Consider the following 134,910-nt stretch of genomic DNA (forward strand, 5'->3'; position numbering starts at 1 on the left):
TGACGAAAAAAAGTTGTCACAAAAGTGGATCCTTTATTGACGACTTTCTAACTCGTCACAAACCTCTAATGGGAGCCAACTCATTTGTGACGACTTAGAAAAGTCATCACTAGTAAATTCCCGCCAAGATTTAGCAAGAGCGCGGGAGTGTTTAGAACACATAATAGTGACGACATTAAGAACATCATCACTATTGCTTGGCCTATTTACGGACGACTTTTTGTTGTCGTCACTGATCACTAAAAAAAAAAGTTATTAGTGACAACATTTTGTAGTGATGACAATAAGTCGTCACAAAAGGAGCTTCTTTAGTCGCGACACCTAAAGTTGTCACAATTGCATCAAAGCAACTAAATGTTTAGTGACGACCCGTTATTTTCGTCACAAACTACACTGCAAGAAATATGGTCATTAGTGACAACATTTTTTAGTGACGACAAAAGTCGTCACAAAATGTGGTTGTTTAGTGACGACAAGGAAAGTTGTCATAATTGCTCAAAGCAACTAAGTCTTCAGTGACGACCTTGAAAAAGTTGTCACTAAAATGATCTATATAGTGACAACTTCTAATATCGTCACTGTCACTCTACCGATTCAGATTTAGTGACAAGAATTGATCGTCACTGTTTAAAGTACTTATTTCTAAGTCACTTTCATTAATTCTACTGTGCCACCCTAACTTTTGCGATTTAGCCCCAAATGTTGTAAAAAATTCCATTAATTCCATTATGATACCTTAACTTTTACAATTTAGCCCCATATGTAGTACACCGATTTCTTTAATTCTATTATTACTCCCTAACTTTTGTAATTTAGCCCCATATGTAATTCACCAATTTCATTAATTCTACTATGGCACTCTAACTTTTGCAATTTAACCCCCATATGTAATACACCAATTTTATTATTTCTATTATGGCACCCTAGCTTTTACAATTTAGCCCCTATTTTTTTATTAGGAAATTGCGAATGGTATCTTGATAAACTATGCATAAATATTTTATAATTTTCTCAAACTTAAGTAATAATTTGTTATAAACTCTAAAGATATATCTTTCATTACAATAGTTATAAGGCAGGCAGGTCTTTTTATCAATGGAATAAGAAATTTATGCCAGATTTATCCTTTGTACTACATGCCAAGTAGTATTAGCAAAGGAATAACAAAGTACTACAAAGTAATTAACAAAATAGCCTTCAGGGAGTGTAGTTTATGGGCAAATGAGCATTATCTATTCAAAGTACCAACTTTTTATGGGCATTTTACTCTCAAACATATAATTTATGATAAATTTATAAATGTTTGTAAGTAAAATTCAAAAAGTGTTACACTGATTTCTTACAAAACGAAAACTGGCAGGTTATCTTTTCAACATAAATTAAATTTTTTTAAAAAAAGAAATGGCCCATAAAGTACCAACTCTTTGTGGGTTTCCTCCATTACATGAACAAATATTCTGCTCTTTATGGGCATTAGTTTATGTTAAATACATAAATGTTTGTAAGTAAAATTCAAAAAGTGTTGCACTAATATTTTTATGAAAGGGAAACTGGTAGGTTTTGTATTTAACATAAATTAAATACGTGAAAGCAAAAAAAAAAAAGAAATTACCCATAAATCTATGTCTTGCAAATGTATACTAGTAAAATATATAGTTTCAAACAAAATTAAACATTAAAATAAACTGTAATTTATACACATTAAAATATCTGTAATTTATACACATTTTGCAACTACTACTTTGTGTTTTCTCTGTAATGAATTTTTTAACTATTGAGAACTTAAGTTTTGTCCTGCAAATCTATACTAGTACAATAGTTTTAAACAAAATTAAACATTAAAATAAATGTTTGAAAAAGAACAAAAGTACATTTATCACTTGCGGTAATGTAACAAAATTTTCTCAACCATTATCAATATTTTCACAAAAGTATTAAAAACTAGCAATTGACAATATTAAAAACTAGCAATTTAATTAGTGACGACTTTTCTTGTCATTATAATCTTGAATAAATTAGTGATAACATTATGTCATCACTAAATTTTCTTTGATTTTGACTTAACAATAATGTCTTATTAATAGCATTTGATTATTTTTAATGAAAGTCTGTTATAACCATAGAATTTGACTTTCGTTATTTTCAATTAATGATGTACTTTAGTGCTGCAATTATAAAAAATTGCAGGGCTAAAATATTTGCAAATTATAAAAGTATATTTTCACTTATATGTAATTAACAAATTTTGCCACCTATATTGATGAAAATTTGTGTTTTTGTACTAAAAAATAAAGAATAATACTATAGCAATAAAATCTATGCTTCAAACCAAATTAAAAATAAAAAAAAGCATGATGATTGGTCTCAAATGTTGGGAAAATGATTATTTTTATTGAAACTATGTTATAACCATATAATTTGAGTTTAATTATTTTCAATTACATGATGTTCTTTAGTGCTGCAATTATAAGAAATTAGTATAAAATATTAGCAAATTATAAAAGTACATTTTCAATTATATGAAATTAACAAATTTTGCCACCTATGTTGATGAAAATTTTTATTTTTTGCTAAAAAATAAAGAATAATACTATAGCATTAAAATGTATGGTTCAAACCATATTACAAATCCAGAAAAAAACATGATTTTTGGTATCAAATGGAGGGAAAATGAGTGAAGTCAAAATTTTGATCAAATCATAGTGAAAGTGCCGCGCAACAAAAACAATATCCAAAGCAAAGCAAAGACCAAAGCAGCGGAACACATTCTGAAAACAAAAGCAACGGAACACTTGGTCTGAGTTAAAGCAACGGAACACTTGAGCAACACAAACTTTCACCGAGCTGAAACAAACAAGCTTCTGCACTGAGCACAAAACAGAGCTTCCGCACGGCACCTGATACTTTCACCCACACAACAAATCCGTTCTCTGGCTTCTCACTAGCATCACCATGGCTGTCCAGCATTAAAGGGCAAGGTTTTCATTGGAAAGGTTCATTTTTCTCTCTCCTATACATTTTCCCCAATTTTTCCAAATCCCTAATATTCTACAATATTTTTTGCAAATTTCTGCCCAAAATCTTTTAGCAGCTCTTGATTATTAGATGCTATCATAGCTATGTTGTACTCGGAACTCCTCCCGCTCGACTCGATTCATCTAACCTATGGCTGATTTGTTTCAAGTTCATTTCTGCAAGCGTGATTGGTCGTTGAGTTGGATGTCCGTTATTTCGAAGAGGAGTCCACTTGATTGGTGCATCGATCAGGTTTGAGAAGCTGTCTATTCGAGTCTTAAACGTCTGTCAAATTGTTAGCCATGCTACTACATTTTCTTCTCTCCTTTTTTTTTCCATTTTTTTGCCCCCTCTATTTATGTCGAGGAAGCACAGGGGAGCTTCCAGTTCCTTCTGATGTGGATCAGAAGGAAAATATTAAAAACACTCCTGTCAAGCTTTTTGTTTTTTTATTATGTAACAGGATAAAAAGATCTTCACTCTTCATTTTGATTATAATTTCATAAAATAAGAGAGTGCCATTAACATGTCCCTAACTTTTGATATCCACTATTATGTCATTTTTCCTGAACTATCAATTCTTGTCGATCATTTAAAAAATCCTATCATTTTTGAAATATCCTGTGGAAAGAGCACGCAAACTAGTAGTAAATGAAAATCTAATATGACAAGGAAAGTTTTAGTTGAAATGTACAAGAGATCTTTGAATGCAGCACGCTGTTTGGCATAAATATGCAAAGATGCTGGAAAAGTTAGCAGGCTTTTGAAGCTGAAAACAGCAAAAATGCTACTACATTGTATCACATTTCCCGTTTCTGGAAGAAAAACAGAGCGTATGTTTAAGTCCTTCGTTCCGCTCTGTACAATCAACTTAATTATAAAGAATTCTTTTACAAGTCTTGAGCCATATGGGTTGAGAGTAGTTGCATTCCATGATGGAAGATTCTTTTGAACGTTGAGGGCTTCCAATATTCATGCCTAGCTCATCGTTTCTTTGACCCCAAATTATATTTCTAGAATAATTTACACTTTACAGCCTTAGACAATTTTCAGCTAAGGATGCGAAAATCATACATAAAATCATGTACCTAACCTGCAAGGAACTATATATATAATTTCTGTCCAAATTGGAAAGTTGTTCAATTTGTTCTATATCTCCGCAAAATATATTATTATTATTGTGTTTGTGGATCAGACTTAGAAGAAAATGACCCACGGCAAGAAAAATGTGACCATTGAGTCAAATCATGGGAATTAGTAGATTAGACCCACTGTAACCAACGGACTTCCTAGCCAGCTTTGATCCTTTCTACATTATCGTATTTGGACTTGACCCACCCCAAAAAATATATATATATATCTCACTCCACATCTACCGACCAAAACGGCTGATCCACATCAGGGGAAAAATGGCATTTAAAATAGAAAACAGAAGAAAGAAAACATAACTCTAGTAAGTTGACTGTGTGAGTTATTTTACATCTGAACATGTGAATGAATTTCTGTTGCGAATCAGTTTCCTAGCCTTAAATGAACCGACACATGAGATAGATGAAAATATCTTCTAGAAATTATTATTGCTTCAATCAAACTCACATACTTTAATCTCTCGCTCTTTCTCTCTCTCTCTCTCTCTAGAATTAAATCTGAAGACTTAATTCCTACCACTAATTATACAAGACATTAGTGGCTTACCATATAATTGGGGATATTCTTGATAAACAGGGTTGGTGACAAAAGCACTGGACGTTTTCTCCCAGTTGCATTTCAGACCAGATATAAGGAGGTTCTTGTAAAGGCACATACTGCTGCATCTGGAGCGGTGCTAAGATTGCAAATAGCTCCTGTTCTTGGTAGGAAAAGGAAACCAATTGAGTGGTCTGAGTTTCAAGTACTGTTCCTTCTTACCATTATTCAGGCTTGAAATTTATATTTGTGCTTTACTCTTCTATTATTTCTGAGTTGGGCATCTTCCCTTTACAAATATATGATGCATGATCCTATGTTTTTTGAACATGTAGTGTGCTGTTAGCTAGCAAAATCAGCCTATGAAATTGATTATTCATGTTATGGCTTTATCTTTTGTTTGCCAAACTTTTGCATGTATACTGTGGCTGCAGATTCTATTTAGTTTGTTGCCTTACTAATGCATTTGTACTTGAGATGGTTGATTTTTGCTAAAAATGTGTTTTACACCTTGGATCCCATTGCTGGTATTTGAGGAGTTTAAATTTAGTTCATATTACATTGCATTTGTTTTCTATATAATGTGGCGGTCATATTCTTTATGGTAGGATAAAGGGCTGCAACAATATGGACAGGAGTTGGATGTCTATTAAGAACTACCTAGACCCCAAGTATTTAGATGGAGTTGATGAATTTATTAAGTTTGCTTTTCTAGGCAAGGATCCTAATTGTAAACTGCCATGTCCTTGCAAAGTATGCAATAATTTTGAGGATCAAACTAAGGAAGTCATGGCCAATCACTTGTGTCGAGGAATTGTTGATAGTTATACTAGGTGGATATATCATGGCGAAGGGTTTGAATCTGATGATGAGGATGATGACATAGAAATAAATGACAACGATAGTGACTTTGACAGTATGGAGGAGCTGTTAAATGATGTAGGAGTTGCTAACTTTGGTGAGAGTTGGAGACATTCACCGGAACTTGATACGGGTGCTTGTACCGAGAAAGAAGGAGAAGCAAGTAGGTTTCTCAGATTATTATCGGAGGCTGAAAAATCTCTATACCCGGGCTGTGAAAAGTATTCAAAACTCTCGTTTATTGTCCATATCCTCCACTTGAAAACAATGAATCGGTGGACTTGTAAATCTACTGATATGTTGCTGAAGTTCTTGCATCAAGTATTTCCTACAGCTTTGATTCCCAGTTCATATTACGAGGCAAAAAATTTCATCCGTGAGTTGGGGCTGAAGTGTGAAAAGATCCACGCCTGTGAAAATGATTGCGCACTTTTTTGGAATGAAAATAAAGGCCTTGATCATTGTCCAAATGAAAAATGTAAAGCACCGCGGTATAAATCTCCAAATTCCAAAATACCTAGAAAGGTGTTGCGTTATTTTCCATTAAAACCAAGGCTGCAAAGACTGTTTGTGAACAAAGAGATTGCTCGGGATATGAGGTGGCATAAGGAGAGACGTGTAGATAATGAGAACATGATGCGACACCCTGCTGATTCATTAGCTTGGAAGGATTTTGATAGAAATCACAAGTCCTTCGCTGAAGATCCTAGAAATGTGAGGCTAGGACTTGCTAGTGATGGCTTTAATCCCTTTGGAACCATGAGCAATTCATACAGTATATGGCCTGTTATCCTTGTTCCTTACAATCTACTTCCTTGGAAATGCTTAAAAGATCCATTTTTTTTCCTATCAATGATTATTCCTGGTCCCAAAGCACCTGGAAATGACATTGACATATTCTTTAGACCACTAGTTGATGAGTTAAAAGAGTTATTTGCCACTGGTGTGGAGACATATGATGCCTTCAGGGAGGAGAAGTTCATGTTACGTGCAGCACTTTTGTGGACAATAAACGATTTTCCAGCATATGGCTATTTGTCGGGATGGAGTACAAAAGGGTACAAGGCATGTCCTGTGTGCTTAGATGAGACGACTAGTCTATATCTTAATAATGGTCACAAATGTTGTTACATGGGCCATCGCCGTTTTCTGCCTATTGATCATAAATGGCGTCGAGAAAAAAAGCAATTTAATGGAGAAAGAGAACATAGACAGCCTCCTAGAACCCTATCAGGTGAGAAAGTCCTCCAACAACTTCTTCGTATTGAGCAAGTTGAGTTTGGCAAGGCACCTGATTTGCTGCAACAGAAGAAAAGAAAACGCGTGCAGAACAGTTCAAATTGGAAGAAGATGAGCATATTCTTTGAACTTCCATATTGGAGTACCAATAAAATTAGACATAATTTGGATATTATGCACATTGTCAAGAATGTATGTGAATCTTTGGTAGGTACATTAATGAATATCCCTTCGAGAACTAAGGACACATGGCAGGCTAGGGAGGATTTAAAAGAAATGGGATTAAGGGAAGAGTTGCATCTACAACCGGGAGGTGGCGCATCTAAAGTTATGCCACCTGCATGTTACACTTTATCACGCCTAGAGAAAAAGAATTTCTGTCAGTTTTTGAGCACTATCAAGTTCCCCGATGGCTTTGCTTCAAACATTCCTCGGTGTGTGAAGACCAAGGAGTGTCAACTTTTAGGAATGAAGAGTCATGACTACTATGTGTTCATACAACGACTTCTTCCACTAGCAACTAGAGGAATGCTGTCAAAAGATGTATCTCAGATTTTAGTAGAGATCAGCAATTTTTTTCGAAAAATTTGTTCTCGAACTCTCTATCTAGATGAGCTGGAAATGCAGGAAAAAAATATTATTTTAATACTATGCAAACTTGAGAAAATTTTTCCTCCAAATTTCTTTGATGTAATGGTCCATTTAATGGTCCATTTACACTGAATCCAAGATTGCTGGACCAGCCCAATACCGGTGGATGTTTCCATTTGAGAGGTACATGCCTCTTATTTTTAATAATGCCTATTTGATTTACCTCCAATTTTCTTATTTTCTAACAACTCGGGCTGAATTTTTTTTGGATAGAAAAATGGGTCAATACAAAGGCTATGTGAATAATAGGGCACGACCTGAAGGCTGTATAGCTGAGCGCTACTTGGATGATGAATGTCTTACATTCATTTCCAGGTATTTGCATGATGTTCCGACCAGGTTTAATCAAACGTAACGAAATATGGAGAAACACGAAGCTGCTAGAAAATTATCTATATTTTCTAGCTTGGCTCGGCCCTTTGGGGCAGCACTGATTGGTTATCTAAGTGAGATTGAATTGCAAAGAATACACCTGTTCATCTTGAAAAATTGTGAAGAAGTAGATGATTACATGAGGTAATAATATACTTTAATGTTAAATCTATGTCGTGTTCTATAATATGTTCTTCATTGCTTGTAATTAAAGTCATTTGATAGAATATGTAACTACTTCTACTACTACAAATTTAGGGAGCATAGACAAATTCTTGAAAAGCAAAATTTATCGAGCGTACAGCAAAGGCTAGACTCGGAGTTTCCAAAGTGGTTTGAAGAACGTGTAAGTATTGGAAGAGATGTTAAAAACTTGTCAATTTCCTTTACTTTTTATTTTAGTAAACTATTAAAGAATCTGGTATGGTTGATGTAGGTCATGTATACACATGCACGTGGAGAATGTACTGATGAATTGTTGTCCTTGGCTAGAGGACCTGATTTTCGAGTCAATACATTTGCTGGCTGTAATGTGAATGGATTTAGATTCCACATTAAGGCTCGGGAAAGAGAAAGAAAGACACAAAATAGTGGAGTTATGGTAAAGGGGGAGCATGCTGATAAAGAAACATACTTCTATGGTATAATTACTGATATAGTTGAGGTTGAATACTCATTTACTCAAAATCGAGTAGTTGTGTTTAAATGTGATTGGTGGGACTTGAGAAATAATTCGGGAATCAAAGTAGACAAGTAGAGCAATATCACTAGCATCAACATGTCAAAAACATGGTACTCAGACCAGCCTTTTATATTAGCATCCCAAGCTGAACAAGTTTTCTATCTTCAAGATATGAAGCTTGGAGGTAATTGGCATGTTGTAGAGTTAGTTAGTCCACGCTCATCTTATGATGTTCCTGAGAAGCATGAAGATGATTTGGTTGATAACGAAGAGGCTTACCAAGAAGAGTATCATGAAGATTTGATTGGTGTACAAGAAAATCTTGAGTTGGTCAGTTTGAAGAGAGGAGATGTGCAAACTGAAGAAAGGATAGAGGCTGGTGCTATGTTTTTATTAGAATTGTCAGCTAGCCGTGCAAGGCAATTGGATGACAATTTTATTGATAATGATGAGGAAATTGAGCAACAATTCAATTCTGAGGATGAAAATGAACAATTTGTACAAATCGATGACTATGAATCAGATAAAACAATGTTGTTCATTGAATTTCTTAATCAAATTTTTTCTTGTATTTTTTCTGTAGTTTATGATATGTTGTCATGGCTGCTTGTGTTGTTTACGATTTTGGTGGTGCTTGCATTATATGATTATGTAGATAGATGGCTGGACCGGGGAAGAAGGGAAAATTTACTTTACGACAAAGTCGGGATGCTGGGCGAGGAATTGTGGAGCAAATTGAAGAAAATGTAAGCTGTCAGGTAAAGAAACAAGAGTCATTTCCAGATATTTTCTTTTTTCCTAAACTAGCAATTATCATCCTAAACTAGTTACAATTGATAAGCGCATTCTTATGTTATTGTAGCAAGCTAGTGAACCAAAAAATAGTGCAATTCCCAAGGCAAGCAATGTCACTGAACCTGTATTAACAAAAAAGTCTTCTAGGATCCGTCTATTTGATGAATCTGAGGTTAGTTATTATTTTTTTCAATCTGCCATTTAGATAAACTGGTTTATGACAAAGCAATTGATTCAACTTTTACATGTCGCTGTATAATGGTGGCTTAAATTGCTAGATTATAGATTCCTAGTGCATCCTCTGCTAGAGAAAATGCTACAAGAAATTCAGGTATACAAGCTGAGAGTAGACAGATTGCTGAAAAATCTTCAGGCAATGGAATGACATGACAAGAAGCTGCTGGGATGCAAACTGATGGAACTCCTACTTCACAGCATGTTGGATCTAATCAAGCTATTGGTTGTGAAAGCAATGAAACTGAAAGTATACAAGACCTTGAGTCAAACGGTTCAGGTATGTCAGTTTTACGTGTAATTCTACTCTAATTAACTAATTACTGCCATGGCTGCTATTGTTAGCACTTATGGTCTTGTTTACTTTGTATCTACTAGACCAAGTGACGTTAAAAAGAAAAAGAGGATATACGCGTAATATTGCACTATCAAATGAAAGGAAAGCTGGAAAAAAGGTGAACATTACTGTTTTTGAAATAAGTAGAAGACTAGTTGGAGAAGGTGCTCAGCGATACATTTCAGAGGCAAGCTGCGTTATTCGAAAGTATGGCAAGTGGAATGCACCTAAATGGGGCAAGCTTCCTAAAGATGATAGAGATCAACTGCTAAGAATTACTAATGTAAGAATCTGCTATCATAGTATTTTTTGGTTTCCTGGACGCAATTTAAATTAGTCCATTAATTTTTTCTGATTTTGATGTCCTTCTATTTTTAATTCAGAATAGTTTCACTTATGATGGAGGAGAGCATGTGAAACCAGCTTTAATTAAGCAATTAAATTCACAGTATAGAAGTCGACGTTATAATTTTCACATGCTATTCAAAAAATGTGGCTCTAAGGAGGAAGCTCTTGCACGTCGACCAAAATATGTGGAAGAATCAGATTGGATTTACCTTTGCGATTACTATTGTAGTCCAGAATTCAAGGTATGTGTAGCACATACTTGTTAATTTGCTATATACTTTGCCAATGTCTCTTTTTTATCTAGATCTGAGATAGAATTGACAATTGTAGGCCTTAAGTGAGCGAAATAAGCTGAATAGATCAAAGCAGCAAACTGCCCATACAGCTGGAACAAAATCATTTTTACGTCATAAGGATGACCGGGTCAGTAAACGTGTAAAGTAGTTCATTTATGATATGTGGTTGGGTTATTTAACCTGTTTTGCTAATAGGAAGCTAAGGAGGGAAGGACAGTTGGACCAATTGAACTTTATGACATGACACATTTTTGTCGAAAGAAGAATGCTATGGTTGATGAGACATCAGCTGAAAAACTGGTAAGAAAAATATCACTTTCAACTTAATACCAATGCTTCATGTCTCTTATGCATATATCAATAATAGCAAACCTGTGATTGTAGAGCAAAATGAAGGACTTACAGCTAGAAGCTCAATCTAGTGGTGTAAATCGAACCGAAGAAGACATCTGTATTGAGGTGACTGGGCGTATAACTGGATATGTACGTAGTCGTGGCCCCTCCAAGGCTAGTTTAATTACACAAAAACTTGCAGAGATAGAAGAATTCAAGAAAAGGGCAGAACAAGCTGAGAAACGATCAGTTGAATTGGAAGTTCAAGTCCAATCTCAACAACAGCTGATGCAAAGGCTTGAGAATCAACAAGCTGAAATGCAAAACCAGCAGCTTGAAATGCAGGAACTCCTTAAGGCTTTACGAGCAGAATTGCAGTCCAAGAACCAAGGCAATGGAAATGCATCTGGTAGTAATAGCTGGTAATGCATCCTTCTCATACGAATAATTGAATTACAATACTAATGTGAACTGTTGCTATTCTGATCCTTTAACTTATTGATTTTGGGGCTGATGTTATGCATCATTGTGGACTGTTTTTGATAATAGCATTTTTCGGGGCTGATGTGACCTGTTTTTGGGTAACTTGTGGTCACTGTGGACTGTTTTTTGGTAATAGCTGGTAATAGCATTTTTTGGGGCTGATGTTATGCATCATTGTGGACTATTTTTTGTTATAGTTGTGTAGTTTATGGTTATGGTTATGGCTGATCTGTAGTTTTTGGTAACTTGTGGTCACTGTGGACTGTTTTTTGGTAATAGCTGGTAATAGCATTTTTTGGGGCTGATGTTATGCATCATTGTGGACTGTTTTTTGTTATGATTGTGTAGTTTATGGTTATGGTTATGGCTGATGTGTAGTTTTTGGTAACTTGTGGTCATTGTGGACTGTTTTTTGGTAATAACTGGTAATAACATTTTTTGGGGCTGATGTTATCCATCATTGTTGACTATTTTTTGTTATGGTTGTGTAGTTTATGGTTATGGTTATGGGGCTGATGGTTGTGTAATAACATTTTTTGGGGCTGATGTTATGCATCATTGTTATCTGAACTTATTCTTTGGAAAATATCTAGGTATCATATATATAGTGCTGTTAGTTTATCAATAGAGAGGTAAAAATCTGATTGTTCATCTGCAATAGTATATTATTTCCAAGTACAAGCGACAGACCATGCATGGATAGCAATCTTCTTTTTGCCTATGTAGTGACTTGAAAGAAATGAATATAATGCAAAGGGGGCGTTTGTGAACTTTGATTGGTTTCACCTGTTTAGATGGTCTTCACTTTCACATTGTGAGGCAAATAGCTCATTCTCTTTGCACAGTTTAATCCTACAGAGGCATCATTTCCTTCATGATTTATGAAGCATAAACTCCTAAAATCAAAGAGGGCTAGTACCTCCTGTATTCACACCTCGTACAATAAGTTGCTTTCTGTGTTTTAATATATAAACAACCAAAAGCATAAAGATTAAACAATAATTACTGTGGGAGTCCAATTTAATTGTTCAATAAGTTGAGCTATTTAAAGAAGAAGAAAGAAAATAAAAAAAAAAACTGTTTTAGAGAGCTCTTTAGTTGAGCTTATGCAGTGTTGTATTTGTATAGATTGGATTGTGATTTCTAACTTCTTGCTGGTGTTGTAATATGTGGGCCCAAATTATATGAGGTTCTTAATGAATTGTAATTTTTGTCTTAATAATCTAAGTCTCATTACTTGTTCTTTATTATTGTACTCCTCCCCTTACCTACTTCTTTTACTCTTTTATGACAGATAAATGCTATTCATACTAGCTTTTGGAAGATATCTATGGTTATGGTTGAAGAATGTTGAAGACAAAATTGCCTTTTGCTCATGGAGTGGTTCATTTAGATGTTCTTCAATTTCTTAAACTGTGATTGCTTTTGTAAATGTACCTTATGTACAAGTGATATTTTGGACAAATGTTATTTTTGTAGGCATTAGTTGGGTAATGTACACTTGAATTTGGCATTTGAGAATGCTATATTATTACCATGTAATCTAATGCAAATACTTTTGGTTATCAATCGCTCATGTTTATTTGTATTTATTGAGAAATTATCTAATGACAAAAAAAAGTTGTCACAAAATAGAAAATAAAAACACCTTGTCACAACAGAGACTGTCACTAAATCTAAGCTACATTTGTGACGACAATTGTTGTCAGTAAAATAGTTATATACAATGGCTTTCGGTGCTTTTTAGTGACAACCTTAAGTAGAGCATTTTTGACAAAAAGTCAATTCGTCAATAAAACACTTCCGGATTGTTGTCACTAATGACAACTATTTAGTGACGACATTTCAGGTCGTCACTAAATAGTTGTCATTAGTGACGACAATCTGGAAGTGTTTTATTGACGACTTGATCTTTTGTCAAAAATGCTCTACTTAAAGTCGTCACTAGTGAGAACTATTTAAAAAGGTCGTCACTGTTTACTTTTACCGACGGGGATTTAGTGACGACTTTGTGACGATCAAAAAGTCGTCAATAAAAGGTATTTGTGACGATATTTGTATGTTCTGTGATGACTTTGTGTTGTCACTGATGAACAATTTTCTTGTAGTGTATAAAGTAGGAAAATTATATACATTTCCTTATGTCCAAAATTAATCACCTTTCCCGCTCTGAACATTTTCATTATGGACTTGATATTAGCATATCAATCAATCTACCATAGATGGAAAAGAACAACTAAACCATTTAAATTACTTCACCTATACTCATGCCAAGTCCCGGATTCACTCAAGAGGAAACCAAGGAATGCAGAGTTACGTTGTTCTTGCGCCTTACCATTTCAATTTATGAAAAATAATATACAATATTTTCTTTCTTTTTTTAATCTTTGCTTTATTTTCTTTTCATGAGATAATAATAAAATATTATTGAACATGTTATGATACTTCTTCTCTTCTTACCAAAAATATTGTCCGGAATATGTGCGAGTCTATTAGATTATATTGGTTTCTAAATTAATTTTAGATTGAATTTTTGTTACAATTTGCTTATCATGAATTTGTTTAATTACCTTCACTTTATATTGAATGTTGTTTATTTAGTGCTTTTACCTAACTCTCATTTTGTTTAGTCTATTTCATATCCTTTTCAAAATTTGGCTCATTTTAAGTTTTACATATAGTATATCGTTTTTCCATTCTCAAACAATATTTGAATTGTTAATCCAAAAAATAGTTTATCTATTTAAATAAAAATTTAGATTTTTAAAATTTATGTTGCAATATTTAATGGATAAATTATATATAACCCCCTGTGATTTCATCTATTATCACATGACCCTAACGTTTCAAAATGTCCATCTCATCCTCTATAGTTTTATGTAAAGTGAAAATTTGATGAAAAATAACCTATATAACATCGTTAATTGAAATGTCAATAGCATCCTTACTTCAGTGCTAAATTAATCGATAGTTCAACTACCTTGTATAAAAGTATAAGAAATTATGTGGATAAATATAAAAATCATAGGGTAGTAAAATGGATATTTATACAAACTATAAGGATGTTACATGGAGATTAAAATTTTATCACACACTTTTAGAACGCGTTTGGTATAAACCCATGACTGATTGTGCATTCAACCTATTTTTTAATTTTACATAAAACCATGAGGGGATTAGATGGCTATTTTGAAACTTTATGAGAGAGCGGCCATAAGTAATTTATCCATATTTAATTGTGTTGCTGAATACAAAATGACCCATGCAAATGCACAAGAAAGAAACTAGTTATATATAAAGTTAGAGTCTCATGACAATTTATTCTCCCTCCTTCCAAGAAACTTAATTTCCCTTTTTATTAGTATACCCTTTTTTTTGAAGTGTTTAACCTATAAAATTTTATCCTTGACATTTTATTAAAATCAAGGGATATGGATTTAATTTGCCCACTTATTTCCTTGAAAACAAACCAATCAAATTTTAGTAATATGTTTGTTAGCTCCCCATTTAGGTATTCCAATTTTTTGTGGTGACTTCATAATTACAAGATAGGACAGGAGCTGCTAAAAATTATACAAAAATTCATTCAGCATCTCTCGGTGGAGATATTTCAAGGGCTACAAAGGGATATACGTCAACAATTGAATGATGTGGTGAGCTACCACAAAATTTTCTCTAAATTTTCCTCCTCCTCTCGTGTTTGACTCTTTACTATGAATTGAAATTTGTACAATGAATTTTAAGTAAAATCATGTCCCATCTTATGATTATATTCAATTTCAATTCTTATGGGGAATTAAAAACGTCTCCATGTGCTGTCCGTAAATGTATTTTAGACAGAATTGCCTTCACTACAGTAAAAACTCTCCCTAATCTGTCATGAATTTTGATTCTTACTCTTCTCAACTGAATGTAGTAACAAAGTACCCTATACATAAACCACAAATTTTGGTTACAAAAACAAAAAAACAATTGGACATGAAACTAACAAATAAGCACTCAATTCATTAAACAAATAAACTACTAAAGCTTTACTAACATAAAAACTTGTAAAGTAATTCAATCTCTACAGAGTGTGGTTTAATTACATCTAACAAATATTTATCTGCTAAACACATTTTTGTTTTTGATCTTATAGTGGGAGGCATGGTTGACAAAGTCGTTGAATATGAATTTTGATGAGGCAAAATTGCTGGTACACATCATAAGCCTTGCTACTGGAGCTATAGTCTTCGTAAATGCCATGCTATACAATGATGAGTACAAGCATATGTCAAACTAGACAAACAATGTTTGTCGTCGGCTTCGCCAATATCAGAAAAACCAGAAGGTATGCCAGTCTAACTATGATACAAAAGTTTATTACTTTTCTAGTCTAGTGCTACTTTTATTATTTTTTTTTTTTTGGTCAACTCCTCAACGGATGTCAGCCTTGATTTTATTAACATGAAAAGAAAAGTGAATAAAGAGGACATCGATTTAACCTCCATTGCATGATTGAAAGTAATAAAAAAGGAGTATTACTTTCTTACATTAAAGAACCTTGTATAAGGAAAACTTATATTTCCAATCAAACTAAGGCAAGAAGCTGTGAAGGAAGTTGTGAAGAAGACATTGTACATAGATACGGTGCCAAAAGGTGTAATTCATGTTTTTCTGTTTTATAAACGTTTGTGCAATTGGATTGTGGAAGAGGGATTGAGGGCTGTGAAAATCAAAAGCCCTTCTAAAGACAAAAATTAAGTCCTTAACCGTTATGGTATAAAATCAAAAGCACTTCTAAAGGCAAATTCGTACTTTGTATGCGCGCTTACATTGGAAATGTGTATAGTAGTTATTAGTAGGAGTTCGATGGAAGTTGTTTCATTGAAAGTCGCCGCGAGAATGAAGGGAAAAGTGAGTAATTTAGGACTTAAATCAAAGAAGAACAATTTTGACAAATTATAATTTACCTAATGACAGAAAAAATACGATGATTACATTATTTTTTTTATAGGTAAATGTTGCTGTTTTTTTTTTTTTTGGCGGAAGTTGTTACGTTTCCACTTGTTTATTAATCCAAACCAAGTGCACTATGACCATTAGGATATTGATATGGATAGCTCAGAGATGAATGCTGGTAGTATAAACTCTCCAGAGATTGAAGCAGGCATGCAAGAACTTGTGCAATTGGTAATTAAAAGACCCTCCGAGAGGGTACCAGAGACAGTCAAGCAAACATTTCTGATAGTGGCAAAAACATTCTACTACGCTGCCAATTGCTCCGTTGAGACTAGGAATATTCATATCTCTAAAGTATTCTTTGAACCAATTCTGTAGCGCTAATGTGTGATTTTCCAGAATGAAGTCTTTTGGGGAAACCAATTGGAAAACTGAAGATTGAAATTTAATTGTGCTACATATTGCAAACTTAAGTTCTTTTTGCCTCATCTTACAGATATCTAGTAGCCAAACGATTTAATGTTAAAAATTGTGAGAGACAATCAACTCCAACATTAATTTTATGATGATACAGTCTGCAAAAATCTTGGGACACTTGGCGGTGTCAGACAAGTTACAAAATTGTGTGTCATTAAGGGATGTAAATAGGTTTGCTTGCTGCTTTTAGGGTTTTGTTTAGTTCATGGGATTATCAATATTGTATCATCTCATGTTGGTTGTTTTTTATTTATTGAATTAGGCATCTCATTAAATTAGATTAATCCCCCATTTATGCGATATAATAATCCCATGAAGGAGATGGCATTAGTTATCCCGAAATGAATAAAAGGTGAAATGATAAATTGTTACAGACTTACACTACTAATAAAATAACTCTGCGCTCTGACAACTGTATAACCCTACCCTTTGACTATAAAAAGAACACAATTTTGGACTAATTTAACCATATTAATAATATAACTAAATAATGGACTAATTCACCCTCACTGATAACAAAACTAAATTTTTAGACCAACTTTCCCTTAATAATAACAAAACCAAAATTTTTAGACTAATTAGCCCTAACTATTTGATAATATAAACATACTTTCTGGGTCAATTTTTGTTCATAGATGTTTATCCATATCAATTGAGACTTGTGACCAAAAAATTTTGTAAGCTCCCAAAACAAGAACTTCTATGTTGGCTTGAGCGCCAGGCCCAAATTAAGATTGCATATGTGAGGGCCAAAATTAGTCCATTTATTTATAAATAGTTTGGGTTAAAATCGAACAAATGTAGATTTAACTAGTCTGGATTATACACACAGACATGTGCGTGTGTTTACGTACTATACTACGTGTTATGCCCCATTCAAGCGGACTGAAATGGGTCAAAACTCAACTGATCCTTTAATTGACTCCAAATTAAGGCTCAAGCTTGGCAACAAAATTATAAACAGAATCAATGTTCCAATGTTCTCATCAGTCATGGTAGTTTCTATAATGCATTTATGTATATTATTTATAAATCAACTGTTGCATTAGTGAATGAAACAAATTACTGTAGAGTTGGTGTATTTTGATGTATAAATTAGAATACCACCTCATTCCATGTCCAATTAAATATAGGATGAGATCGCTTCCTAACATGCTTCATATCTAGAATCAATAGGTATTGTTTATCTGATGATTATGTTAGGGTAAGAGCTGAATTCGGATTAGGAAGAAGGAAAAAAGGCCAAGAAATTAATAAGAGGAATCAGAGCGAGAGAGAGAGAGAGAGGAGAGGAAAGAAATGAGGTGAAATGAGCTGCACGTACGTTTACTGAATTGATGCTGTACAATGGAAATTACAGCAACTAACTAACTACCAAACAAACAAGTCAGTTATTTGAAATGCCATGTCAGCTAATTGGTACAATCAAATTCTTGATCAAAATGATCTAATGGTCAATAACAATACCCACCCCTTACAGAATCCTAGTCACTAGGATTGAGCTAAAAATTCTGGGAACTGGGATTAAATGACAGAGACATCCTCCCAATTCTGGGATTAAGCCACTTGACCAGCACCTGTGCCACCTTCTATATATCTTCCTCCGGTAATGGTTCTGGCATCCAAGACTATCTTTGGTAGCAACCTTCAGTTGGCCATCACTAGTTGTCAAAGGAAGGTCTACTGTAACCAGATGGTTGTTGGTTGATGGTTTCAACAGGGAGACACGAAAAATAGGATAGATTGAGGTCCATTTTTACCAATTTATAAGCTGCATTGCTCACCTTTTGCAAGACTTTATAAGGCCCATAGTATTTGGATGATAGCTTCAATTTCCTCCTTAGAGCCACTGAAGTTTGTCTGTAGGGTTGGAGTATCAAATAAACCCAATCTTCTGCCACAAACTGGTGTCTTTCTAACCTCTGCCTATTTGCAAATTGTATCACTCTATTTTGAGCCACTTCCAGATTATGTTTTAACACCTCATTGCATTGCATTGCTGTCTAGTTTCCATCCAATTGCTAGCTGGGAGGAGAGTAACCATATAAAGCCTGGAAAGGAGTCATCTTAATGGCAGTGTGGAAGTTGGTGTTATACCACCACTTAGCCGCTGTTAACCATTGTTTCCACTTAGCTGGTTGCTGGAAGCTCATGCGTCTTAAGTAAGTTTCAAGGCACCTTATTCAACCTCTCTGTCTGACCATCAGTTTGAGGGTGATAAAAGCTGGAAAATTGCAACTCTATTCCTAATTTCCCTAGCAAATCTTGCCAGAAAATGCTGGTGAAAATCTTGTCCCTGTCTGTCGCTCTACTCAAAGGATGCCCTAGCAATTTATAGATATTCTCAAAGAATAAGATTGCCACTGTATGTGTAGAATACTTAACAGTGACTGCTATGAAATGACCGCATTTGGAAAATCTATCTATTAATACCAAGATTCCATCATAACCACCAGATCATGGTAATCCATCAATAAAGTCCATTGGGATATGCTGCCAAGCTTGGTTTGGTAGAGGCAGGTGCAGCAAAAGAGATATTTGCAATCTTCTGCTTTGCTTCTTTTGCAAACATCACATTGCTGCACCCAATGGTCTACCTCTTTCTGCATAGCTGGCCAAAAAAGAAATTGGCTTTGAGCATCTGATAGGTTCCCACTGATGTGAATCCAGTTGCCTACCTTTGCATTCTCAAAGGTCTTAACTAAGTTTTCAACCTAACCATTCGAGCGGATCTTTCAGTGTGTGTAAGGTTTCAATTCAAGCTTTGGTCGGTGTTTTTAAAGAGAAAGAAGGAGCTTATAAGTACATTGACAACTAGCCAACCGAAATAATTCAAGTTGAAGAAGTCGGTGATGATCCGCTCCAAGAATCCTCGTTGGTTGAAGGTTCATTCATGGATCAAGTCTTTGCTTGTTTTGTCTCAAAGTCGTTTGTGCCATGTTAGGTCATTTTACTTGGACTGGCTTCCTTAGTCGTGTATTTAATCTTTTGCATAGTTTGTTTCTTGCATAAATTCGGTCTAAGCTCATGTTGAGTATTGGATCCGATTTAGCTTAATAGTTGGTTGTCTAGCTTAGTTAATAAAATTGTGCAACGGATCTTCAGTCTCACTTTTTATTATATTATTATTTCTCTTTCATAAATATATTATTTTATTTTATTTTTTTGTTTTCTTTATCTAGTAATGCTGTATCTCTGATTATATTGCTGAAAGAAATTAAGAAACCACAATAACATGAATACATTCATGCATTATGCATATGTAGTGATATTTTACCTATTCTTTTTCCTTTAATTTTTTCTAGGCCTCAAAAAAATCTAATTGAAACTTAGCGTGGCAATTCTAAAAAATAATAATAATTAGTGTAGATGAATAAGTTTCAAGCAGGTCTGAAAACTAAGGAATCTTCTCAGTCAGATACGCATGCGAATGAGTGGGCAGACGGCCTTATAAGGTATGAATTGGGCCTATGGTTGGGTTTTTGTTTCTATCAATTTGTTCTTTACCACTATTATTTTTGGCAGAATTTTGAGCCATTTGGTATATAGACTGAAAGCAACGTGGGACTGGGAAGTCAGGAAAGTGATCGTAGAAACTAGAAAGGTACTCCGAAGTCACTGTGGATTCGATGGAGGTGACAGCAGGGGAAAGCCCACATTTGATCTAAATTAGGAGATCAAGAGCCTAATGATGCAAAAAGGCAGTGCCGGATCCAAGATGAGAAGAGGAAGGCAACAAGAGTTGCAGATCAAGTCTTACTCTATGATTTAAAGGACCACGGGCAATGTTATTAAACTCAGCCTGGCTGACAGCTCAACCGATCAATGAACTGGTCGATTTTATAAAAATTTTGTGAAGATGCTTAAGTGAAGGTTTGCACATGAGACCTTACGTGTAGAAGTAGAATGCAATCACCACTGTTCATTTGTTAATTGTTTTGTTCTTCTTATATTATATTTTATATTCTTATTCTTATTTTATTTTTCTGAAACAAAATTTATTTGAAATCTTTTGATAACATTTTATTATTTCCCAAACTCTATAAGTTATGAAATGGATTTAAAAAATAAAATATTACACAATTCATTTTAAAGGCAAATATCGTTCTTAATAAACTTTTGCACTTAAAATTCATAAATAAACTAAATAATTACACTTAGATAAAATTTTATACTTAAAGTTTGGTGGATTATTAATTAAATTTAGGTTGTTAATTCTTTAATTCTTATAAGAATTAATGATTATATAATAAATTAGACTAATGGTATAATTTATTATAGTTTCAACCATATCAAAAATTATGAGACGTAATATTTAAATAGATTTAGTGATCCACTGGTTTGACCACTCACCCACTGGTTGAACCAATAACTTGTTGATTCACCTTATTTGCCGGGTTTAATAACTATAATCACAGGTGTAGTCACCAATTTTTTTTCAAAAGATTTTATAAATTTTTTATGATTATGTCTTTGTTTATATCATTATTTAAATGATCATTTTTATTTTTATTTTTATTTTTGTAGGAAAAAGCTGAAAAGAAAAGAAAAAAAGAAAAACCAGAAAATCAAAGAGACCTTCCTACGTGGGCGTGCAAGCCAAGCACGCATCACCTTCTTGCTTGGTTCATACCAGAAGCAAGAAATAGTACAAAGAGCTGCAACTGGTCCCTTTAGCAATCAAAATGCATTTTTTCTTCTCATTTTTTCTTGCTTTCCAAGTTAGATTGGTACGGGGACACCTCATCACTGGATTCTTATCAAGAAAAACAGCTGTAAAAATGGATCAATGGCTCCAAAATCTTCAACAAAAACCCAGCTATCATCCTCACCCTTGAGCTGAGGGTTTAGGAGATTTTGCTCCATATAAAAGGATGCAAAATGCAGCCTTATGTAGAAACAAGAAAGGAAAAAGAGTGAGAGGCGGCGGAAGAAAGAAAAACAACAAGAAAGAAAAGAGAAAATAGAGAGCGAAAAAGAAAGAAAAGTGCAGAAATTTTTTGGAAAAACTTGAGCCAGGGTTGAGTCTCTGGCCTTTTTGGTGAGCAAAATCCGAACCCAGCATTTGTTTTTTAGAGGATTTCTTTACTGCTACATAATTTACACCGTAGCTGCTTTGAACCTAGCATTCGGACACGATTTTTCCAACTCCTCCTTGTTCATTCGACTCCTTAAAGCTCAAAAGGTAGTCCCTTTTATCCCTCTTCTTGTCACATAAGCATAGATCTACACTAGATTCGTGAAATCCATGCTGCATTTTGTGTCCTTCTTTTGCTGTTTTATTTCCTTTATCCCTGGTGGTTATTAATTCAGATTTTCTGTTATAATCCTGTGATAAAATGTAGTATTTGATTTGGTTGATGTTGGGAGTTGCATCGTTTGGTTGTTTTGATCCGAAATCTTGGTGTTTGGTTGAGGTGTTCGATCGTGTATGATGAAATGGAAAGAAAGTTGCAGAGATGCATCGAGCAGATTGCATGCTCTTATTCTGAATCTTTGTGTTTAGATGTTGAAGTTTTATGTTGAAAAGTGAAAAGAAGGCTTGGTGATCTTGCTATTTTGGTCCAAATTTTGATTGGTTGAGACATTAGTTGTGTTTGGATGAAAAGAAGATTGCATTTGATGAACCCAAGAGTTACAAAGAGTTTCCTGCTGTAGAAGCCTTCGAAGCTTTGCAAGATAATTTCTGAAATTTTCATTTTGACCCCCCAACTTTTGCCTAATTGCATACGGCCTAAAATCTGAAAAAAAACCAAACTAATTTTGCCACCTTTTAAGTTTTAATCCTCTTGTTATATTTTAAGTGATTTTTTGAGTAGATTAATTCTGAATTTTATAGGGTTTAATAATTTTTAGTTGATTTTTTATCTTATTATGTTTTACTAAAATAAGTATAGTTTTGGATTGTGGTTTGTTTGTTTGGATTTTTGATAGAAAAGTTTAGTTTATTTGATTGGGCGTTGACATGGGTTTGGGGGTTGAAGTCCATGCATTGTGATTGGGTCTGTTTGATAAAAATTATGGGCTAGCCCACCTCTTTCCACATGGGGTTTTCGTTGGGCCAAGTGGCTTTTAGCCCAAGAAGAAGAAAAATGGCCCAAGTCAAGAAATCTGACGATGGAATTTGCAGATTAGTCCCTATACTTTTACATAATTATACTATAGCTCTAATAACTTTAATTTTCTTTGAATAAGGGACTTATTTAATTATAATTTAGTCCCTAAACTTTGTTTTTCTTTGATTTTGACATCTAATTTTGTAATAATTATAATTTGGCTCCAAAATTTTTCTTAATTTTTGGAATTAGGTCCCTGACAGTTTTGATTTATTAAATATAAGTTGTTTGTCTAATTTAATTGATAATTATACTTCATTTAAATGTTTTAATTGGTAGATTTCATAGTTATTTCCATTTCTTTATGATTTATTTGTTAATTAAATTGGTGCATTGACCGTTTTGTTGATTTTGGAGTATAAATAGGACAAATTTCACCCCATTTAATCACTACTTCAAGGGAGGTACCTTTTTTATTATTTTAAATCCTGTTATGTGCTCTTATGTATTTTTTACGTGTAATTACATGTTTTGAGTGCTTTTCTTTTAATTATTCATTTCATTCATTTTAAATTTCATTTATTTTATTTAATTTTGATGATTATTTGTGAGGTATTTAAATGCCAAATTGTAATAGATAGGCATTCAAGATATGTATTTATCTAGCCTATGTAATAAATAAGTTTTAATTTTTATCAAAAATATAATTAGTTAGATAAATGTTATAGTTAGGTTATTACTTTTAAAATTACCCCCTTCAGATTGTAATTAGGGTCCCGAATGTAATAGTTACGTTTTTATTTGCGCTTATTTGCTTGTGTGCTTACATGCTTGTGTGCTTACGTGTTTATTCGCTTTCACTAGGATTTGCATATAGAAAATTATGCCTATGTGTTATGTGTCCTATGTATATTATGTGTTTACTTGTTTTAATTATGCTTTTGTATGATTTATTTAGTTATAATAAATGTATGACATCACCACGCTAGTCCAACGCTACTTGTGACCATTTTTTTCGATTTTTCACTAGTCCAACACTAGTGAAAACTTATACATATGGGGTAATCCAACACTAGACCCTTAGGGCCACTTACGCGCTAGAATCACATTTTTGCGTGATATAGCATTTCATGTATGTTTTTTCTTTTAGGATCATTTTCTCATCTTGCTTGATATTTCCTCTATATATTATCTCAATTACTCCTATGTGCGCGAAACATGACATTTAGACTTGCATTCCATTTAGAAAATTAGAAATAGGCAAGTTCAATTGTTTGATTAGATTAGAAGAGTCACCCTTCAAATATGGGAAAGGAACGACTGTGACTTTATTTAGCTTTAGCACACTCTTATTCCCTTTATAAAAAGGAAAATTGAGCCACGAATCTTAGTTCCCCGTACCCGTTATGTTGCATTTCTCTCCTTTAGGTCACGTATATTTATATATTATAATTCTTCTTTTATTCGAGTCTTATTTTTGCATACTCGTGATCTCTTCTAAGAATCATTTTTGGGCATCACAATTAATGTGATTTGTATCAATTAAATTTTGAAGAAATATTCCGACCCTTTCGAAATTCTTTAGGTCTAGATGTGCATCCATGTAGAAACATCCAAATGTAATAAGTTTTATAAGTTGGATTAGGAAAATTTTCGACTAAATCTCACAACTAATCTTGGTTAGATTGAAAAGGTGTCTTAAGTTTGATTATATCAAATATTTGTCTTCCTTTTCTTCAACCGTAACTCTTGAACTCTTTTCTCTTATTTTCAAACACCTGGAGTCATTTAAAAAGAGTTTTATCAATTTTTTTTATTAAAAATACATGTTTATTTGACTTAATACACCTAAACTCGATACCAAGTGGCGACTCCTTTTTTTTCTTAAAAATCCTTTTTAGACTATTATTTTGGCCCCAAATCATCGCATTTTTAAGTCCCACTTTAGGCTCTTCTTTTTCCTTATTTATTCTCCAAAATAAAAAACTAATTTCAAATAAAAAATTAATCAAAATCCATTTTTTCTAACCCATAAATTTTATTTTTCTAAAAAATGGAGCGCGAGAGCTGGCGACTTCACTGGGGAATCTTAGAGAGTCCAAACATTTGGTTTAGTCGATTCTTTTCTTTTCTAACCCTTCTACATATCACATTAGAATGTTTTAGGTTGCATTTTTTTTCTTTTATTTCCTTTTTTGGGATTTTTTGCATTTCACACACGTAATCGTCTCTCGATATTCGTGTATACGATAAATAATTTATTTATCTATTTTCATTTATTTATATTTATCGCGCTTTGCATCTTAAGGGAGGGGTATACCTACCCTAGAGTCTTTACCTCTATTTAATAGTATTTAATCCCTTCGCTCAAAGGAACACTTCATACGTGCATATGCTATTTATTTATAACCCTTCATTTTATTTTTTTTAGTGGTTGTCACACCACTCCTCCCTATTAGGATTAGGATCGATCCACTTGGATATATGGCAGTGGCACGGCGTGCATGTAGCAATGTCTAAGAGATCACTCGAACCACCGACTAAAGGTCTTAGGGATTGATGACCCTTCACCTCTTGTCCTACCAACTGAGTCTTAGAAGAAATTCATACAGATAGTATATATGAAGAAGTCACTACAACGATCAAAATTTTCAGAAATTTGTGTTTAACTTCGACAAAAAAAAAATGCCGAGAGTTTTAACCCTGAAAATAACTGATTTTGGATGTTCAAATCTAGTGGTTATATACGAATATACGGACCAGCTTATGTCTCCAAGATTTTATGGTGTCAAAAAAATCAAACTGGGATTTTTGAATGTGCATTAAAGTCTTAGCGAACGGCTCCTCATGCTTTTGCAGTTATACTCTGATTCTAAGCTGGAAACGTATTGGCCCCAACAATGGCTCTGTGGCCTTCTCCTACTACAAACTTTTATTCAGAAGCTGCATTCAATTCCATATATATATATATATATATATATATACTGTATATATTACTATCTTCGATTTGGGAAACGCATTAATTTCAGAGTGGTGTTTAAATGTTAGGAGCTCAATGATATCATGTCTTACAGCATCCAGACAAAGTAGCAACCAGCTGATTAATGTTCATTTGCAATTTTGGTGATAATAATAAGCCTTAAAGGAACATATGTGAAAGTTCGTGCAAACCAGAAACCACACCTGGCATGGTCATTTTCATCTCACAAATTTAAAGTTGTTTGTACATGTTTCACAACATTTGTCCTGTGGTTTCAATGCAAATATTTTGTACAGCTTTCAACATGTCATAGCACAAATTAATTTGTTTTCTTTGTTGGTAAGGTAACTTTTCTGATCCTTCTTAGTTTAGTTGGTTTTCTCAAGCCAATTCTGTAAATTTGCATAAGACAAGTCTCTCGGATACATAAAAGGGGACTAAATGTGAAGAATATTTGTCCTATGAAGGAATTTTGAGAGTGTAAACAAAGAAATATATGTAGGATATGATTATCTTATGTTGTGCATGCAACTTTAATTATACAAGCATACCAATTGGAATTTGTTGTCACCTGTCATAGTTTAATTTGCATTAACAAGAAAAAGATTTTAAAGAGCTAGCTATATCCTAATTGAACAGTTAATGGATATATAATTAAGTACATGCTTAGAGATTTCTAAATCAAATTAAAAGTTAATTTTTATACCATTGTGCTAGACATCAATCACTAGGGTTTTAGGCTGGTGGATACAAACAATGTCGATGGAGGGTTTATTTAGACAAATTATGTTTCTTTTCGCGACTATATTCAAATCTCCTTGTACGTACTTGTGGAAGGAAAAAGAGTTTCATACTATTGTCCTTCTGGTAAAGGAGTGTGTTAGTGAATCCTATTAATTGCAGCTTTTCTAGGAAAAGGATGGACAATTTGTTAGTGAAAATGCGTGCAAAACCTAAAAGAGATCACACTCTTAAAATTAGGTTAAGTTCGACTCGTTCAGACTGACAGTGTTTGTCCATCTCGTACGTGAGCAACTATTCTTGGCCATTTTGGAGAGTCCCTATTAATTTTTTTTTAACTAGCTAGTTTTGTTAGGATGGTTAATTAGCTCCATGGATTTGGCAAAATTTTAGTTGTGTTAGGGTAAAAAAATGTTTGCAGGGGCACCAATATTGCAATGGTTATAATAAACCACTAATTATTTCACTTCCCCTCCTTAATATTTTGCTTATAAACTATCCAATCTTTTTCATTTTAATTCAGACCACGTACCACTTGTTATCCAAGAAACACTACTTTGGCAGAGACATTCTGTCTTTTGAGCATTTGACGATTCAATTATTGATGAGAACGGAGTTTGGAACACCATATGTCACAATTCATAAAACTTAAACAGTCTATTGGACCATTCGCCCTGCCAATATATTATCACTGTCTGGTAACCTGGCAATGTATGAAAATTCGACAGAGATGCATTTTAACTTCTTTTATTTTCTTCGCTTAAAGCTTTCTATTATTGCTGTCTTCCCTGCCTCTCCCACAAGACTGTAGAATGTCAAAGATTCAAGGAGGTAACAACAAAATAGAACTGTTAAAGGGCCCTGCCGACTATTCTTGTTACTGTGAAACCGCTAAGTTCCAAAGGCCAAGTACATGTTGCCATGACCAAATGCCTTTTTCTTCTGATTGCTAGCTACTGCTTACAATTCCTTTAGCCTGAACCCCAAACTATAATAATTTTTTTCTTTTTTTGATGGACGATTCCTGTTCCTACTTTAACTTATACTGTAGGGAAGGAAGGGTTAGAGGGAGAGTATCCCAAAACTATAAGTGGTTGAAAATAGACATTAATTCTAACCAGAGTTCAATTCTACTACAACATAATATAAACAAAATCCGAGGAACAAAGAGTAAAACAAAAGATGGGCATCCATTTAATGTCAACTTACCCCAGCTAAGGTCTAAGTTGTTTACGCATACATATATATTGCAGAAAAATGGGATTTCATCAAAATTCTAGTCGGATTGAACTTGTAAAAATTTAGCATAATAATTGTCAGAGTATGATGACAATATGGTAAGGCAATATTGTAACATCCAAAGCAACAAGGAGTAGAACCCAACAACAGCTAGGGCAGCTGGGTAAGGGCATCTCCTTTTACCAACAACAGGTGGATTTTGGTAGGGTTTTCAGTCCAAGAAGTATGTGAAACCCTAAGATGGTTCAATGGGCGTTCGTCTGCCGTCTCCACCAGCAGCTCTTGGATGCTGAAACTGACTCAGCTGCCCAATGCTTGCTGAAACATTCATGGCAAGAAGGCTGCTGGCATCATAATTATTGCCCCCGTCAAAAGCCCGGATCACTTGTTGCTGATCCCTGGGGAAAAACTGATGATGGTAGTACTGCTCGCGGCCACTTCCACCTCCACCGATGAAGTTGATGCCTAAATTCTGCGGGTGATGATGGTGATGAGTTGTAGCTGTGGCTGCAGCAGCCGCTGCCGCGATTAGGCCATGACTGGTGATGCCTAGGCTTTGGTACTTGGAGAGTTCTGACTTGGCACAACTGAGGTCCATCTGAAGCTGGCGGAGCTGGTGTTGGAGGAGGGAAATGACCCCTACGCAGCCGTAAACAGGGTCCCGGAGACGCATGTCGGCCTCATAAGCTAGGGAATTGACAGCATCCTCTCGCTGATGGGGCTGCAATTCATTGAGCAACTTTGTTACATTGCTGGCTCCAAAAACTCTGTGCACATTTGCAAACTTCTGGGGTTGGTCCGGTGGAAAATATGGTGCAAAGACACATTCTGGCTGGCACTTTCGACGGAGAAATTTACATGCTGCACACGGTGAATTGGAGGATGATGCCATGACTACAACTTAGTACAGCAGCTTACTAGTGTTTTCTTCTCTGGTATCTTCTCCTCTTATCCTAAAATGCCAAACACAAAAAAAAAAAAAAATCCCACATCAAATATGCCAAAAAGAAAAACATAAAGCAATAAATGAAAGCAAACACAAAAAAAAAAAGGAAAAAAAAGAGGTTTAAGCATTTTAATGATGAAAGTGGAAGCTATAACTTAGATGGGATCTGGGATCTCCATAGAGTAGGTATGGAAAATATTCAAGGGAAAATGCATGGAAAAGGTCCAAATTTTGTAATGTCCCTTTTTTATTTTTATTTTTTTGGGAACCTATGTTGAGAAAATGTGGAGAAAAGGGATCTAAAGATACGGGCTACAAGACGGTCTTTTCAGAAGTGCAAATATTCTTCTCACAAGAAGAATAAAGAGAACATGATAGAGACAATCCAAAACGTATACATATGTTTACCCATTCCACACACTGAAACCAATCCCCCACCCCCCCTCCCCCAAAAAAAAGAATAAAAAGAAACACAAAAAGGGAAAAAGAATAGGAAAAACAGATCAAGACCGATACTTTCAGGCTAAACTGTTCATTTCCTATTTTCTCTTTTGACTTTGAAAAGAAAAGAGAAAAAGAGATAAAAATCTAGAGAGGTCAAAATAGATAGGCTGCAAGCCTAGGATAGGAAAAAGTTCACATATTTTCCTTGACATAACAATTGAAAGAAGGACGAAATGACATGGCAAAGCAAACCCCAATCCATTTTGCGGCTGCGAGTTTGTAGGAGTCTGCGGCTTTCTTTCTCTTCTTTATGTTCAATGATGAGATATAGGAAGCTAAAATTGAGTGGAAAGATGAGCAAAAGTAAAAAAGAATAAAAGAGATCAAAAGTTCAAGTTAAGCAGCTTTAAAGGAGCTTGAACAATCATTTTGAAATTCAATAGCCAGAAAATGTAACAAAGAAAAAAAATTGAAGAAATCAATTTGGAAGGCGTAATTAAAATTAAGTACTTGCCCTTGAAAATATCTTGGACACAAACTATAAAGGGCTTCCTTAATTTCACCAAAAGAGCAAAAAGATTTTGTCATCCGCTGGTTATTTTGAGGTGACCAGCTATGTTCAAGAAAGGAGAATTTCAATTTAATTTGAATTCCTAATAACAAGGGAGATTTCAGGGAAATTTGCAACCAAGTCACATGTTTGTAGTAAGAAATCTTGGACAAAGATACATGTATCTTCATTCAGACAGCTGGATAGAAACCCTAATTGGGATTTTCTTGACTTTTTTGAAGACACAAATTATAGAAAAAAGATGGTATATATGTGTGAGCTCGTGCGTGTGTGTGTGTGCGTGCAAACAGCGTACTATGTGTGGACATACCTTAAATTATTAGGGTTAGCAATGCAAGAAAGGAAGATTTTACCGGTAGTATTGTGGATTGGATCTCGTGAAAGTAAGACTTTTCTCTCCTTTTATGTCACTATTTTCGATGCTAAGAAGTGGAAGATCTTGCTTGCATTTCATTCATAACTATGACCAAGAGGGATTTTGTGGGATTGAGAGCAGATGTGATGGAAAAGAAAAGGGAAAGCACAGAGAGCAAGATTACTTCATTTACCTGTTAAAAAAAAAAAAGGAGACTGAGGGAGATGTCACTACTCAGTTCAGTACCACTCCTCAGTACTCACTAGCTAGTTTGTTTCTCTTTTTTTGTTAATCACACATACTACTACGAATATATATAGAATTTCCAAAAAACAAATGAGTGTAGTTGTACGAAAATGATAGCAGTCTAAGTAGTAGCCAAGAGGGAAAAAAAAGGAAAAGAAAAAAGAAAATGCAAACCTTGTAGTATTATAAAAGATAAAGAACTGAGAATAGAATAAAAGTTGGTGGTGATGGGGCTCTTCCTTAATTCTCTCTTCTATTCTTCCTTCCTTGAAAGTTTGCGTGCCTCGATTTCTTCGGTCAAACCTTTTCCTTCTTTCCTTCTACAGCACCTTTTTGTTTGGCTCCTCTGTTGACAGACGGGGTGATGATACGGTATGATATGATAGGATATTGATCAGCATACACAGCAAGTTGGATTATTATTGGATCTTGCAAAATGCAAAGCCCTTTTCAATCAACTTTCTAGACTTGAAAGTTGAAAGCCCTCTTCTCCTCCTTCTCTCAAGAAGCCACCACCAAAAAGGCAAAATCCAAGAACCAGCCTACCGCGCAGCTATCTTTCTTCCCTTTTAGTCTTGTCCCGTGAGAAGATACATATGGATGATGACTAGCTATGGGTTTTCAGTGGCCTTTTCTTGACCTTTTTTGGTGGGAATGGCTTAAAAATAGTGAACAATCATGCAAATGGGATCTTCTTTTTTTTTTTGGTTGCAAACTTTTCGCCCTTCTCTGCTACTAACTTAGTAAAAGAAATGAAAAAGAAACGAAAAAATGGCAGGAAACAAGCATACAAAGATGGTGATAAAGTAGGCGAAGCGGAAGAAAAGGAAGACTCCTATGTCGTGAACAAACAATTCAACGTATCCGTAGAGATAGAGATAGAGACAGCCGGAAAGAGAAAAAGAAAGAATGAGAGCGTGAACTTTGGCGTAGTACTGGACTCAAAGGTGGAGAGAAAGGGAGAAAATCCAAAAGGGCTTGTAGTATTTTTTATGCTGAGTACTCGAGTAGTACTAGCAGTGGTAAATGGTAAAATTATAGGAGAACAGAACAAGAGGGAGAGGAGGAGAGGAAGGAAGGGTAATAAGGTATCGGCGGGGGAAAGTCCCCCAAGACCAGAGCCTAAGGAAACGCGGAGAAAGCAAAGATCACAACTACTACTAGCTCAGCGCGTGAGTGGGAGGTGGGGGGGATCAGACTTCAGAAGGGAGAAGGGTAGAATGTGATGATGAGGTTTTCTATTTTCTTGCTTCTGAATCTGCTGCTGAAATGGTAGGAATAAGTATATAATCCTCCCAATCTGCTGGCTGGCTGGGCTGGCCTAGCTCTATTTATTCAGACATCAGAGATTTGAGAGCGAGTTGTCTTCTGTCGTGATATGACTCTTCCTTTTTTCTTCTTCCCTGATCTAATTATGCTTGGCTATAGTTGTTGGTTTTCGTTGTTATAGGGGTTGTGTTCCTTTATTGTCTTGTGTATTTGTGTCTGTCAAATAAGTGAAGATTTACTTTGTTTTGGTAAGTAGGACATGTTTGGGGTTGCGGGCTCCTCTCTTGGATTTGGACTGTACATAATGACATGTCCTTAAGTACTATCAAATTTGGCATACTAGAAAGCAAGAAGGCTAAGCCTCGTAGTACTAATAATATCTTGCAATTGAAAAGGATAGTTACCAAAGAACCAACATGTAGATTCACAATTGTTTTGTAAAACGATGGAAATTAATCTTATATACACTGATAGCGTATATATTATTTACAAGTATATAAGATTCAAACTGGAAATTTTTGCAACGTGTGTAACTAGTGCATCAATATTCTTTTGTTGATTTTTTTGGGCCAAAGATAATCTTGGTTCGTGTTTTCCAAAAAATAAAAGGTATATATTTGCCCCATAAGTTTTAGACATTGGTACAATGCATTGAGAAACTTTTGTACTCAAATTTTGGGGTTTCAGTGTTCTATAATCAACCCTTTCAACAAAGAGATTTTTTTTTCCTTTTTTTTCTTTGAACAAAACTCGTATCACTCATTGACTAATATAGAAAACCGAAATGTTTTGATGCTAGGCTATCCTTTACTCTTCTAACCCTCATAGTTGGCAGCTGCAATAGGTACAGATTTTCAATTTTCTCAATCTGCATGCAATTTGACGAAAGATTTGAAATCCATCCAAATCGCTCTAGTTATTTGGATTACTTAAAAAGAATTGAGTTTGTTAATACATCAACCATTAAAACATATTTTAAATGCTAGAATATTTGGTAATTTACAAATCTAAATACCTCCTAAATAATATAAACAACTATAGGTAGTTGCGAGAATTTCAAATCCTTTATTAAATACCTCGATCCTTTATGTCACAATGTATTGTGGACACTCAGTAGCCCTGAATTTTAATTGTTACCTATTGTAATAAGCTCAAAATTGACCAATCACATTAATTGGTTAGACCCTTATTATTAGGGAACAATTTTTGATTAATATAAATCATCTTCAATCTACGAGTTGCTCAATGACTGACCATCCCCCTCAACAACCGGGAATAAACACACGCACACACTACCTAAGGGAAACCCACAACCCAACCCAAAAGGCATGCTGACTTTCAGGCCACACTGAGGACCTTAAATAGTATACACACACATCACTCTCAATCGATTTGGGATAGAGGGAACGGGGGAGGGGAAACATCAAGACTATTACCAAAGGCTCATCAACGGCTTTTACCACTCCTTAATTTTCCATATCCACCTCAACAACTGGGAATAAACACACGCACACACTACCTCAGGGAAACCCACAACCCAATGACTGACCATAGTAAAACCAATAACAGAGCTCTCTTGGCAGGGTTGGTGGTGACCATTAGTGGATCCCATCGAGAGTTGGTCAATGTAGTCCAAGTTCGTTTGACTAGTCTGCCATATTTCACAGTAATCAATTCTTGGGCCGGCCCAGTTAGACACTGATTTTTTTTTTTTTTTAAAATAATCAATCTCTAAATCTTGAAAGAAGTAAATAGTAAAAGTTTTGATTTAGGTTGGTAAAAGAAATATATAGGAATTATGTTAACTAATGGAGAAATTTTTTTTTTTTTATCCTTTTTAAGTGGCATCGGGGACTCGATTATATTTTTAGCATTACAGTCCACTTTACATTGTACATTAAATAAAACGTATTTTCTTAGCTAATATTATGAAAGTTTTTTGATCCACCAACAATTAGTGAATGTTAAATATACATATATTTAAGGGATATAACACTAAAGTGTATTTATTAAGAGCATATCACAAATCCCTGTTGAGGACTGCTCATCTGGTGGTATTCTATACATTAAACAACAGCAAAATGTCCTCTGGAGTAGTCTGTGGTTAGGGGACTTAGGGCCTTAAAGAGTTTGATACTTTGTTTGATAACTTAATTTAATACTTAAAATTAAGGATTAATCTTTTCTTTTATGAACTTAAATTTACTCATCATCTAAGTATAAGTAAATTTTATATACACTGACAGTGTATACACTATCACGATTGGATGCACGATACATATGAAAATTTAGATTTCAAATTCAAATTCGGATTATGTGTCAGGTATCCAATGGTAAAAATATATACACTGTTAGTGTATAGAAGATTAATCCAAGTATGAATATACAGTGACAGATTAATGGTTTAATTTTTTTTTTTTATAGAAAAGATCGTTTCAATCAAACAAATATGCACTAATAGCAGAAAATACATCAAACAAACATGACACAGATACATATAGATCTAAAATCAATAGACATAATAGATCTAAGAAAATAATACAAATAAAGATAACATTGATGCTCCTATATATCTTCCGTCCAGATGAATCACTGTGACCCAATATATCAGTTCATGTCTGCTAACAATCAAATGTGATTAAAACTGGTTCAAGTCCAAAGAGAAATTTAGATTTGACAATAATGGAGAAATTGCATATTTGAAAATCTACAAAATCTCAAATTTCATAAAGATAAAAACCTAAAAACTCTCACAAGAAAAAAATCAAAAGAAAATAAAACTCTCGCTAGAATAATTTAGAAGAGAAGAAACTCTCACTAGGAAATTTTAGAAAAGAAGAATCTCTCATTATGAAGTCCTACGAGATAATTTATTCAAATAAGAGAAACTAAAAACTATAAAGAATACTTTCTCCTATGGGGAAAGATCAGATTTGATCTCTCTCCCATGGGAGAAATGAAAAAGATATCGATTGGAAGAGTTCTAGAGAGAAGGGAGAGAAAAGAATTTTAGATAGAAGGATCATATGAAAATTCTGTGACCAACTTTTTTCACTAATTGTTCATATTTTGATATGTTCAATTGCGTTTGATAGATACTAAATTTTCTAAACAAAATTTGATTCCAAAAATAAGTGATAAGGTATTCACTTATCATATATACATTCATATGTATCAAATTTACTACTTAAATATTGAATAATTTAATGAACTTCGATTTTAGATTTCAATTTTCAATTTTCAATTTTCAGTTTTCATATATCAATTTTATCAAACCCACCCTAAAATTGGAAATGATCAAGTAGTGCTATGTAGTGGTTTAGAACTACCAAAAGCCGAATTGAAAAGGCTCTTACTTGTGTAACCATCATCAGTAGATGAGATGCTTATAGTCATAGAAGCAAATAAATTTTTGACATCAATTTTGACATTTCAATTCAAATACAAAAAGAAAGATGGTCAAGAAGAAGGACAAAAAAGGCAACATATGCAACACATGGTAATTGGAATCAACGAAACCGGCTTTTGAGTACCCTCTGCTTCTATTCTTTCATTCTGCTGAAGTTTTTACTTCATGAACCTTCTGCAATTTACAAACCACTTGTTGTCCTTTTGCTCACAGATACGGATCTTCTTCCGGCAATTATGCCATTCTTGGTTTTACTTCCTGAATCTCTTTGAAACTCCTGCATTCCAAAACATAATTAAGAGGGTCAGAGATGAGTACCATAGCAAGCAAAGATCATGGTTCATGATAAATCGAACTTTCAGAATACAAAATAAAATGAAAAGCTGAATCAGGAAACATGTCAAGAACTAGCTGCATAATCTAGGATGATCTGGTCATGACTAATACATAAATCACTAAGGTTTCTTCTGCTACAACTTGTCATATCTGAAATGTTCATCTTTGCCTCAACAGTCCAAAAAGATCCTGTGCAGCAGTGCTAATTGACGTTTTCTAGTTGTTGAAAACTTCAATATTGCATAGCCAGATTCTCATTTATATTTCGTCTTATATTAACGTACAGTTTCATGATTAGGCATTCTCGTTTCCTCTTCGCACTTGAGTGGTAAAATCCTGTCTGATTAACTCCACTAAAATCACAACAATATTTGTTATGAAGCATAGGCCTAAATCCAAAATATTTTGTGCAGTTGTGCTTTGCCCATGAGAGAAGGAATTCTCAACCAAGAGTATCTTGATTAACCTAATTAAACATAGGCCTAATCAATTATGCAGTAACGAAAGAGGGGATGATCTAAGCAGCTTAACTAGTAACTTTTATTATGATCTGACCTTCATTAATTGGAAGTAGAAGTAGTTTATTGGACTAGATTGGCATTAAATGAATGATCAAACAGAGCCATACCATATGCCTGAGAGCCATATCCAGGGAACTCTTGGACATCAATCTTCCAAAACCAGGGTCTTCATTCATGGAAGTGTTAAATTTTGTGGTGTTTCGTCTTTCTTCAATGTTCGACTTCCTTGCATCAGAGCCTTCATTCATTGAAGCGTTTAGCTTGATCTTAGGCTTTCTGTCATCCTTGCTAGACATCCTGGAATTTAAGAACCTGTCTAACATCCGACTGCCTAAAACTTGTTCTCTATTTGCTTGTTGAGTTCTATCCTTTTCAAAACCTAAATTTCCATCACCGTCCTGCTTGCTGCCCCTCGTGGTACCTGGAGTGCATGATTGTCTCCTTGTTTTAGTCACTGATTCAGGTCTTTTCTGGGAAACTGAAGGATTTTGCTGGCTGGCAGTTGCACGTCCACGATAAGCTGAAGTTGATCCATCAGTCCTTAGATTGGAAGGAGTTTCGTCAGACAATTCTTGAATTTGAGCAGGCAGTTTTGACCTCATGACAGGTGACACTCCCCTACTCTTTTGTTTGGTTGCTTTGGTACTTGAATCCATGCCTATGCCCATGCTTTTTGAAAGATTTGAAGCCAATAAATTCCAATTGGGTTCCCTATTGTCGACAGGTTTCACTGAGGAAGAAGCTTTTTTGGTAGTTCCAAGATTTAGATCAGAGTAGGATTGGTTCGTTTTTTGGTTCACCACTGGTGCACTTTTTATGTTCTTTTTTTCAGGTGTCGAAATACTAGGCCTCCCACTTGAAGCAGAATATCTTGGCGGAAGAATTGGTTTCAAACCAGTAGATTTGGTTGGTCTAATGCTTCCATTTTCCACAGCTAAGTTGCCTGCAAACTGTTGTAATGAAACTTAAACAAAAACTTTCACACGATAAATTCAAAGGCACAGGTTAATAAAGAAGTTAGTTAGCTCTGCAATATTACACAGCCTCAACACTTGCTCTTAGTTTCTACAATTGAAGTCGCAAAATTTTATCAAAACAGCTGCATATATCTTCCATAGACAGAATAACAGTTAAAAGACATACCCTTGAAAGCGGTTGTACGATTGGTATTTCCCGTTGAGTGACCAGTTCCGGGCCGTTTTCCATCTCAAGAGATGGAAATAGAGGCGTAGCTGGAGGAGTTTTCAACCTTAATGTTGACAAGAGGTTGTGTAGTTCAATTATTACTGAAACTTCCATGATTCAATAGCTACTATACAGACAGATATCTTACTTACCAGTCATAGTCATTCTTCCCACCTTCACCAAGTGGATCATATGCTGCTCCCTTCTTCCCAGTTGGTGCCATTCCGTTGAGTGCATATCCTGGATATAACTTTCACCAACTTAATCAGTAACTAATGCAAGCCACAAGCTGCATGGGATATCTTGAGGGGAGCTCCAGCTGTGAATTAAAGAACTTACCATTTGCCTCAAAATCGTCGGAAACAGGCGCAAGGAGGCTAACAACATGATCCTTTTCGCGCTTATGCAGTTCCCTGAACAACAGAAGATCTTCATCCTTGTCTTTGGTACGATTAGGCCTTGGATTGGGGATGTTTTTGCGCGTGCCAATGCCATCACCGCCTTTCCTTATACTCATCTTTTGTCAAGAAGAGTACTAGTTTTTCTTTACAAACTCAGTAGTAAACGATGCCTGGGGAACTGCTGTTGATATAATGAGCAAAATGATACTCCAATTGGAATGTCTGTCCATCCCATTCCCATCACGTACTATCCTAGCTCTAGAAAATGTGCAACCCCCGGCTGTAGCCGGCGGATTATTAAAGGTTTTTGCCAATAGAGACAGACAAAAAGCGCCAAGTACAAGGACATCTGCAGTGTGCAGACAGAAACATTTGGCACCTCTGGATGCAATTCTGGACCGCAGACTAGGTGTGAGGAATCGTCTTCATCCAGTCGCATTCTACTTAGTACTATGGTTCGCTGTTGCGGGTCGTGGTCGCGTCGCAGTCTCGATTGTTCCACATCCGTCGCTGCATATTGGTTGAATATCAAGTAATATGCACATTATAGCACATAAAAGTTTCCAAAAAATCTGAAAAAATTACTAAAATTAGTAAATACAAAAAAGCACAATTTAAAAAAAATATTCGAATCGACTCCGAGTTGACTCGGATATATCGGTCGATATCATACATCACGAATTCGAATAAGCCAATATCGACCGAGTCAGAGTGAATCATCGCAAATATGGTAATATCCGCAAATCAGAGTTCGGTATCATACCGATCCCCTCCGTTCCGGTTATGACTTGGCCGATACGTATTGGCATCAGCTGATATTGCAACCCATACTTAGTACAGCGTTTCATAAGTTGGCGATGGAGATATAGTCCAATACTTCTTCAAAATCTGTCGTAACATCACTCTCCTGCAATTACAATTTTATTATTCACAACAAAGTCAAAACCGGAGGAGATTGATCTCAATCCAGCCTTCTTTCATCGTCACTGGTTTTTTTTTTTTTTCCAGACTTCCAGTCGCTCCAAGTGCCTGTTCCTCCAAACCGTCTTCTAGTCCAGCCACCATTGAAGCTTGGATGATGCTTTTCCATCTTTCAATTCTCAATTACTACTACTTAATGCATTAAATACTTAATTAAAGAAAGCAATCTTTTGATAAGTTCATTAAATCTCAATTTCAATTTTTATGCTTTTCCGCCTCTTTTTTTCATATATATATATATATATTCTTACTATAATCTTGATGATTGATGTGCATGTAATGTTTATTTATCTATGTATGTAAGTACTAAGTACACATTTGATTCGTATCTATTATTTGTTGTGATTGCAATAAAGTTGGTAATAAGTTTTATTTTATTTTTTCAAAAGGCATAAAATTGAGTAATTTTATATTGACATCCATTGTTAATTAAATATTACCTTATAATCTTATCACATTCATATAAATTAATATCAACTAATGTATATCGCTATACCTCTATTATCTTCATCATTCATAAGAATATTTTATATCATGTGATAGGGTGCATTTTAGTGGGGTATTTTGGGTATTAATGCACGTTTATCTGACTAAATATTTTCATTAATTGGGTGGATTCTACTGATATTTTGTTTTGATGCTAATTGCAGGAATGGACGCTGAAAAGTACTTAAAGTCAAAATTTAGAAGATTTGTCAAAATTTATTCATTCATGTGTTATAAGTTTCATTTCTATTATGACAATTGACAACTAAATCATAAGGATAGAACTTGAGCAACTAGAAGAAGTACACCTATTGCGGGTTTAGCTAACTGCAATGATTTCTTGGTCTAAGAATTACGTATGGATCATTTCAATTTTTTTACGAAAATCATTATCTTGGCTCTTTCTGTTTCAACAGCCACAACAAAGTGTGCTTTTTTCTGCTATGAAAAAAATTATTAAATCTTGTTTGCATTCTAGAATGGAGAAAAACTTTCTTGCTTGTTCTATGATAAGTCCTTGTAAAAATGATTCTAAACATTTCTAGTAAAAGAAACACTTGAATAGACACAAAAAAAGGGGTGTCAAACATGACATAGTTAGGGTCAAAATATGAACCAAACTAATTAATACTCGACGAATCGAGTTCTCTTTTGGTTAGAGTTCGTTCAAGTTTGGTTCGTTAACTGGTCAAGTCAAGTTTGAATAGTATTTTATGTTCGATAACATTTAAACTCAAAAAAAAAAAAAAAAACTAGTTCAAACTCAATTTGATAAATGAATGAGTCAAAATTGAATAAGATTTCAAACTCATTAAAATAATCAAATAAATTTAAATATTAGAATATTCGATTTGATTAGACTCATTTACACCCCTGTATTACTACTGAAAATAAAATTATGCATCTTCAGCAGAATAAAGTTGAGCCCACATCCTGATTTATCATGATAAAGAGATTAAAATCCAATTTTGCTTAAAATTTATTTCTTGGCCATAATTTTTTTTTTTGGTCAAATATCAACTTCAATATATAGGTAATTTCTTGGCCATCATGGTTATCAATTTAATGCGTGTATGAGAGGAAACAAAATCAAGGCGAGGTGTGTAGGTGTGTGGTGTGGGTTCTTCCTTAAGGCTCTAAGCCATCCCCGTCCCCTTTCCCTCCATTGTTCTCCCTCCCACATCGATAGAGAGAGGTGTGTGTGTGTTGGATATAAGCTCCTCAGCTCAACCCATAAGTCAGCATATGCCTTTTGGGTTGGGTTGTGCGTTTAGTTTATATCCGGTGTGTGTGTGTGTTTCTTAACTAAGGTATGAGAGGGGGGGTGTGAGAACATAAAAACTGTGTATCTACTTGGAAGAAACAAATGACAGCTGCTGCGTTGGTCGATAAATTGCTTCAATTCGAAGATTCCTCGACTATAAGAAACTTATAGATTAAAAAGTTTTGTTTGATTTTCTTTACATTAATTCATTACTTTTCCATTCATTTCCTCGTCAATTTGCTGCATCGTTCCCTCCGTCAATCACTGTCCCTTCCTTTGGGCTTTCTTGGGCTGTGTTGGTCTATTGGACCATGTTGTTTATTTATTGGCAGAAGCATTCGGATACTTTTGTGCAATGTTTTTTTTTTAACAAGTCTATTTGAAATTATATACTTTTCATTTTTTATATCAAAAATAATTTTATATTTTCATTGAAAGATGTAGTAAAAGTAGCAAATATATCAAAGACATGTAGCAGATAGGCAAAATTTTTTTTAAAAAAAGAAATTCCTATCAAATCTCATGTAGCAGATGTGATATACATCTAGAACAGCCAATATTTACTATAAGTATATAAAAGATTAGTCTGTCTAACTAGTGCCTATTAAGATGGAATTCAGGTGTTCATATTTTGAAAAAGTAATATTAATTAGAAAAAAATATAAATATAAAATAGGATAATAATTGTTAATGTGTGAATTCATTTGATAAATTAGGTATGATCTACGTTAGAATAACCCATAAAGGATTAATCAAAATTAAAAAAGTAATGAATAACAACTTCTGTCATGTCATGAGTTTAATTATTGGATTGACAAATCTAGTGAACAATAAATAATCCTCATCTTACCATATCCAAAATTTTTTCTTAATTTTTTTTTTTGGATTTGAGTTAGTATGACTTTTTTTTTTTGGTTTTTTTTGGACAACAAGGAGAAAAATAAAAATATTAAGAAAAAATAATGAAATAAGTAATAAACAAGTAAATAAATGAAAAAACGGAGCGCACATTTGAAAAATTTTCCAACCAGCATCCAAACGTGGCCCAACTTTAAACCTTTTCCGTTGGTCCGAGTCTTTCCAGCGGAGGGTTTTTGCATTTTTGGGCCTCTGCCCCAATTCTTGCTTCCATTGGAAGCTAAAAGGAGTAATAGCAGTAGTTCCCACTCCCAATAGGCGATGCTGCGAGCTGGTTCCAACGCCGGCGGCCGTGCCATCCGGCGGCTATACCGCAGCAGCAGCATCACCTCCTGCCATTATTATCCAGTAACTACTTCCTTTCTTCCAAATTTGACTGCTCCTCTTGGTCTCCCAATAAGCAACAATGACAGTTTTGATCATAGTTTCCATAATAATGTGAGCTGTAAGTGTACCACGCTTGGATTTTCAGCTTATTCCACGGTGGCAGGGACGGCTGCGGCGGCAACGAGTTCTTCTGAAGTTGATTTTGTAAATTTGGAGGTAGAAGCAGAGTTGCCGCGGTTGAGCGGTGGTGGAGGAATCGGGGATGCGTATTCAGCGATAGAGCTGGCATTGGATTCTGTTGTGAAGATTTTTACTGTGTCGAGTAGCCCTAATTACTTCCTCCCTTGGCAGAACAAGTCTCAGCGCGAAACCATGGGTTCCGGTTTGCATCTGTTGTCTGTCTTGTACAGTTGTACAATAATTTCAGTATCTTGTATCTTGTATAAATGCAGTGTTTAAGCATAGCTTAAACTAGTCTAATGCAGTTATGTGGTTGATTTTCTTGCTTTCTGAAGAATTTTTTGTTTAACTGATCAAGCGATTTTTTTTTTTTTTTTTTTTAAAATTGCTCAGTGGAAGGAAAGAAATCCAGTAGACAAATGAAGTGACAAGAAAGTCTTGAAATTTGTTTGAACCTAAACCTTTGGCCTACTCATCATTTTTTTTTCTCTGCATCGTGTTGAAAAGAACTTCTGACAAACTTTGCTAACTGCTGACCTCAATCTATTATCATGTTTTGATTTCCTGCGAAATCTTTAAAGCTTTACTATAACGAGAAGAAATAGTGACACAAGGTCTCGAAAGCATTAGCATTTTCCAATTTCACATGTTTATTCGTCTGGTGAAATTGTAGGCTTTGAGAAATTGAAACTAGACAATGACAATATGTAATCTTTAATTGCTTATTCTGTGGAAATCTTGTAGGCTTTGTTATTCCTGGAAAGAGGATCCTTACAAATGCTCACGTGGTTGCTGATTATACATTTGTCCTTGTAAGAAAACATGGTTCTCCTACCAAGTATAGAGCTGAAGTCCAAGTAGTTGGTCATGAATGTGACTTGGCTATTCTGGTTGTTGAAAATGAGGAATTTTGGCAGAACATGAGTCCTTTGGAGCTTGGCGACATTCCGTATCTTCAAGAAGCTGTAGCTGTTGTTGGTTATCCCCAAGGTAAAGACCTTGTGGTACACAAGCGAAATGCCAGTTTGTTCCACTTATCATGTTGATCCCATTAAGCATGTTGGAACAGAAGTATTTATTATGTGAAAATGATAATGTGGAAATTGTTGTGATGCTGGATCATTATCATTTAGAAATTGCTTTAGTAGACTTTCATGCACAGAAACTTAGATATATAGAAATGTACAGAGTGCCCAACTCTTTCCGGTTCCTGAATATAGTCATATCAAATACCAGTTCAACTAGTAAGTAGCATGGCTCGATGAGATCTATGAAATGTTTGGTAATGCTTTCAGATGTATTTCTGGCCAATTTTGGAATGCTCAAGCTCAAAAAATGATCAAGAACTTGTGGTTCGGTTTTTTTTTTTTTTCCAGTCAATATCTGGTATTTGAGCCCATTATATGTTATAATACAAGAATTGCAATTTTTTTCCTGAGACTACCTGAAAGGTTATAATCAAGAGAAATGGAGAAAGGCCTTGAAAAACTCATATGTGAAGATTGTCTAATATACTTTTAGTAGCACAATCATATGAGTATAATCGTATATGAACTAGAACAATACAGTCTTTAGATGTTTCTTATGTACGCTCAACTGTTATTCCTTTACTTTTTTTATTATTTATTTATCTTTCTTTTCCCCCTTCCTTTTCCCGATGTTTGTTGATTGGTTTTTGTGTCGTTATCTCATTTAAAAACCAGTTCCCTGGACTTTCAGGCTATTTGACCAGAAATTGGCACTAATTGCAGGTGGGGATAACATTTCTGTTACAAAAGGGGTTGTCTCTAGAGTTGAACCGACTCAGTACGTACATGGTGCAACACAATTGCTGGCAATACAGATTGATGCTGCCATAAATCCTGGGAATAGTGGAGGCCCAGCAATTATGGGTGACAAAGTTGCTGGAGTGGCTTTTCAAAACCTCTCAGGTGCAGAGAATATTGGGTGAGTTATACAATCTTACACATTTGTGCCTTAACTAAAAGTCTAACAGTCAATGTGTTCTGTCTATACAGTTTTCTCTATATTCCTGGCTGGTGATGAATAGCATCTTAGAGATATGTAGAAGTTAGGTATCCCAGCATCAAGGTTGGACATAAAGACTATTTAGAGCTCGCAATATCAAAGGCATTGTGTCATTAGCTATCACCATTTTTATTGGACAGAGTTTTGCACTTCTTACTCAATACAAAACTCCCTTCCCATATTCTGTTGTATGATCCTATTTTTTAAGTGGGACCATATCTGCCTTATAGGGTGCATGTGAAAGTTCACAGTCATGAATCTACTAATTGTGTGCCATGATGATGAATTTTACAGATACATTATCCCTGTCCCTGTAATAAAACATTTCATTGCTGGCGTTGAAGAAAGAGGAAACTATGTGGGATTCTGCTCCTTGGGTTTGTCATGCCAGTCAACTGAAAATGTGCAACTTCGAGAACACTTTCATATGCATCCAGGTTTGACGGGGGTGATGGTGAGCAAAATTAACCCACTCTCCAATGCACATAAAGTTTTGAAAAAGGATGATATTCTCCTCTCATTTGATGGTGTACCCATTGCAAATGATGGAACAGGTAAAGTATTGTCTTTAATTTGTGGTATTGGGGATGGCATTCAAATGTCCTGCAATGGATTATTGCATATTTTTTTGTTTTTGGTGAAGCTTAACAAGAATGTTTGTCAGATTTAATCCTTTTTTCAGATTGACATTTACCTTATTTTGACATCAAAAGAGTTTTCTATTTACAAACTGCCAAAAAAGGGAAATATCTAACAGTTACTTGCGAGTGAAGTATTCTTGCTAGGAAACTGGTAACCTTTTACTACTCAATTTACGTTTCTCCAGCCTTTGATGATCAGTTAAATTTATGTAGCAACGAGGGCAGTCTTGTTAAGCTTCTTACATGGTTCATTTTGCTTTAGCAAAGTTGGTTTCTAAAAAAAAAATAATCAAAAGATCTGTTGAGATGAGATTTGCCAGACCACACTGGTAACTTAGCCAAATTTTGCTGAAGCTATTCCTTTTTGACTCACGAACATTTTGCTTCTGCATTCTGGATTTTAGAAGATAAACACTACCTGAGGATGCAAAAAATTTGCTAATTTATATTGAAGTTGGTGCTCCTTGGTATGAATACTTCCATGCTAAAACCTTATGTCAAGTTTGGATAAAAGATACATTTTCTTAAATGGGGCGTTTAACTTCTTCTGATTAAAGGAATTTTACCCCTGTGTATCTATAGGCAAAGCTTAATTTTAAAACGTTGGAAGCTTTTGCTTGTTCTCGGTACCTGAATTAAAAGCCTTAACTCTAATTGGCAGAATCAGCAGCTAGAAATAAAATACATTATTTTGTTTTGCAGTTCCTTTCCGTAACAGAGAGCGAATTACGTTTGATCATTTAGTCTCCATGAAGAAACCAAATGAAACTGCTGTACTTAAGGTATTAAGGAATGGTGAAGAGCATGAGTTCGATATTACCCTCCAGCCGGTAGGTCATTATGTCTCTTTCTCATGATTGTCAAATTTTCTTCTTTCTATGCCTGTAAACTATCTCCTCACACATCTGCAAATCTATCCTGCATATATGTCAACAACACCTACATGAGAAGGCCAGGAAATGCTTTTGAAACACACTGATTTTGTAGCACATGCCTCTAATCCTGCCAAATTTAGGTTGAATGGAGTCATGTCCTGTGCCTTAAGAAATCTACTTCATTTAAAAAAAAAAAAAAACTAAGCAATTTTTGCCATGACTCTACAAATGTGTTTGTTTTTTTACCTTAAAGTGCTAGCTTTGGAACCACGATTTCCAAAGGCTTAAAACTCTTGACACTTGGTGACAGATATTGGCTCTTGTTAAGGAGTTATGTGGTTGATGGATTTGCAAAAGTAGGCTTTTGCATACAGTTGAGTCCTATTTGCAAACGTGTTTGCTAATTATTTGCAAGACCTTTTGACGGAATACATCCCCCCAAAAGCTCATCATCTGTTGCGATAACATCATGCAGTTGCAGCCGTTAGTTCCAGTTCATCAATTTGATAAGCTCCCAAGTTACTTCATTTTTGCTGGTCTGCTCTTTGTACCCCTTACACAACCGTACCTTCATGAATATGGAGAAGATTGGTATAATACATCCCCTCGTAGATTATGTGAACGAGCACTAAGGGAATTACCAAGAAAAGCTGGTGAACAACTGGTCATTCTTTCTCAGGTGTTCAAAAATTTTCTCTATTTACTCTTTCTCCGAATTTTCTTGAAGTTACTTTCCTATGTGAAAGATATTGTACCTGCCAAGTGTTGATTAGTTTTGCATTTAACCGAACAATCAACTTCTTGATTTAGGTGTTGATGGATGATATCAATACTGGTTATGAGCGTCTTGCCGAATTACAGGTAGAGTTTTTTCTTGCCTTTTATTATGTTATACCATTTTCTACTACAACAATTTGCATGGCATCTAAGGATATGAACCAGCTGATTTTCTGCTGACATGAATAATCTCTGAATTATTGCACAGGTGAAAAAGGTGAATAATGTGGAAGTCGAGAATTTAAGACATCTGTGCCAACTCGTTGAAGGCTGTGAGAAAGAAGCTATAAGATTTGACTTGGATGATGAAAGGGTGATTGTTTTGAACTATAGTATGGCAAAAGTAGCCACATCTCGTATATTACAACGACATAGAATCCCTAATGCAATGTCTGGTGATCTTCTTAATAATGAACGAAATGTGTCAAACATTTCATCAGCGTGTTCGAGCTGAGTTCTTTTGTTACTCTTTATTTTAGCGTTCACCTTAATTTTGTTGTCTCAAATTCGAAAAGTAACAATGAGTTTTTATTCTTGATGAGCAAATCATTGAACTAAAAAAACTAACCTTTGCAGAGAATATTTCACAATTCGATCTGCATGTAACATTGTGGTACAAAAACTGTCGAATTTTGACATAGAAATAAGACACTGAACTACATAATGATTGCTTAGTCTGAATTATTGTATGTTACTTCTATCAAGCATCAAATTCTTCATGAAAGGTTGTGATTTTAACAACTACAGTAATTTTGACTTGGTATTATCCTCGAGTAAAGGGAGATGATGCTAAATGTGTTGATCTTCTTCATTCTCCCTGGCAGCTAGTAGAGCACAGACATTGAGCTAAATGTGGAAATGGAAGTCCCCTGCCGAGCTTAAACCTTTGCTATTGAGGCTAACTTTCGGAAGCAACGGTAAATTTGTCCTATTCTAGGAGAATACCATCAGAGGAAACCACTGGAGTGGCAAGCCACAAATAGTGATCGGTAGAATGCAAGTTTTGAATCTTTGACCTCCCACTTATAATCAAGATTTTTAAAATCTTGACGGTGACCAACAGACCAAATGGCCGTTGGCTTTTCGTAATATGTCATTTGGGGCTCTGCTGACTACATTGAATATTAAATGGAGTCTTGAAGGAAATTACACATTTTTATCTCCTTATTCTCGGTTGCTTTAGATTTTATAAAATTTAATTATAGAAACTAATTATAGATCAACAAAAGCTATTTTTTGTGTGATTATAGATTTTAACTTTTTTTTAGTCATTAAGAAATGTATAATCATAACACAAAAAGCAGCTAAGAATAAGTAAGTTGGATGTCAATTGTTGTTTGTGTGAAATTGCAAGTCCAGCTTCGGACCCCAAATGGAAAAGGGTCAATTGCTATTTCTGACAATTCTATACAATCAATGGGCTGTCACAATCCGTGTTGAGCTGCAAATTGTCCTCCCCAAGAAAGCGTATATTTACCCAAAAGCGCGGATACAAGAAAGCATGATTGAATGCTTTCTGATTTTGTGACCTGTCACATATTAACGATTTCATTTCAGTTACTTGTCACAAACTGGAGCAAAACAAAAACAGCTTCCACGAACGCGGATAATGACTAATGATTAGCTGTTCGGCGCGTTTCCAATGTCCAGGAATTTGGTTTATTCTTCACCTGACGGCGCGCATCGCGTGCCATTTAATTTGGGAAGAGTTTAGGGATAAATTAAGGATTTGATTATCATGGTCATGACTCGGAGGTATAGATTTTTTTTTGAAGGATTAGAGGCATAGATTCATATCCTACAAGTTGTGAGATTAGTCATACTTTATTTTAGTATTTATCCCACCAAGCATAGGTAGCTTGTAATTAGTGGGTGTTAGTCATAATTGATCAGTTATAAGTTGTGTGGATGTTGATATTAATAGGGCAAAGTCAACTCGAACCGGACACGTTTAATAAAAAAAAGTTCGTCAAATCTAAGTTTTAATTGGGTCAAATAGAGTTTAGACTTAAATATTAGATTGAAATTAAATGTGAATCAAGTTTGGATTATGGTAAGGTTAAACTCGATTAAAACTCAAACCGTTTTATATATATATATATATATAATTATACATATTATGACATAAAATGTTAATAATTTATATATAAATTTATGGTAATTCATAATTATAAAAAATATTTTCTATAATTATGTATTTAATTATGAGTTTGGGCCAAGCCTAATTTGAGACTAAAACTCATATAATAGGTGATTTTGGTTCCCAATCTTTCAACATGTGTGGACTAGACCATCTTCCCCCCTTCCCTTATTGCCCCTTTTCCACCAATCAAGGTTCATTTCCAAAAAAGTCTGTTGTGTAATAACCATAATATTATCAATAGACAAGTGTCTGGATTCCCTTTTTACAATAAATAAATATATAAATTTATGGTAATTAAAATAGAAGGAGATATAGAATATGTGTGCTTCCCGCGGGTGGGAAATGAGGCGGTCAAAACTCAAGAAGAGAGGTTCGGCAAAAATGAAGGGAGGCCCTGTGTGAACGATGAATGCGGGCATTTTCCGAGTAATTAACTCCAATGGTTGGCCATTACTTGTTTCCCTCCCTCAACCCCAATCCTATAAAAAGGCCTCAGAACTTGATCTTCCTCAGAGGCACTTGATTGAGTAAAGACCAAAAAAAAAAAAAAGGAGAAGGAGAAAAAAAAAAAAAAAAGAAGAAAAAAAGAAGAAAATGGATAGGAAAATTCTAAGTACTGTAGCAGTGTTTCTGTTCTGCCTCTCAACATCATTGATTGTTGATGCTGAGGATCCTTACCTGTTCTACGAATGGAATGTCAGCTATGGCACCATTGCACCCTTGGGTGTTCCACAGCAGGTCATTCTCATCAACGGCGAGTTCCCAGGTCCGAGGATCAACGGCACTTCCAACAACAATGTTAACGTCAATGTCTTCAACAACCTTGATGAGCCTCTCCTTTTCACATGGAATGGTGTTCAGCAGAGGAAGAATTCTTGGCAAGAAGGTTTGTTGGGAACCAGCTGTCCCATTCCTCCGGGGACAAACCACACCTTCCGTTTCCAGGTGAAGGATCAGATTGGTAGCTACTATTACTATCCCTCCACGGCATTGCACAGGGCAGCTGGTGGTTATGGTCCCCTCACCGTGGTCAGCCGTGACCTTATCCCCGTTCCCTTTGATGCACCCGAGGCCGATTACACCATCCTGGCGGGTGATTGGTACAGCAAGAGCCATGTCGCCTTGAGGAAGCTGCTGGACAGCGGTCGCACTCTTGGCAGGCCTGATGGTGTCTTGATCAATGGCAAGAGCGGAAAAGCTGACGGCAAGGACGAGCCAATGTTCACCATGATCCCTGGAAAGACCTACAGGTACAGAGTTTGCAATGTAGGAATGAAGAACTCGCTCAACTTCAGGTTCCAGGGCCACACAATGAAGCTGGTTGAGATGGAGGGATCCCACACCATGCAATACTTGTACGATTCCTTGGATCTGCACTTGGGACAGTGCGCGTCTGTTTTGGTGACAGCCGACAAGGAACCAAAGGACTACTACTTCGTTGCTTCAACCAGATTCACCAAGCAGATCCTCAGCGCCACCGCCACCATCAGGTACACCACTGGAAAGGGCCCTGCCTCGCCCGAGCTGCCCCTTGCCCCGGTCGGATGGGCCTGGTCTCTCAACCAGTTCCGCTCATTCAGATGGAACCTCACCGCCAGCGCTGCCAGGCCTAATCCTCAGGGTTCCTACCACTATGGACAGATCAACATCACCCGCACCATCAAAATTGTGAACTCTGCTGGCGAAGCCGACGGCAAGCTCCGCTACGCAATCAATGGCGTCTCTCATGTTGACCCCGAAACTCCACTGAAACTTGCTGAATACTTTGGCGTTGCAGACAAAGTTTTCAAGTACAACATCATTCAGGACGAGCCATCTGCAGATGTCACGGCCAAGAATCACGCCATCACTCTTGCTCCCAATGTCGTCAATGCCACCTTCCGTAACTTCATCGAGATCATCCTTGAGAACCATGAGAAGACCGTTCAGAGCTGGCACTTGGATGGATACTCTTTCTTCGCTGTTGCGTAAGCATCATCTACGCATCTTTAAATTTTTCTTTACTACTACTTTAAAACAGGAAGTGGGCTTCCTTATCTACGTACTGAGCGATATCTGATTCTCCTCTTTTAACATCATCGATTCCATGGTTGATTTGATTGGAAACAGGATCGAGCCCGGGACATGGACACCAGAGCGGAGAAAGGTCTACAATCTGCTTGATGCAATCAGCAGGAACACGATTCAGGTGTATCCAAAATCATGGGCAGCCATCATGCTGACTATGGACAATGCTGGAATGTGGAACTTGAGGTCAACTCTGTTGGAGAGGCAATACTTGGGACAGCAGCTCTACTTCAGCGTTCTGTCTCCAAATTACTCTCTCAGGGACGAATACAACGTTCCAGACGATGCTCCCTTGTGCGGTATTGTCAAGGACATGCCTAAACCAAAGCCATACAGCATATAAACAAGAACATTCAAGTGGATCTCCTTCAATCCCTTCTTTTTCCTCGGAGAAGGGAAGGAATGTGGCTTCGCTATCATAATAAAACATTATTAACATTGTGAAGATATAAATAAAGATGTAATATTGTGAGCCATGAAAAACGGCCACAACATTTAACAATGAGTTAGATTTATTTGTATAGCATGGCATTGGCGTATAGTAAAACTCAGAATGCAGGCCTCTGCGAGAATTTTGTGGTCAACAATAATAATTACCTGAGTACCTTTCTTGTCTATGCTTCCTTTCTCTTTTCTTTTTTTTTTTTTTTTTTAAATTTCCAGTAACATTCTTTTGTACCGCTGCCTATGTGTAATTGATAATGTGATGGCCTATTTGCATAGTGTGCAATACTTGGAACGATGGATTGGAATCTTAACATCATACACAAATTTTTTTTTTTAAAAAAAGCTATTTATAGATTTATAGATTTTAATTATCAATGATAAGTCTTTTAATATTACTATTATGATAATTCAATTCAACATTCAAATTTAACAAATTCAAATATTCAAACGCGTTTGATAATCAAATATAAAACATCTGAATAAATTAAATCGAGTGACACTTAATTTTTTAGACAAAATTTGCTTCAAATTACTATTTGACAATTCAGTAACATAACGCAAAATGTAAAATTTTTGTATTATTATTTGTACCGACGACTAAAGGCCATAAATGTCCAAATTTGATTTCATTGGATAATATTTGTCTTCATTATATTTATGCATGTATTCTTTTTCTTGTTTGCATGTACTCTCTTCTTCTTGTCGTTCCTCCAAATAGAACTCTAGTCCTAACTCCGAATCATAAACCCTTTGGGTTTCGGATATCAAAACTTCCAGTACCGAATGAACTCTTGTTTGCCACTGGATAAATTACCTCCGAGCAACTTTGCCGGGAATCTTGCGAACTCCATTAATCCCATATCCGCCTGTGCCCAAGCAAAATATCACAGATTCAATCAAGCTCGAGGAATACCGACCCAAGAACTCAAGCAATCAGTCGTGGCCGATGGAATACGAGCCTTTGGAGGGAAGAATCCCAGCAAGATTTCAACCGCGCCCGTTCCCAAACGGAACGTGTCCTGGAGGCACACTATCGAGATCAAAGCATGCTGTTGGAATATGCTCAATTTGAGATGAGAAATGGGTTCATCAATCACGCCCGGAACATGGAGGAGATGGTTGTGCAACATTGCCGCTGCTAGCCAGATTTTCGAGAGGTAGATGAGTGGCGGAGCCAGAAAAAATTTTCAGTGGGGGCAAAAGCAACACTAAAATTTTTTTCCTACTCTTTTGTTAATTTTTTAAGTAAAAAAATTTCACCAATAAGTTAAAATGAAAAAAAAAATTTGAACTTATTTCAAATGAAATTTTTTGACCCATATATTCTTTTAGAATATTAGTTCATGAACCAATTTAAAATATCATGTAATTCTTTTACTTATTTCATAGAAAAACTTTGGGGCAAACTTAAGATAATATCAAAATTTTATGCATATTGTAGAAATTTAAGGGGGAGCAGTGGGAGCCCGTGCCCCCAGTGCCCCACCTTAAATCCGACAGTGGATGGGTTGGCAACCGCACCTACAAGGCTGGTTGCCCTATATCATGAGGTTCGAATTGAGGTACAATGAGGTGGAGAGGGCGCGGGTGATGTTAGTGTGGCTTTAGTCCACATCGCTAATAGCAAAAGAAATTCTTTCTTTGTTACCTATAAATATAGAGGTCCTATGATAGGATTAAATGCACTAAAACGTAAGAGAGTCCAAAATATTTAACTGAACAAAAGGCTTAATGGCCCAAAGGTCCAAATAACCCACTAATACTCTCTTGGTTTGCTAGATGTGGGACATGCCAAGGTAGAGATTTGTCCCACATCGCTAATAGCAAAGGAAATTCTTTCCTTTGTTACCTATAAATATAGGGGTCCTATAATAAAATTAAGTGTACCAAACCAAGAGAGCATTAGTGGGCTATTTGGGCCTTTGGGTCATTAAGCCTTTTGTTTAGTTAAATATTTTGGGCTCTCTTATGTTTTAGTATTAGGTGTCTTAGGCCTAGAAACACTTTCTTAAGGCATTTTTGTACTCTCTTTTTCATAGTAAAATATTGCTCCTCCTCCACCCGTGGACGTAGGTCAATTTGACTGAACCACGTAAATTTCTGTGTTTCTGTTTTATTTGTTTTTGTTTTGTTATTTGTCATTTGGGGTTGCCAAAAATCCTTTCGTCAATTTCCTGAGGCCAGTCCTAACAAACTGATATCAGAGCTGGAGGTTATTCTGAGTATGCTCTATGGTCGCAGATCTTCCACATCAGAAAAGATATCCTTGAACACTGGTCCATTTGTGGGATCCGTCTGTGGGACCAGTAGGGCCTGTTTGTGGGGTCCGCCTGTGGGACCAATAGGGCCTGCCTGTGGGGTCCGCCTAGTCCACTTGTGGGGTCAGTGAGGTCCTCCTGTGGGGCCAGTAGGACCTGTCTGTGACGTAAGCCTATAAGGTCTACTCATTCTGTAGGGCCCACTCATTGTTATTCGGAGGTTTTGGATTTTGTGGCAACCCCAAAAGACAAATAATAAAGCAGAAATAAATAAAATAGGAACACAAAAATTGACCTACGTTCGGTCAAATTGACCTATGTCCACGGGCGGAAGAGAAGCAATATTTTACTATGAAAAAGAGAGTACAAAAATATTTTAGGAAAATATTTCTAGACCCAAAACACCTAATACTAAAATACAAGAGAGCCCAAAATATTTAACTGAACAAAAAGCTTAATGACTCAAAAGTCCAAATAGCCCACTAATGCTCTCTTGGTTTGGTGCACTTAATCATATCATACGACCTGTATATTTATAGGTAACAAAGGAAAGAATTTCCTTAGCTATTAGCGATGTGGGACTAAAGCCACACTAACAGGTGATTTTTGAGAGATTTGTAAAATGCCATCCCAAGGCGACTTCTTGGGTTAAGTTTGCCGAGTTTGAGGTGAAGAATGGCGAGATTTCTTGGGCAAGGAATTGTTTTGAGAGGGCTGTTGATAAGTCGGTAGGCGATGACGAGCATGCTGAGTAATTGTTTGTGGGATTTGCAGAGTTTGAAGAAAAAAATAAGGATGTGGAGAGGGAAAGGTGGATATATAAGTTTGCGCCTGATCATGTTGCCAAAGGGGGGGCTGAGGAGTTGTGTAGGAAGTTTGTTGCTTTTGGGAAAGCTGTATGGAGATAAGGAGTGGATTGAGGATGGTGTTGTGGGGAAGAGGAGGTTTGAATATGAGGATGAAGTTAGGAAGAATTATTTGAATTATAATGCTGGGTTTGATTATATGAGGTTGGAAGAGAGCTTGGGGGGTTAGAGAATTAGAGAGGTTTATGAGCAAGCAATTGCCACTGTTTCTCTAGCGGATTAGAAATGCTTTGTATGAGGAACTTGATGATCAGGATGTTGTTGAAGGTGCAAGAGAAGTTGAAAAGTCTTGCCTCAAGTTAACTCCTCAGGGGACATTTTCTTTTGCAAAGACTTGGTTGAATGGCTGTACAGTTTGAAATTCGACAGTTAAATCTACAAATGGCTGCATCAATCCTAGGAGCAGCAATTGGGAAGTCTCCTAAGCATGGTTCGAAGACTCAGCCGAGACCGAGACGTCGGTCTCGGCCTAGCCCGAGACGAGACCGCGACGAAACGTTTTCGAGATACGTGACAGACCGAGACATCACCGTAAAGGGTTGAAACGGCCGAGTCACACCGAGTCATCCCGAATCAACTTGAATTTTTATTATTTTTACTAATTTTTAATTATTTTTATTTATCATATTTTTTTACAATTTTTAGAATATTAAATATTTCAAAAATTCGCGTCTCGCCGAGACTGCGATCGATATGTCGAGACCGATGTGGAACGGTCCAAGCCGCGACCGCGACCGCGACCGCGACTTTGAACCATGCTCCTAAGCAGAAGCTTTTTATGAAGTAAATTGAAGCAGAACTGCAACTCGGCAACATAGACCGCTGTCGAAAGCTATATATATGATATGTATCTGGAGTGGTCACCTGAGAATTGCTATGCGTGGAACAGCTATGCCGAATAGGAAAGATTTTTGGATGAAACAGAGCGAGCAAGATCCATCTCTGAGCTTGCAATTCAGCAACCTGCATTAGACATTCCACAGTTACTATGGAAGGAATCCATCGACTTTGACATACCTGAGGGGTGAAATTGGAAGAGTTAGAGCCCTCTAGGAGAGGCTGCTAGATCGTACAAAACATCCTAAGGTCTGGTCGAGCTATGATAGACTCGAGGCATCTAAAGATGATGATCTTCAACAGAAGGAAAGATGCATTGAGCTAGCTAGAGGGTTTCTGGAAAGAGATCTGCATTATTTCAGAACTTTTGCACCTGAGCTGAAAGAAGAAAGGGCAATGCTGCTTGAAGAGTGGTTAAATTTGGAGAGCAGTTGCGGGGAGCTTGCTTGGCAATGTTGATTTGGTTTATGTTCAACAGCCCCAAAATTAGCAGCATCTTTTCTATTCTAATTTCTAATGCAATGTTATTATTCTGTAAATTTTAATTGATGACATTTCAACTAGCTTCCAATTGAATTGAGAGTGCAATAGTATTACTTACTGACTTTTATCCAGTTATGTAACTCGAAAAGGATTCAAAGAATTGGTTATATCACTTAAGCTTTTTGTGCCATTTGTTCGTCAAAGATTTAGAGCCATGTAGGAATAGATTGGCTGCTGGCCAAACAGACCCTAGTAGCAATCTATCTTTTTTAAGTTTAGAACTTGATTGTACTAGCCAAAACTATAAGAAATAGTCCCACATCGACTAAGCAGGAGACTGCATGGAAACTGCAGCGACTATAAAAGCAAGGTGGATGGGCCGTTTTAAAGCATACCTTTCTCGGCCTTTTGGCTAAGATCAAGTGTAGTATCTGTTCTTATCAGTTTAATATCTGATACGTGGGCCATCGGTCCACATGATATTAACTCAATTTTTTTAGGGGGAAGGCCCACCGCGGTAGCTTGCTATCGGGGCCTTCGAGCGTCGCCCATGCGTTGCACTGCTGCACGGGCCTGGCGCACCCCACCAACGCCGAGTCCAATTGTTTTATAGTCCATAGGCTTTAAGAGTATTTTATAGAGCTGTAACTTTAAAAAGGGGGGGGGGGAAATAAGGAAAAAGAAAAGTAATAGGGATGCTAAATAATTATTTAAAATTTTGGCCCACGGTTGCTTTATACCAGAAAAATCTAACGAGTCAATTTTGACACAGTCCAACTAGACACCCTGATGGCTGGTGTCACGTAAAAGCAGAGGGATGCTCTTGCGAGCACTTTTTAGATAAGGTTTTAGATTGCCGCAATTCCTATCAAATTGAAGAATGATAGAAGAAAAGTAGGTAGAAAGCAATGTCGATACAAAGAGATTCAAGACTTCCACTGGCTTAGGATTCTAAAGTGAAGATTCGATGCCAATAAAAGATCTACCAAAAGAAAAAGGGAAAAGTGTCAAAGAAAAGTGTTAGTTGTGAGTCATAAAATTAAAGACCAATTTGGCCTAGTACGTAGCATTTGATGTGTGTATCATCAGAAAAGTATACACAAATCACATGCCCTGATTTAGATAAAAAAGAACAAAGAAGAGTTCGTATAGTTATTATTGACAGTTGGGGCAAATTAGGGGTGAGAAGGTTCGAATCCTGAATCTCGTGTGTCTGGTTGGTATGACAGTTGAGGGTGATAAGGATGTGAGGAGCGGTGATATGACTAAAAACTAGAAAATAATTATGTGATGGAAAGGATGTCGTGTTGGGGAGAAATAGGATCGTAAAAAAAAATTAATTATAAATTAGGGTCGTTACAGTCCATGGATAAAAAATTGGGCACTAGGCAAATTCCTAATAGCTTTAGCTAAAGTTTGGTTCCAGATTTCCAAGAATTCCTCAACCTAACAACTAAGAATAAATTGGCAGCCATGAATTAATATCTGTGATCCTCAATTCATGGGGAGTAAGAAGATGAACACAGCATATCATCCCCGAACAGATAAAGAATCCTCTCCACAGCCCAACTAGGCTGCTGCTGGTGCTGTTGCATGGGAGAATGCAACTCTGACATACTAATGGAGATCAAAGAAGTTCTACAAAGAGGGCATGTCAGACGAGCATCATAAACAAGCCATCTATCCAAGCATTCCTTGTGGAAAATATGCCTGCAATTGCTAAGCTCCCAGACCTGATTTTTCTTCCTTAATTGCTTTAAGCAAACAGCACATGACATGTTATGGCTTTCTTCTTGCGGCAGCCTGGCTGCAACGGTTTCAAATGTGGTCAAACTGAGATAATTCCTCACCATTTCCAAACCTGAAGAAGAGGGATGAATTGGTGATGAAGATTGTAATGTGGGCTCATCACATTCTAGTGACCAAGAGAAGATGTACAAGTAGCTCCTGACCAATTCTTGTGCCCAAGAAAGTATCCATCTTGTCACTCCAAATATTAGAACTGCTTTGCATAGTACAAAATGATCACAAGCAACCATATTTTAATTAGCAAACCTAATATATTTGAAGATTGTGGCAACTAAAATTAAAGGGCTAAATCTCGTCAAGAAGGAGATAATGTGGAGAAGGAAGGAGGGGGGGAAGGTTACAGAGGCCTCGAGGCTGTACTTATTGAAGATTTGGGGTGGACGACTGGAGATTTGGATGATGTTTGGCAAACATGTGAGTGGAAAGTGGGTGGTATTAGGTTGTCTTTTTCTGTTTTGCTGTCTCATTATCAGTTGGATAATCGTCTTTACACATCAGATATTAGTGACTGCAAAGACAACTTTTTCTAAAGCTAATTTTTCTGATGGTAGCAAGGATAGATAGGTGTACTTATATTATTTGATATTCCTACCTCCAACAACAAGCAACTTTAAAAAGGATTTGAGCATGGATGATGATATCAAAACAAAATGAGGGAGGGGCTTTTGAATATGATTGCATATTCCCCCTTCAGAATGACTTAAATTTTTATTTTATAGAATTGAAATATATAGATACTTTTACGTGCATATTCGTAATGGAAAAATTCGGATTGCTAAATTAAATTTGAACTTAAAATTTAATTTTCTTAACGACATGTTCGAAAATAATCTCTTTTACAACGTAAACATTTATTTTTCCGTTAACATATGTTTCACATAAACTTGAAGACTAATTTGCATGGGGTGTGAAATTAGTACAGAAGGGTGTGAATTTAACCCCTCCCAAAAAGAGAAGATGATGATGGATTTTGCTTACTAATGCATGTATTTTCTTTACTGGGATGATATCATCTGCCCATTAGGAGCAGAATTTGTATCAGGCTTATCTACTCCAAAGTGCCTTCTGTTATCTACTGAAGGCTTACGAGTGCAGGTGGAAAGTGAGATGCTTTTTTTGCTTTTCACTATGACACAAGCAAGAGGGAGACATCAAAATTGTCCCAATTACTTCAATTATCAAGTGGAGTGATTCCTAGGTGTTCATGCAACATTATCTGCTGTCATGACGATATACCACATCGAAGCCATCAGATATAAGCAGTATTGCCTGAGGACCTCAAGGCTTATCTTGGGAGTTGGGGGGGAAACGAAGAGAAGGGAAGTCTCTAAATTATGAGAGAAAAGGATTTTAAAAAAGAGAGAGAGAGAGAGAAAGAAAAAGAAAAATGACTATTACTTTCTCTCTCGTTTTGGGAGAAAAAGAAAAATTATGTGTCGTGTAATCAAGTATGATAGTATGTAAATTGTCAGTGTATATAAGATTAATTCAACAAAAGATAAGTTGGATGCCATGAAGATATAGACGACCATTTTTTGTTGCTGATTCCAGCAACATCAAGGCTGTCCATTCCAATTTAGAATGCCTTAGGTGGACCGGGCATCAACTGTTTTCTTTTTTCTTTTTTCACATAACTTTAATGCATATACTACAATTGCAGAGAAACCAGGGGCCATACAAGAAGTCAGCGAATTACAAGCACTCAGCTGTTAGATTCTTTGGATTAAAAATGCAACCCTAATTGGTAGTTCTGCAGTTGCTTGTGGTGCACATAATAAAATGTTTCGTCCAATACCTAGTTTGATATTCCAACGACCTACTAATAGGTTTACAAAACAACAAAAATAACACGAGAAGAAAAAAGGGGAAATTTTCTGGTTAACTGCTAGAACTCAAATGTTTTCAACTGTCCTGATATAGTATTTACAACAACCAAAAAAAATTGGGCAAAAGCCAAGAATTAACAGCCTTGCCCCTTAGCTTTGAAACTTTAGAAATGTGGGAACAAATTTTGCTAAGAATGCTGCATCCTAACAATTAACAATACTGAGGGCAGACATCAATTAATAGCTCAGATCCTCCATTCCAGATGAGTAAGAAGGTGGAGAGAGCAAATCATCCCCAAATAGATAAAGAATCCTTTCCACAGCCCAACTAGGTTGCTGCTGCTGCTGCGGCATGGAACAAGACTCTGAACTACTCATGGTGATCAAAGAAGTTCTGCAAAGAGGACAGGTTAACCGGGCGTCGTAGAGAAGCCATCTATCCAGGCATTGCTTGTGGAAGACATGCCTGCAATTGTTCAATTCCCGGACCTGATCATTCTTCTTGAAACGCTTCAAGCAAACTGCACAGGACATGTCATGGCTTTCTTCTTCTGGCAGCCTCTGCTTGATGTTTTCAAAAGTTGTCAAGCTCAAATAATCTCTCACCATTTCTAAAGCTGAAGAAGAGTGATCATGATGAACTGCTGATGAAGATTGTGTTGTGGGCTCATGGTGGTCAAAGGACCAAGAAAACATGTGCATGTAATATTGTTTCACTAGTTTCTGAGCACAGAAGAAGATCCATCTTGTCACTCCAAAGATTAGAGCTGCTTTGCATAGCACAAAGTGATCATCACCAACCATCCCACAATCGCAGAATCCCATTTTCCCAGACGTGACAAATTGACAAATTCTAGCAACTAGAGGGCAAAATCTTGTGAGAAGACAACTGCTAAGAGATTACGAGAGGAGAATTTGAAGAGAGAGAGAGGAAGGGGGGCTCTTCACAGAAGCTCGAGGCTGAATTTATAGAAGGATTTGTGGGGTAGGCCGGTGGATGACGTTAAGGAAAGTGGAGGGTGGATGGTGGACGGTAGGTGGTTTGATCTTGGGGTATCTTTATCTGTTTTTCTTTCTCCACATCCAGCTGGAGAATCAATTTTACACATCGGAGATGACGGCAGAGTTTACTTTTCTAAAGCTAATTTTGCTGATGGCAGCAAAGAAAGAAGGATAGGTGGGCTTATCCTATCTGAAATTCCAACACCCAAAAAGTATCGACTTTACTGAGGTAAGGCTAATGGTTTATTGCCTCCCATCTGCATCTTTTATTCTGGATTGGGTTACTACCTCATTAACTAGCTTTCAGCAGCAGCATTTGATATTCTGCTCATCCAGCTTTGTGTTCAGGTTGGTAGGGAAGGCTTACGAGGGCAAGAGGTAAGGGACCCTTTTTTGCTTATATATATGAGATCTTTCTAATGACAAACGAAAACTGGTCACCAAGACTACTGTCAATTCCCAACTTCCTCATCAACCAATCTGGAGTCTACAGGTTGAGGCTAAATTGTCTAAAATCAAATATGTTTAATAGGATGCATCGCAAACAAATCTGAATGATGATAATTAACATCCAAGCCAAGCCAGCAAGTTCTCCTCATAATTGGTGACGGTAAAGGTTAAGAACCCAATTTCCTTGAGCTTCCTGAAGCACTGCCTCTTTTACCCCTCCCTTCCCTCCAGAGAATAACAGTGGTGGGAAGGCAGGACCACAAGAGGTTTCACAAATAGTGCTGCAGAAACCATAGGACAGATTTAAATGTTTACAGCTACAGCATTCCACGAGTCCCGCTGATGATTAGAAGCCAAGTATCACACAAGATCCACAACATGTTTAAGCATAAACTTTTGGGGGAAACAACAAATTGGTAACAACGGTCTTTATTTTCATCACCAACATGAGTCTTTCAACGGGAAAGGGGCCCTAAAATGCCCTCAATGACAAGTCGACACCTGACCCCCCCCCCCCCCCCACAAAAACAAAAACACAAAACAAAACAGAAAAAAACACAAATAAAAAAATGAAAGGAAGAAAAAGAAGAAACAAACAAAGAGAATGATTTTGGATGGCATTGAAAATTTACAACTTCACTTCAAAAATTATTTGCATGGATGGGATTTCAAAATTTACAACTTCACTTGGGGTGAAGAAATTGATTATGTGCTGCATTAGAAAGATTTGAGTACCGAAACCCGTACTCTTACAAAATGCCAAAACCATGTTGAAAAACAGATCAAATCATCAACACTTCAAGAAAACAGAGTAGATTTTATGGCTTATAATTAGGCATCAAAATGTCACTATTAGTTGACATGTCTGAGCCCAATCACTGACTCTCTTCTATCTTCATTTTCATCTTGTACTGCAACGTGGCAGGTGCACAATCCAATGGTGTTTCACCTGAACAATTCGGAAAATCATTGAAGGTCACCATACAGATATTTGCCATTCACTTTAGCCGACAGTACTGCACTAGCTAGGGCTGGATAAAATCTCATTCCAGTAAAGTAAAAGCTATGAAAAACCAACTAAATCAACGGTTGCCAGATTAACATGTTCCCCTATCGCTAAGCAAAATCACCAATAGCCAGTTTGTCATGCAAATCAATGCCAGTCCACAAATTTATTTGGTTTGAAAATCAACTTACCTTGTGAATTCTTGAAATAAACATTCGCTCCATGGTCCATGAGGGCAAAAGCTATTTCAGTTCGGTTAAAAACCGCAGCCTACACCAAATAAGTCCAGTCAATGAAGCACATAACCTTCTCTAAGCAATCTGACACCAGCAAGTGGTGTATATTTCTATTTGTTTCAGTTATGTTTTCTATCTGTTTTTCTTTTCTTTCCTTTTGTTTTTGTGTGTGTGTGCGAGAGAGAGAGAGAGAGAGAGAGAGAGAGAGAGTACCAGATGTAACAGAGATGAGCCTTGCCGATCACAGTAATTAGCATCCACACCCTAAAGAATTGATTATGGCTTAGTTTTATTTCAACAATGAATCAATGTACTTCAACTAGGCAACCAACGGCCCCTTGGGCTGTTGGCTACCACAAAGGCACTTAAGGTCTTTGTGGGGTGGGAGGTCAAGGTTTTGAACCTTGCCTCCCATCAATTGCCACTCTATAAGGCTTCTCCAAATCCAGTGGATGCCCTATGGTCTATAGAGGTGTTTTAGTCCCCTCCAGTTCCCAGTGACCTAGTTGGATTTGTCCCTTTCCACATAGTGTAGGAAGAGTAGGTGTTGGTGTAGATTGTTGACGTTTGACCAAAAAAAAAAAAAAGGTTATCAATAATAATTCAGAGGCAAGCCAAAGATACCTGGTTCAAAAGCTTCATGGCAGCAGCACTGTCACCATTTTTTATTGCTTCTCTTAAACCCTGCAAGATACAACAATTTAAAGACTAGATGAAACTACTGCAGAAGACTGTAGATAACATTAACATCACCTATAAAATCGCAAAAGCAGAGCACCAACCTCTCCACTAGCTTCATAATCCACTTGCAATATATCATTACTAGCTTGACCAGGATTGAAAATGGTTCTGAAAACATTCCAAGATATACGTAAGCTATCTAGTTTTCAGCAGTATATTCACACAATAAACATTTTAAAACAAATGGAGAAACAAAAATAAAATGTATAAATGTCTGTGTGTTTAGTGCCTCTGTGTGTGTGAGAGAGAGAGAGGGAGAGAGAGAAATAGGGAGAACACATTTGTAATAACAAAAGAGTAGATGCCCTTAAGTACATAAACAAATTAACCATTTAAATCAATAGTAGTACCCAAACCTAATGAGAGAAGTTATGCTCATACCAACCCAATTTCTTAATAAACTCGACCACATTTAAAGATATTAAACATCTCAAGTAAACAGAAAAATGTAAAATCAAGATTATTTCCCATATTTCTACTGTTTAAAGGCATTAAATATGTAGCAACTGCCAATTTCAGACACAGAGATTTGAGACCACAATCAATTTCATGAGTAGCTCAAGAACTGTCATGAGAAGATATATAAGTTTGGCAAGTTTATGCATACAGTAATGTTAAGAGACTTTAAGAGACAATGTACTTTCTGAAGATGGAGTTATTAGCATTCTAGCATTTAATTCACTATAGCTACTTTTGAAACAGAAAAGGTGACAGCTAAACTTTGGCCTCCATTGGTTAGAGTACCGAGGGAAAGAACAAACCTTTGAGAAAACAAATAAATATGGTTTTCTAAGAATACAAGGAAAAACTGACGATCAAAATTAAGGAATTACGTCTTCGACATGGAATTTATTTACCCTCAATCTTCTAACTTTCAAGTATAGTCTCTAACATAACAGATCAATGGTAACTGAAACTTCTTCACAATAATAGATTCAGTGCGAGAGAAAACATCAAAGAATTAATCTTCATGTTTCCTTTTCCACATCCTCTCAATTAAGAGAACTCAAATTCTAGCCCAGCTTAATAAATGTCACACTAGAGCTTTGTCAAATTAGTCTATTCAAATCAACTTTACATCCTAAGTCAGAGGTCGACAGATACGACATAACACTGAAGAAAGATATGGCATCACATTCTGGAACCAAAACACGAGGTTTAACAAACTGGCAGAGAGTCAAATATGATCATGCAACTCAAGGACATACATAGCGAATGCAAGACATGAATGGAACATACCCATGCTTGCTATTTGATGTCGAAGCTCTAGCCCTTGACGCTGTTTCTGCTTTTTTGGGTTTTGGATTAGAACGAAGCATACTAGTTGAAGCACGTTTGACCTCCTGGGCAGAGACGAAAACTTTAATATCCATAAGTTTTACCTGAAAGTTGCATTTCAGATCAAACTAAAACAAGGGGGAAAAGAGGATTTTGCCTGTGAAGTAACATCTTCTTTCGGAGCAGCAGGTGCTTCACAAATACATAAAGGCATCCCACACTTGCATTCTAGAGTGCTTTGGACAGAAGCTCTATCAACAGGTGGTTCTTTTTCCATCTCAGTAACTGGGTTGATATCTAATCTTGAAATTGCATCTGTTACAACAGTTGTCCCGTTTGAAATAGCTGGTGCAGCATCTCTATTCAAACTTCTCACAACAAAATGCATAGTAAGCAAGCAGAACAATTCATTTGATATGTTGGTCAAATAGAATAAGAAGGGCCAATTTGTACACGAAGATTTCTAATCATGTGCCCAAAAATTGTTAACATGCAATAAAAGGAAGGAAGAGTGAATTAAAACAAAATGATTTAACTCTAGATAATGCCTTTAGATCAACAAGTAGAGCCCCTCTATAAATCAATGTGTCTGGTTTGGAAAACTAAAAGCAGAATTTGGTAATCTGAGGGGTGAAAGAGATGCAGGTTTACAAACCACTCATTTCAAGCCTGCCCCTTCAGGTAGCAAAATGCTAAATTTAGGTAGGTATTCAGTTTAATATGCCACACTCAAGTCTCTTGAAGCAACTACCATCTGACCCTCCATAGATTGGAATGAATGAAAGCGCCTTCAATTACCCAAAAAAGAGCTAGATAAACAACAAGCTCAACCATGATTGAGGAGTATATTACATAAAAAGTACAACAAATCCCTTAAATTGTTTAGAGTGAGATGACAGAATTTACCGGGAGGAATTATTAAAGCAATCAGCACAAACTCTGACAGGTGAATGAAGACCAAATTGAGGTAATGCCTGAAAACAAGCAATCAGGCAAAAGATAAAAAAACTAAAAATAGTATGTCATACTGATACGACTCTGGGTATACAAGTCCTAGACTACAAAAAGCCTTATGTTTGTCATACCATTTGATGTGATGAATGTTCAGCACATAAAGTTCGACCACAACATCTGCAATGATGCTGTAATCACAGGGAAAGAATGGCTCAGACAAGAAAAGCAAAGAAAGATATATAACAAAGAGAACAGTTCAGACAAGTATTTGAAAGAGGGATGCAAAAAAAAGCAGCATAGCAGATAGGTGCAACTTAGTTCAACTCCCGTGCTTACCAGAACAGATAGGAGTTCATGCTTAAGACTCAACCATACAAGCAATCACAGACAAACTTACGCATCTCTCAATCACCTGTTAGTCAAATCCACAATATCTTCATGTCAGCCTATCACAAGCCTAAAGTCTATCCAGAAAGGGAAAACTCATTTTAAACTTCCTGTCAATCTTTCACCCAGAAGACCCAGTAGTACTCTTCTAACCTCAACTTTTACAAGAAAAACAAATCTGAGATTCGAATGCATTGTCAAATTTCAATTCAGGGTTAAAGAAGAATACCAAAGACCGCTTTAAGATGCCACATTTCACATTTAAAGTCAGGTCACCCAGAACACTTTCCAAGCTTTCATGGAAATTGCAATATTGCACAGCTAAGAGATTTCTTGTAGTATTTTTCTACTGAAAGTTGGTGCATACTCAAAAATAACTTGTATGCAAGGAGTTGCTTTAAGCTTTTTGAAACAGAAGCAACTCGCTGCTCAGCGGAGTAAGGTTTTATTTCCATAGTCTAAGGTAGAGTACCAGGTTGACAGGATCAGTGCTGATAGTGTATTATACCCCAATGGTCAAATAAAAGAGTTACTTGGAAGAAAATTAAATCAAGGAGATAGGTGAGGGGCATTCTGGGGTTATTGGACATTACACAAAATATTAAAGCATCAAGTATGATCAAGATTTCAACCAACATGCACAAGAAAAATGGAATTTGTAGAGACTCAAAAGATAAAATGTCTTATGTGATGCTGAAAGTCATGGTCACACAAGGAGGCCACTGACAAGAGATATCATCTTGTAGTCCCACCAGTCTAGGGCTTCACATGGCAATCCACTGGTTAGAATTGGCCAAATGGCAGTCCATATAAGACCACACCCACATGCAGTTCATATGTGCCTATTTGAAGATTTGCAGTTATAAGTAGCCACATCGTCATTTGCAGTGAGCAGGCATATAAAATTTAGATGCCGAAGTGGACTAACATGCTGCACCTCATTCAAGTCTCACCCCAGTTCCCAAGTTTCTCTCCCAGGGAGGAAAGTAAACTGAAAGTCTAAAACACCTTCTTTATAATGTGCTTCCATTACCAGTTTGAAGGTCAATCATTAGCCACTGAAGGATCTGATTGCATTAATAGGAGTGCAAGAGATCAAAAGAAAGAAAGCAGCTGCCATGTATTGCATTATCTCTCACTCAAGTTATTTACTTTTATGCATATAATACAATAAAAAACAACAAGCTGGCCCGTCTGTGGTGACTCCTTTTGATTTATCTGGACTTCACATCATTCTAATTGCAATAAGGGAAGTTCTTCAGTTCGAGAAGTAGCAGTTATCCGTCCACTCTCAAATCCCTTTCTTCGTTCTTTCATTCTTCTTCAACTTCAAGTTATCTTACTTCAAACTAAACTCTTTCTCTTATCAATACAATTAAGAATTCTGGACATCAAACATATTTACCAAAATCACTTTCAAAAGATAATACACTCAATTTTTCCAGCTAAATCAGTTGAAAAGATCCTAATCAAATTGTATGAAGTTCCAATATTTACTAGTACACATACCAAAAATACGAAACACGATGCTCATTGCACTTAATTCAAATCGATTTCCCAATAATCCTGGTGAAAAAATATCAATTGCTAAAATTCAGAAAGTCATGCTTGATCTAGTCAATTAAATTCAAAAAAAAAAAAAAATGCTTCTCAAGTTAAAACTTGGAAATGAATTAATCACGACAGGAATATATAATAACAATTGCAATGAAATGATCCGATCAAACATGATAGCGAAGTTTGTGCAGTGTCAAGAATTTAGAAAGATAAAGAGGAAGTACCCGACGGCGGAAGGTGGTGAAGCTACAGTAGCAGACGTCACAGCGGGAGGATTCTTGAAACGGCGGTGGCTCCATGTTTCAAACGTCGTCGTCTGTCTACTGTTTCTCCCTTTCTCTCTCTATACCGGAATCTGCACGCGATGAGAACATGATTCGCCGACAGTAATTAAAGGAAATTACTATTATTATTATTATTATTATTATTATTATTATTATTATGACATAAATTATCACTAAACAATTTGAAATTCCCTATTTTGATCATGAAACTTTTATTTAAACAAAATAGTCATTCAATTAATTGAAACTTAAGATGCACTTTTTTTTTGGGTGAATGATCCTAAAAAGTTTCATGAGTATTTCCTCCATTTACTCATAATAATATTAAGATTAACAAACATTTTTATATAAGCATGATTAGATGTATGACATATTTATAAAAGAATAATTTAAAAATTATGTCTTTTTTTTTTTTGTATTTATACGACTAAAACTGTTACAGAGAGTGTAAGAAAAATTAATCATATTAATCCATGCTATTAACGGCTGCTTATGTGTGTGCGCATACACACGCAGAGGCAACCACTTATCAAACTATAAAAGCAGGCATGTAATTTTCTCGCGGAGGTTCAAAAAATTTCACAAAACTAAGGAGTCTTGTTGAATTGATTAAATGAGGATGTTTAAGTGGGCATGTTTTAAATTGAAGTGGACAAATAGTTTCGGAATAAAGATTAAAATCACAATTCAAAAAATTTTATACCGGCTTGGAACAACTATTTGTCATGTTTAACGGTTGTTCTTGAACCAATAGGAAACCTCCACATGAACATATAAAGACTCCACTTACTAATTCACATGCTAAATGAGATCAGGTGAGTCCTCGTATGTTTACATAGAATTCTTTCATTAATTCGAGAACAACTATTAGGCATGTTAAGCAATTACTCTCTTTTATTTTTGAGCATTTTGGAAGCATTTGATTAGATTGGTTTGTGACACCGTAGAGTTTCTTTTTATTTATTTATTTACATAATTTTTCTAAACAAGAACTTGCCACATTAGTACTACAAGACAAGATATAATTAGGATTGATATTTTTCCCTTTGAAGGCTTTTTTATGCATTTTCCCAAAATTGAAAGAGTATTTGCCCAAGGGCTAAAAAACAAGAGGTATTTGCCAACAATTAAACTAATAATATATAGTAATCTAAGTGCATCCCTAAAATTCTCTATCTCGTTTACAATTTCGTGGAACTTATTATGCCTAAGGATAAAACTTTGATCTGACAAAGACCAAGTTGCAAAAACACTTTACTTCTGCTTCACTGGACGATCATCCTTTGAGATGAGACACCACTAGCAGAAGAATAGTTGATAAGACTGAGCTGTTGAATGAATGGATGAAGAATGTGCTAATACTACAACAAAAAGTGCAACATTTTTCAATAAGAGAAATGCATCTGCTCATCCTTCAGCAACTAGTAACAGCAATAACGAAACTACTAGTGTTTATTGACAGCAAATAAGCTGCTAGAAGGCATGCATTTCAACGAAAGAGTAACCAACAAATGTTGCATATTCTATATTAAAACACCAAAGTTTCTCAGACCTGAATAGCCAAATGCATACTAGCACTATGGTATAACCTAAAGGGAAGTGGATGTTCTCTTGTGCTCTTCCAATATTACATCCGGTAAAACTCTCAAAAAAAGAAAAAGAAAAAGGAAATGTTAACAAGGGTATAAGCTATATGAGGCCGTAGTGTAGTGTTTATACACAGCGCAAGTCTTCTAATTACATCAAGGTAACAAAAATTGCGTTAGCAAAATCAGATACCATATTCTAAACTCAATTTGAAAGCTAAGGGAACTCCCGCTGGAGAAACTCAATGAACAGGCTGTTGTGCTTTCGGCAACAACTCTGTTAACTGCTTGCTGCAAAGATCTGCCAGAGCTCCGCGTACATCCATCTGTTGGAAAAATCAGAAGTCATATTTCTAATCAGAAGTCATCTGAAAGGTTGATCTTCTGAGCCACCTAATAGACACCTATTACTTCTGTGACTGCACAGACAACTTTTGTTCTAATTTGTTTGTCAATAAAAGATTTTACATTCTTTAAGCAAACAGCAAGCACTCATCTTTTGTCAGACAATTAGTACACAGGACCATGATGTAGACAGGTCAAGGATAGAATCAGGGACATGGTAGGACAGGATTGACAAGTAGAAATAAAAGTTTCAAAAGATAGAAATGTCGATGTTTTCTCGTGTGCTCACTCAGACAGACACACATAGTCATTGAATACAAATCACACTCCCTTAAGGAAGCACCCCCAGAGGGGCAGGCACATAACAATCCATGCTGATCATTCACTGATGGACTTTAGAACTAATAATTAAACTATCTAGAACAAAGCAACATATAAGGTACTCTAGCGCCTCTATGGTAGAAGAAACAGTTTAACCATGAAGGCAACTTTATTGTAACTACCCACTGAAATTAAGAAACAGAAAATTTCAACAATTTTTGGAGGTGGTAAAACTATGTTTATCAAGGTATGACATAAAAAGCAGGAAAAGAATAATATCTTTTTGTGGACAACCAGACTAGCAAACAACTGAAAACGTTCATTTACAGAAGCAGAGATACCTGGTCGCAGCATACGAGTTTCGTTATCAGAGGATAGAACTCTCTAAGGTTATTTCTGAATATCTTGCTGTTCATAGAGCACATACCATTAAGCACCTGGAAGACAAAGAACCACTTGTTTACTGAAAGAGTAATATACAGCTTTCCTCACCTTTGAACCAATTATATCGCATTTAAATAGACTGAAGTACAACAACAACAACAGCAGAAAAGAATCTAAACTACATATATCAGGCACAAAATTATGCTGATATATACAAGAAAGCCAAAAAAGGAAAAAAAAAGAAAAAAGAAAAAAAGCGAAAAGAAAAGCCAAAATTCACTGTCTCCTTGCCGCCAACAGATGCAAAAATATAGAAGTTTTCTTCAACCTACGTCAGTATTCCTGTCTCTCCTCTCTTTTGGAGGCATCACTTGAGCCATTAGAAGATAAATAAACTTTGCAATATTTTCCTTCCAATCAAGGAATAAAAGGTATTTAAAAGACAAGAACAAGGGAAACCAGCAGTGCCAACACTATCAGAATCTCACATGATGCCTAGACAACTAAGAGCAATTCAAATATATATGGTACCAGATACTTTAAATTATATCAAGTCCACATCTAAAGTAACATGCAATTTTCTAAAACTTATCAAGCACCATGCCCAGCAATCTTCAGTCAATCAAGGGTTTGAGATATTACAGGAACCTTCTATTGTGAAGGAAAAAAATTACAAACTAATAGAGGTAATTGCGATCCATAAGCCCTCTATGCATTTTTCTGGGAACACTTAAAAAGTCCCCAGTGATACTGGAAGTGAAAAAATCTTTTCTTAGGTCCTCAATTGTCAGTTTATGGGCAGGGACCAACTCAAGTTACTGAATGCAATTAATTCAAACATGGTTGTCCATTAGGAAAGTTGTCAACTCAGGTCCAGTTACCATAGCTCAATCTCTCTTTGACCCTAGCTGCTTAGATCTCCCTTACTACACTAACATGCTATCTTTTCTGCTTCCTTTCTTTTCTTATCCTCTTTATATAGCTAAAGGGATTTCCTAGTCACCATCGCAAAGAAAGAAACAACAATTTGAAAATCCAAAAAATCTAAGTAAAAAACAAGAGGTAAAGACAAGAAAAACCTGTTTGGTCAAGTAGAAAAAAGTTATGGAAAACACATGCCATCCATCTCTCTGTAATCATATAGCATTTCAGGGCAGCGGTGTAGATTTCAAAATATACCATCTAATAGGCCAAGAAAGGTTTGAGTTTATTTTGCTATTTGAGATGCACAGGCAGCAAAACAGATGCAAAAATGCCCGGGACACAATACCTTATGAACTACTATGTATTTTCAGAGGCCAAATAATGTGCTTTGAGAATTTTAAGAAGTCAGCTTTGACATTGTGCGCCTGCAATCACTTGTGCATACGACACTCTTGTTTCTTCACAAACTATATCACACACAACCATTCTCACCAAGTCCAAGCGACTTTAAAGAGAAGAAAAGGACATTATATACCAGCTTAACCGCTGAGATAGGATCCAAGAAAAACTAAGTTAAAGAAGAATATTCCAAACCTTAACAACAATGGGAGAACGTAGTTCTAGAACTCGGTGAATATCCATGTTAGCAGTCTCCCCCATGGTGGACTGGAAATCAGACGCCTCCATAAGCACCTGTCGACAAAAAGAGACTAGCTTTTCTGCCGCTATTCCTTGAAGCTTTTCATCTTTAATTTGTTCTGTTGTAGTGGCACCAGTTGTCACTAAATGATTATCACCATTCTCATTAATATTTTTTTTGTCTGCTTCCTCTATGTTGCCATTAACTTCTGCAGTTGTCTTTTGTAAAATATCCAAGTATACACAAGTTCCAGCTAACTCCTGTCGAAGAAGATTCATAGGTGGCCTGTACAAAATAAACCAGAAATCATATTCTACAAGCTCCAAGTTGAAGACAAAAAATGTATAGCTAGACCTCCAGCCAACCTTTCAGCAGGAATCTGCTGCATCCGCAATCTGAGGTTTGTGTATGAATTATACGATGCAGCAAACTCTAACAGAGAGAACAAAATGTCCATGATACTAATTTTCTGTGAAGTCGTTATATTGTTCCAGTACTTCGTCTGCAGGTTTGGAACGCAGCAACAGAAAAACAGTTATTTTCTTGTCTCTACCATAAGTACCAAAAAATGTTAAAAGAAAAATGAAAAACCATCTATTTCTAGATGTAATCCCTTCCCACATTGATGCCTCAGTAGTCTCTGTCATTAAGCACGTTTCAGGAATTCTTTGAGATTTGCATGTCTAACATTTGTCTCAACAAAATGCTAGCAGAAAAAACATAGGACTTCCAAAAAATTGGCTGTATAAAAATTTAAGCAAAATTCATGATGAATTCAGTTATAAGAATATAAGACACCATTCTTTACAAAGTACCAAATGATGGTTTACTAGGGAGTAAATGTTGAAACTCTAGATAATCTTCAAAATCTGAAAAACACTCAAATCATACCTGAATGCTGTCAATAGCACCTAAAAGTAGCAATTGTGTGATGCATTTACTCCTAATGGTTCCAAGAAGTGAACTTTCCTCCTCATTCTTTGCATCAGGCTCCACAATGTCAGACAACTAGACATAAAAACCATAAAATAGCCAAGTAAGTCGAGAGGAGATTCTAAGGACACTTCAGCTAGACAAGCACAATGAGCATTCAATATACTCTGTAAAAACCATTGATACATTAAGAATCTATAAATAGCGATCTCAAAAAGCTGGAAAAAACATTTCTAATACAGTTCAAAACACTAAAAGCACGTTATAGTAGGTTTTCAAGCAGATCTCGCAAGCATTATGCATATGTCTCAAGGACCAAGAAAATGTTATTTGTTCTCTTATCACAACTTTCATTGGCTTCTTTAAGTATGTAATCCTCATATGACGTGTATTCTTTCCTCTCCTTAACATTCATAAATATTTCTTTTATCTTCATACCTGGATGATGAATAACCCTGGGTGCTTTCTTTAGCTTTTGATCTCAATGGAGAAAGTTAGGAAAAGCATATCTACTAAAATAGGATTTCCCCATCGACCTTTGCAGTTGACAGGATTAAATTAGAGTTTAAATATCCCAACTGACCAACATAAAAGTACCAATAGTTTGTGCACCACAGATAGACTGTTACAGAGAATCAAGGAGAAAAAACAACAGAACCAGCACAAGAACATTGGCTGAGGAAAATCTCCAGCACTAAATACCTTGGAAGGAGAAGATGGAATAAAAACATTTGATGAAGGGTTTCTTGATTTAGAGGTGAAACTTCTGAGAAAGAGACTATCCCTCATATTTCCCATAAATTTTTGACCAAATGTTTGACTGCGCTGAAAGCCACCAGCATCAATAGATTTCTGAGCTCCTCCAGAAGGAGACGGCACACCTGCAGATTCTGAGCTCTTCAAGATATTTTCCATGGATTGTTCTTTCAGAAGGTAATGAATACTTCCTAAATTGCTAGTAATTCAATCTATCTATATCGTTAAATTATACATCAGAGCAACAACCACACCAACAGTACATCAAAATATGAAAAAGAGAGAACCTTCAGATCCCTCGTAATCGTCTCCAGCATTTGTAGACACCATTGAATATGTATTTCCACTATCACTGCCATTCTGCTGATGATTATCTAATGGTCCATTATTAGCAGAAGGCGTGGTAGGTGTATCCCCTGAGATGACTTCTAAATTTCTTGTCAATGCAGTATGATGTCTAGAGTTCTCCAAACCCATGTCATTGAGCAGCTCAAGGGGTTGAGTCGTGTATATAGCATCTCTATTAAAAATCAAACAAAGCACTGATACTCGAACTCAATCTTTATTAAGAACAAGTTATCGGACATTTAACTTTTGGCAAAGAATACTTACCTAATGCTTTTCAACAAAGTATCCCAATCACGGTCACTAAATTGGTGCCCACCAACTTCAATGAGATGCACTAATGCACCAAGAGATAATGAAACAACTGACTGATCAGTTTTCTTGGCACAATCCAAAAGTAAGCTTAAGAGTGGGGGCAACATAAAGCAAACCTCCTGCATAGAATGAGAAGAAAAATTGTCACAACATGATAAAATTCTCCAAATGAACTATGCATAACATGGTTCCAGGACATTATCAGAAGACCGTTACGAGTGGCAACCAAGAACATCATATGAATGGTAATATAAATAATATAAGAGCAACCCTGTGACATGCAAGTTCCTGTAAGGTCTCATAATTGCAAGTATGTAGTAGTGAGGAGATAAAAATTGGTATTCCTCCAACTGCACTAGGCCACTATATAGTTGCGTGAGGAAGGAATACTGGAGTTCCTCCACGAGATATCCAAGGAAGTACACCAGTACCTTGTAGAAAGTGTTGAAGAGGTTGCACAGCAACTGGAGTGAATGAATACTACTTTCCCGAAACCATTCATCTCCAGCAGAAACGGAGTTTTCTTTACCAGCTTGTCTGACATGATCAAAAATGGGGAACAGGACCCGATGGAAAATATTCTCCCAAAATGAAGATGTGAACTTGCTACCTCTCTCATTCAGCAAATCAAACAAAACTTCAAGTGCGCAGTTTCTGACCTCTGGTCTGGGATCAGAGGTCAGGTCAGATAGACCGGCCAACATTGGGAACCAATAATGCTCAGTCACATCATAAGTTGTCTCTGCATTAATGTCAATAGGTTTCAAAGCACCACCTGGTATTAGACCCTGAAAGTGATAAACAAGACAAATAATGTAATTAGGATCAGTATGCCTTTTCTCGAACCATTATAATGTACAAATTTCAGTTAACAGAAGTGATACTAGTTTCACATCAATCAAGAATCAATGACTAACGCTCATTATAGAGTTTGCCAAATAATTCAGAACCACCTCAAAGAATAGTTTGACTATGATGTCATGAATATCTTCCGGTCAGATTATGTACTCCAGCTTCGGATGCGCATAAATGGATGACAAAAACATCAGAAAGAGATTTTGTTTAAACTTATTTTTGGTTTTGTTCATATTTTGCAAATGGTGTTGTTTGTTAATTCATTAATTCCCACATACCCAGCAGAATAATGAAATTCAGCAAGATTAAATTTAGAAACTTATCTTAGGACTGCTTGTTTCCCAACAATCCAACAGTTTGCCCCATTTAAAGTATCTTGCTACATTCCCCTTTTTTCTTAATGATTCAAAGCATAAATCCCATCAGTACCCCTTTAACTTATGCAGGGATCTGTTGATCGCAAAAAACACATTAAAGTCTCAAAATCAATTAGGTAGGCAGATAAAATCTAGATGATTTGACTTAGTTTCTAATCCGTAAACTTTTGTGCTAAATTGGTTAGTATTTTTCCTTCTGCAGAGACTAAAATTACATTCATACACAATTAATTAATTACAACCATCCAAACAATTCATGCCGGATGCCTCCAAAACTCCCTCCACAACTCTAATTTTGAAGTCAGTTTTGGATTTATTCTGTAAATTACAGCGGTATAGCATGCAATTAAAAGAAAATGAACTGTGTAAACCATATTTGTTTCCTCACTTCTCGTTGACCCTGACTTTCCCTCAATATATTATGACACTAACTTGATACTCATTAACAAATATTTGATCATAGTCGTATGAGCATAACTTGTTAAGTCAACGTATTCTGCTGTTATTCAGAGTATTTTCCAGAACCCTAGGCACCAACTGCTTGCTGGTCGATTCAAAAATTTATTAAACTTGTAGATTCACAGTCTTTATGTCCTTTTCCTCACAATGCATATCCTTAAGATGAACCTTAAATGTTTACTAGAATACAGATAAAGAAATGAAATTAACAAAGGTATTGTAGTCTACAAGCAAATCATGGTGAAATTCAACACTTCTACAAACCTCTGCAAGACGATCCTCACATATGCGAAGAAGTGCAATAGCTTTCAAACTTATTCGGTGAGAAGTCTTATTGTTAGCAAACCCAATTAGGCAGTTGACACAATCCATAAAGCAGTCCCCCACAACCTGGTCAAAGTGTTCCAAAACAACTGCACAAGATTTTTCACTGTTAGTAGTCATAGAAAGAAACTATCAAAAACTCAAAAATCACAGAAACCACTATTAAGGTTGAAACGAATGAAAAAGAAAGTTCTAACCCTGTTCTACATTCTCAAATGCACTTTCAACAATTAATTCCAGATCATCATCTGCTGCTGCTGTGAAAATCATGAACACACTTCGCCAGCCAGACTTTATGCTTCCAACTTTAGATTTTATCATCTGCTTTCCAGAACAGAATCAGTTCAATGCCAAGACAGGTAAGGAGACCAAAAACAACATCAAGAAGAAAACATACTTGCACAATACAATCAACAATAAGCCTGCGTATAGAGTCACTTCGGCTGTTTCGCATGAGAATTACAAATGGTTTTAAGATATCATTCTGGAATGTGAAATTGGCAAGTTCAGCACGCTCCAAATATTTCATACCAAGTTGCCGTAGAGAATCTATAGCGTACATAGCAACTCTTTCATCAGGATGGCTACCAGCATAGATAAAATGACTGGCCAAGACAGACCATATTCTAGCCCATACCTAACAGAGATTGTAATCCATTAGCAACTGAAAAAGTGCTTTAATGTGAGTCAAAGATAGAATGATTGACACAGAAACATTATTAGTCAAGACACACAGTAAATCCTTTTATAATTAAAACACAAATGTTGACATTGAGCGTCATATTTCCATCACTCAAGCAATGAGTTGTTCCTGGATAGATGCAAATCACATCAAACTTCCAAGGCAAATTTAGCCATTTGATATCAGTGTGCATGAAAAGACATCAAGCAGATAACAGACAAAGAAGTAAGCAAGTGAAGTTATGCAAATGAACCATGCTTATATGAAATTAAACAAGAAACAAGTTCCAATAACCTACTTGCAGCCTCAAAAAGTGATTAGAACACATTGTTATCATATGTATCACAAATGACATTCATCTCAAGCATTAGGCTTCAAAGGAAGAAGCTCCATATAACCCAAGTTACCTAGAGTTTACATAAAGAAAATTCCAAAGGATTTTAATCCAAAAAAATGTTGAGCCTTGTTAAAAAATTTTGAACACTTGGTGTAAACTAAAAGGTGTTGAAAGTGCTAGTCATATTTCATTGATTAACATGTCTAAACACATAACATGTCTAAACACCTTACTTACAAGTGAAAGATACCACCCTTGAAAACGAAAGTAAAAGCCAAAGCATACTCAGTTACCATGCGTATACGAGCCATATTGTAATAACTGATCTCAACTAGCTTCTGCAAGCTAAAAACACGGGCAGGAATCTGTCTCAATTCCTCAGCTGATACACTGCATAGACCAGTAAAAAACTCCACAACAGATTCACTGGGTAATTTAACGCTATTGACAAACACTTGTTCTGCAGGTTTTCCAGCCAACTCTCTCAGAGATTGCAAAATAGCATCCCTGGAAATCTGGTTTGACCCTTGCATGACAGTTGCAGCAGCTGTTGGGTTTGATGTTAAATAGTCAAGCCGAGAGATGCACTCCAATACTGCTAGCCAAGATTCCTGAAGGGCATTAGTGTCCGTATCGCATAGAGTAATTAGAGTCCGCAATGCTTCAACATTTTTGCTTCTCATTTCTTTTGGCGCATGCAAGAAGTTAAATCTGCATATTAGAATAATAACTATCAAGAAAAAAGATAAATGAGCAAAATTTTATTAAGAAATTTTTGCCTAATTGTCCCAAATTTTGTTTATCATGCTACCCAGATAAAAGGACCAAAGAACGATAATAACAAGGATGTCAAAGCAAAATTCTCAACATCCTCAAATCAACAATAGTTCTTAGGCAAAACATAAAAAGGAAAATGATGATGCAGAGCCAAAACAAGACTGACAAAAAATGAAAAATAGAAGTTACCTGATCAAAGATGTTAAAAATGCATAGCGCATGGTATCCATTCCAAGAACATGTGTGATGTGTATCCCAGCTTTAAAACCTTCCATACAAAGAACAACCCTTGGTTTATTATCTCCTTCTTCCATCGTAACAGCAAATGTGGCAAGTAATGGCCATCCTACAGCTTCTACCATAGGACGCACAAGTTCAATCTGATGTGAAGTATAAAATGCTCCTCTTTTTCTCCCTTGACTCCTAAAAAAGGCCTGTGTCTGCTTGACAATGGCTTCACTTTCAGACTGTGAATCACCTGAAGATTTCCCCTTGGGAAGAGCCAGATTAAGGATACTGACAATCCGCCCTCTCTCCTCTGCTTCTGGCTTTTGCTTGCTGCTTTTTGCAATTCCAACAGGTTCATCTTTCATTTTTATCTCTTCTTTAACAATTGAATCATAGATTTCCTCCAAGAGTTCTGTAGGAGCTGATTCTTCAGCATCATGTAACGCATTCATACGTAAAAAGTCACTCTTCGACATCTTTGGCCACACCAGTGAATTATGAGCATCAGTATTCAACATTATAACTGCATATGCCAGAACATAAGCTGTATCTGCATTCTTAAACAGGCCAGGATTGTCCGCACAATAACTGTCAAAAGTCAAAATTGATCAATCATTAGTATTATTATTGCCGAAAATGAAAAAAAAAAAAATCAATCACAAGCAATAAGGTCTTATTATCTGCTTATATTATTCCAACTAAATAGCAAAATATATATATACTTATTTATTGCGCTGTAAATTAAAGTTTGGGACAACAAGAATGTCCCTTTAACTCAATCACTAAGCCTGTCAATAAAGTTTGAAAAAAAGGTTCCAATCACGCATACTCTCTATATTCTAGGATTTCCACCATGCAAGGTCTCATTATAATGTGTGTGTGAGAGAGAGAGGGAGATATCCAAGATCCAAACGTCGAAATGCAAGATATTCAGGTGAAAATGCTATACTGGTCATTAAAAAAGGGGAACAACCTAGTTTAAGTATAAAATGAAGCAATTACTCATAAAAAGCAATAAAAACATGAAAATTCCCCACGCAAATTACTGAGAATCAAAGACACTACTAGGATGGGTGGACACGATGAAAGTGTGCATACATATCAGACTCTAATTTGACCAGGTAAGCTAAAACTTAATTCTCTTCATTTTGAGGAAGTTCAGCATTTCTCAAAAAAGGTGGAGCATGAACCTCAAGCGTAATCAAAAAATTCCATTCTATTGACCACTGAATGCGTTTGTCATTGTACAAGAATATCATGGATCTCTGCTCAAACATATTAACTCTGTTCATTGAGCATAAGCAAAATAGAACATTTTTTTAAAGCAAAAAGAGAACATGCTTCAAGGCAAGTCTGTAAATCAAATGGCATTTTCATACATACAGAATTGTACAACACCCACATGTCAGTCTACTTTGTGGGCACATCTCATAGATGTGCATGCCTTTTTTCCTTTTCGTACATACAGAATTGTACAACACCCACATGTCAGTCTACTTTGTGGGCACATCTATGAGATGTGCATGCCTTTTTTCCTTCTTTTTTTACTTTCCTTGTTTGAAAACCGAATGCTTATGTAGTGACTTGGATTTCCTCAACAGTTTCTATCTGATCTTCAATTCTATCCACTATACTCCAGAGACAGTATTTACAAAGCAAAGAATTATATTAAAATCTGATTCGTCAACTGGACCTTCTGCCTTTCATGAAATAAATACAGCAAGACATGATCAACCAAACCCACAAATACAGAACAAGTGCACATCGAGAGAGAACTTTTCAATGTTTTTAGGATTACAGCACTATGAGGCTTTAAAAGAAATATCGTTTAGTATTGTACGAGTCTTTTACTTGTATGAGCTTAAATTTTCTTTCTGCACTCAGGTCCATAGTTTTGCTATTTTCAAAAATTTGGATTACCACAAAAGCATTTAAGCAGTAGAGTAGCAAGAAGGCAATTACCGCTCCGCAAACTTTTCCATTATGCGATCTATCTTCTGAGCCTCTCCTGGAAGTCGGAATCCTCGAAGAAATTCACGAATTGCTGCATCAAACTTCATCCCAGAGAAGTTCATGGAATCAACATAAGCATGCATGACAGCAAGTGGAAACTCCTCATGCTGACCTATATAATCTCCAATCTTAACCTAAACAAACAAGACATTTGAGTCTCTGCAAACAGAAACTGAATTGTATGCTGGAAAGATAAGAACCAAAAAGGAAAGAGATAACAATCACAAACAATTATCCGTTACCTTGTCCAAATTGGCAGTGTTCCTAAGAAACTGAGCAACTGATGCTGGCGTACTCTCCACTAATCCACTTGATATTAGAAATTCTATACCCTTCTCTTGTTTCCGGTTGAACTGTAATATTACACCAAAAGCAGTCATGGAAGACAGCCCAAGTATGCACCAATCATAATACATATTTGGTCAGATCAAGAGGTGTATACCTCAGCAACAGCAGCTTCCAGTGTAGATTTGTGAGCCTTTAATTTCTCAAAATTACTAGCTTGATCTTCCCGGCCTTTTGAGTCATCAGATTCCTTAGCTGAGTTCTCTACTTCAGAAGATTCTTTCAGCTTTCCTGATTCTCGCTGGGCCTTCTCCCAATTAACCAAAGATTTTATAACATTCACAAGACACTGAAAAATACATGAAACAGATGTCAAACACACTTGTAACAGAAATTCAACAGAAAAAGAAATGATTGTTTCAAATTGTAGCCAGATGAACATGCTAAACAATAGTCCAAAGTTTATGCCTGAAGAGATGATGTTTTAATTGATCCCATCTGGGAAGCAGTAATGGAGTTTGGATCCATATTTTGAGTTCCTTGGGCTATTCTGGATAACGTTGTAGCCTATACCAGAAAGAGCAAAAGTGGAGAATTTGTTAAATGTGTACCAAGAAACTTTATTTTGAAAGTTAGTCAAACCAAATGTTGAACAAGAACCAACCATCCGTTCAAACAAATTAGGTGCTTCAAGATCACAATCATAATTCACAAAGAGATCAACCAACATCTGAGAATCCTTGCAGACTTTCTCTAGCATCCTGAAAGATCAAATTCATTCAAAGTCATGAAACATGAAGAATTAACACATAAAATGCAAGCTCACCGAAGACCTGCAAGCATCGAGTTTTGATATGTCAAACAGCTAATTTTTTAGTCCGATGAATCGCAATATTTGGCAAATATACAATGCAATGGAGAAAATATGAGAGAAAGTTAGGACTAAAAAAAGTTAAGGAAAACTATTATATCCAAATATCAGCACTATCTACTGAAATACATATCATACCGAAGAACACTTTGTTTTTGGTTCAGGTCTGAACCATCCAAGGGTCTTAGGACGATCAATGGAAAGAAAACACCAATTTCCCCCTGGAAAATTATGATAGGCATTAGCATCAGAGAAAAAGATGAAAAAAAAAATATTTGCAATTTTCAAGTGGGTGAGATCGGTATCTTGTCATTTTCATACTTTGAGACTTTCCCTGAACCGCGACAAGAGCACTGAGAAAATCCCTGTTGCATACTATACAAAAAATAGGAGGTCGATTTAGTATTAACTCTGCATAACATTGGTGACCTGATGTAAAGACTACATAGAACGAGACAATTCCAACTAGACCTGAAATATGGATGTAGTTCGAGAAACTGAAGCTCGCAACAATGCATATGAAAGGTAAGCTTTGACCGAGTCAATGAAATGAAAGTTTTTTGTGAAGGAGACACTAACACCTTCCAGAAGACCCTGCAAATTCATAACATGAATACCATAAGAGTAGCATGACCAAGAACTAAACAACAGCAATTAACAGTTAACATCAGACTTGCATACTGCCTATTCAAACTGCTGAACCAAAAAAGACACAAGCAATAACCAGCCCACAACCATAACAAATAAGGCATTCTCAGGAGAATACAGGAACAATACAAATGATATTGACGAGCAAAAGGTGTCATCTCGAAAAGCAAGGATATCACTTCAGGAGCTGTATATATTATTGAGATTTTTCTGTTCCAAACACCTTGTAATTTTAGGCAATCCCATCCATAAAAATTGCAAATAACCAGAATGGAGTATGGCTATAACAATATAAATGCGAAAAGACCTGTTAAGACTCCATAATCAATTTAACCAAGAGAAAAGGCACAGCAAAAGGCAACTTCTGTCAGGCTTAAGATATTCTCTTAAAAGCTTTAACAGCGCCAGAGCAAATAGCAACTTACTTCTGACTAAAACAAGCAACTCTATGGTGTGATAAAAGTGTACTTTCTTGATAGAAACTATGGTAAAAGAAAGTTAAGGGAGAAAGAAAGGGGAGGACCATGAGAAGAGAATGAGGCAATGAAATGGAGGCCAACCTCTTTCAGGGAGGAAAAGGAAGTTAAAATTGTAGGAGTACCTTATACCGAAGAAGATAGTCCCTAGTATTGCCAAACAATCTTAGATGAATTGAAATTCACAAACATGGTAAAAGTTGACAATCCACAATTGCAACATTCAGAAATGACAGCCAAAAACGTAAGAAAAGAAATCATAGTTTCTTCCTCTTGATTGGATGGCCAACAAAAGCAAAGGTGTCTCCACTATCCTTTCCTATGTCCTATAACATACTCTTCTAGCTAGAACCCATGAAGAAGCCAAATATCTAATAACTTCAAAAGCTGCGATCCAGAACAAATTTAGCTTCAGTAAGACTCAAGCATGACTGAATTGAATTGCATTAAAAGTCTAACTTAAACTCGGCTTGGCCCTGTATAACATGTGAAGAGAAAGAAGGATGTTAGATCCCTCCAAAACTCAAAAAACTATTTACATATTATTTCTAAAATACCAGATTTGCCCTCAAAAGGTTGATAATCCAAAATTCTACAATGCCAAGTGGATCACAAACTAAAAAGATACAAATGCCTCACGAAATCTTCTCCTTCTATTTGTCTTCACTCTGAAGAGAAAAAGAAAAAGAAAAAAAGAAAAGCAACCAATTCATTTCTTTTCTTTCCTTATCCCCCCAAACAAAAAACGCAATCTCTTCTCTTTCTTTTTCCTTTCCAAAATTATTTCTATCCTTTACCTTTTTCCCCTAAACTCAGAAACTAGGGCTTGCCTTGCTATAAGACTAGCCTGCTAAGATACAGGAGTCTAACTAGCTCAAGTAACTAAAGGATTTCTATATAAGATTACTAAAGTTGCACATTGGACCGATATATACTAGTTTTTAACTCCCTAATTCAACCTGCAGAAGCTCCAGAGACAGGATGCGGGTTTTGGTAGTAACTTCATCATTGTCTTCCTTCATACCCATCTGCAAACACATAGCACAAAAAATCAAAGACATTGCAATTAAAAAATTAGAGACCACTACAAGGAAGAACCTAACTATACAAACCTTGCAGAGGGTGCGAAAAAGGAGTAAAGCATCATGTTCTCCAATGCTCATGCCTTCTAGGTCAATTCCTCTAAAGGAAAAAAAGTTTGAATCAGTTGTATATATTCAAAGATTATTACATTAATAATCTATGTTATTAGTTAACATTTTCAGATTCAAAGAATTACAACATTAGTATGTGTCCATACTTTCTCGCCTTTTCACCATCTTCTAGATGTACAGCCTTTTCAAGAGCCGCCTCTAAACCCTATGGAGCATATATCACATAGGCAAGGTCATCAGATAGAATTCCAAAAACATATAGCCAAATTTAGAACAAAAATCCTGCACAAGAATGAGGTCAAAGTGTCCTAGGTTTCAATTGTAGACTAAGTGCTCAACTACAAAGACTGACAGACCTTGATATCGGCACCACCCGCAAGATTCTGAAGTTCCTCAAGAGATGCAACAGATGTATCTTTTTCTTGGTTGATAGAAATTGCATCACCCAAAGTTGATTCTCCATCATTCTGATCACTTGATGATGCCGGCTCATTTCCTAAGTTTGATTCACTTTTTGCAGCAGCTTCTTTATGTGCAACAGAAACAGATGAAGTAGGCACCTGAATTGGCAGAGGTACAAAAAGATTCTCACATGCACATCCCAACTTAACCAAATGAGGAGGAAATTTTCTTTAAGAGAGGGAACATTCAAAATGAAAAACCTGATCATTCTCCATCCGTCTGAATACAATACTGAGCATCTGAGTTAACATAGCTTTCGCAGTTGCTTGATTTATTGGACTCTTGCTAAACAACATATTAGGAAGTCAGGAGAATAGTATAGTGATGAATAATGTCAACTAAGAAAACATTTCACTAATTACCTATTAAGGGCAATGTTATAGCACACTCTGATCACACCAAGCAACAATTCTCCATGAACTGCATGATGAAAAAAAAAGTCATAAATAGGACATCTCATGCATCAAGGAACTCCAGAGAAGCATCATACTAGTGATTCATCCAGAATAATTACAGAAGCAGCCCAGTTATTAAATTCTACAATATTCTTTGGTCACATGGACTTAGAAAATAAAATCGCCTCGGAAAAGATAATGACATAATATTGAGCACATATTCACCTTCCATTCAATTGTCACTTAATCATCTCCATTAATTTTCTTACATGCATGATTTCCTCATACTATAGGATGAACAATTCAACTATGTAAATTAAGTCTCATGACTTCTTTATCTGTAAAATGCAGGAGACAAAATAACTGCACGTGAACTTCATTTGAGTTTTACTAGAAGAAACAAGGTGAAACAACTATTTTTCTACACCAATAGGAGAAATATTTTTGTAGCTCTGCATATTGCCACAGGTAAATCTATTCACACGTGGAGTGCGGAGAAACCAAACAACAGCAGCCAAGAAGCGGATCACTGAAGTAACAATGCAAACAATAATGTCAATATGGGTTCTAATGTGGAGAGTTGTCTTTCCCATTTTGTCATTTGGTGGATATTCAACCATGACCCACAAAAAGCATATTGGTTATACAAGTAAAATAAGCAAACAGCAAAATGTCTGTAATTCTATACCTCTGAACTTGGCCGATGCAACAGCTGTAAGAAGCACCTTCAACACTTGAAGAGTAGTACTGAATGCCAATATGTCAGAAACCGCACCCAGAAAAACCAAAATTTATAGAGAAACAGAAATCAATTTCAGCTGCAGGGTGGCACATACCTATCAGGAGATGAATTATCCACACAACTGCATACCATGTTCAGGATATCTGTAAATAGTGGTCCATTTATGCCACCATCCAGACCAGGATCACCCTCTAAATGGTCATATGCAATAAGTTTCTGCACTTAGAAAATTTGTGCTTGGAAAGGTTAACAATGAATCTTATTTCATCAGAGTCTCAATGGAAAGCACTACACCCATGTATCAAATAGTACCAAGACAACCCTGAGAAACCGAAAAAATGGCTAAAAGTCACATATTGTATTAGCTCCCAAAGTTAGACACCAAGCCTTTTATCCAAACAACCATTTTCATCTTCACAAAAGCAATAGTTTCAATGAAGAAACTACCTCTCTAACCTTAACTTTGTAGGGAAAGAACATTCAGATCTCCTTTCCACTTTGCTTTCAATAATTCTTGTACGTGATAAATTAGCTTAGTAAACAACAAAGTTCTACGAGCTGTTTCTCTGATGTTTTGACAACAAAGTCTCAGAATAATGTGTTTCACATGACGTTAGGTATTGCTGTGGAAAACATCCAGTGCGCATCAAAATAGTCTAGATTATTGTTCATCCCCTGCAGCCACTCTTAAAATTAACAAAAGATCTTTGTATATCAGGTTCCCCTCCCAAAACTAAATTATGGCACTAGAACTAAATGTGCTATCAGTAATTTTCTCTCAAAATTGTAAATTCAGGATTTAACGTGATAATTTCTGCTCAAGAGAAGATTTTATGACTTCAGATTCTGAAAAAGAACTTAAACTACATAAAAAAATTGAACTTTAGAATTTTGAATCATCCAAAAATTAACTCAAACTGGTAGAACAGAACTGGTTAAGAGAGCCTCGATCAAGCATAAAATAAATTGTCATATCATCCATGATACTTTAAGACTTGATCACGCTTAGCCAAAGGCATAATATATGAAATAGCAGATCAAATCAGAACATAATTCGAAAAATTACAAAACAACCACAGTCAATTACGTACATGAGCACAGTTGATATAGCATGTGATATTTTGCAACTAACCTCATAGTATATTGCCAGATCAACTTTTTTCTACTACCATTTCAAGGTGAATTTTACACATTGGAGAGTTGCAATCCATGTGCACAAGGAAATTAGTTTATTTTTTTCCTTGTATTGTTGTAAAAAAATCACCCAAAACAAGATGAAAAACCATTGCCATACTGTACAAAAAGAGAAGATAACAAGTATAGGATAATAGATGCAATAAAGACAGATACTTTCCAGTAAATCACAAGTTTTCAATGTTAAAGACAAAAAATAACAAGAGGCACCCACATGAAGACAATCCAATGCAAGCTCTACCACTTTAGCATTCTTAGTCTCAAATGCAAGTCGTAGTGGATTCAAAACAAGCTCCGCGTCATCTCCTCCTAAAGTATTCCCAGCATTTGCTAAGGTAACTGTGATAGTTCCACCAGCACTTTTAGGTCTCCCTATGGGATCTGCTGCCACACTAGACTGTGAAGGTGTTGTTGAATCATCTGGTTCCGCAGTATCTTTAGCAGATCCAGCTTGAGTATCAGTCAAACTACTGGAAGAAGGATTAAAAGAAATTCAAATAACTAAAGATATTACAATAGATTTGATGCATTTAGGAAGCTCATACTACCCACCAAATCACAAAAAGCTGTTGCAATAAATATAAGAACATGATCCAAGTACTAATCAAGCTCCAAGGGTATTTGGCATTTTTAAAAAATAAGTACCACAAAAGATGAGCCGTAATTGGCCAAATGAACCAATAAAACATAAAACTAAATGTTGGAGCAAATTTGCAGAAGAGAGCAGATAGAAAGCAACTATCAGTAGGTAACCAACCTCTCATCTCCAAGGGAAGATGCTGTTTGCATGGTAGCACTGGAACTCGATTGCTGATTGGAGTGCTTTGCATTTTCTGAAATTCATAATCCACAAGAGATACAGGAACCATTAATCAGCAATAATACTTTATAGTAGCAGGTGAAAGTAGAAGAGTGTAACTAATAAATACACTTCTAATTGGGTTAACAAAAAAGACACAAAGGGAAACATCTCCTGTGGCCATTCTGTAGTGCAAATGCCTCAAAATAAAAGTGGAGGCAACACCATCAGTAAACTTTAAACATATCCATATAAAGCATTTTTTAACCAGAACCCAAGGCAGCACATTCTTTCAGAAGCCTACAAAAGGATTGTCTATCCCGCCAACCACATTGCCCAACAAAAACCAAAGAAAATAACAAAAATCCTTGGTATTCTATCAAACCAAGAGTTCCAGAAAATTTCAGGAAAAAGAAAAGAAAAATCAGCAAAGAAATTGTTACAGTTTTATAGATAACATTAATAAACTTGTCAATTCATAAGAATGAGAGGCTTAGATGGAAAATTGAAGATAAGAAAAGAAAAAATTTATTCCATCAACTATCTGAGAAATTAATAGAACAAAGGAAACAGACCATGCGGGACAAGTATAGTAGGTTACACAAAAATTGGCTTACACTTATTTGCATGTATCGAATTAACTCTTTCATTCCAACAGTCTGGTAGACCTGAAGATCAACCATAATATCCAGAAAACAGGGGCCCTTGCAGGCTGGTATCTTTTGTTTTAGTGTTCCTTCCAAAGTTTTTTGCTTCCATAAATTTTGTTACATAACTAAAGCAGCAGTATAGTATCATTCCACTAATATGATGCATATCAAGACCACTATCCAAGAGCCCCTCAGCGGAGTTAACCAATGAGTAATTTAATGAGGACAACCAGGAAAGAATCACAACCAATGCAAAAGATTTTTGCACTCGCAACTCTTGTCTCATTCCATGTTACACCAGATGACCGAAAATTTTCCAGGCAATTAATTGGTTTAGCAATTGTACAAAACTGTGCTCCAGCACTATTGCCACGAAAAGTACATTCTGGAATCAACTTATAAGAACTTTGACCTCAAACATAACATAAAGAAATACTTCAAATACACAATAAACATGTCAAAAGGTAAAGAAGATGCATTCAATCAGCACATAACCTTATGATTTATTTTCCACAAGACACAAACTATCGATACATTTCCATTGCTTCAAATTGAAGCCAATTCAGCTCAATGTCCACGTACTAAAACAAAGAAAACACACACACACACAATTGGAAAGTAAATCAAAAATCAGGGAATTAAACTCGAACTACATAGTTTAAGTACAGCAAGAAATCAATTTAGTTGCAAGAATGAAGCTTGAAGCCAAAAAGAAAAAAAAAATATCAATCAGGGCTTAGAGGGAAAAGGGCTTAAAAAACGAACCTAAATAACTCTGAATAGCAGTTTGCAGAGCAGTATACTTCTTATTGGCACACTCCTTGAGCATTGAGTCAAATGCCCGGGTGACAAAACCCCCTGCAGCGCCAGCCATTTTGGTATTTCTTCCTTTCCCCCACCTCAACCCGATTCAATTCAAGTCAATTGGCAAGAAGGGCCCTCTTAACTTGCAAATACAAGTGATTCAAGATTGAGATCAGAGCAGATCAGGTGCAAGATTAATAAATCTCGAGGTGGGCTAATCATGTATTGAATAAATCTTAAAGAGTGAGAAAGGAAATGGGTTAATGCCCTCCCTTTTTATTTTTCTCTGGAGGAGAGGGAAAAGAATGAATAGGTATGCGGAGGAAATGGAATTAGTGGGAGATCTGGGAGCGGAATTCGGAAATGGGCAGAAACGAATGAAAAGTAGATTATAGACTCTGTTCTCATTTGTTATTGGTACGGAGAATCCTCCGACTTAGGCATTAAAGTCCTCTGCCTGCCTATGATTTCTTCCCTTTGATTTAAGGGATAATTTCAGAAACCTCCCCTGAGGTTTCTGACACTTTCACTGACATCCCCTGAGGTTCTCAAAATTTCACTTACCTCCCTTGATAAAAAATTGGGCCCCTTTTCTGACGTCATCAGGGCCAAAATTACAGATATATCCCAAGTAGTTGGGGTTAATTACTACCGTTTAGTTACATAATGGCATCTGATATGATTAATTAAGCTTAACAACAATAATAGAAACTTGATTCCTGATACATGAATTAATCCAGTCATTTTGGGAGTAAGGCGCCAATTGAGCTACAATATTGGCGCCATTTTTTGTGCCTGGTGTGATTTGACAAGAGGAAATAACAAGATCACATATAAGATCACTTATATGTGGTCTTATACGACATTCTGGATATAGGAAAAGAAACAGAGGAAATAACAAGAACAAAAATGGAAAGGAAATTGTGATCAAACCAGTGGTCCTAATATGCACTGGAGTAGCGGCAACAAAGTGAATAATTAATTGTTATTTTGAAATAGTTGCAAACACAACAGGAAAGGTACAAATTTATTTGTTCCTTTAACTTTCCTTTCCTGGTGCTGCGAAAAGCTACATGACACCTTTGCTAGTGTTGCTCAATTCCACCTCTGTCTTTTGTCTAAATGTTGATATTGAACATTCATTTTGGTTGTTAAGTGGATTTTTGAGTTAATCATTATGTCTTAACTTAACTCAATTCTCAGAATGCGAGCTCGTACTAAGCTCCACCGCCAACCCTCCATTTCGAAAAAAAAAGACAAAAGCAAAACAAAAGCAAACACACGAAGCGCAGAATAACGTTGAAACCCGCAAGCGGGATTCTGTGTTTTTTCTATTTCAAGGTTAGCTCGCATGCGGGTTAATGTTATATTTGAGCGCGAGAAGAAAAAATTGGTAATTAGGCTCTTTGGGCATTATAAGTAAATATTTAAATTAATGGCAGTTTTATTACACCAATATTATTGTATTATCATTATTATGATTATTGTATTATTTCTTATGCAAATATAACATTTAATTATTTAAATTTGATTTTATTTTTACAATTTATAAAATTTTTATCACTTATATAATATTTTTAAAACCCTAATACATCTAAATTTGATTTTATTTTTCAAATTTATAAGATTTTTATTTTAAAAAATGGGATACGGATAAGATATCCGGTTGGTTCGATTTGCATAGGTGCATATGAGAATATCCGAATACTCCTGAAACCCGCAAGCGGGATTCTGTGTTTTTTCTATTTCAAGGTTAGCTCGCATGCGGGTTAATGTTATATTTGAGCGCGAGAAGAAAAAATTGGTAATTAGGCTCTTTGGGCATTATAAGTAAATATTTAAATTAATGGCAGTTTTATTACACCAATATTATTGTATTATCATTATTATGATTATTGTATTATTTCTTATGCAAATATAACATTTAATTATCCAAGCAGTTTGATTTTATTTTTACAATTTATAAAATTTTTATCACTTATATAATATTTTTAAAACCCTAATACATCTAAATTTGAATCTAATTTTCTACAAGTCATACTTATAAATGCGAAATCTAACAAAAAAGTTAAATACAATTTTTGCAGGTCAAATTTAACAAATGCGAGCTATTTGCAAAATTTTAAATATTTGCAACATTTTTTAAAACAAAAATTAGAAGCTTTCTGCAAATAATTCCCTACCTCTCAAAAAATACCAAAATAAAAAAGATAAGAGCTCGCATTTGCTTCCTAGAAATAATTCCCTAGCTCTTAAAAAAGGAAAAAAAAAAATTGAGAAGAGCTCGCATTCGTGGAATGCGAGCTCAATAACCAGAGCTCGCATTCCACGAATGCGAGCTCTTGTAAGCTCGCATTTGTGAAATTCACAAATGCGAAGACCCCCCTGACGGAAATTAAACCCAAAATCACCCCTTTTGTAGAATTTTTTTAAAATTCATCACAAAGTTGGAAATTTCTCAATAGAAATACAACTTGTCTGGATTCCTTTCACTCTCTGATATCATTACGGTTGCTTTGCGATTACAGCGGCAAAACCTGTTTTTAATGGAGAAAGATGTAGGTGAATTCCATGATTCTCCCCTATGGCTTGAAGAGGCCATGGTTGCAGCTAAAACTTTTTACTCAGAGCTCTAATTGTAGCACAGCAAATGCACTTGTTATCACTCCAAATTAGTAGCAAAGAATGTTAATAGCTTGAAACCTCAGAGGTAGTTAAGTTGCTTTGCTTTATATGCTATTGCTACTGAAACAGCAAACCTTCTGGCCGTTGCAATTTGCAGCTAGCCGTTGCAAAATCTGCCAAATAACTGTTGCATGGCACATCTGGTGCATGCAATTTTTTGTATTGCACTTACCCCCCCTCAACTTTACTAATTAGTCCAAATCATTTATTCTTCTTTGAATCTTCTACTAATACAACTTCTGCAAAGGGTAGCTATGGAATAAAAATACCTTCTCACACATGAAAATAATATTTTAATCTGATTTGGACTGGATTGTTACCACAAAATCAAAAGCAAGGGAGGTAAGTGAAATTTTGAGAACCTCAGGGGATGTCAGTGAAAGTGTCAGAAACCTCAGGGGAGGTTTCTGAAATTATCCCTTGATTTAATCTTGCAATAATAAATTTCCCGCATCCCCGTATGATTTTCCCGTTGTGACAAATCTTCTTTCTTAAGATTTTCCAAGTAGTTTGATTTGTTTCTTCTTTTTATTATTCTTGAATTTTCACAAATTGGTTTATTGATTTCCCTTTTGAAAATTTCTTTTGTTTTTCTCTTTATATTTGAAATTTATGAAATTTGTTTGTCAATCTGACGATTTTTTAGGTCTGTTTCAAAATATTTTGATATTAATATTTGAATTTGTAATACTTAAATTTTATCATGATAATATCAGACATGCACGTACACGAATTGGAGATTAAAGCCTTAAAGGTCTTACTATTTGTTGATTTTTTTGGATGTGAGGAAGATTTTCTATCTATTATATACTTGTTTTTATTTATGTAGCATAGTTTTATAATGAAATTATCCTTTTATCATAAAAATAAATAATTAAAGAGGGATAAAGCAAGGATCTATCCGACCTGAATGTGTGAAAAACCTAATAATTTAAAGCCTTAAAAGTCTTACTATTTGTTGATTTTTTTTTATGAGAGGAAGATTTTCTATCTATTATATACGTGTTTTTATTTATGTAGCATAGTTTTATAATGAAATTATCCTTTATTATAAAAATAAATAAATAAAGAGGGATAAAACAAGGAGACTAGGATGAACACGACAAAAAAAAATACCAAAATTTTAGAATAAATTGGTTGAGAGTTGAGAATCCAATGTTATTACCAAATCCGTTTCAATTATCGAATACATTAATACTCGAACTCGCCGCAACTCGATATTTTCAAATCGGTCCACTATATTTTTCTAAAAAAAACTTATAAAAATAGCAATCTAATGCTCGAGTTCGTTGCAAGTTACAACTCGATAACACCTCATAATGAATCAAGTATTTTGTTGGGAGGCAATTAAGCTGTCCGGTGGCCTCATCGGAGCATGCTGAAAAAGTGGCGCATGCCATTGGGCTTAACCTTAAATACATAATTGTATTGAATTTTGGACGCTGCAGCACTCTAGTGCCTAAGAACAAATGCGACAAACACCTAAAGTCGAGAAATGAGTATTTAACATCTAAAAATACACAATCAATGCTTTCCAAGGATAGAATGTGTATTCCTTGGATGATACTCCCTAATTAATTTGCAATATTGAGCATTATAGCAGGAATATTAGAAGTTATAGTATAAGAGATCTGACGAGTAAGGGTGTAAATGAATCTAATCAAATCAAATACTTTAGTGTTCAAAACTCGTTTCATTATATGTTAACGAACTTAAAATTTTGTTTAAGTTTGTCTTGTTTATTTGACGAAATGAGTTGGAACGAATTTTTTTTTATCGAATTTAAATATTATCGAATGCTATTGAAATTTGGTCAGACTAGTTGACAAATCAAACTTGAACGAGTTTTTACTAACTCGTGCTCGATTCAATTGAGTAGTTTGGCTTATCTTTCAAACCCAACAACAAAGCATCTGCCTTTCACGCCTTTGGCGATATTTCAAGAAGGCGCCAGCTCACCGGTCAAAGTTGAAGCCCGCCTTCTAGGTGCAGTATTTGAAGGCCTGTATACTTTGGTACTTACCCTGAGTGGCTGCTTATTAGTACAGCCTGTGCGATTCCAGTCACCTTATTTTCTCAGCAGGCGATCAGTTATTTCCTCAACGTCGTCGCTTTGGGGATGTCACCCGCCGGAGAGCCCGTGAGGGTGCAGGCCATAGCCCAAACCCGCAACTCCGTTGTGCCTCCTCAGTACGTACAACCCCCAGAAACCCGACCTGCCGCAAAGCTGACCCATCATCATAAGAACGAGGCGGCTGAGCTATCTCCGCCGTCGATTAATGTCGCCGGAGAAGACACCGGCCGCCTCAAAGACGAGATAGGGCTGGCCTGCAGAGATTGGGGGGCGTTTAGCGTAGTCAATCATGGGGTACCGATTGAATTGCTGGATCAGATGAGGCGAGTGGGGAAATCATTCTTTGAGGAATGTGATATGGAGCAGAAGCTCAAGTATTCTTGTGATCCTAATTCGCCGGCTTCCGAGGGTTATGGTAGCCGGATGCTGCTAGCTGACAACGACAGCGTTTTGGATTGGAGGGACTATTTTGATCACCATACCTTGCCTCTGTCGAGGCGGAATCCGGCTAAGTGGCCTCATTATCAGCCTAATTACAGGTGGGATGGCTCGTAAATGGTTGTTTATTCTTCTATTCTAATCAATCATAATTTATCTTTGGAATTTTAACCTTTGATTGCTATTAGTTCAGTACTTAGAAAAACTTGAATGATGCAACCAGACAATTGTCTGAATATTTGGAGAATGTAGACCTAGACAGAAAAGGGATGCTGGAAAAGGGGAAAATGTGGGGCTCATTTGGTTACCAGGGCTACGCAGGATTGGATTGTTAATCCTGTTTAGGGGTCATTGGGTTATGGGTTACCTGGGATTAGACAAGGTTAGGCTGGATTGAATGACTAATCCCTTCTGGGGCTCCCGGGATTAGGCAGATTGGATTATTAATCCTGTCTCATCAATGAACTAAGATAAGTAATATGAGGGACAACGAGGAGGGTAAAGATAATATACAGATGAGATCTTTCTGCAAATTAATTGTATTGTATTTTTTACATTTAACTTATTCAGCATTGATTCCTATTTCCTATCATCCTCCCATGAAAGGACTGACGAAAAAGTATATCGTTGATTAGAGAAGTAGTGGCAGAATACAGTGATCAGATGAAAGTCCTTGCTCAGAGATTGTTGGGTTTGATATCGGAGAGTCTTGGTCTGCCATCTTCATGCATTGAAGAGGCTGTTGGTGAGTTCTGTCAGAACATTACAGTGGGTTATTACCCTCCTTGTCCACAGCCAGACCTTACTCTTGGTCTGCAGTCGCATTCTGATATGGGTGCTGTCACGCTTCTTATCCAAGATAACGTTGAGGGTCTTCAAGTGTTCAAGGATGGAGAATGGATAACAGTACGTCCATTGCACGATGGTATCTTAGTTCTCTTGGCTGACCAAACTGAGGTACTGCATCTTGTTGTTGACAATAGATTTTCTACTGATTCTTGATGGCTGCAGATTCAGTTTTCCGTGCACTTTTATGCACCATGTTGTTGACAATAGGTTTTCTCTTGCTCTTTTTTATATTATTTTGGCTACTTAGTTTGTCTTGATACAGTAGCAGTATATGGTTGCCAATTCTTAGTATCATTCTAATTTTGGAGAGGTCAGTCTGAAAAAAAAGCTTCTTGTTTTTGCTTAATGTCAAGTCTGGTATGCTATGCTCCATCTTTCGAGAACTACTGATGACTGATTAAATACTTAGGGTCTTTGAGCCAAACGCTGGTGGTTTGGGAGGTTGAATCCCCATTCTGGCAGTTAAATCTTGAGAGTGCAGTGGGTTTGATTCCTAGTCCCCATTCTGTCGGGTCCCTTTTAGAAGTAGATCAAGGTTTAGACTGTTGCCTGGCTGTTGCTGGAATTTGTGACATTGTTTATTTTGCTTGTAGATCATAACAAATGGCAAATACAGAAGTTGTCAACATCGCGCACTTACAAACGCTGAAAGAGCGAGACTTTCAGTTGCCACATTCCACGATCCTGCAAAAACTAGGAAAGTATTCCCAGCTTTTGAACCTCCTATATACCATGAAGTCATGTATGGGGATTATGTCTCCTCATGGTACACAAAGGGGCCGGAAGGGAAAAGGAACATTGATGCACTTCTGATCAAATACTGAATGCAAAGATAGTGAAACCGTGAAACCGTGACCATGAGCATGATTTTCCAAATACCATAGTGAAACCGTGACCATGATTTACATTTCTTCAATTTCATATGGTACAAATCATGTAAAGAACATTAGCTTTCAATACAGTGCAATGAAAAGCAGCTGAATTAGCTGTAATTTATTTTAGTTTTGAGAAAACTATTATTATTTGCAATCTTTATGTTTTGGAAGTTCATCTTTGACTTGTTTTACGAAAGATTGTATGCATTAGTCCAAAAGATCAAGAAAATCTTGAATAACTATATAAAAGAAACTTCTTCTGAGTAAGTTAAGATGTGCTAGTCGCCGCATCAAAATCAAACACAAACCTCACTGTATTCTAGACACATTGTAGTCGTTCTTAAGACCTGTATCCAGCTCTATCCCAAGCATTGAGTCAACCTGAGGGAGTGGAACACCTATGGCTACCCTCAGCAATTACAGAAGGCAGTACCAATGTTATACTTAGTCAATCAGGGGTACAAGGTAGGATCAATACACAAAAAGTAACATATGGTTTCGACACATTTGAATATTGCTGTTGAACTAGATGCCATCTAATGCCCCATTAGCAACCTGAGATGCGTTTCCATGAAGCTGAGATTTTCTTGCTGAGGTGCCATTACAACTGAAAGACATTTCCACAACCTCTTTCAAGAAGGCATCCACTTACCAGACCTGTTTCCAACGAGGACAAGTATTACGAAATGGAAAGCAAAAGAAGAAAAGAATGCAACACATCAAATCTGATAGTTGGAAAACGGTGTAGAAGGTAAAACTGAAGATGCTTATACGCCTTAATTCAAAAATGACATGTATAATAAAGCAACACAAGTAAGGAATGTCATAGTTGGAAACAGTTCATGGTCATTTAACCACAAGCAGCCTGTCTGGGATAAAAACATGGCATGACAAACTTAAGGAACAGAGATTTTATGCAGCGCATCTGACTAACCAGTCCTGGTACTGCCTCAACCTCAATGCAAGAAAATCAAAAGATATGCAATTTAATGAGAGTACGATAACAGCATAGCAAGTGAATAAACACCATTTCTTTATGTTGTACTCTTACTCACAGCTTGTAGTCATAGCATACATTCCCTTATTGGGAAGTAACAATCTTGCATCACCTCAGCCCATTTCTCCACTCTATCAGATCAGGGTAAAAGCATACTTGTACCTGCATCAGAAGGTCGATAGCTTAATCAGATGCTGACAAGAATTATTGAGCTCAAGTAAAATCCTGAGACAAACAACATATGTTTTACTTCAACTAGAGCAGTGATCAGTTGGTTGAACCCTGACCTAGCATCACACGTTCTCCATATCCAAAGGGATTCATTGCCCAAATGGAAAGATAACATGAGTTAAAGCTGCATCACCTTATATTTCTGAAGGTCAGTTAAATACTACATCACTTGAGCATAATTTGCTGAACGCCCTTTCAAAATAGTTTCCTAAGTCTCTGGATAGACCTTTTAACCGATGCTGGAGTCACAAAGTTCTACGGATTAAGAAATGCCTGTCATAAGGACCAGATTTGAAGATTAACGAGGTCAAAGTTTACTTACCAAGAGACTGAATTAAAAATACAAATACATACACACAAAGATACCTATAAAATGGTCAAGACAACTCCATACCTAAACAATCAATCAAGAAAAAAGATCTCAGAGAAAGGTCAGGATGACTCTCCACAGTTCACTTTGCCAGCAGACAACCATCAGCTCTGGTCTACCAGAAGCCATCACAAAATAAATTCAAACTTAGGTCCGCAACCAGTCAGCTTAAGTTGCCCAACCAATTCATCCAGTAGCAGGTAAATTTCTTCAGATGCTGGATGACAATTGTCACAAGAAGCAAACTGAAATATGTTCTTCTCCACTTCAATCCAACTGGATCCAGGATATCTCTTTTCTACTCCAAGGTTCTTCATGTTTGCCCTGATTCTAGCAACCTCACTCCATCGATTTGCTTCAGCATACATGCTCACTAAAAGGTTATAGTATCCACTATTCTTTGGCTCCAGAAGCATTAACTTATCAACAGCCATCTGAGCAATCTCCAAGTTCTTGTGAAGCTTACACCCACAAAGTAAAGAACCCCATATGACAGAGTTTGGTTCAATATTCATTCTTCTTATCAGTTCCAATGCTTCATCAAGTAAACCAGCCTTGCTTAACAGATCAACCATGCATCCGTAATGCTTAATTTCAGGAGGGATGAGAAGGTCACGAGTCATTTGAAGAAATCTGCTTTTGCCCTCTTCAACCAGTCCAGCATGAGTACATGCTGTAAGAACACTAAGAAAGGTAATGCCATTTGGCTTTATCTTCTCCTTCTCCATCATATGAAATATCACCAAAGCTTCTTTGGCACAACCATGAGCTGCAAGCCCTTCAATCACAGAATTCCAACAGAAAAGGTTTTTCTTGGACAATTTGAAGAACACCACAAGGGATCTCTCTATGGCACCACACTTTGCATACATATCAATCAGTGATGAACCAATGTAAACATCAAGATACAATCCACTTTGCAGAACATACATGTGTATCTCCTTTCCTTGGTCTAGCCAACCAAGATGAGCACAAGAAGAAATGATTGTTGACATGGTCACTTCGTCAGGACTGATCCCATTATCCTTCATCTCGTTGAAAATCTCTAGTGCTTCTTTGTAGTGCTTGTTTTGAGAGTAGCAGTTGATCATGGTTGTCCATGAAATTAAATCTTTTTGCGGTATTCCACTGAACAACTGCTTAGCAGACTCAACATCACCAATCCTCGCAAAACCATTCAGCATAGTATTCCAAGATGCAGTATTTTTCTCGGGCATCTCATCAAACAACTTCCTAGCAGAACTCAAATCCCCAAAACGGACATGAGCTGAAACCATTGTTGTCCAGGCAAAACCATCTCTCTCAGGCATCTTATCAAATACTGTTCTCGCTTCAACAACTTTACCAAAATTTGAATAATAATCAATAATAGCAGTCTGAACATGAAGATGAGTTTCAAATCCACACTTCCAAACCTGTCCATGGATAGAATCTCCAAAATCTACAGCCTTCAAACAAGTGCTGCTCTTTATTATTGATGAAAACGTGAAACTAGTTGGTCTGACCTCAGTTTTCAACATGTCTACATACATTTCTAAAGCTCGGAGTGGATGGAAACAACAGAGAAAGGCTCCTATTACTGCATTATAAACAAATGTATTGGGATCTTTTAACTGGTCAAAGGCTGCAATTACCCATTCTGTACAACGAATGCTTGAAGACGCAGTTATAAATTGATTCATCAGGAAACAATCTTGCGTTGCATTTGTCTTGATCATCAAAGCATATAGATACTCCAGCTCTTTCAAGCTTGAACATTTTTTAAAATCGCTAGCAAACAGACCAAGTTGGCTTTTTTCTCCCACGAGTCTTCCACCTAAATGACAGAGTGTGGTTCAAATAATCATAATCAGAACTCAACATCTATTTCACTTTCTTGCACTTTTAACATTATCAAATTTAAAGCTTGTTGTCAACACAATACAATACTGCCCTTGAAAGTTGCGGCAGCTACAGATTTCAGATTTTAATATGCTGTATACCAACTCAGAACAATTAATTAAATTACACTAATAACAGAACAGTAAGTGGACGTTTCTTAATTAATGAAAAACCAAGAGAAAATCAGTTAGGATTGAATTGACATTGCATTCAAACTTCATCTAAATGATAAGCTCTGCTAGCCATATACACATAGATATGCGAATTGAAACAATATATTAGCAAAATGGAAACTTTTTTTTCTTTGGCTGTTCTCAAGAATTGTCCCACATACCTACTACATCTTTGACGAATTTCATAGACTGATTACGAAATGGAAACATGAACGAAGGGGTGAAGCATCATCCCAGCAAGTAAAATAGACAAAACATGTCTCTCTCTCTCTCTATCCCTGATATATCCCGGGACAGCATAGTAGAGAAAAGTTGTCCATAGAAGATAGGAAATCTTGAAAGGTTAGTTTTAAAACCTCTTTGAAGGGAGACTGGAGAGTGGGTTTTCAGAAGGAACACGTGGAAGAGCTGGGAAGGTGGCTATGGGTAGTGGAAAACCGGAAATATGCGAAATTGGAGAAATTGATATTTCAGGGGTAAGATTGAGAATTGATTTCTTGAATTTATGCCCTGACAAAATTTGATAAACCATTTTGAATTTTTAATCATATTAGAGGTCTTGAGTTTTAATTCCCTTTTTTAATTTCATCCTTAAAAAATGTCTCTTGTGATTTAAATTTTACTGTAATTTTAAATTAACCCCTTATTGTTAATCACCACTGCTTTTTGATGTTTTGATATACTAAGTATACAAAAGTACCTCTGTTCTTCATTATATTCACAACCATCCCTTTGATGAAAATTGTAATTTAAGTAAACAACAGGGCATTTCGATCATTTACATGAGTGAAAAAATAAACGAGTTGTAATTACCATTTTCCTTCCAAAAAGAATAAAATAAATTACCTCACAGCTTTTTTGTTAAGAAAATAAAAGGTATATATATATAATAGACACGCATATACATTTTCTAAGTTTTTGGACACAGGTCAAATACCTATACTGTGGAGCATGTGGCTAACTCGACTCGCATCTCACGGGTCAGTCATTTTTTGACTCTTATCCGTCCCGCATATCAACAAATCAAATACCCACCAGAAGAAGATTTGATTAGTTGATACTAATCTCGCCCCTTTCATCAAATTATTTGGGATATAATTCTTTTTTGACTTAATCAAATAATATGGATCAAGTACCCTATTCCACGACGTAATAATAGAAAAACACAATTCAAAACTTTATGATTTTTTTTTATAAGAAATAAGAGAATTTAAATTTAAATTCAAAATTTCTTACTTATAATTCCTCGTGTCTTCCTATCAAAATTAAACCTCCCCCCCCCCCCCCTCTCTATGGTGGTTAAATTGATTGAATCTTGACTACATTATGCACAAAATGCCTTGCTCATACTCTCCCGCCGCGCACAATCCACAGACGCCAAAAAAAACCACGGACTACTTTCCGATGACTTCCAGCCATTAGTTAGTCTGTAGGCGTGGTTGATGGTCAATGAAAGCAAAACCAATCCAATGGGGTGGGCAATATGAAGGCCGAAACTGTCAAAACCAATCCAATGGGTCCTCTCCTCGGTTTCTGAACATTTGACAAATCACAAATCCACCAATCGTCTCGTCATCTGATTTCCCAGATTTCCCCTTTCCTTATCATCTTCGCCATTGCATATATAACTGACTACTTTCGTACTACTCCTACTTTTCTAGCAGCAAATCAAACCCACAATATCCCTCCTCAGCAGCAATGTTGCTGAGTGCTCCAAAACTCTCCATTTCCCCTTCTTCTTCTTCTTCTTCTGCTGCTGCTTATTCTGCGCCCCTCCTTTTCCCTGTCAAAAAATCCAGCATCCCAGCAAGAAACTTCCCTTCATTTCTCCACTCCGCAACATCTCACATTTCCCTCGGCGTTCCCCGAGCCGCCTCCTCATCCTCCTCCCCCTCCCCTATGATAGAGAAAGAAACCTTAGAAACCCACCGTCCCCACACCTTCCTCCGCGAATCAGATGAGGCTGCGGCCTTCTCCTCCTCCTCCTCCTCCTCTTCTGATTCTGCCGGCTCAGTCAGGGCCAGGTTTGAGAAGATGATTAGGGACGCCCAGGACAGCGTTTGCGCCGCAATTGAGGCCGTGGATAATGGCAGCAAGTTCAAGGAGGATGTCTGGTCCAGGCCCGGCGGCGGTGGCGGCATCAGTAGAGTTTTACAGGACGGCGCCGTTTGGGAAAAGGCTGGGGTCAATGTCTCCGTGGTTTATGGTGTTATGCCGCCTGAAGCTTATCGGGCCGCAAAGCCATCTTCAGATAATGGTGACATTAAGCCCGGGCCAATTCCCTTTTTCGCCGCCGGCATCAGCTCGGTAATCCCAATTTTACAGCTTTTCGTTTTCTTTCTTTGGTAGCTCAATTTTACGGGTAATTATTGCTCTATGGTTGCTTGGACTGAACTGTCATTGTTGGAGGTACAAGAATTGTGGCTTAATGGACGACTTTAGAATTAGCTTGTGCTGGTGGGCTGCTTTGAGAGAATTGTAGTGTTTGCTTATATAGCTGCAAAGCTGCAATACTCTTGAGCTAAAAATGCGATCAACATCTTTTGCAACTGGTTTTAGCCGGATGAGGAAATGCTTCCAAATTTGTGCTCTCGTTGGGTTTGTGTATGTATAGTAAGCCCGTAATACTCGGGGCATCGTGCTTGTGGGATGAAAATCCTAAGAAGAGGGTAAAGTTATAGTCTTTTAATAAGAGATGGGCAACATTTTCTATATTATGGCTGAGCAGCTATGATTATCTTTTTGATGAAGCTAGAAAAGTATGCCCGCATGTTTTATTTGATTGTTTAGACGGGGAGTGTATTGTTAAGCACATATAGGTTGAACTTTTGTTCCTTCTGAAAAGGCCATTTCTTGATTGTTTTACATTTCTTGTACTGCAGGTTCTGCATCCACACAACCCCTTTGCACCGACTTTACATTTCAATTATCGGTACTTTGAGACTGATGCTCCCAAAGGTAGTAATTTGTGCTTCTTGTGAATGCTGAAGATTTCAAGAATGATTGTTAAAACATTGTTTTGCGTGTCAAATTGAAATCAGTGTACGGAATCCTGATACTTGCAGGTTTACTGTCTAGTTTAATGAAACCACAAAAGTAAGAAATTTTTGTAATGTTTTTAATACTGCTAAATTCTTTCTGCATATCCTTCACTGATCGCTTTCGATTATTAAAGCTGCATGTTCCTGTTTGTTGAGGTTCAATTAAAGTACTCAGAATGAGAAAGGATCTTTCCGAGGTGATGTGATTCCTGTAAAAACTGATGATGCTCCACCGCCTAAGATTTACATAATTGTGAAGCAAAATTGGAAAATCTACATATTCAAAGGAATCAACTTCTTTGTGGAGTATAGTATAAGATTGGTAGGATGTATTAACAATGGATGTGTTTACAAAAATCACCTATGATGAAGATTTTGTACTCGATATGATTCCTGTAAAATGTCTTCTGCCTTGTCTGCGATATGCTTCAAGTGCAAAATAAACTTGTTGTAAAACCCACATGGCAATGCAAAGCAACATATTGTTGTCTCTCTCAGGAATTTTTCCCCTAAAGTTTCCTCCATTCCTCATCATGGTCTATGAGTTCTTTTAAAACTGTTAATAACTATTTCCCGATATGTTTAATCTCGATTATAGAAAACTGTTTTCTACTCCATGATTTGAGTTGGATGAAAAGCTCACTTGGGAGTTGTTGGAGTTGCAGTTGCAAATTTTTTGATTGAGGAATTGGAATGTGTGCAAAATCTTGTAAATATGATATATTGGGTCAGCATCAGAATTTCTATGTTTGTATCTGGCTTTCTATACAATATTGGTCATGTCAAAACCCTTCGATCAGAATTGCATTTTTGATGGTGTCTTTATCAAGATTTCATCTTTGTCTTTGTTGCTCTATTATTATTATTAAGTGAAAAGCTATGAAACATGCTATATAATCATTACCTGGGTTTACGTTATATGCAGATGCTCCAGGAGCTCCTAGGCAGTGGTGGTTTGGTGGTGGTACAGATTTTACGCCTGCTTACATTTTTGAGGAGGATGTTAAACATTTCCATTCGGTAAGCTTATTCGTTGTTATGCAGTACACTTAAAAATAATATTAAGAGCACTTTCTTTATTGATACATGTAAAATTATCTGTCTCAAGGATATAAATTCGAATATGTGATGGTTCACTTTTATCTGGTGCAACTTGCTTCCAAAGATGTCACAAGTCTTGGTTACATGCTTGAAATCATCATCTTTCGGTCAGCTCGGGAGCTGGCTCAAGATATATATTTGATGAATCAGTAAAAGGCAAAATGATCTTAGAAGATTTAATACAAATAAAGTATCAAAACAAGATTCTGGCTTTCACTACTTTCATAGAAGCCAAATTTTTAAACATACAAAGGTTATCCAGTGATATCTAATTTAGAATTTTTTGGAAAAGGAAATTTACAAAACAAATTCAGTCAGTATAGTCCAGGTCAACAGGTTCTGTGTCGATAAGTTTTGACCGGTATCTAAACTTCTGATTTACTGCTGTCATCATCTGGGATACATTATTCTGCTGTAACAAAGATTTTTGCAGGTTAGATTGTGAGATTTCAAATATTGTTTCTCTAACTTCCCTTCTAATGAAAACATTTCATCCATCTTGTCATTTCCTTCTTCATGAATTTCTAGTTCACTACCAGAGTTCTTCATGCTGTCTTTGTTTGCAGGTCCAAAAAAGTGCATGCGACAAGTTTGACCCTAGCTTCTATCCTCGATTCAAGAAATGGTGTGACGACTATTTCTATATTAAGGTACGCATTTACAACAAGGAACATTTTGGATTGACTAGTCTGGTTTTTTACCTGTTAGGGAAACCAGCATCTAAGAGACTGAAATGTGGTTAGTTCAGATGCATTTTATCTTTCTGCATCATCTTGTTTCCAAAACAACCAGAGTTCCTCAAAATTTCCAGCTACTAATTTGGAGTTTATATGTAGGAAATCTGTTAGTCTGAAGTCCAAAAGTTATCTTATTCTGATGCCATAGTTGAGTCCCTCCCTTAGTTCCATTATGAATCAGGGTTGATGTATTTTATCGATGCAATTTATCTGAGAGGGCAAGAGGGAAAAATAGGCAGGAGAGGATAGACTTATGTGTGCTCAGACTTATAGATGAGAAAGTTGATGAAAAGAATATCTAATCCTGTATGCTTACTTTTCTTCATTTTCTGTCTTACTGTTGGGCAAAGAAATTTCTTTTCTTGCAACACACATGGTTTTTGTGCTAACGATCTGACATTGACAGATTCTTTCTTTTAATTCCTTATATTCATGTAGCTTCAGTTCTTTATGCATTGAGAGTAATTTGAAGGGAAATAGCTACCCCACAGGGATTTTGTCTCTGTTTATAATCAGAAACTGGAAATAAGTTGCTGCTTTTAACTTTTATTTTGTTCTTTGGGTTATGTGGATACTTAACATACATAGTGATTAAGAAGCGTTTCATTCTTTGATGTTTTTCATTGTCCTTTTAAATGCAGCATCGTGGAGAGAGGCGAGGACTTGGCGGCATATTTTTTGATGATTTGAATGATTATGATCAAGAGATGCTTCTTTCTTTTGCTACTGGTAATTCATGCTTGTAGTAATTGTAAGGAATTGTTAACATTGTGCCATATCACATTTCCTGTCTTTGTGATATATAATGGAGCTTCTACACTGCTAAAGTTGATATATCTCTCTGAGGCATTAGATCCCCAACTTCTCCAAAAATCTTAGTGGTGCCCTTTGTTCGTAAGAGCTGAATATGTATTTTGCTAACCATCATATTCACCTAGCAACTGGACTTATCAACCAGAGTAGGAGCATTTTAGCCGGTCACTTTTCAGCAGTATGCTTTAGCAAAAATACTTTCTCAACTTTTAAACATGGTAGATGTTTGTATTGTACCAAAAGAAAAGATACCCAAGAACCTTAGATTAGCACAGTAGAGAAATACTGTGACCCATTAAAAGTTTCTTCGGTGTTTAAAGTGAACTTGAATCTGCCTTTTTTTTATTATTATTATCAAATTGCAGAGTGTGCAAATTCTGTGATCCCTGCATATATACCAATAATAGAGAAGAGGAAGGATACACCATACACAGAAAGAAACAAAGCATGGCAACAACTACGAAGGGGGCGCTATGTAGAATTCAACCTGGTATGATATCGGAGCCCCTTTGTTATAGAAATGCATAGCCTGGCAACTCTTCTAATTTTTCTTCTTTTGGGCCTAAACATTGAAGGTTTATGACCGTGGAACAACATTTGGTCTCAAGACAGGAGGCAGAATCGAGAGTATTCTTGTTTCCCTTCCGCTATCTGCTCGTTGGGAATATGACCATGTAAGCTTTTATTCTACTTTCACTTTTTGCCTGTCTGTTGGTGGTATAGATAACACAGAGTTTTAAAACAAAAAGTATTTCTATCAAGTTTCTTAGACATTGATTAGGCACATGAGTCTGTCTGATTAAATTGTATAGATGCTGGGTGAGAACATGTGAGACATATTTCAGTTGCCTGATGATTCTGTGATGCGTAAGATTTCTATCTAGTATTAGCCACTGCCAGTGGTGTGCCTAAAAACTGCAATGAAAGAGGTGAAATGGCTTCAGAATGACATTATTGTTTTCTGGATTGCAGAAACCAGAAGAGGGGAGTGAAGAATGGAAACTATTGGATGCATGTATCAACCCCAAGGAGTGGCTGTAACAATTTTGTGATGATAGTATTTTGACGTGGTGTTCCCTGTTCTGATCTGGGTTTCGTGTTTGCCTAGGTTTGTCGCATTACAATATGAGTCTGTAGCATTGCGCCTAATAATGGGCTTGTGCTTCTTGTCAGGCTGTGATTTACTTGATCGAAAGTCGGAAGAGGAAGGTGCATTTGTAAATCTTACGGGTTAAAAATTGGCTTCGTTTACTGGAGGCGATATTGTAAGTTGGAACTGTCTTAACATGTATATACATCGTGGTTAATCATGAATAACCACAATATTCTGGGTGTGAGCAAATGCCTGAAAGAACATTGAAGCAGGCTCTCTCTTTTCGTAACTTGCAAGTCAAGATTGCCTGATTCTCGCAGTGTTGTGAAATCTCTGTTCATTTGATCATACATAATTTCCCGGGTTAATTCCACTTTATCCCCTCAAACTATACACGGAATCTCACTTGAATCTCTGAACTTTAAAATGGGACACTTAAGTCCCTAAACTACAAAATCTAACCCACTTAAATAAAATCCGTGACGAAATCCAAAAAATTGACGGTGTATTAGAGGTGTGGGAGGCACATTCCATCAGTGTGTACGTGTAATTCTTATAAAACAAAAAAGTAGGGACATAAAGGTAATTTTACACTCTTTTCTCCCTTCTCCCTTGTCTTTCCTTTTTTTCTTTTTCCTATTCTTCTTCTTCCCTCATCCGCCACCACTGACGGCTCCAATCCTATTGCTACTATTATCAAGATATCTCAAAAAGACAGAGCTTTAACAACCTTCAAAAGCTTCTATTCTTATATGTCTATGCTTACTGATGCTATTAGGCTTTTAGTTCCAGTTCTACTTGTACAAAAGCCATGGCTGCAGCTTTAGAATGTTGGACTAGGTGAGCTAGTCTGCTAGTGTAGATGCGGACATGGTGGAGCAAGTTTTGATGAGAACCCAGGACAGATCCGAAGCTCCTCCAGGAAACTCCAATCCTGCAACCTCCAATGGAGGAGTTTTTAGAGACTCTTCCACAATTCTTCTTGCTTAACAATTCTACTATAGGTTCACCAAAAACCTTTTCTTCATCCCCTTGAAAAGCTGCTCTAGCTGCCAAGAGATCATCTTCGTTACCCATCACCAACCCAATATTGCTTGTACCTTATCAGAACCCTCCTCATCAGAAATACAGATTATGGCAGCTTAAGAAATGGCTCATACCAGTATTTGATGGCTGCCTTTCCATTCGAAAAGTTTCTGACACTAAATCCCTTAATTATCTTGACATCAACCAGCTCACCGCCACCAGCACCAATAAGCCCACCTTGCTTCTTGGAGTCTTTGACCACAACATTTTCGTGGGATTCTGGTAAGAAATGAAGTAGGGTTCTTGCAAATAGCAGGATGAAGCTAGCAAATGCTAAGTCTATCTTCCACTTCACCACCAGCCCCTTAGGAGTACCACTGCAGATGTCGCAGAAATCACAGCCACCCCAAGAACAATTCGAATTCAACAAAAAGGAATTTCATGGAAGTGAATTTGACAAGAAATTTAGTGGTTAGATTAGACACGTATTTTGTGAGACTTCGACGATTTTTGGAATACGGTTGCAGATTTGGAATATGAAGTGGGATTTGACAGAAACAGTTTTGGATTGGTAAATATGAGATGAAAAATGCTTGGAGGCCATTGAACAAAAGCATAGGATTGGAGATGTCAGTGGCGGCAGATATGGGAAGAAGAAGAATAGGAAAAAGAAAAAATGAAAAAAAAAGGTGTGAAAATACCTTTATATCCCTACTTTTTTGGTTTATAACAATTACACATACACACTAATGGAGCGTGCCCCCCACATCCTTAAGCTACCGTCAATTTTTTGGATTCTGTCACAGATTTATTTAAGTGGATTAGATTTTGTAATTTAGGAATTTTAGTGTCCCATTTTGAAGTTTAAGGATTGAAGTGGGATTACGTGTATAATTTGAGGGGACAAAGTGGAATTAACCCTAATTTCCCCAACAAATCAAAGGGTGCAAAGGTTTCTAATTATGTTGGCTGGTTCTCTCGTGAAATGACGAGGCTTTAGGCCAAGGAATCAGGAGGATGATGAATCTCTGTCATCCCTTACTGACTTCTTTGACTGATATTTTAGCAGATAACCAGAAATTTGCCAAGTCGTAAACTTGCACATTTCTAACGTATGATGTGTTATCAGTATGCATATATTCCAGTTGTAATGAACTACTTTGACAGGCGAATTATTAAAAAATATATTTATTTATTTATTTCCATGAATAATATTGCTGATTTCACTGCTCATTAAGAAACTAGGAGTCCATCTGTAAGACAGCAGCAACTCGGCGATATGATGCCCTCTGCTCCTAGCTAACATAGCTATATGGTACATGGCAAATGCCCGAGATGAAAAGTTCAAGGGTATATAGTGTAGGACCATTGTTCTGTTCAGTTGTTTCTACAGAACATATTTGTATTTTCTATAGATGGCAAACAAACTGATTTAGTTAAATTTATTCATACTCACCCATAGAGATGTAATCGAGCCGAGTCGAGCTCGAGTAGTGCTATACTCGAGCTCGACTCGACTCATATATCCCTAGGCTCGAGCTTGATCGAGTCAAAAAAATTGATACTCGAAACTCGACTCGATGTACTCGCGAGTAGCTCGAAACTCGACTCGATAAGGCTCGATAACGGAGGGTATTTTGTAAATTCCATATAACTTATATCCATAATGGTCATTTTATAATTATAATACATATATATTATTTAAATTATAAATATATTATTTAAATAACCCCGGCTCGACGAGTAGCTCGACGAGCCTCGAGCCGGGGATTTTTGACTCGAAACTCGACTCGATTTTCATTCGAGCTACTCGAAACTCGGAACCGAGTTCGAGCCAAGTCGTTGACCAAGCTACTCGCGAGTAGCTTGGCTCGCGTACACCCCTACTCACCTATGAATATATGTGTATGGGTATTTTAAATTTTTATATATGGGTATAAATGGATTACTCAATAATACTCATTTATAGTACTTAAATTGTACTATAATACCCATTCAAATCTAATTAATTCATTTAGAATTATCTTCTCCCAATCCTCCTCTCTTCTCTCACACATTTTTTTTTCCAGATTTTTCATTTTGTTATAATGTTAACTACTTTTGTTTCATTATTATTATTATTTGTTGGTTTTATCTTGTCATTTTATTTTCTCTTAGTTTGTTAAATTGCTCATTTTTTAGTATTACCAATTTATGACTAAGTTTTAGTCTTTTTTCCTACTTTTTCAAAATGAAAATTTAAATTTATACACGAAAAAAATGTTAGGGGTTCAAATTTTTGGATTAAGTTTTTATATTAACTTTTATAGTACTTAATTAAAAATTTTATATTCTTATTGTTCAATTATTAAATAGTATGTAATTTTAATTACCAATTATTAAAATTGATAATTAGGTTTATTGAACATTATAAGTACGAATGGGATAACTTAGTTTGCAAAAATGAATTTAAATGAGTTTACAAAAAGTTAAAATAAATAGGTTATAAATGTGTAATTGGATTACCCAATTCATTTTTCGATTTATTCATTTATACCCATCTAATTAAATGAGTATAAATAGGTTGACTCATTTATACTCATTATCCATTTTAATCAACTCAAACCTGTCCAAGTCATCCATTTTGCCACATCTAGTATTTTCTATTCTTTACGCTTATTTTTCATTGTTTTTGTCGTATTTTATCTTTTCCTTTTATTGGTAATAATGCATATCTTTTTCTTGCCTTTTGATTTCAAAGCTGCTTCTAAGTATTAAGTATATGGATATTGCGTGTTTGATCCATCCTAAATTTCAACCCTTAGACCCTAAACTTAAACATAGAAAATCTAGATATATATACCATTTATTTGTTTAACTATTACAACTAAAAATCATTATTTTGATCAATACATACATCTACAAATAATTAGAGGGGAAATCAATTTTCCTTGTCACAAACACTAACTTGCATCAAACAATTATCAAGTCTACGAAATTCAGTACAAAAATAACATAGCATGTAAATATAGCCACTTGTCTTTTCAAATGGCAATTTCTATTCATACACAACATCTCAGCCAACTATTGAACCAATAAATTGCATCAACTGCAATATAATTTTCAAAGTGGAACAATAATTCACACACTTATTCATTCAAGCACATAATTCAAGTGGATCAATTACAATCATAATGACATTTAATCAACAAATGGCATGCATCAAGTGGGAATATAGAGTTACCTTGTACCTTAGTAACAAAGTAAATTTTATGAACGAGATTTCTCCATACTTCACCTATCTGCAATAGCAAGTACAAAGGGTTATTCACAATTCTGATTGTTGAATGGAAGCTATATAGTCCATAGACCAAAAAGTAAGAGCAAATTTGAGTATACCTCTACAAACCTAACTCTAATTTTATGCAATAGAGCCATTTGAATCCATAATTTTGTATCTTAACAACAACCATTATTGTAACATACTTTACAAATTGATGAGCAAATGTTGAAGAAGATGGGAGGTCCTGCAGTTAATCACCCCAAATGATTCTTCACCTTTCACACTTTAATGGCCTCATCAACGTGCTGCAATTACTGATTAAATAAGTGCCATTTGTTGTAAGAACTGAATTAATGGTTGTTGAGCTTTGAAGGATGAAGAAGACGGTAGGGGTGTGCAAAATCGAAAAATTCTGATTTACCGACCGAATTCGAATTGAATTCGAAATTTCGAATTCGGTAATTCGGAATGGAAATCGGAATATCCGATTTCGAATTGGTCGAATTCGGGTCGAATTCGGTAATGAGATTTTTCAAATCGGAAATTCCGATTTCGGATTCACAATTCGAAATCGGAATTTGGAATTCCTATTTCGATTTTAAATCCGTTTTTCGTATATATATATAATATATATTATATAACATTTATATTATAATAATAATTTTTATATTCATGAATTCGGTGAAATCGGAATTCCTATTTCGATTTCAATTTCGTTTTCACACATATATATAATATTTTTTATATATATGTAATATAATTTTTATATAATAATAATTTTTATATTCATGAATTCGGTGAAATCGGAATTTACCAAATTTCAAATTGAATTCGGAATTGGTGAATTCGAAATCGACATCGGTCGAAAATTCTAATACCAAAATTTAAAAAAATTCCGATTTCAAAGTTCCGAATTACCGATTTCGATTTCGATTCACACCCTTAGAAGACGGAGCTTTCTACCATTACAATTCAAGCATTCATCTTTAACTTTAGCGCACTAATATTGCCTTAAATGCATTTAATTTGCATAATCAATTTAGCTAAACATACTTGAGGGGAGTTGATTTCATTTTTCTACCACTTTGCTAAATCAATGGCAAAGCAACCAAATCATTAGCCATCAAAGGGTACAGTAGGTAAACCATGTGAAATTAGTCAGCAGAAATTTGTGCACTTTGCTTAATCAATGGAATTACAGTTTTATTATTTCCAAAATGCCCCTACAAACGTAGGATGAAAATCACCCAAGAGTCATACAACAACTCTTTTATATATATATATATAAGAAGTTACTATTTTACTAGTAAAAATATGTGGATCCAAGTCTTTAATTCACTAGTCAATGAAAGATTAAAAGCACTTAATGGTTTATGCTTTGTGACTTGCATTACACAATCTTAAGGATACGTTATGGTTGATGGCTGAGTGACTTGTGGAGTTGCATGTTGTCAAAATGAAGTAATTAATTCCAGCAATTAAATCCAATTTGTAACAATGTCGTTTTATACAAATGACCAAATAGAATAGTAGAATAAGGAGTAAGTGGGACGATGTCGTAGCAAGAAAATAACAGATTTAGTTGAGTTAGTTCAGTCAGTTAATTCATCCTATTTGTAAGAGAATGATTGGTTGAGAAGGGAATCCTAAGGAATAACAGATTTTGCTTTCTTTCTCTATCTCTTTCTCTTATTTTCTCATTCTTCCTTTTTCCTCTCGTCTGCACTTCTCTTTCCCAATTCTGAATTCTTAATCTGAACCAATTCATCAGTTAGGTTTTCAAAATTGAAGTCAGTAGCCCGACAATTGGTATCAGAGCTGGTTGAATCTTTGGAAAAGGTCGAATTCTATGGCGAAAAGCACCAGATTCAAGACATTGGAGGAGCAAATCAGGAATCAAGAAATCAAGCTCCAGGAGGTAATGGAAGGTCTGCAAACTTCACAATTGCAGCAACAGCAGATGCGGAATGAGTTCCATACGAAGCTAGAAGAAAGCAACAAGAGGATGGAAGGTTTGATAGCTGAAATGAAGCAAGAGTTCAGTATCTTCATGAGAGCAATGATGAGCAAAGAAAAGGCTGTTCTAGAAGAAGTTAGGCAGAGAATTGAACAAGCACCACTCTTACCAACTCTTCCACTAAATCAGAGACTACAGATTGGATCAGAAAACAAAAAGACAGCAAGGAAAGAAGCAGGTAAGATTCTGATACCAAATCCTCCAAAAATCGATTTGCCTTTGTTTATTGGTGAGAATCCAAGGGAGTGGATTCGAAAATGCAATAAATACTATTTAAATTACCAAATTTCTGAAGATCAGAAAGTGGAAATCATAAAAATATATTTGGAAAGGAAAGCAGACAGCTAGTTTCAATGAGTTAAACTGGAAAAATCAGGGATAACTTGGAGAATATTTGAAGAACTGCTATATAAGAGATTTGATAACAAAAATGGGAAGGACGTGGTGGAAGAATTCAACAAACTGCAACAAGCTAGAAAAGTGGAAGAGTACAAACAGAAGTTTGAAGAGCTCAAAACCCTTATGATGATTAAGAAACCACATCTAGATGAGGAGTATTTTGTATCTAGCTTTATTAGTAGGCTCAGGGACGAAATCACAACCATGATAAGGATGTTAAGGACTATAACCTTGTCGGAGGCCTTTGACATGGCTATATTGCAAGAAGACGCATTAAGGCTTCAAAGAAAGATCTCCAAGGAGTGTTGGAAAACTGTGCTTGAAAATAAATTTGAAATTTCCAGGAATTCTTCCCAACATTAGATCCACAGCTCACACTATAAAATGCCTTCTACTAGTACATTCAGGAACACTCAATTCAAAGGCAAACCAATTTCTACTATAGATGCTGAACCTAAGAAAATCTCAGCTCAAGAGTTACAGTATAGAAGAAATAATGGACTTTGTTTCAGGTGTGGGGAAAAATTTGGACAGGGTCATCAAAGCAAATCTGGTCACTTAAACTTTCTGATCACTGATGAAGAGGAGGATTCTGAGTTTGAAGATGCATTAGGGGAACAAGATGAGTTACAGGGAATCTAGGATAAGTCATAGAGATGTCTCTATATGCATTAACAGAGGCTATAAAGAGGAAAACAATAACACTAATAGGGAGTTAGATGGGAAAGAGAAGTAAATCTTAGTTGACACTAGGAGTTCAGATAGTTATATCAGCAGTGAAAAGGTAATTGCTTTTGACATTCCATATCGACTAGTTGATCCTTTTTCTATAATTGTTGGAAATAGAGCCTGTGTAACCAGTAAAGCCATTTGTCCCAAGGTAGTGTGGGAAATTAACCAACATAAGTTCTGTTATGATCTCAAGATGATGGATTTAAGTGGTTGGGATATCATATTAGGGGTAGACTAGATGACTCAATTTAGCCCCATTACTTTTGACTTCTATCAGTTGACTATATCCCTGCACAATCAAGGAGAAGTGGCATAATTGAGAGGACAAGTAGAAAATTGTGATTTGGATCTTATTAGAGGTAGTGACCTGAGAAATTTTATTAAATATAAGAAATGGATGTGCTTAACCATAAGAATGGGATAGGATAATCCATTAAAGGAGTATGTTATGCCTACTGAAGTTCAAGAGATCATTGAGGAGTTTGCTGATGTATTTGAGACCCCTACTGAGTTACCCCCTACTAGGGAGATAGATCATGAAATCCCCTTGAAACCTGGATCCCAAGCTTTTAAAATGAAGCCACATAGGTATCCTCATTTCCAGAAAGGTGAAATAGAAAAGCAAGTGAAAGACAAGCTGCAGCATAGGATAATCATTCATAGCAATAGTCCTTTTGTTTTACCAGTGCTGCAAGTTAAGAAGACGGAAGAGACATGGCATTTCTATGTGGGCTACAGATAGTTGAATGAGATAACTATTAAGGACAGATATCCTATTCCAAATATGGATGAATTGATCAATGAATTGGCAGGATCAAGGTATAAAATCAAGCTGGATCTCACTTCTGGCTACCACCAGATCAGAGTTAAATCCAATGATACTTATAAGATTGCTTTCCAGACTCATTGTGGCTACTATAAATTTCGAGTGATGCCTTTTAGGCTGACCAAAGCACTAGCAACATTTCAATCTCTTATGAATAAGGTATTTCAGTTATACTTAAGGAAATTCGTATTGATTTTCTTTGACGATATCTTGTTTTATAGCTCTACACTAGAGTTACGTTTAGATCATTCGAAGACAGTACTGTCTGTCCTGAGAAAACACAACTATTTGCAAAAAAATCTAAATGTTCATTTGCACAACAAACTGTGGATTATCTTGGCCACACCATAACCGAAAATGAAGTATCCATAGACCAGTCCAAAGTTGAAGTATCATGAACTGGCCCATTCTCAGGACAATAAAAGAGTTGAAAGGTTTTCTGGAATTGACTGGTTATTATAGAAGGTTTATCAAGCATTATGGAATCATTTGTAAACCACTCACTGAGTTGCTTAAGAAGAATAATTTTTCTTGAAACTATGAAGCACAGGAGGCTTTCACTTCATTAAAACACATCATGTGCAAGGCTCCTGTCCTTAAACTGTCAGATTTTCAAAAAACCTTTAGTATTGAGACTGATTCTAGTGGAGGTGGAATTGGCACAGTGCTAATGCAAGAGGGTCATCCCATAGCTTTCTTAAGTAAGGCATTGTCATCCAAAAATTTGGGGTTGTCAGCTTATGAAAAAAGCTGCTAGCACTGGTAATGGCAGTGACTAAGTGGAGACATTATCTGGTAAGGTATCATTTTGTTATTAAAACTGATCATCAATCCTTGAAGTACTTGCTAGACTAGTAACTCATTATTGCATTGCAACACAAATGATTGGCTAAATTGTTAGGACTGGATTATGAGATTCAGTATAAAAGGGGAGTAGAAAACAAAGTAGCAGATGCATTGTCTAGACTACATGAAAGTAATCTAGGCCAGGCAGCTCAGCTAGGATCATGCTTAGCTCTTTCGACTGTTAAGCCATTGTGGATGCAAGAACTTCAAGGGAGTTATGATTCAAACCCTCAGTGCTAGTACATCATTTCCCAACTAATACCAGACCCTGCTGCTCAACCATAGTATGAATGGGACAATGGATTACTAAAGTATAATGGCAAACTTTATGTGGGTTCAACCAATGGGTTGAGAGATAAGCTAATCCAGGCTCTTTATGCATCTGTAATTGGAGGTCACTCTGGACAAAGAGGGTGCTGGCAAAGGTTAAAAACTCTATTCTATTGGCATACTATGAAGCACGATGTCATTCGAACTGTTCAAGCTTGTGACACTTGTCAAAGGTTTAAGTCTGAGCATGTATACTACCCTAGTCTGCTACAACCATTACTTGTTCCTTGTTTGGCATGGACTCATGTGACTATGGACTTCGTAGAAAGTCTACTAGAGTCACAGGGATATAATACAGTAATGGTGGTAATTGATAATTGACCAAGGTGGGACATTTCCTTGCCCTAGCTCACCTTTTCACCACCAAACAGGTGGCTCAACTTTTCTTGGATCATATTTTTAGATTGCATAGACTTCCAGAATCTATAGTGACTGACAGAGACAGAATATTCACTAGTGCCTTCTGGCAGGAGCTTTTCAAGTTGGCAGAAATAGAGTTGAATTATGGCTCTGCTTACCACTCTCAATCAGATGGGCAGAGTAAGAGGCCTAACCAGTGTTTTGAATCTTATCTAAGATGCATGACTGGAGAATTTCCCCATAACTGGAGAAGGTGGCTAGCATTAGCAGAGTGGTGGTATTACTCCTCTTATCACTCCAGCTTACAAATGACCCCGTTAGAAGCCTTATATGGATATCAGTCCACTCCTTTGCCTCTTGGTCCTCATTTTGATACCATCATACCAGCCGCATCTCAACTACTCCAGGAAAGGCTAAGGATTTCCAGCAGCATCAAAGATCATCTGACAAAAACACAACAAAGGATGAAATTTTTTGCGGATTAAAAGCGCACATAAAGGACATTTGAGGTTGGTGATTAGGTTTTGTTAAAGTTGCAGCCTTATAAACAACAATTAATTGCTATCAAGAGGTGCCTCAAACTTTCTGCCAGGTTCTATGGTCCCTTTCAAGTCGAAGTTAAGGTTCGGCCAATTGCCTATCGTCTCAAATTACCTTCAGGAGCACGGATTCGCCCAGTTTTCCATGTTTCGTTGCTAAAAAGGAAAATAGGGCCACTAAACCAATTTCAGCTACCCTGCCCGAGCTTGACAATGATGACCAATGTCCTTTACAACCAGAATTCATTTTGAAGAGGCGGGAAATCATAAGGAATGGATAATCAGTAATTCAATACCTGATCAAGTGGTGTCAGCTAAATGAGGAAGAAGCGTAATAGGAGGACAAAGATTTTATACACGCTCAGTTCCCTCAGTTTCAGTCTTGAGGACAAGACTCTTAAAAAGGGGGAGGTAATGTCAGAATGAAGAAATTAATTCCAGCAATTAAACCCAATTTGTAATGATGTCGTTTTATACAAATGACCAAATAGAATCAAAAGAATAAGGAGTAAGTGGGACGACGTCGTAGCAAGAGAATAACAGATTCAGTTGAGTTAGTTCAGTCAATTAATTCATCGTATTTGTAAGAGAATGATTGGTTGAGAAGGGAATCTTAAGGAATAATAGATTTTGCTTTCTCTCTTTCTCTCTCTATCTCTTTCTCGCATTTCCTCATTCTTCCTTCTTCCTCTTGTCTGCACTTCTCTTTCCCCAATTCTCAATTCTTAATCTGAACCAATTCATCAGTTAGGTTTCTGAAATTGAAGTCAATAACTGACACATGTGCATTCTTGAGACGAACCAACCAAACCGACCCCATGTTATGTCGATTCTCAGGACATTTCTCTGCTAGTGAGTATGCTTCGTAAGGGCATAATTGTAGAAAAGTAATGTAAAATTGGCCAACCTGTCTTCACTGTTAATAAAAAAGCACTCCTCTTGAAAAGCGATTATCTTTTCCTTCCGGACAAAGGGAGTGCCATGTTCATTGAGGCAACTTAGTAATAGCCCTTCCCTCGTGCATTGATGTCAATGTCAATAATGTCAACCACATGCAACAGAACTGCGTCTACAAATTTCCTTATTACTTGAGGTATGCATGCAGATGTTATATTAGTACAGACTTGAACGACACCATCAAAGTTGGGTCGTTGGAGTGAAGACCATCGAATTTGTCACGTCCATTTGCCGTTTTTATAATGCCAAAACTGGAGGTTTGGACCAAGGATGTCAATCTCGGGTTTATAAATATTCTGCTCTTTTAGTTAGGCGTTAATTTTGGAAGCTGCAGAACGTCTCAAGGGCAACTTTGATGATTCGTTTATGGAATTGCAATCATAAAGAATGTATGCTGGACATGGTCTTAGTTAGGTCTGAATATACACACATTTAAATGCAAATTATCAATTTTCAAGCTGAAACTCTCAGATTCTCTGCCACTGTTAGGTAGCTCGTTCATAAAATGATATCTAATAACACTGATGCCCTTGTTCTGGGGATGTGACTCGACATACATCAACAGATAATATGAACGCCATAAACAGCAACCTCTCATTAAAAGAAAAAGGCTGAAACATCATCATCAGGATCCAGTCTCGACCCACAATTTCTTGCTACACAAGTCCCTGATGTGACTTTCTCACAGGATAATTAGAAGCATCAGAATTAACTATGAAATCCCCGCCACCCCATTTCAAACTGCATTTTGCTGTAACTACAAGCATTGCTGTTCCGTTTAAAAAGACCGGAATCCAGCTCTACCCCTATCCGTCGAGTCAATCTGAGAAGCTGTGTAACATCTATCGCTATACATACCAATAATTGCAATAAGCTAGCAGCAAAATTGATAACATCACACCCACAGAAAAAGGGAGAAACATCAGATGTGTCCTGGAAAAAAATAGCACCAAAACTGAGTCTGGTTTAAACATGTAAACCATTTCCATTGTAATATATCCCATCTAAAGGCCCATTAACTAGCTTAGTTGGAGTTCCATTAATGTGTGGTTTTATTGCTGGTATACCATTGCTCACTGCGTAAGGCTTTGCCGTGCCCTTCTTCAGCCAGGCATCCAGTTGCCCAGATGCTGCTGCAATTAGTCCTGTTTCAAAAGGAGAGAGATTATAATTAAAGTGGAACATGAGGAAAGAGATTCATGTTGAAGACGGCAAGAAACAATTCCTGTACCTTACATGACAAATTAGAAAAGATTATGGTAAAAACAAAAATAGCATTCTAATCACTGACAAAGCAAATATACTACTGAACAGGAAATCAACAGAAAATCAGATAAAAATCGCCACAGAAAAGTGAACCCTTTTTTGGCAGGAAAGCTGAAGCAAAACTAAGAAAAAGAATATTCATCCCACCAGCCAATACCGTTTCAACTGCAGGAATTCCATATTATTTTGTGTACTTTATGTAAGAGAAATTTTAGATAAAAGAACCGCACCTAAGAAAACTGCAGAAGGTTTTCCTGGTCTCGATTTAAACTCTGGATGAAATTGTACACCAATAAAATAAGGATGTTGTGGAAGCTCGACGATCTGCATATCCAAAAATCAACATAAAAATAAATGTAAACAGAAGCATATCATAGCAACAAGTAAAAGTAGTATTGAGATCAACCTCCATGCGACGACCAGTTTCATCTTTCCCTGTGAAGCAGAGGCCAGCATCTTCAAGGAGAGGCACCATCTCAGGGTTTACCTGCATTGAACAAAGTTATGCATTCATAAGGAGCTCTGGTGATCCTCTAGGCATGGAACAGAAACCCAGAGAAACAGATGTAGAGATGCTAAATCATGGCAAAGTTCGTTGCATAGAATGTGCACACACCTCATATCTGTGACGATGTCTTTCATCAACGAAGCTTCGATTGCCATATCTATCATTGAAACAATGTAAATAAGATAAATTGGCACGCTTTTATTCATCATAACTCAGTATCCAATGATACAAATCCAGCATTTATGACAACAAATGAACTTAGACTCTCTTCGCAATTAAAAGTATTTGTCTTATCCATGTTGCTATATTGGATGAAGATTTTGAATTGAATATGATGATCATGGCAAACAACGCCTGAGAGTAGAAGCCTTTTCAAAGCAAACTAGGGGAACAATTTTTCAAAATCCATACTGAGGTTTCTTTTTTGTCCTCACGCAAGGCTTGGAAGTAAGAAGTGTGCTAAAACTCACTGCCATCCACTGGCTACTAGATTTGACAGCCATATTAGGTAGCCAAGAAGAGACTTTTAACATTGCGGGTTGGAAATGACTTGGCAATGATATACCAAATCAAAGTTAATGGGCAAAGTTAACAGAGCATCCAAAAACTCTCAAGTGGTCAAAGAAATGATTTGCAAGCTTGTCCTAATTTTTTCTGGTCTTCTTCTAGCTAAAGAAAGGGCAAAGATTGAAGAACTCACAATTTTGCTGATTTACAATCCTTAACCTGAAAATATGTCCTCCTTGATCCTAGTCGCATAGTACCACCCATATGGGTTTTTGAACCCTGTGAAAAAAAAAATGGAATGTGGAAATAAATACCAAATCAAGCTACAGTTGACATATTATGGGTTAACATTCACCTAAAATCAGCAGTAAGAGAATCCAAACCTCTGGCATAAAAATCACACAAGGATTTCTAGTATGGGCATTAAACTCTGTGCTATTTGCATCTTGCATTCCAAGAACAGATCGTGCAAATTCAATAACGGCAGTTTGCATTCCTAGGCATATCCCAAGATATGGTTTCCGGTTTTCACGAGCATACTTGGCAGCAAGTATTTTACCCTCCACCCCTCTGTCACCAAAGCCTCCAGGAACCAGTACACCATCTGCACCCTGTAAAGGAAGGACTTCAGAGGTTTGCATAAAACAGAAGGGAAATATTATCCAGTGATAGATATCTGAAAGGTGAAATCCATACAGACCTTCAACAGACTCCAGGCACTCCTATATGCATCAGGGTTCTGTGAATTGGACAACAAAAAACTGTTAATCTTTGATGCAAGGAAATTTGAAAGAACCAAATAGAAAACTGACCTCTTGAGCAGTTGCAATTTCCAGGTCACTGGCAGGAACCCAATCGATATATAGTTTTCTACGGCAAGCAACAGATGCATGTAAAAGAGCCTGCAAATGGATATTCATCATATTAGCCAAAAAAATACTTACAGTAATTAATCCACAATCCAACCATCATAAAAATTGCATGTGACATTACCTCAACTAACAGCAAGTATCAGGAAAAAATTGGAATCAATTTTTACACAACCGAGGCCATTTTATAGAATGACCTTTCATTCTATAAAATGTAATCTTCATAATAGTGGCTGCACTAGAGGATTTTGATAGAATAACTTTACCTTTAGTACTGATAGGTAAGAATCAGAAAGGCCAGTATACTTCCCAACCATTGCAATCCTAACCTGTACAGTCAATTGTAAATCACTCAGAAAAGCCAACATGCAATAGAAAAAATTACGAAAAAAAAGATGAAGAAAAGACACTCCAAAAACAGACCGGCTCATGCAACTTGTCACAAAATTTGGCCCTAGCTGTCCATTCCCCCAGAGCAGGTTCACATGCAACACTGTTGTTGACAAAACAGGATGTTGCAAGTGTCAGTGAATGATGCAAGAGGATAAAAAAAAATGCAAAAGACAAATATTATGAAAAAAGAAAAAGAAAAAGATAAGCAACCTGAAATTCCTTAACAAAAGGTAAACAAGGAAAAAGATTTGAGCTTAATAGACAAACCCTTTCAGGTCCAGAACTTTCAAGATTGCCTCGTGAGCCTTCTGGTCCTAAGGGAAGGAAGAAAATAGACATCTCAGCCTTTAATTTAACAGCAGTAATAATAGCTATTATTGAATCAAATGCACCAAAACTACTTACTCTTAAAAGCAGAGGAACATGCCAGATGTTTGATACATCGTAAAGAGTAATTATGTTTTCAAACTGAAAAATACAAAACAAAGAAGTCAGCAAAAACAGTATTGCAATTTAATTAAAATAAACACAGATTTTTAAACATTCTTCTACTATATTACCGGAACATGACAAAACTGGGAAAGTTTGTCTTTGACTTGTTCTTCAAGTTCCTGTAAATGCACTAAAATTTTAAAATCAAGTCTAATACTGCAAAAGAAGTGCATGTGCAAACTCAACAAGAGGAGAAGAGGGAGAGGGGCCACATGTGAAGGTAAAAAGGGAAGAGGGCTCGAGATCAAGACCGTTGTGCTGCGGCAAGCTAAAATATTTGGCATAAGCCCCTGGCTCCTTAAGCCCCTAACACTGTGTTGAGTTGGCTTCGTTTTCTGAACAAGAAATCATGATTAAAACGTTAACTTTTAGAGTAAAATTTGATATATTCTGTCATTATTTACTTCAGAAAATTTACCTGCTCACCAACAACATTGAGAACAGGTACAAGGCTCACATGTACCAAGCAAAAGTTGCCAGCTCCTGAGACAAATAAACATGATTAAAGAATGCCAGTTACATTAAGTTTAAATACCACCAACTCCTCTGAACTAAAGCCTACTAATCTCCTTTTCGAAGTTCTAAGAACATACTAAATCTTACCTACACGGTAAGAGAACTGTCCAAGAGCTTCAATAAATGGCATAGACTCTATGTCTCCTGCATGATGAAAGGACCTGCTTTAAGAAATCAATTGTAGAACAAACTCTTCTGCCACAATTAAGACATCAATAACAATCTACCTATCGTGCCACCCAATTCAATTACACAAACATCAGCTGGACCCTCTTTTCCATCAACTGGTATGGCTGCAACACGTTCAATCCACTCTTGTATGGCATCTGTAATGTGAGGGACAACCTGAACAAAAGGTATCCGGACATGAAGGTGGAGTAAAACAAGAGATTCTGAAGTGGACCAAAAAAAAAATCAGAAGCAGTAACCAACCTGAACAGTTTTTCCCAAGTAATCTCCCCTCCTTTCTTTATCAATGACAGACTGTTAAGAAAGAAGCGGCAAATAATCATCAGTCAATTACAGTAAAGCTCAATACTCAATAACTTCAAGTATTAGGCACTGACAAACTAACACAACAATATCTCTCAATTTAAAAGGTAATTGCCTGGTAAATCTTTCCAGTTGTAATGTTATTATCACGGGTCAACTTGATATCCAGAAAGCGCTCGTAGTTTCCAAGGTCCAGGTCCACCTTCAGACAAGAACAGTCATGTTATTTTTTGTTAAGAGCACAGTAATCACCCGACTCTCCACCCACTTATAACAAATACTGCATGCCAGATTAGAGAAACTGCCAGCTAATGTAACATGTAAAGTAGGCACAGCGTTGATCTCCCGCTTAATGCTAAAGAAATCATCCATTTCTTTGTCATCAAGACAATTTGATCTAACAGGAGAACAGGACATGCAGTGTCAATACAGCACCAAACTAAAATATCATGTTTGTTGCATCTAGTTCAAAGGTGGATAGCCACAATACTCTTCACCGCGAATTGCCAACTTTAATCACCACAAGCTACATGATAATAAGTATATGATGGCTTGGTAGGAGCACCATCAACTTCTCCATTAGCTAGACATGATTAAATAACATATAACTAAAAGAAAAGGAAGACAAAACATCTACTACTAACCTCACCACCATCATCCAAGACAAATACTTCTCCATGCTCGAAGGGTGACATTGTCCCGGCATCGGTATTCAAATAAGGATCTGGAGACAAGAAAATATAAGAATTAGACAGCTCAATCAGCTCACCTTGTTATTAAAGATAAATAACTTAATGCAAATTACTTCAGCAGAGTACTGCAAGTTTCATTTTTTTTTTAAAGGTGTTTACCATCCTAATCAAAATAGGCATTTCATCTTTTTTAAATTGAAAGAAAGGGACATTTTACTGGAACCAAATAGTACAGAATAAAGAGATTTAATTATGAGGCGATAAGCACACAGGTCACAAGCGACGGTTCAATAAAAATTGCAAAGGTCATAACCATTTTGGCTGTTGATAACAATCTGAGGTGTCCTTACTGACCTTTAAAAGGACAAAAAAATGGCCCTTTTAAATAATCACACTTTTGGTATACATACACTATCATGTATATATACATGTATAAATAATTCATACATGTATTTTCAAAAAATTAAAGGAGTAGAAAGGGAAAAAAAGTGAGAAGTTGCTGCTTTAACTCTCGACCATGTAGATAACTGGCAAAGGAAGAAAAAGAAAAAACCTCTATGCTACTCAGAAATAAAGATTTAGCAGCTTGATACAGCAAAATATTAATTGTTATCAAAGTCTTCTGTGCTGAAGTAATACGTGCAATATCAGAGAACCAAACAAACAAAACTTTAAATATGTTTTTGGACAAGTCAATTGATAGGAAAAAGAAACAGAGATAAAACGAAAAAGGTCAGAACCTTTTTGAGTCCGATCCATAGCTCCACAATGAAAACAGAAACACTAACACCAGAAAAATTGGAGAAGTGCAAACAATGAAGCAGAAATAGCAATCCCATTGGGCATTTCTTTTTCGTTTTCTTTTTCTCCTTCCCTCCACCAAACCAGGGCAGAAACATAATACAGGGGGGCAAAGCCACGAAAAATCAACCCCCCCGCACCCTCCTTTCCCCCACCCCACGCCCTATAAAGAAAAAGACAATAGAAAAGACTTAATGGTTGAATGGAGGAGAGAAGAAGAGCAAGCAAAAATACCAATCTTAATGGAAGTGACCCGTAGCCCACAAGCTTTAAGGATGAGCCCAATACTGCTTGCAGTCACCCCTTTTCCCAGCCCACTCACCACTCCTCCAGTTACCAAAACGTACTTCATTGCTACCCTTTTCGTTTTCTTCTAAACAACCAACAAAACAGACACAGCCCCTTCTCTTCAATTCCTTCAAAAACAACAACAACAATGACAAATCAATTTCTTCTCCAATAAAGGTGCCAACTTTATGCAAAACCAACACCTGTGTCTACATATTTATACACACAAACAAGAGGAAAAAATAAGAACCTTAGTTTTTTGAAAACAAAAAAGACACAAACTTGGCAGTATAAGTGATTGTTATCTTCTTCCTTGTAACAAGAAAAGCAACAGCTGTTGTGTTTTTGTTTTCACAAGGGGTGTCTTAGTATTTGAACCTTATCCTGTTTGCCACTAAACCCTGTAAAAATCTGGACTTTCTGTTTTCATAAGATTTGAAAAGACAAGCAGAAAGAGAGAGTGGGAAAAGAATGCAAACGAAGGAGGAGGAGGAAGGAAAGAGGAGGAAAGGGGTTAGAGGGAAGGAGGTAAAGAGGAGGAAGGAATGAATGAGATTGCGAGTGAGGAGGCAATGGCGGCTTTATATTGTGAAAAGTATCAGGGCAAACGGCAATTGCGAATAGAGGGAAAGGCTTCCATGGGCTTTTTGCCCTTTTTCTTTTCCTTTTCTTTTTATTTGTTTGAAATGTTCTAACTTTAGAATTTTGTTTTATTTTTTAATGACCTATGTAACAATTGGCAGTTAAAAAACTTGGAAGGCCGATTTCAACTTACTTTTGAAGTGATGGTAACTTTCCTTACCGTGGGAGTCAAATTTGTGCATAACAAGAGCTCTACAAGTGATAAAATTTCTCTATTATCATGCTTCAACTTAAACAATCAACATATATATGTCATCAGCCCATTTGGATTGTTATTTTTAGGAGTTTTGATATAAAAATATAATGTAATGATTTACTATATGTAAAATAAAGAAGTAATTGGAAAACGTGTTTACGTAAAATATAAGAATTTTTCTGTAAAAAACAGGAATCCAAATAAGGCAAAGTGAAGTGCTTATTTAAAAGATAAAATAAAATTAGAGATTGGTAATAAAGAAGCATATGTCAAGGGCACTCCTTGTTTTATTAATAACACGGGCTGGTTTGGATCCCCTGTTTTTGGGGTGTTTTTCAAAAATCAGTTTTTCAAATACAATAAAAATTTTTAAAAAGTACTCTACAAGGTAATATAAAAATTAGTTTAAAATTTTAAAAAATATCTCTAAATATATTTTAGAAACTCTTCTACTCTTAAATATCCCAAAATATTTTCTAAAAATATTCCAAAATATATTTTCCTTGTTTTTTACTTATTTGATATGATAAAGAATGCTCGTACTCTTTATTTCAATTACAACTTAATAAAAAAGAATTGATTGTAATGCATTTTAATTTTTATTCACAGGATCAAAAGAGGCATTATTAATAATTAAAAAAAAAGGGAATTCTATTAACATTCTTTAAGTAAATATTGATTAAAAATACATATTCATGAATTTACCTAAAAACTATAAAACAAAAAATCTAGAGAGAAAAAGACGTGGCCTTTGTCATCATTATTATTATTATTAACAACTTCCCCCCATTCCCTATTCCTTCCCTACTCCAAACCTGCCATCCAGGAGATTGAATCCTGGTAGTAGTTAGAGAAAGACGTAGCCTTCCTTTTTGTCTTCTTGTAATTTTCACTTTTCTTTCTTGGGAAAGGGTAGGGTGATAATTTCAACTCCCAAAATTGCTCCTTCTTACTAATTATTCTTTTCTGTTTAATTTTATCTTGACACCTTTTTATTTTCTTTTAATTTTTTTTTTTTTTTTTTTTTTTTGCTTCTGTTTATTTTTCACTTTTTTCTTCTGTTCTCTGTACTAGAATTTCTTTATCATGCTTTTCAAAGTCCAAGGTTAGGATGGTGGTCAATGAAGAATGTGGCCTGGGGGCCACCTGCAAACGTTGGGGATCTATTCATTAAAGCAGCATTTAAGAAAATTCGAGTCATTTATTTTAGAATAGACCAATGTAATTTTTTTTTTTAAAAAAAAAACATTTTGGTACTGCCTTGGAACTCAAAGGTAGGAAAAAGCTGTTTTAGAATTTATGAAGAACGTGAGAGCAGTTACCAATTAATGCTGTTAAATTATTGAAATAATTGAGAACATTTACACGGCTCTGAACCCAATACCTATTTATTACCCACCAAAATCAGTGCTGTATTTTAATCAATCTGTTTCTGCCTTCAGCCACAATGGCATAATTAATTTTCACTTGTTTGCTGTTTTGTTGCAAAGTGCAACAGAGGTTTAAATTAAGTTAATGAGGGTTGATTAATGAATCTTTTGGTTTTACCATAAACTTTGGCAATCAATTCTCTTAAGCCATTTTTTAATTATTTAAAGGATTAATCTTTTCTGTCACGCTAACATTTTCGAATGTATGTGATATAAATTCAGTTTGAATTTACATTTCAATTTCAATTTAAATTCAGTTTCTGTTATACTAGCTATTATATAAGGTGTCAGTACAAAAAAAAAACCCTCATTTAAATCATGAAACATTAAACTAACGAGTAAATCTTTCCTGCACTGACGGTATATATACACTATCATCGTTGGATTTAGGCCTGTCAACGGGCCAGGTCCGGTCCGAAATTCATTATTCCGGACCCGGACCCGGCATACCAAATCGGATCCGAATTCAACCCGTTTACCCGACGGGTCTTCTACTCTATATTCCGGATCCGACGGGTCTCGGATCCAAGTCCGGGTCTACCCGAAAAAATTATGAAAATTTACAATTTCTAATAAAAATGAAAAAAAAATATATTTGTACACTAATTTCTAACTAATACAAAAAAAAATCAAATAAGAAAATAAATCAAATTGATTTTACTCAAATACATCGCCCTAATCAAATTATATTGATAAATATACATATTTTAAATTATTAATCCATTTATATCGGGATCCGTGTCTAATACGGGTCGGAATACTATATTCCGTATCCGACCCATTTTTTTTTGTTTGACAAAACGGATCCGGATCCGGGTCCGGATAACGGAATTAAATCCTTACCCATACCCGCAATAATTTCACGGATCCGGGTCGGGTCCGGGTCTAGACCCGGACCGTTGACAGGCCTAGTTGGATTCATGATATGTGTGCAAAAATTAAATTTCAAATTCTGCCAAATTATTGGTGTAAACCCATATTAGTGAAATGTTATTGTGTCAAACATGTGAAAGAACTTGTATGCAATAATGCAATTAGTATATATCTTTATATATACTAATGTTGTGTATTGAATTATCTTTATAATGGTAAACAGCACATCACCAAAATCGACGAAGCCAATTAATATGTAATATAGTTAGGTATATAAATGCAATTTTCTACTTTGCTAGATTTGGAGGGCAGGTCAAGGTAAAGCAAACCTGCTATTTCTTTTTCCTCTTTCTTTTACATACTTTGAAGCAAAAATAGTTTGGCTGTTTGGTAACAAAACCAAACTAGCTGAATTCAATTAGTTTCCAAAATCTTGTGATATTAAATTAGTTCCATTATCATCCACTTATCTTATCTTATTAGGTAGAAAGAAAAGAAAGGAAAACTAAAGAATGGTCTTCAAAATTTTGCCCCATTTACCCACCTCATCTACATACATTGTCTTGTAATTAAGTAATAAGTATGTTTAGCTTTCCTTTGGAAAAAAAAAAAACTAATTAAAAGACGGCAAGCTGTTCAAGTGATAAGATCTTCCATTATATTGTCCCCCATGCAGGCATTCAATTTTTTTTTTTTTTTTTTTGCGCAAAGATTAGCCTCATCCATTGTCCAATGCCATCGTCATATCTAGTCATTTTGTTCTTGTCCTTTCTCCCTTTTTATGCCAACAAAATTTGCTACTGAAAATTTCAATGTATCATCCATAGGAGATATGCCTAAAAACATAGGAATTATTCAATAATAAAGAAGATGAGGGTCCCCATAACCAGAAAAAAAAAAAGAAGATAGAGTAACATTGAGAAATGACAATAAAGAGGAAAAAAAAAAGACAAGGTAGAAATTGAAGTCCATAATTTTTTGCCAAATTAGACATTCACACCACAACCACCCAATTTTTTTAAAGGTTTTTTTTTTAATGTTTTAAAAGCCAAAGCCCAGGTTTGAGTACAAGATCATACAAGGAATAACATTATAGTACTCATCAAATTTAATTCCCCTTACAAAAATTTAGAAGGGGACAACTACATTGAAGGAGCTGGCTGAGATATCCATGGCATCTTAGCCAAAATCCTTGTTTCCATGAGTATTGACACTAAGCATTCATTTTACAATTTTTATTTGTCTAAGTGTTGAACAAGAAAGCACCATGAAAGTCAAAGACAACAACATTCTCACAAGAATCAAAACTAGCCGCATTCACCAAATAAATTCCAACTTGCATTCTTCATTTCCCCCCCCCCCCTCCCAATTTTCATCAATTCAAAAGTGCTGAGTGGCTGAAGTGATAACATAAGAACACAAACTTTAGTCACATCAGCGCAAATTTATGGTACGTGTATAAAAGATGGCCTAAGATATTGTCAATAATAATGAAAGGGTAAATTTTTGATGCACCATAACTGTATACACGCGAGCGAACGATTGGTACTGCATACAACATATTTTTATTTTAAATTTAATTTTTACACATGTGACATATATTTCATGTTGCTAGTATAAAAAAATACAGCATTGACAGTATATAAAAACTTAAACCATAAAATGTACACGTAATATAGACACAGAGCTAGGAGTCAAATCAAGCTAGCACACATTGGAGTGTGGAAGCAAAGGATATCCTTCCCGTTTTCCACACAGAAAAATGAAGATAAAGTTTTGGCTTATAGCTTTCACTTTCGGAAAGTTCTAAACATTTGAAAAAGATAAAGGGAAAAAGGGAACAAGCATTGGGCAAATGGCATGCAGGAGATGGGAAGAGATATGGTCAAAACCCTAATAAAGATATCATAAACTAACCAACTTGAAAAAAGTGAAAACGAATCCTTTTATTTCAAGAAAAGTCACCTAACAGCTATGCCCCATTTTTCATGACCCCGTCAACCCTCCTGTATATCGTCATCATAACAATCTATCACCCTCTAATTAATCACCTATTACCACAACATTAATCTCACCACGCAAAAATAGATTTAAAACTAATCACTTAATTATGTTTGTGTAGTGTTGAGATATTCCTGGACCATTACATTTGATTGCTATGGAAGAATGTAGGCCACTTCACATCATCACACATGCTTTGACATAAGCAGTTTGGTTGTGTCACCAGCCATGTTTTGTTTTGTACCAACGGTTTCTTTCTTTTTGGAGCCATCTATTTCACAACAAAAAATAACCAACTTAGGTTGTATATGATAAAATTGAAGTTTAAAATCTGAAATTTGAATCAGTTAAGTTGCTTAATGGTTAAGTACGGAAATCTTATCATTTTAGCGTATTCTGCATTAAGTGATAATTGATCAGTCTATCGCTTACTGTTTTGAATAAGTTTTACCTAAGCAATTTAGAGCCACTTTATTAATCAAAGCGTTCTATTTTTGTTATTAAACACATATAAACACTTAAAATCTGAATCTATTAAATTTAAATGCTGAATTAAGTTATCAAATTGATTAGACGAAAGCACTTTTTTCGAAAAAAAAAAATCGGACAATCTTGGGTGGTTTTTTAAAATTTTTTTTTTTTGACCCCACATTAATATTACTTGTTCACATTTCGATTCCTAACCCGTGTAGCCATCCCGTGAACTTAGACTTTTGCCAGGAGTAAAAATTAATACACAAATGTATTGTTTAAATTATCTGTCATGGACACTTTGGAGATAGGAAGGTTATCGGGCTATTTTTAGTTCAATCATTTTCTGTTGTTTCATGCAATTGAACCAAGAAAATAAAGGTGATGAAAAATGGGACCAAGGTGAAAGACAAGAAAAAGACACCCCATAAAATATACATGTTGCTTACGACTTACTATGTTAGCCGTGTTACTTTGTTAGGTTTTGAGCTATCCTTTTAATTATGTCATGCTTTGAACAAACAAGAGTATTACTCCTTCCAACATCGCAAGGTAAAATATTTCTTAGGTTGAACAAGATTTTTTTTTTTTTAAGAAACACAAAAGTGAAAAAGGGCATCGAGAAAAGGTCAGAAAGATGAGACTACACACTTTAAGATTGAAAATTAATTGTTGATACAGTGCTTTAATTTCATTTGCTATCGGTTGGAAGAAAAAGAATGTACTTAGCAAGTTTTTAGGTTTTTAATGCAAAAAACAGGAGCATAAACAAAACATAGTGCAAAAATACATTATCCCTTAGCGTAGATTGTCATAAAATACACATTGCATATAATTTATGAATAATGGGAAATGAAGATGTTCTATGTTTATTTTCATCATAAGTTTATTTTGCAGGATCAGTAGTTCTATGTATCTATTTAATTCCCTTTAATTTTTAGCTTTAATTTTGTTTATTTTATATATGTTCCTTTGCTAATTATTGTATTCTTATGGTGTAGCTTATCAAAATATGCTTCTCCTAGGCTTAGAGAATTTTTACCATTGATCGATTGATCTTAAGATGAAGAAATTTTCCTCTGAACAAAGTTTAAGGATTTTACTTACTTTAGAGTTCAAGAGAAAAAGGACATGTTGATTCTTTTGGTGTCTACCTGCAACAATGGACCATGTTAATCCAAAAAATACTACAACGAACCCTAAATTTGATGTATAACAAGACATATCCATGAGGTAATTGATTCCATATTTCATCCCAGTGAGATAAATGCTCGCTACTCCAAATCATGAGAGTAGGAAAGATACTTCTACCCCTAATTAAAAATAGAAAATACTACAAATATTGACTTCATCCCATATATATATATAGTAAATTAGTATGTTAATCAAAATTTGATGTTTACCTAAAAATAAAAATAGAATATTCGAAATCTAGATAAAAGGGGAAAGATCCTTTTAGACTCCTTTGCCTTGGTATTCATGACAAAATAAATACACATGTGTATGTATAATCTTCCAAATTAATTCTGATATATATATATATTACTCCCTCCGTCCCATTTTATTAGTCGTCAGGGTTTATAAGGGAAATGAAAATAGACCACCTCTCCATTTTACCCTTCATTAATTCTATCTCCAAAAAGAGCGTTAAAGTTATGTTTTAACGTTAAATGCTCTAACTAACTAATATAAAATTCAAAAATTAAAAAACAACTAATAAAATTTAAATTTAAATTAATGGATAATCATGGAAAAAGTTATTTAATAGTTGGTCAAAAATTATTAAATTTCTTAAACTGCGTGCAAAGTTGATCACAATAAGCAAAATGCAACGGAGAGAATACTACTATAAAGCCTCTAGTATTTCTACGCTTATCAAGAATGAGCAATTGTTAGGTACTTTTGTGAGTCAATGGTATAGGCGCAGCCTAGGAACAAGAATACATATATTCCGTCTTCCAGTAAGAATTTCTTTGCTGTAACTCAGCCAAATTCGTTCCTGTACCAGGAAACTTAAGTTGACAAAGAAAACACTGGCATGAGAAGAATCTCCTCAAAAGATTTTTTCCACAAAGCATGGACCCGACTAATATCAAAAACATTGTCAAGAAAACGAAAAAGCAAAAGAAAAAGCCAGGAGAGCGTGTGGTAGGAATTCATGATGGAAAAGATAATCACAGGAGTACATATCAGCAGGAATTTTATGAAGGGAAATTTAAGTAAACTTGATGTTTGATACAGAAGAAAAATCAATCATCTAGCAAATAGTTACCCAAGCAGTGATATTATTTACCAATAAGAACTTAGTTCAGCAGTTAAAAAAAAATGGAGCTCTGATATCAATAGTGAAAAGTTCCAAGTTAAAAATCTCGCCATCTAACCTATAGTGATCAAATTAAGTTGAAGAAATTACAAAGAAAACTAACATATGATAATGAATTAAAAATGTTCCCATAACTTTACTCTTATCTCTTTCATTTCATTTTTCCTTGTTAAACTTAGCCAAGCAAAAAGCATTATTAGTACACTTATAACGTGATTGATATAATCTGATATGCCATGCACTCCCAGATGCAATAAATATATATATATATATAAATACTATTATTTTAAATTTTTTGCTACCATAGACTAAGAGCACACGATAAACACACAAAGAAAAGATGAGCTCACTTTAACAATTCATCGCTCATCGTTTTTCATAAACAAGGAAAAATGTTTTACTTACTGAAAAATTGACTGCGGATCCACTTTAATTCAGCGTGCTTATTGCTAATGGGCAATACAAGTAAAGACTTAGGTTGAGTGTTAAGATTAGAGAGATTATAGTAAATAGATGATCTCGAGTCGAAAACTTCTCACTTACTTAAAAAAAAAAAAGAAGAAAGAAAGAGGAGGAGGATAGAAAATAGAAGAATTCTTGTTTTGGGTGTGTGAGCTTAATGTTAATAATGGATAACATAAACCAAGATCCGAGAATTTCAAAGATTGCATGCATAATGCGCGAGCATAAACTATTCCTAGTAGATGAGGTCAGGAGTTTGGTGGAGAGGAGGCTAAGGGAAGTTGACTGAATTTGCTGGAGGAGGGCAGAGGGAAAGGGAACGATCACCAGAAACATCACACGTGTTGCTGAGTCTGTAGCTTCATCTACGCCTGCCGTTGCGGCGCTTTGATGTAATCGTCGTGGTCGATGAGGATTATGCATCTCTTTTCTTTCTCTCCCCCACCCCCACAAGTCATAATCACATTTCTGCACCACTCTATGCCTAGATGGATGGATGGATAGATGGATCAACCTACTCCTAAGTCCTACCAACGGTTAACGGCCAATTTAGAGATCTGTTCACTTAACAACGTTTGCAAGGAATAAATAAACAACAAGAGGAGTGAGTTTTGACAAAACATAAAAACTTGTACCAACAATTGATTCTATTGGTCTCCATCCGTCCCATGGACGTGGCTTTCTTTTTTCCCCAGAAGGCAAAGAACACACACACCCACGCAATTTAGAACGACGCAGAAGGCATCGAGAAATCGGCGCGAAAGTAATCTAAGGGGAATCCACAAGGAAACTCTGTTCAGCCAATTGACTTTCTTCTTTCTTTTTGCATTTGTAGTAAAGTCTCTCGTAAGATTTCGAAGGGTTTTGTCTCTCGTAGGGTTTCCTAGTGAAACCTTTTTCCGCTAGTACGATTTTCTAAGTAAGAGTTTCGTTTCTCTTGATATTTCTTAATAAGGGTTTTTTCATTGGTTCCTTTTGTTTTGTTGTTAGATATCAGTATTCCAGATTTGGTAGTCAGATTTGAGATTCATCCGATCTATCTCAACAGATCTCACCATTAATATTAGAATTTGAAGTAGTTGGTTAGCAGATCTAGCAATTGAAGCATACACAGACGTTGTAAAGGCTACAAATATTATATCTGATTTTTAGTACTATAGAAACTTTATGGTATAAATTTTATCAATTTCTTAGATCTACAATATCTATACATTAGATCTATTAGAGTACCGGTGTATGTGTAATATAATTTTTGTCATTAGTTTAGATTTAATGAAAATATGTTATTTTTTCAAAAAAAAAAAAGATCGAATCCAAATGGATTATAATCGGTGTCGAATGCTACCCAACTCTCTCAATCCTATTAATAGTGTCATACTTTTTATTTTGATATGTTCCAAAATGTTTGTCATCTTACTAAAGTTAAAGTTACTTTTGATCTTTTTTTTTAAAATTTTATTCTGATTTTTATCTATATTTTATACTAAATTCAAATTTAAAATTTAAATTTTTTAGGATAATTTTGAAAATAAATCCTAAAATGCAACAAACATTTATGGACGGAGGGACTAGTAAGTAGCATTGAATTGGTTTATTCATGACGCCTTCACTTAGTGGTCAATTACAGAAGTTAAGGTTATTGACTCAACATTCCCTAAATTTGAATTTTTTTTTTCTCTCACTATTTATGACTCGTGAATTTATTTGTTTTATTATTAAATTGTACATTCCATTGTCAGTAGGGTAGTTTGTACTCCCCGCTTTTTCTTTCTATAATCATATCACAAAAAGAACAAAGGCAAAAAAAAAAAAAAAAAAAAAAGAAGAAAGAAAATTGTTGAGTTGGTGTACCAAAATTAATACTCTATCGAAATCCATTCATTACCTTCTGGTCCAGTACTAGTATTAGACTAGTAACTACTACTGGGCCCCACGTTGGCTAAACCTCCAAAGTTGACCCACGCGTCAGTTGTACGTGGCTGACACATAAGATCTGACGGTACAACCGCTGACGCTTCTTTGTAGGCAACGGCCAGACAGAATTAATGGTAGGGGTTGGATGAATAAAATTCAATTGTGTAACAAATTTTTCAACGAAAGATAAAATTCATTAAAATTTGCGTGTTATTGTTCTAGTATCTATATTTGTTTTTTTAGTGCGAGTAGAGAACATCACTTGCAACACAAAAAGGGTAGAGGGACGAGTTTCAGAGAAAAATTATTTTCTGGATGACAGAAGGGAGAGTATTTACAATGGTAGTGAAATACTGTCTCCGTCCCACTTTGATAGTTCTGATTTTTTTTTCACATAATTTAAGAAAAAATAGTTAAATTTATTGAAACAATCAATTTAGATAGCTATTTTCCTAAAATACCCTCACATTAATTAGAGTATAACTTTGTGGGAACTTGAATTGATGATAAAAAAAGAATCAACTCTCATTAAATGAGGTGGGTTTATAGTAACAACAACTTATATTGAATTTTAGAAAAATTAAAATACAACTATATTCTTTAATTAGAAAGTGGACTAGAATTTGGGACAGACGAAAAAGGAAAACAAAACTATCAAAATGGAATGGAGGGAGAATATGGATTCACCGATACCCGAGTCGGTTTTATGATATAGATAGCAGCCATAGATCGACTATATAGAAATAGAAGTGACTTTTATGATATAAATAGCGGCCATATATCGACTACGTTGAAATAAGAGCGTCAGATAGGCTGTTGAAAGTTGAACGAGGGTTGTAAGTCGTTACACCCATCATTGGTCTGTGAGAGCTTCTTAATCAGTTTGTTTAGCCAGTGTAAAGAAGATCCGAAACCTAGAAAGAAAGCCAATTCGAGAAGGGATGATCGGATCCCACAAATCTCCAACAATCAACCGCCAACTATACCACACACACAAAACTCAACCTCAAGGAAACCTTTTCAAATTTAATGGTTATTTAAGTATGATAAAAATGTGCAAGATTTATCATCTCATTTGCTTCTAGGCACTGCTCGGATGGAAGGAAAGATAGGGAAAGAACACCACTGAAGAAGAAAAGTAAAAGAATGGTAGACGTGCTGCTTGGACTAAGGAAGGAAAAGTTCAAGTGCTAGTTAACTAGCTCGCAAGGAAAGAAAAAGACTGTCTCAAAATAATTTAAATCACTTCATTTGATACGGCTTTTTCCATTTTTTTCTGCCTCATTTTGGAAAGGAAATCAAATATGATTGATCAAAAAAAAAAAAAAAATCAACGGCGCTGTCTGGTTAATATGATTTGCAAAAAAAAAAAAAAAAATTCATTCAACTTGTATCATAAATACAATTTGTAATAATTATTTTTATCTCGCATACATTAAATCACAAAAAATAGTATAGTGTTATTTTCAAATGATTTTATCAAT

General features: G+C 35.9%; 13 protein-coding genes, 1 non-coding gene and 1 pseudogene across 21 annotated transcripts; 7 read left to right on the forward strand and 8 right to left on the reverse strand.

Moving 5' to 3' along the window:
* Positions 1-5,328: 5,328 nt before the first annotated feature.
* LOC113782068 lies at positions 5,329-7,524 on the forward strand. Its single transcript, XM_027327980.1, has one exon. It carries the CDS (start codon positions 5,329-5,331, stop codon positions 7,522-7,524), a length of 2,196 nt encoding a protein of 731 aa, XP_027183781.1.
* A 20,253-nt stretch (positions 7,525-27,777) lies between these two features.
* Positions 27,778-28,658, reverse strand: LOC113783764 (protein ASYMMETRIC LEAVES 2-like). The gene has a single exon (XM_027329977.1). It carries the CDS (start codon positions 28,656-28,658, stop codon positions 28,002-28,004), a length of 657 nt encoding a protein of 218 aa, XP_027185778.1. The 3' UTR covers positions 27,778-28,001.
* Positions 28,659-35,187: 6,529 nt separating this feature from the next.
* On the reverse strand, positions 35,188-37,565 carry LOC113782069. The gene is made up of 5 exons (XM_027327981.1): positions 37,388-37,565; positions 37,201-37,288; positions 37,007-37,112; positions 35,971-36,813; positions 35,188-35,283 (listed from the first exon to the last, which is right to left on the reverse strand). The coding sequence occupies exons 1-5, from the start codon at positions 37,563-37,565 to the stop codon at positions 35,188-35,190; spliced, it is 1,311 nt and encodes a 436-aa protein (XP_027183782.1).
* A 3,734-nt stretch (positions 37,566-41,299) lies between these two features.
* LOC113783014 (protease Do-like 10, mitochondrial) lies at positions 41,300-46,554 on the forward strand. Its single transcript, XM_027329018.1, has 8 exons — positions 41,300-41,807; positions 42,350-42,595; positions 43,357-43,552; positions 43,928-44,187; positions 44,977-45,104; positions 45,625-45,828; positions 45,960-46,010; positions 46,135-46,554. The coding sequence occupies exons 1-8, from the start codon at positions 41,360-41,362 to the stop codon at positions 46,378-46,380; spliced, it is 1,779 nt and encodes a 592-aa protein (XP_027184819.1). The 5' UTR covers positions 41,300-41,359; the 3' UTR covers positions 46,381-46,554.
* A 2,109-nt stretch (positions 46,555-48,663) lies between these two features.
* Positions 48,664-50,479, forward strand: LOC113783856 (L-ascorbate oxidase homolog). The gene is made up of 2 exons (XM_027330098.1): positions 48,664-50,036; positions 50,179-50,479. The coding sequence occupies exons 1-2, from the start codon at positions 48,664-48,666 to the stop codon at positions 50,477-50,479; spliced, it is 1,674 nt and encodes a 557-aa protein (XP_027185899.1).
* Positions 50,480-51,629: 1,150 nt separating this feature from the next.
* Positions 51,630-55,003, forward strand: LOC113782070 (annotated as a pseudogene).
* A 415-nt stretch (positions 55,004-55,418) lies between these two features.
* LOC113748528 lies at positions 55,419-55,614 on the forward strand. The gene has a single exon (XR_003464382.1). It is a non-coding gene; the product is annotated as a U2 spliceosomal RNA (small nuclear RNA).
* Positions 55,615-56,472: 858 nt separating this feature from the next.
* LOC113783730 (probable E3 ubiquitin-protein ligase XERICO) lies at positions 56,473-57,078 on the reverse strand. The gene has a single exon (XM_027329946.1). The coding sequence runs from the start codon at positions 57,064-57,066 to the stop codon at positions 56,527-56,529; it is 540 nt and encodes a 179-aa protein (XP_027185747.1). The 5' UTR covers positions 57,067-57,078; the 3' UTR covers positions 56,473-56,526.
* A 1,612-nt stretch (positions 57,079-58,690) lies between these two features.
* Positions 58,691-60,162, reverse strand: LOC113783404 (RING-H2 finger protein ATL2-like). The gene has a single exon (XM_027329527.1). The coding sequence runs from the start codon at positions 59,485-59,487 to the stop codon at positions 58,900-58,902; it is 588 nt and encodes a 195-aa protein (XP_027185328.1). The 5' UTR covers positions 59,488-60,162; the 3' UTR covers positions 58,691-58,899.
* A 557-nt stretch (positions 60,163-60,719) lies between these two features.
* LOC113783343 (vacuolar protein sorting-associated protein 27) lies at positions 60,720-66,650 on the reverse strand. 3 transcript variants are annotated; one of them, XM_027329448.1, is made up of 11 exons: positions 66,498-66,585; positions 66,226-66,282; positions 64,461-64,517; positions 64,282-64,349; positions 63,533-63,743; positions 63,337-63,440; positions 62,139-62,205; positions 61,981-62,040; positions 61,570-61,620; positions 61,312-61,390; positions 60,720-61,063 (listed from the first exon to the last, which is right to left on the reverse strand). In XM_027329448.1, exons 3-11 carry the CDS (start codon positions 64,461-64,463, stop codon positions 60,990-60,992), a joined length of 717 nt encoding a protein of 238 aa, XP_027185249.1. In that variant the 5' UTR covers positions 64,464-64,517; positions 66,226-66,282; positions 66,498-66,585; the 3' UTR covers positions 60,720-60,989. The 3 variants fall into 3 exon arrangements, with proteins under 3 accessions (XP_027185249.1, XP_027185248.1, XP_027185251.1); XM_027329447.1 differs by lacking the exon at positions 66,226-66,282 and having other exon boundaries at positions 66,498-66,650; XM_027329450.1 differs by lacking the exons at positions 66,226-66,282; positions 66,498-66,585 and adding an exon at positions 64,666-64,795.
* Positions 66,651-68,044: 1,394 nt separating this feature from the next.
* On the reverse strand, positions 68,045-87,975 carry LOC113782884 (brefeldin A-inhibited guanine nucleotide-exchange protein 5). Its single transcript, XM_027328829.1, has 33 exons — positions 87,600-87,975; positions 86,143-86,218; positions 85,600-85,855; positions 84,286-84,407; positions 84,138-84,196; positions 83,417-83,474; positions 83,255-83,339; positions 82,949-83,152; positions 82,739-82,797; positions 82,551-82,620; positions 82,398-82,466; positions 80,786-80,908; positions 80,636-80,689; positions 80,453-80,535; positions 80,108-80,204; positions 79,912-80,010; positions 79,601-79,792; positions 79,401-79,511; positions 79,108-79,292; positions 77,107-77,733; positions 76,434-76,851; positions 75,519-75,758; positions 75,319-75,442; positions 75,062-75,210; positions 73,538-73,894; positions 73,059-73,225; positions 72,734-72,966; positions 72,393-72,571; positions 71,649-71,765; positions 71,123-71,259; positions 70,712-71,042; positions 69,151-69,246; positions 68,045-68,469 (listed from the first exon to the last, which is right to left on the reverse strand). Exons 1-33 carry the CDS (start codon positions 87,706-87,708, stop codon positions 68,386-68,388), a joined length of 5,370 nt encoding a protein of 1,789 aa, XP_027184630.1. The 5' UTR covers positions 87,709-87,975; the 3' UTR covers positions 68,045-68,385.
* A 4,398-nt stretch (positions 87,976-92,373) lies between these two features.
* Positions 92,374-94,685, forward strand: LOC113783300 (probable 2-oxoglutarate-dependent dioxygenase At3g111800). The gene is made up of 3 exons (XM_027329393.1): positions 92,374-92,936; positions 93,471-93,792; positions 94,278-94,685. The coding sequence occupies exons 1-3, from the start codon at positions 92,443-92,445 to the stop codon at positions 94,506-94,508; spliced, it is 1,047 nt and encodes a 348-aa protein (XP_027185194.1). The 5' UTR covers positions 92,374-92,442; the 3' UTR covers positions 94,509-94,685.
* A 122-nt stretch (positions 94,686-94,807) lies between these two features.
* On the reverse strand, positions 94,808-98,631 carry LOC113782662 (pentatricopeptide repeat-containing protein At1g06143). Of its 3 annotated transcripts, none has more exons than XR_003469827.1 (5): positions 98,373-98,631; positions 96,182-97,973; positions 95,921-96,060; positions 95,615-95,718; positions 94,808-95,216 (listed from the first exon to the last, which is right to left on the reverse strand). XR_003469827.1 is itself a non-coding variant. In XM_027328538.1 (2 exons), the coding sequence occupies exons 1-2, from the start codon at positions 98,419-98,421 to the stop codon at positions 96,286-96,288; spliced, it is 1,737 nt and encodes a 578-aa protein (XP_027184339.1). In that variant the 5' UTR covers positions 98,422-98,631; the 3' UTR covers positions 96,067-96,285. The 3 variants fall into 3 exon arrangements, 1 of the variants encoding a protein (XP_027184339.1); XR_003469828.1 differs by having other exon boundaries at positions 95,844-96,060; XM_027328538.1 differs by lacking the exons at positions 94,808-95,216; positions 95,615-95,718; positions 95,921-96,060 and having other exon boundaries at positions 96,067-97,973.
* Positions 98,632-99,686: 1,055 nt separating this feature from the next.
* LOC113782670 (coproporphyrinogen-III oxidase 1, chloroplastic) lies at positions 99,687-105,326 on the forward strand. 2 transcript variants are annotated; one of them, XM_027328550.1, is made up of 9 exons: positions 99,687-100,518; positions 101,094-101,169; positions 102,178-102,272; positions 102,920-103,003; positions 103,732-103,819; positions 104,269-104,393; positions 104,479-104,577; positions 104,876-104,970; positions 105,077-105,326. In XM_027328550.1, the coding sequence occupies exons 1-8, from the start codon at positions 99,910-99,912 to the stop codon at positions 104,942-104,944; spliced, it is 1,245 nt and encodes a 414-aa protein (XP_027184351.1). In that variant the 5' UTR covers positions 99,687-99,909; the 3' UTR covers positions 104,945-104,970; positions 105,077-105,326. The 2 variants fall into 2 exon arrangements, with proteins under 2 accessions (XP_027184351.1, XP_027184350.1); XM_027328549.1 differs by having other exon boundaries at positions 99,689-100,518; positions 104,876-105,326.
* An 11,530-nt stretch (positions 105,327-116,856) lies between these two features.
* LOC113782776 (CTP synthase-like) lies at positions 116,857-123,657 on the reverse strand. 3 transcript variants are annotated; one of them, XM_027328697.1, is made up of 22 exons: positions 123,397-123,657; positions 123,061-123,242; positions 121,978-122,057; positions 121,449-121,535; positions 121,274-121,324; positions 121,069-121,186; positions 120,929-120,985; positions 120,744-120,808; positions 120,577-120,660; positions 120,394-120,444; positions 120,239-120,301; positions 120,101-120,147; positions 119,864-119,933; positions 119,707-119,769; positions 119,384-119,473; positions 119,272-119,310; positions 118,955-119,182; positions 118,765-118,850; positions 118,173-118,221; positions 117,963-118,043; positions 117,787-117,880; positions 116,857-117,435 (listed from the first exon to the last, which is right to left on the reverse strand). In XM_027328697.1, exons 2-22 carry the CDS (start codon positions 123,176-123,178, stop codon positions 117,257-117,259), a joined length of 1,800 nt encoding a protein of 599 aa, XP_027184498.1. In that variant the 5' UTR covers positions 123,179-123,242; positions 123,397-123,657; the 3' UTR covers positions 116,857-117,256. The 3 variants fall into 3 exon arrangements, with proteins under 3 accessions (XP_027184498.1, XP_027184497.1, XP_027184499.1); XM_027328696.1 differs by having other exon boundaries at positions 123,365-123,657; XM_027328698.1 differs by lacking the exons at positions 123,061-123,242; positions 123,397-123,657 and adding an exon at positions 122,766-122,931.
* Positions 123,658-134,910: the final 11,253 nt, after the last annotated feature.

Source organism: Coffea eugenioides, chromosome 9 (genome assembly GCF_003713205.1).
Source record: "Coffea eugenioides isolate CCC68of chromosome 9, Ceug_1.0, whole genome shotgun sequence".
NCBI classification, from domain to species: Eukaryota; Viridiplantae; Streptophyta; class Magnoliopsida; order Gentianales; family Rubiaceae; genus Coffea; species Coffea eugenioides.

What these genes read in the sequence shown, in the direction of transcription:
- LOC113783300 (XM_027329393.1), top strand. Translation starts at nt 92,443, where the DNA reads ATGTCACCCGCCGGAGAGCCCGTGAGGGTGCAGGCCATAGCCCAAACC. An exon ending in CATTATCAGCCTAATTACAG is followed by an intron (nt 92,937 to 93,470) that starts GTGGGATGGCTC and finishes ATCGTTGATTAG; the next exon opens with AGAAGTAGTGGCAGAATACA. An exon ending in TCTTGGCTGACCAAACTGAG is followed by an intron (nt 93,793 to 94,277) that starts GTACTGCATCTT and finishes TTTTGCTTGTAG; the next exon opens with ATCATAACAAATGGCAAATA.
- LOC113783730 (XM_027329946.1), bottom strand. Translation starts at nt 57,066, where the DNA reads ATGGTTGCTTGTGATCATTTTGTACTATGCAAAGCAGTTCTAATATTT.
- LOC113782069 (XM_027327981.1), bottom strand. Translation starts at nt 37,565, where the DNA reads ATGAGTATAAGGAAAGGCGGTGATGGCATTGGCACGCGCAAAAACATC. An exon ending in TCGTACAACCGCTTTCAAGG is followed by an intron (nt 36,814 to 37,006) that starts GTATGTCTTTTA and finishes TCATTACAACAG; the next exon opens with TTTGCAGGCAACTTAGCTGT. An exon ending in ATATGGCTCTCAGGCATATG is followed by an intron (nt 35,284 to 35,970) that starts GTATGGCTCTGT and finishes TTTGGAATGCAG; the next exon opens with GAGTTTCAAAGAGATTCAGG.
- LOC113782068 (XM_027327980.1), top strand. Translation starts at nt 5,329, where the DNA reads ATGGACAGGAGTTGGATGTCTATTAAGAACTACCTAGACCCCAAGTAT.
- LOC113783343 (XM_027329447.1), bottom strand. Translation starts at nt 66,572, where the DNA reads ATGGAGCCACCGCCGTTTCAAGAATCCTCCCGCTGTGACGTCTGCTAC. An exon ending in GCTCATCTCTGTTACATCTG is followed by an intron (nt 61,391 to 61,569) that starts GTACTCTCTCTC and finishes TATTTGGTGTAG; the next exon opens with GCTGCGGTTTTTAACCGAAC. An exon ending in TTATTTCAAGAATTCACAAG is followed by an intron (nt 61,064 to 61,311) that starts GTAAGTTGATTT and finishes CGAATTGTTCAG; the next exon opens with GTGAAACACCATTGGATTGT.
- LOC113782884 (XM_027328829.1), bottom strand. Translation starts at nt 87,708, where the DNA reads ATGGCTGGCGCTGCAGGGGGTTTTGTCACCCGGGCATTTGACTCAATG. An exon ending in TGGAAGCTGCTGTTGCTGAG is followed by an intron (nt 79,512 to 79,600) that starts GTATACACCTCT and finishes GTAATATTACAG; the next exon opens with TTCAACCGGAAACAAGAGAA. An exon ending in CGATTACGAGGGATCTGAAG is followed by an intron (nt 72,572 to 72,733) that starts GTTCTCTCTTTT and finishes CAGAATCTGCAG; the next exon opens with GTGTGCCGTCTCCTTCTGGA.
- LOC113783764 (XM_027329977.1), bottom strand. Translation starts at nt 28,658, where the DNA reads ATGGCATCATCCTCCAATTCACCGTGTGCAGCATGTAAATTTCTCCGT.
- LOC113783014 (XM_027329018.1), top strand. Translation starts at nt 41,360, where the DNA reads ATGCTGCGAGCTGGTTCCAACGCCGGCGGCCGTGCCATCCGGCGGCTA. An exon ending in TCGATATTACCCTCCAGCCG is followed by an intron (nt 45,105 to 45,624) that starts GTAGGTCATTAT and finishes AACATCATGCAG; the next exon opens with TTGCAGCCGTTAGTTCCAGT. An exon ending in AACTGGTCATTCTTTCTCAG is followed by an intron (nt 45,829 to 45,959) that starts GTGTTCAAAAAT and finishes TTCTTGATTTAG; the next exon opens with GTGTTGATGGATGATATCAA.
- LOC113783856 (XM_027330098.1), top strand. Translation starts at nt 48,664, where the DNA reads ATGGATAGGAAAATTCTAAGTACTGTAGCAGTGTTTCTGTTCTGCCTC. An exon ending in TACTCTTTCTTCGCTGTTGC is followed by an intron (nt 50,037 to 50,178) that starts GTAAGCATCATC and finishes GATTGGAAACAG; the next exon opens with GATCGAGCCCGGGACATGGA.
- LOC113782670 (XM_027328550.1), top strand. Translation starts at nt 99,910, where the DNA reads ATGTTGCTGAGTGCTCCAAAACTCTCCATTTCCCCTTCTTCTTCTTCT. An exon ending in TGAGACTGATGCTCCCAAAG is followed by an intron (nt 101,170 to 102,177) that starts GTAGTAATTTGT and finishes CGTTATATGCAG; the next exon opens with ATGCTCCAGGAGCTCCTAGG. An exon ending in GCTATGTAGAATTCAACCTG is followed by an intron (nt 104,394 to 104,478) that starts GTATGATATCGG and finishes TAAACATTGAAG; the next exon opens with GTTTATGACCGTGGAACAAC.
- LOC113782776 (XM_027328697.1), bottom strand. Translation starts at nt 123,178, where the DNA reads ATGAAGTACGTTTTGGTAACTGGAGGAGTGGTGAGTGGGCTGGGAAAA. An exon ending in CAACTGGAAAGATTTACCAG is followed by an intron (nt 121,325 to 121,448) that starts GCAATTACCTTT and finishes CTTTCTTAACAG; the next exon opens with TCTGTCATTGATAAAGAAAG. An exon ending in CCCAGTTTTGTCATGTTCCG is followed by an intron (nt 120,302 to 120,393) that starts GTAATATAGTAG and finishes TGTATTTTTCAG; the next exon opens with TTTGAAAACATAATTACTCT.
- LOC113783404 (XM_027329527.1), bottom strand. Translation starts at nt 59,487, where the DNA reads ATGGGATTCTGCGATTGTGGGATGGTTGGTGATGATCACTTTGTGCTA.
- LOC113782662 (XM_027328538.1), bottom strand. Translation starts at nt 98,421, where the DNA reads ATGTTTCCATTTCGTAATCAGTCTATGAAATTCGTCAAAGATGTAGTA. An exon ending in ATTCGTCAAAGATGTAGTAG is followed by an intron (nt 97,974 to 98,372) that starts GTATGTGGGACA and finishes TCTGTCATTTAG; the next exon opens with GTGGAAGACTCGTGGGAGAA.